The 138,066-nt window shown below is 47.0% G+C and overlaps 1 protein-coding gene across 2 annotated transcripts; it reads left to right on the top strand.

Moving 5' to 3' along the window:
* The first annotated feature begins 21,948 nt into the window (after positions 1-21,948).
* Positions 21,949-135,385, top strand: HDGFL2 (HDGF like 2). Of its 2 annotated transcripts, XM_086947064.1 has the most exons (16): positions 21,990-22,168; positions 27,699-27,775; positions 27,866-28,004; positions 41,859-42,059; positions 42,586-42,705; positions 50,958-51,035; positions 51,770-52,127; positions 92,166-92,253; positions 93,256-93,679; positions 95,130-95,203; positions 96,262-96,332; positions 107,511-107,581; positions 114,443-114,544; positions 118,011-118,233; positions 130,206-130,338; positions 134,977-135,385. In XM_086947064.1, the coding sequence occupies exons 1-16, from the start codon at positions 22,094-22,096 to the stop codon at positions 135,074-135,076; spliced, it is 2,334 nt and encodes a 777-aa protein (XP_086803190.1). In that variant the 5' UTR covers positions 21,990-22,093; the 3' UTR covers positions 135,077-135,385. The 2 variants fall into 2 exon arrangements, with proteins under 2 accessions (XP_086803191.1, XP_086803190.1); XM_086947065.1 differs by lacking the exons at positions 92,166-92,253; positions 93,256-93,679; positions 95,130-95,203; ... (4 more) ...; positions 130,206-130,338; positions 134,977-135,385 and adding an exon at positions 61,574-62,760 and having other exon boundaries at positions 21,949-22,168.
* Positions 135,386-138,066: the final 2,681 nt, after the last annotated feature.

Raw genomic sequence — 138,066 nt, 5'->3', positions numbered from 1 at the left:
TTTTAGTCACGTATGTTTTGTATATTGTACTAGTACGCCTCGAACTGAACAAGGAATGGTGCAATCCGAGATGCCCACTGAAGCAAAATACTATTTTCGTACTTTTTTTTGTTGCATTTTTATATAGCGTGAACTTCATCTCAATGGTATTGGGCTGCCTCTGCTTTACATTTTTTTAACCACCTTGATTGTTTTACCTCATAGTACATAACATCAAATGTTTCATCATGTGAGATCATGTACAGGTTCTGTAGGATATGACATAAATACCATTTTGGGAGGAGTAGGTGGTTCTGTACATAAAGAGTAGAACATTTTCAAATTTCAGATCTCAACATTGGAGTCCCCGACATAAGATATACCGTATAGCTCATCTGTTCATGCATCTTCAGTGCCTGAAAACATTCTCAAATTCACAACATGACTTTAGTCTTCACAGAACTAGAAGGATGACAGTGGTCTATACAAATGCTAGCATACATATTTTCAGGAAATTATTTGTAGCATCCAAGTAATACAGGTATGCGTAATGAAAACAGGTAACACCATGTCATCTCAATAGTGTCAATTATACAGGAGGAAACCCCCAATATATAATAAGTATCAAGCAAATGTCCAGAGCACCACCACAACATGAAGTTAAAGGTCCGTCACTCGAGCGGTTCTGTTAAAGTAGGATAAGCTTCAATACACATAAGGTAGGAGCTTGGCAGCGCGGACCCTGATAAGTCCAGGTCTCGAGACGTAGATATCACTGAACGTCCATTCAAAAACTCTGCTTCAAAGTACGTTTTTGAATGGACGTTTAGTGATTTCTAAGTATCGAGATCTGGACTTCTCAGGGTCCGTGCTACCTGTAGTTGGATACTATTGTGCTTGACTACATTTACAAATATACTTTTAAGTAAGAACTTCCTTTTTGCTGCCCCCGGGGCTCCGAGGGCCAGGATCTGGGGTCTTTGAACCTTCCATCGAACAAATCCGATATACCTTTCAGAGCCTTGAAAAAGTCATCAAGTAAGACGAAACACGTGTCGGCTGTTGTTTTGAAACCTTATATGCCCAAGAATATGGAATAAAAACAATTGGAATCATTAACTTTTTTATTCCTCCCTAATGTGTATTGAAGCTTATCCTACTTTAACGGAACCGCTAGAGTGACTGACCTTTTACTTCACGTTGTGGTGGTGCTCTGGACATTTGCTTAATGACTTTAATCTTCTTTTATTACTATTTACCAGATTGACTCAACTCGCCTCTGCCCATGCTGTAAGTGCGGCTAAAACACACAATCTAATTTTTTTTTTTATATGTATAATATTTCAACCAAGCAAAAGCTTTCTAATTTAATAAGCTGGGCTGCACACAGGTGAGCTACTTATAGGTAGCTGGAGCGCTACAGTAGCTCACAAGCTACTGGTTGGATACCTCTGATCTAACATCTCTAACTCTAATTGCACAATATCTCTACACTTGGAAACATTTAAAAAGTACTGTTTCTGGACTATACACACTTCTAATTGATTCCTCATTTTCTATAGAAAACCCCAACCAGTTAAAATCATTTTGGTCCACACATTTGAATATGTAATGTATGGACATAGAATGGGGCATTATATTAAAACATTATATTAAAGGACTTAGAGACTCCCTTCTTAAATTTAATTATTTCAAAATTTTTGCATCAATGGCACTGGTCTCTGGCTAAATAACATTCAGCCAAACATAGTCCTGGTTCTCTTTGTAGAACACCAGATTGTAACTTTGGGCCTGACTATAATGATGGTGGGATCGCCACTGACAGGCTGTCGGTGGCGGTCCCACCGCCATCGCAATATTGTTTTCTGCCCGCCACATTAGGATGGCTGGCCGTCGGAGATCCGACGGGGTCCCGTCGGACTGTCAGAGAGAACATCGATCCCTACAATGATGGCGGTGCCTGCCAGGCACCGCCAAAGGGATTATGAAGTCCCTTCCCACCGGCCGTTTCATGGCAGTTTACCTGCCATGAAAAGGCTGGCAGGAAGGGACATTGAGGGCCCGTAATTGGCCCCCCCTTCACCCCTGGCCCTATGGCGCACTCCTACATATCCCTGCACCATGTGGAAGGCACCGCATGGTGTCTGCCGTGTAGTGCAGGGATATGTGTAATGTCAATTTTTTGTACTGCGGCGTGTGCTGCAGGCCGCAGCACCAGCTGCAATAGAAAATATAGACATTGCGATCGCTGTGGTGGCGGTCGCATCCTAATTCGGCGGGCGGGACCGCCGACTTGTAGTCAGGTGGTCCAGTTTCTGAATGGATGGCGGTCGTACGTAAGTCCGACCACCATCCTAATGAGGCCCATAGTTCATATTCTGTGGGTATGTCCCAATATTCGTACATTTTGGTTTGAGATTAAAGACTGCTTAAAAGCACATTCCTGCATCAGCTTCTCTCTTTCAAAGTATTTATCACTTTTACACAATACTTCTGAAATATAGCATATCTCCACATACCTTTAAATGGCTTTTCACCTCTCTTAGTCAAGCTTCAGTTAATTTTTTACGTTACTGGAGAGCCAATGTTATACAAACTCTTCATTCCTGGCTTGCAGATATGGCTCACTTGAGGCTTATAAACTGAACAACAATTTACATCAGTTTGATAATATATGGGGCCCCTTCTTAGGTTTACAATGATTTTGATTCTTCATTGTACTTCAGTATAAATGGGTTTTAATACGCCTGTTATGTATCATTTGCTTATCCTTTTTCTGTTTTTGCAATAATACATTGAAAGTTTGATGTTTCAACTTATCTTCTTTGTCTGTTACTGTGGTACTTGTGATATTTTTACTTTTATGCTGTTTTCTTTTTATTCTTTGTATTATTTCTGCTTATGTTTCATATTGTATCGTTGACACTTTCTGTTTTTGTGCAGGTATTTGTTTACTGATCGTTTGATTATTATTGCACATTTTTTATAAAGAATTGAAATGCAAAAAGAGGAGTCACATTTTGATTGCTTATTTAGCTGAGTTGATACCCTCGCACATCTCAGTGCTCCTTCCATGCCCTTGGCTGTACTAGTCCGTAGGTCTGATCTGTGCAGCCTCTCACCTCCCAGCCCGCATTGTAATGTGTGGGACCCCTGGTAGGTGGGGGGGTGGGGGTGGGCAGGGGGCTGAGTGCATGCAAAGGGTCACCAGAATTATAGATACAGATAAAGGAGATCATTTGTGGGTCAGAGCATGATGTATTTCTTCAATGCCGCTATAGCCTCTGTCCAGTCTTGACGGCATCCTGGAAAGTTTGCATCTTACAATAGGACCTCCCATGAATCTGCTATAGGGACCCTACGAAACCCCTGGCCTTCCTTCCTCCTCAGCGCCTCTGCCTCACTTTAATGTCACTGTGCACCAATGTTGTATGCCCTGGATTATGCTCGCCTTCCAGTGCATCGCTATGGAGCGGTGAGTGATGAGCATTGCTAGGTCGATTAATTGATTAGCCACCTTTTGGGCTTTTATCTGCATCTGCAAGCCTAGCAATGCCCCTTCCATGGTGAGCAGATCTTTGCATCCCGTCTTTCTGCCAATGTTCCTGTAACCTCCGTCCATAGTATTTCAGCCGTGGGACAGCTTCAGAACATGTGCGCCATGTTGGCGTTCGGCGAGCTGCATCTGGGGCAATGGGAAGGAGAGTTAAAAATGTTATGTAAACTTGCAGGGGTAAGGTAGGTCTTGTGAAGTATGTTATGCTGGATATACTCAAATTTAGCATTACGAGATAGCTTCCGCAGATATTGTGTAGCTCTTTCCCATTCCTTTGGGGTCAAATCCCAGCCTACATCCCTTTCCCAGCATCTGCATGTTGCCAGTAGGGGGTCAAGGGTCATATATACCACCAATTCTTTGATGACCAATGCAATCAGCCGGCGGACGCTACCCATGATGTGGGGAGTATGTACTAGTGGGTGTTACTCCGGCTCAGTGTCAGTGATGTTCCACAACCATCCCAATTCAGCCACCAGCTTACAGTGGGCCAGGAAGTGTCCCACCCGCAATTCACATTCCTCTTGCAATCTGGCAAAAGGTATTAGCGCATTGTCTCTAGACAAGTTGCCTTTGGTACCCACTGCGGCCTCCATCTAAGTCGTCAGTCCGTCCCTTCCTATGAGTTCATAGAACGGCTCAATATTGCATATTCTTATTGCCAGGGAAAACTGAACAATGCGCAGCCTGAGGCGTATTCTTCTATGGTAACTTTCATATGCTACGCGCACTAAGTTGTTTGCCTCTCTGGGGAGTCTTGCATGTGGGAGCATTGCACCTCCAATCACTGTCTGTGCCCTAGCCACAGTCAGCTCACCCACCTCTTCGATCTGTCTTCCCACTAGCCATCTCGCAGGCCATAGTAAGTGTGTCACCAAATAGTGATATTTGGAATTCAGCGCCCTTAGGCCCCCCTTATCCACTGGTACCTGCATCTTACATAGCGCCACCCATCTCCTGCCCCTACTCCATATGAAACTACCCTTTGCAGTATGCAGGGCATGAAAGGTTATGCACAGGAAGTTTATGGAAAATATACACGAGACGGGGGAGCATCACCATTTTTAATTTCAAATTTGTTTTATTAATTTTAAGAGCAACAGTAGGCACTACAGTACGAAAGAAATGCATCAGGCATAGAAGGCAGTCGATACAGATAAGTATGTCTTCTCTACAGATCAGATAGCAGGCTAGGTTCAGTTGACATAACAGAGGTATAGTGCCAAAGCTGCAAATGTCAAGTGTGGTGAGGTAACAAACTTGTAGGAACAAAAACCAGAACTCCCTCCCCGTTCCCACCCCACCCAGTGTGCCGGATTCGTGAGACAATCACGGATGCATTCGCAGAGTAAGTATCGCAGTTATCCATGGTATCATGAAGGATCATGTGTAGGCTCTGTGAGTCGCAGTAAGCGAAGGTACCTGGGGCATGTGATCTTGTTAAATTCTTGGACAAGAGGGAAAGCAGCGGGAGCCAGACTTTCGGATATGCAGTTGTGGAATGTGTGAGCGTGGCATGGATACGTTCCATCCCCAAGGTGAACCAGATTTTGTGCAGCCATCCCGTGTGAGTGGGCCTGGTAGTCGAGCCCCAGAAGGACAGAACATGTTGTGTTGCAGCTTGCATGGCGATCCCCATTTGACAACCTCTGGGGGACTTTAGGGGAAAGGTGAGTGCGTTAGGTAGGCCTAAAATGGTGTAAGCTGGGAATCTAGGGATTTCAGTATCAAAGGTAGAATCAATGTCATCCAGGACCGCCTTCCAATAGTCCTGGATTTCACAGCATTCCCAGAGAAGGTGAGTCAACGTGCCCCTTTCCCCACAACCCCTCCAGCACAGCGTGCTACGTGTCGGTTTGCCCTTGTTGAGCCGGACCTAAGTGAGATGCCAGTACATGGCCAACTTCGTCGCTGCTTCCTTACCTGCGGTGTTGCGAGTGGTATGAGAGGCTCTATAATACACATATCTCCATTCCTTGGGTGATAGGGCGCTCCCCAGTTCCGCCTCCCAACAATTCTGTCCTGCTGTCTTGACCGAGATGGCGGGGGTGTGAGCATTTTGTAGAGGTCAGAATTTTGGGCAGAGCCGACATCTTCACTGCCGCAACACGTCCTAGCAGGGAAAGGGGTTGCTTGGACCAACTCGCGAGGTCGGTTCGAATTTGAGAGGTGAGGGCTGCGTAGTTGAGAGCTACCGTCGACTCTGTAGACGAGGTAAGAGTAACGCCTAAGTATGGGAGCTCTGCGGTCGACAATAAACCTCCCCCGTAAGCAGGTATATTTGCCGGTGGTTGGGCATTTTGCCCAGCGGCAGTATGAGGGATTTCCCCCTGTTGATTTTGAAGGCGGAGATAGCTCCAAAAGATTCTAACTCTGCCGGGAAGGCGGGTACGGAGCGGTCCGGACGATCCAGAGCGGCTATGATGTCATCGGCATAAAGGCTGATCTCATGAGGCTCCTGGCCAAAGGTAATGCCATGGATAGCGGAGTTATCGCGAATCTTTTGCGCAAGGGGTTCTACATACAAGGAGAACAGGAGAGGCGAGAGGGGGCACCCCTGCCTCGTGCCACACTGGATCTCAAAAGGGCCTGAACGTAGGTCGCCTAGGAGGACCCGAGCCTAAGGACGGTGGTAGCAGCTCGCGATCCAGGACTGAAAGCGGTCCCCTAACCGAAAGCGCCGTAGGACTCGTTGTAGGTAGGTCCAGTCAACCCGGTCGAACGCTTTCTCAGCGTCAACCGCCAGCAGTGCAGAATCCGAGTTTTGGAAGTGAACCTTGTCAATCAAATGGAGTATCCGCTTAGTGTTATCGCTGCATTGGCGATTCGGAACGAAGCCCGATTGGTCGGGTTCCAAAATCCCGGGCAAACATGGACCGAGACGCGCCGCTAGGACACCCGTAAAGAGTTTTAGGTCCAGATTAAGTAAAGATATAGGTCGGAACGCAGAGCAATGTGTGGGTTTCTTACCTGGCTTAAGCAGCACTACTCTCTCGGCTGCAAGCATATCTGGGGGGATGGAACTCAGGCCCTCGAAGGAATTGAAGAGCCGGGTGAGGACAGGAGCCAGAAGCTGGCTGAAGGTTTTGTAAAACCCGGCGAGAAGCCGTTGGGCCGCAGGGACTTGAGAGGGCAAAGGCGGGAGATAGCAGCGAATACCTCATCCAGGCGGATAGGGGCATCTAGGGCATCCGCGTTAACTTGAGATAGCTCTGTGATCTCCGCCGATTCCAAATAGGCGTCAACGTCCTCCGACGATACAGAGTCGGCTTTATATAAAGTGGCGTAGAAGATCTGGAACGCTTGTGCAACCTGGGTCTTCCCAGTGATATCTAGACCAGAGTCATCCGTGAGGCTAGAGATTTTGGAACGTTGGGTTTTCGCCTTCATGGCGCTAGCAAGTAAGCGGCCAGTTTTGTTCCCCCCAACGTAATAGGTATGATGGAGGCGAAGAGCGGCTCATTCCGCTCTATCTGTATCTAGGCTAGCTAACTGGGCTCTGGCGGCCTTCAGTTGTCTCCAGACCCGCGGAGCACCGGTGTGGCTGTGAACCCTCTCCAGTTCAGAGACCTGAGCAGTGAGTTCATCCCTTTTTGCTTTGCGGACCTTGGCCTCTGCCGCTGCAATTGCAATAAGTTTGCCGCGGGCCACCGCCTTCAAGGCCCCCCAGAGGGCCGACACCGATGTCTCGGGGGTGTTGTTAATAGCCAGATACTCAGTGAGGCACGCGTGAAGATGCTTGGCGATGTCCGGCCGTTGTAAGAGGGTTTCGCGCAATCGCCACGATCCAGGGGGGCGGGTGGATTTTGAGACCTGGAGTGTCAATTCAACCGCATCGTGATCAGACAGTGCCGCCGGTACAATGCTCACGTCTCTGAGGGTGGCAAGTAGTTCAGAGGACCCCAAGTAGTGATCCAACCTGGCATATGTGCGATGTACGTGGGAGTAGAACGTGAAGTGTGATGCGTTGGGATGTGTAGCCCTCCATAGATCTACCAGGTCCCTCTCATGTAGCCAGTCCTTACCGGCGGCCGTAATGGCGCCGGTGTCCCCATAGCGGTGCCCCGACCTGTCCATATTTGTGTCCTTCACTAGATTGAGGTCCCCCCCCAATGAGCAAGAGGGAAGTAGAGGATTGAAGGGATTCGGAAATGGCGCCCTTTAAAAAGGCTTCCTGTCCCGAATTTGGGGCGTAGAGGGAGACGATCGTAAAGCGCTGGCCCCCAACTAAAAAGGAGTATGCTAACAGCCTGCCCCTGATCTCCCCCATCTTATCTCCCATGCTGCCCCGGAAGTGCCCGGACACCAGAATAGCCACCCCTGCCTTTTTCGCTGGGAGAGATGAAAAAAACTGCTGGGGAAAGGCACGTGAACGCATCCTGTGCCAGTCTTTAGGCAGGAGATGGGTTTCCTGTAATAAACAAATGTCGGCCCCGGAATTCTCCAGGTACGAGATCACAGCCCGTCGCTTAACAGAGTTGTTCAAGCCCTTCACATTAAGGGTTAATATCTTCAAACTGGAGTCCATCATAGGAGGTCAGGTGATCTGTGCGCTATGTGAATGCAATCCCATTGTCGGATCCGATGAAGACGCAATGAACATCCCAGTCCCACATAACCCCCTGGCACACTGGATCCCTCCCGTAATCCCACTCCCAACCGCCGCCCCAACGTCGCCCCAACAGTCCCTCCCCTCCTCCCGCCCTCCCCCCCGGAGCCCCAACTCCCAAGCCAACTCCGTCCCAACTGGCCTTCCCCTCTTCCCGCCCCCCCTCCCGAAGCCCCAATGTCACCCCCCCTGCCCATCCCCAACTCCCCAACTGTGTGAAGACAAAGTCCCAGTCCTGTCAATCCAACACAGGGCTGTGGTGAAAAGTACCTAGTAGGGTGAAGTCCAGTAACGACCTGCATGGGACCCTGTCCCCCACCCCCCGCCCCGCTGAGAAACATGCTAAGACAGTCCCCCCCGGCATGAGGAATCAATCAGAGGGCGAAGTGTCCATGGCCACCTCCAAGATGGCAGTGGCCTTTTATTGTGAAATGATGTGGGCATCAGGTTTGAAGCGCAAGTTAGGAGAGCGTCTACGGCCCACCGTCTGCCAGCCTCCTCTGGATGGGCTCTGGGAAGGCCTCAAGGACGACGCGTCGTCCGGTAGGTCAATGTTCAGTAAGGCATAAGTGTCTTTGAGGGATCGCATCTGATGTAGGGCGCTGTTCCATCTGAATATCAGGCGGAACGGGTGACCCCAGGAGTGAGGAATTTCCTGTTTCCGCAAAAAGTCAGTGGCCACCTTGAATGCTTTCCGCTTCTGGAGAGTGATAGCCAATAGATCCTGATATAAAGCGATGGGGTGGCCGCGAAAGTGGAGGGGTTGATTCTTCCGGGCCTCTCAGAGGATCCTTTCCTTAAGCGGAAAGTCGGGAAGGAACGCCAGACTTTCCGGTAGCGGGGCAGGCGAGCATCTGGGAAGCCCTACTCTATGTGCTCTATCTATTCTGATGGCAAAATTGGAGGGTTCCCCTAGAATGTCCCGAAAGAGATCTTGCAGGTAGGCCGGGATGTCTGCCCCCTCCGATTTCTGAGGGGCCCCCCGGACCCGTTTGTTGTTGCGACGGACCGGTTTTCCAGGTCTTCAGCATGGGCTTGAAGATCTAGCTGTTGGTCTTTGAGCCTAAGGACCTCCTGTTGAAGTTGCTCGACCTCTTCACTTCTAGCGGTATCTGCGGTCTCAGCGGCGTCCACGCGCTCTCCAAGGCCCTCTACCTCCCTCCTGAGTTCTCTCACTTCCCCAGCAACGTCCTGTTTCAGGGATTTGAAGTCTTCGCTGAGAGAATTGAACAATGACTACAGGAAGGATTTAGTGATAGGTACTTGATCGTCAGAGGACATCGGCTGGGACTTGGCCGTCTCAGGGGAGGGCGACCCCTTTTCGGCCCGTGTCTGAGTCTTCGCTAGCATTTCCGGGAGCGTGCGTTCCCCTTTCTTCCTGAGACCCGCCATCCAAGCACTCACGCCCGGCCCGGGTTTGAGTGTGAAATCCGGGGGCGCTGATATTTATGGTGCGGAGGTGCAGACCCAAGCGTGGTCGTGGCGGCGGCGATGTAGGCCGCAGTGTCCCTCTATCGGGTGAGTCCGGCGTTGTTAGCCCCTGGGACAGGAGGTAGACGACCCCGGCGCGGGGCCGCCGGCCCGGGGTGCTATGGAGAGACCGCTATGAAAGTTGGGCTGCAGTCCGACAGGGAGGCAAGAGGCAGGTGGATCATGCGGATGCGGACCCTTAGGCGCCAGAGCCGGAAACGTCGTCAGGGGCCCGGCCGGCACACCGGGATTAACCCCGGCTATGGCGCAGTCAGAGGCCCGAGACGGCGCCCAGCGGCCTCCCAACGTGGCTCACTGTGCAGGAGGTCGGTGCGCACGTGCCTAGGCCCTCCACTCCGGGCCCTCCACAGCCCCTCTCAGCCGCTGTTTCTCCACTGGGATGCGACCCCAGACCGCCGCTGATAGTGCCGCACAGGGTGTGCAGGCCCGACTGGGCCAAACGCCGGGGGCTCGATTATGCCCCCCGAGACTCTCACTCCCCCTGACACCCAGGCAGGCTCCTCACCTTGCAGGGAGCCTCCGTGATCGTTGCGTAGCCGGCGCCGCCGGAAATCCGCAGCAGGCCCTCTTTAGTGACGCGCTGTGACAGGGGGTGCCTTCTGCAGCGTCCGACTAGGCCCAAGCCGGGGCCTTCAGTAGCGTGTCCCTCTTCGTGGGCCGGCACACACCCTCTGGAGCGTTGTGGTGATAAGCGCTCCCCCTCAGCAGCGCCCGCTCCCCACCTGAGCTGGAGAGCGGCGGGCTGGGGAAGCGATCGCAGGCCCGCAGCAGGCTCAGCAGGCAGGCATCCAGCGAGCAGAGCGGCGCAGTCAGAGGGCTGGTGCAGCCGCCATTACAGGCCGCCACGAGCCCGTTCGTGCTTCGCCTCCCAGAGGGATTCAGGGACGCTCCAAGCAGGTCACAGGTGAGCCGGAGCAAGGCAGGGTGCCCCCACCAGCCTCAGGGGTGCCAGGATGCCGGGGGGGTATTTAAGGGCGATGAAAAGGGGCTTTAACGGGGGTAGAGACGGGGAGCCACCAAGATCTCCATCTGTTCAGGCCGCCATCTTGGCCACGACCCCAGCATCACCATTTGTGATAGGTATACTCTCCCTTGAACTGTGAGTGGCTGGGTGCTGCAGATTGCCATTTGCAGACAGAGAGAGGATATGCCTCTGGTGAGGTTTCTGTCAATAAGGTATTGCGTATCATGGTATATTTGGATTCCTAAGTAATGGAACGTTCGGGGCTCCCAACTCAACGAGTGGGTACCCACCGACAGCAGTTGTGATGGGAAGGAAGCTCACTTGGAGTGGAAAAAACACGATTTGGTCCAATTGATCCCCAGACCTGAGGCCCTCTGGTACTCTGCAAAAATCTCTATGATCTGAGGAATCCCTTTTGGGATGTCACGTACAAATATAAAAACATCATCTGATTATAGTAAAACAACATGCGTTTCCAAGTTAACAGCATACCCCAAAACTTGCCCTGTTGCCGGAGCCGCTGAGCCAAGGGCTCCATTGCCAGAGCAAATAGGAGCGGCGATAGGGGATAACCCCTGACGAATCCCTCTGCTCACTGAGAAGAGAGGTGATATGAGATGGCATATTTTTAGCCGGACAGTGGGTGATGTGTAAAAGAGCCTGGTGAATCTTTGAAGCCTCCCGGTAATGCCCAATTTAGTCAGCGTGTAAAAAAGGTAGCCCCAATCCACCGTATCAAACAACTTTTCTAAATCCAACACGATGCAGGCTGCATAGGGCTACCGGTCCGGGGCCATTTCCATCACCCAATGCAATCGTCTGATATTTTATGTGGTGGATCTTTCAGGAATAAACCCACTCTGGTCTGAGTGTACCAGACAGGGCATGTCTATGCAAGAGCTGTTGGCTTTGCAAATATGTTTTAGCCATATTGTACACCTGCATGACTGTAATTCAGCATGGTTCAAAGTTAGTGGGGTAGAGGAGAGTGGAGTAGAGTGTTGTAGATTGGAATGACATAGAGTGTCGTGTATTGGAGTGGCATAGAGTGTGGTGTATTGGAGTGTCATAGTGTGGAACTGCGTCCGGTGGCATATATGAAGAAGAGTAGAGTGGATAGGTATAGAGTGTAGTGGCGTAGAGTGTTGCAGAGTACAGTAGAGCAGAGTGCAGTGGCATAGAATCCAGCAGTGTACAATGCAGTGTTGCACAGAAGAGTGCAGTGTGCAGTGGAGCAGAGTAGAGTGGTGTAAAGTGATGCAGAGTAGAGTATAGTGCCATAGCGTACAGTGGCACAGAGTGGACTGCTGCAGAGTGCAGTGGCATAGAGTGGAGTTGAATGCAGTGGTATAGAGTGCAGTGGCATAGAATGCAGTAGTGAAGAGTAGAGTGGCATAGATTTCAGTGGCGTATAGAGCACACTTTTGCAGAGTAAACTGTTGTAGAGTGCATTGGCGCAGAGTGGATGTCCCACAGGATAACAAACTCTCCCTGCGTTTTCATGATAGTGAACAATGTTGTGCGGCGGACTATGATAGCCGAGACATAGTTCTCATAAGGCTCATCAGTTTGATTTTGATTTGTTATCAATTTTTGCTATGATTTAGATGCCTTTCTTCTGACACATTTGGACAAAAGAGTGTTTCCATCTTTTAACCCATTTAGTTCTCATCTTAACTGGAATTCTACATTATTACATCTCACCATCTTATTTTAACAACAAAGATAAAATCATTTTTAGTGTGTGACTACAGGAGTGGTCCCCAACCGATTTGACTTGTTGACTTGGATCCTGGAGATGACAGCGGTTGCACGAGTGGTGCATGCTCATGTGTTCACGTATGACATACTTACAAATGAGGTGTTTCACTAGTGCAACATGAGCTTTGGATATGATTGTCTGTTTAACAGAAATGGAAACTTACCTCAGGATTTCCAACATCTTGCTGTGGACAACTTATCTATGTATAAGTGAGGCTTTCATTTTGCTTCTTTTTTCAGGTATTAGACGAATATCTGACGGCCAGAGGTAAAACCGATTCTTACCTCTGTGCATGATCACAGATGCTGGATGGACCATAGGGGTACGGTTTTGTGCCCTGGTGAAAGCCCTGGACCCTCCTTCTCTGTTTTAGGTCAAGCCTGGGCAGCGCACACGCTGCTCTGCGAGGCATGCTGTATTAGAGTATGGACTTGAAGCCCCGCCCATATTTGTCATTGACTTGCGTCATTGTCCCTCATAAAGACTGGCTTCTGATTCGGTAATAGGCTTGTTAGTCCCTCCTTAGTACCGCCTTGTCTTCATTGTAACCTTCCATAATGACTTGCCCTTTTACTTCGGTCGTTACACAGTATGTCTCATTTAGTCTGTAAGCACTATTTTCTTTAATGAGTTTCACCTACTGCAGGCACAACATGCTTTCCTGCAAAGCGCTTTCACTTTTCAAACAGCCCGAGACAATGGCGGCTGCTTCTTTGAAACACAATAGTTCTCGCATTTACAAGAGTTTGAGCTATTGGCATTGTAAATGACAATGCCTTTTATTTATGTGGTGATTTTCGCAACTGATAAATAAAAGGCATTGTTATTTACAATGCCAATAGCTTAAACTCTCGCAAATTAGAGACCTATTGCATTGCAAATGCTTTTTCTATGGAGGGATCCTTTCTGATGGCCGAAACATGTTACCATTGATTTCTCGTAATGAATGTTTTGAGACATTGACTCACAACAACATTCAGGACTATTGTTTGCAGCCCTAGTATCCGCTGAATAAAGGGAATCCCCTGTTGTTTATGCAGAGGTGGGTTTATCACAATATCTGGACCTCTTGATTAACCAGATACACTTTATTTTGTTCACCCTTACAGTAAGGTTGAGACCACCGTGTTGGCACTGTCCTCACACGGTGGACTGGCCGATGATGAAGCATGCCACAAAAATGTGGGTGAAGACTTTCCATACATAATCCTTGGATTCTCTTGTTATTAGCACTGGAACACCCGGTGGGCTGAGGTGAGATAGGAAACTAGCTGCCGTACCTTGTGTGGGTTGGTGGAAGTATTTTTCTGACATGCATGAGTGAATAGAGTGGTGTTCCTATGTGGTGTGAGAGATAGGCAAATATGTAGGTCTATTTCTACATGGATATTTCAGTGACTCTCCCTGAATTATTTCAAAACACAAGAATGCTGGCAGAGGAGTCATGGGCCATGCCTTGAATGGCACATTACATTTCCCTGAAGGATAACGAGCTTGGATGGGAATAAGGCCTTTCCTGGGTATATTGGAGTGATGCTGTCATTATCTGCTTATGCAGTTATCTGGTTTCCTCTTCTGTTTGATCATAGAACCTGGAAGGGTGGATAGTGGCTATGTTTCAGGCGCTTCATGCTGTTTTGCCAGGTAGCCCCAACAGCTGTGTTGCCAGTGACAACATATATTAGCAAGGAGTCAGCTGGGGGAATTAGTTACAGAGCATTCAACTGCAATAGTGCCACAAGCAAGAATCGCACCCATATTAAGTTGGACTGTATAGTATTATGTACTGCTACGTGAATAAAAAGTACTTTATTTTGCTTATAGCAGAAGCAGTTGGCTGGACGTTGACGTTTTGTGTCTGTTGATTGACTGTTGAGTGCTGAGCTCAGGCATCCCACAGTACCTCCCTGAGGCGCCTATGACTGCTTGCCATTGCTACCCTGACAGTCAAATGCAAAAGCGGTTGTAGCTGGCCCCGTTGCAAGTCCATATTAGGACATTACCCGGGACACCAATGGCAAACAACCCCAACTCCCATGTTTGTGGCCCAGTATCCCATCTTCCAGTAGCTCCCTGAAGTCAAGTATGTGTAGTGTGCAGTTATGTATACACATATTGCATTTTGGGAGATGAAAAATGTTAATAGAAAGACTCAGATGTTTTCAGTTTTTTTAACCAACATGTCTCTGAGTCTTTCTTTTAAACCTTTTTCAGCCTGTTAAATGTAACCATAGAACAAACACCAGAGGGTCTTGCACTCCAGCTGAAGAGCATAGAGCTCCAGCTTGGAGTTGTTTGAAAAACGTATGTTAAGTTTTCCCCATGTCATGTATTTAATGACCCAGTAAGACTTACTAGTTTTTGTAATGTTGCTGGGGGGAATGTTACACTCCTTGCACTCCGCCACAACATAAAAAAATGTGGGTGGTGCCTCTGCCTTGTAGGGACGAAACCCATGTAAAAAAGATGTAAACAGACTCTCAGGGTATTTGGGGGGCCCCTCACTGAAGACGTGGATAATAACTTAGCAGTTTCTGCAGCTCATTTATTATACACATTCAAACATTTTTTGAGGTGTCCTGGTACCCGCGTGCGACATCCTTTTGTTTTCTATTATTAAGGGGCTGCAGAGGATGCCCCCGGACTCCCACGGCTCCAGCCGACTCCACAGCTGGCACAGCTATTGCGTGCCAGCCAGATCCGGCATATATTTTTTATTGAGTGGGTAATCGCGAGGGCACCCACCAATCTTTTTTTATTGGGTGCCGTCAGGGAGCCCCATGACATGCGCAGCTACAGCCGGCGCCCTTGTGGGATTCGACTGTTTCTTTTCTTATAGTGGGTGCCCCGGGTCTTTTTGTTGGGGGGTGGAGGGGTGCATTCAGGAGCCTGAACCTTTCCTTTGCTCCTGTGCAGGGAATCACAGTGTACCGGGTGTAGGTTGCCCAGGACACTGTGAAAAATCACGCCCTGGTGATGGGATCCATGGGGTGGGTACCTGCACAGGGAGGAGAGAGCGCGGCCTTGAATAATTTTGGCCTCTGGAGATAGACTCCCCTGGGCCCACCAACAATTCAGGGAGGGGTCCGCAGGCTCCCTTCCATTTTGTTTTTTTACAAATAGTCCCTGGGATGGGATTCCTACGGCCCAATAGTGGCTCGGTGAAGAGATCCATGGGCCATATGTATCAACATCCTCATTTGCGATTCTCAAATAGCGATTTTTTAGAAATCGCTATTTAAGAATTGCAAAAAGGGATGTATGTAAAAAATCAAAATTTTTTTGTGATTTCCTAATATTCCTTAATTGCGATTAGCAAATTGCGAAATTGCAATTAAGGAATACTTTCCCATTCATTTCTATGGGCCAGGAGGCCCATAGGAATGAATGGGAAGTTATTCTCAATTTGCGATTCAGAATTTGAGAATCGCAAATTGAGAATAATTTCAAGGGTGACATAGGGACACTCTAATGCACCCCTGAAATTTACACGTGTGCGCATATGGGTGTGTGTGTGTGTGTGTAAAGATCAGCGATGGGTTCTGTTTATTTAAAAGGCATTTTTTGGTTTGCTTATAGCTTTGATAGCATTTGACAAATCTATATGAAATCTACCACAGGTTGGCTTAATTTCAACTAATCAAGTTTCATGCCTATAATCCAGATGCAACATTCTACAGAAAAAAATGCTGTATGTAATTACACCAAACTTGCACTGAAACTAGAACTTTACTCAGAGTAGGGTCTTTTTGTGGTTTGCTGTAAATCAGTTTGTTAGTTATGGAAATAATTGCTTCGCAAAAGTTTGTTGGGTAAACTTCAAAGGGTTAATGAGAGATTTACATCTGTATATGTTGTCTATTAATATGCGGAATCTCCTCGAATCCGGATTCATGAAGGAATTGAGGATCCAAAATGTTAAATCTCATTGATACAAAGAGACAAAGAGCATTTTTCCCTTTCGTGGATCCTCAGTGGATTTAAGTATCCGACCAATTTGATTACCTGCAGCGTCATGCCTACTACATTTAGGTCCGATTGCACAAAAGCCAGGAATAACTGAGTCGGAGACACAGTACTGCTGGAGGGCTGGCCTGTGGCAGGCTCATCAGCCACAGACCACTGAGCTCAGCCAAATGTCATACACAGCTGATTCAATGGCACAGAAAGTGTCAGGCCCTGTACCCATATATGGTTCAATGACATTGTCTCTGCACTCAGAGCAGTGCTAATACTGAAGTAACTGTTAAAAAAGTAGACAGCTAAACAGGCCCTGTGGCTGCATGGTGGCTGAGTGCAGCAACATTTGGTCACTAGATGAGTTGCCTGCATGGGAGTATAGTGCAGGGCATGGCTGCAAACCAGGCCTTTAGGTCAAACCCCACTCAGCATGGCCAAATCTTTCGGTGGGGCTGTTGGCTGCATGGATCATTGGGTACAGACCCTGCATTAAATCCCAATGCAGCATGGTTGGTAACACCAGAGAGTGAGCACTGGCTGTACAGTGGCTTTTACACAGGGTGTATGGCTGTGTGTATCAGGAGTGTCTCATGAGGGGTTGGGTGCAGGACTTGGCATAGGCCAGGCTCTGTGGGTAACTCTGATTGCTCAGCCCTATAGCCACATACCCTCTTGGCAAACACCCAAGCTCAGTGGCTGGAGGTTGTGTGCTTCAGGATTCACCACTTGCTGGGTTTGGGTGCACGGCTGCCTGGCTACAGACCTGGACCTGCGCCCAACCCCTGCTATAACCGATATAGCTCCACATCCATAGTGTTCTGATGCAAAGTGGATTAGGTTCAGTCATGAGCACATGCCTGGCTCTACAGCTAACAACTGGGCAGCCTGGTTGGCCACATACTGGGTACAGTATTGGCTTGTGGCCAAACTCCATACAACAAGGATGTGCCACATGGTGTGGTGGGCGCAGGCTTATCTGAAGGCCACATGCACAGGCAAATGTTGTGTGCAGCTTTGGTTGACCATGTAAATTGTTGGGTGTAGCATATCATGAGAAAATCCAAACAAACCTTAGTGAGGGGCAAGTGATATCTGCATTTACTCATAAGACATTAACAAATGTATAAAAGAAGTGCAGAGATGCACCGAAAATACACAGTTAAAATGAAGTTATGGTGCTGACAAAACTTGAATACTTCTTGAAAAATGGCCAACGTTACGTTTAGCTATGTAACCCATTACTCATGTCCCCACTTTGCACTACTCACGGTCTTGTACATGACGTCATAAAAAGTGGTTAAATATGTGAACATTTTTGTTTTTTATGTACAATATATTGCCTTCACGTATGAGTAGAAATAAAACTTCTTTTGATATAACATTACCTTTTAGAATGTATTACTTAATATTATTGTCTTCCTCACTTGACTGAACAGAAATTTGTGGTTTAGCGACCTGGAAACTACTTGGGTTTTGATAAATTTGATACAGATCACGGAGTGATTAATTGTGTCTGTTAAGTTTTCTGGGTCTCAGTTGGATCCGAAATGTACAATTAAAAAATAGGAGAAGGGAATCTGTTTTGTCTTGTGCCCATATACCCATCCCTTTTCCCAGTATTAGGGTACCTCCTATACATTTTAATACCATCTTCCTAGTATAACACAAATGAAGTTCAAACATATAACAATCATTTTAACCATCTCCCTGGATCTTGTACAATACATTTCTTTGTGGTGTTTATAATACAGATAATACATCCTTCAATTACTTCAAGGTCTCACCACTTAAGTAAGTTTCGTCATCTGATGAATTTGCCCTGCTCTCCATCCTTGGTACAAAGCATCCATTTTTAGGTCTCGCCTGTCGATGCGCATGCGCATCGAGCAAGCGAGACTATGGGGGCTCATCGACTCTTTATCCAACTTGCAAGGAATCGTGGCGATTCCTTGCAGTGCACGAGAAATTTAAGCTCAATGCGCATGCGCATTGAGCTTAAATGCGCGTGCACATGCCCCCAGCCGCCTGCCTTGCCTACTCTCTCTCACAGCCTCCCCCAGCTCCGCCCCCTCACTACTTGATTGCACGGCCGCTAGGCCGTGCCTCCCCTACTCTCCTCCCCCCTCCTCCTCTCCTCCCCTGCCTGCCTGCCGCTAGGCCGTGCCTCCCCTACTCTCCTCCCCCCTCCTCCTCCTACTCTCCTCCCCTGCCTGCCTGCCGTGTCGCACCTCTCCCCTCTCCGCCCCCTCCCCTGCCCGCCGTGTTACGGTGAAAGGCTTGTTTGTTTATTTTACCCGCCGTGTCGCCGTGTCTCTGCTGCTTGCCCCTGTCCTGTCTCTCCTCCTCTCCCTCTCTATACCCTCCCCCTCCCCCCCCACCACTCCCATCAAGTCCCTCTGGCCCTTCCCTCCTCCCCGGACCACACAGTCCAAGGATGCGCCAGCAGCAGCTCGGATTCCCGAAATACTTCCACTTTTTTCTCTTTAAACATAAAGCAGCTCGTGGCGTCCTTGGGGGTTTGGGGTCTTGGTGGAATTTTTCTCTTTAAACGCTGTCGTGTGAGCTTTTGTTATTCCGACCTCCCCCCGCCTGCTCCTTCCATGGCACAGGCCGAGGTCTCGAGCACAGGGAGGGGGGGCGCAGGCGGGTCCGACCAGGCCCTTACAGATGTTTAGAATGTTGTGCAAAACTAGAAATCGTGCAAAGGGGGTTATTGATTTAAACAAGTTTCAAGTCTATTTTTTTCCTCTCAAAGTTCGATACAAGATTTTATAAAAAGATAATCAAACACACCCCCTCCCCCCCACCACTCCCATCAAGTCCCTCTGGCCCTTCCCTCCTCCCCGGACCCCTCCTCCCCTGCCCCCTCCACCCTTTCTTGGTGCTCTGCAGCCCGCGGGGCCGACAGAGGTACCTCTTCTTTCGGTTTCCGCTCAACAACAAGGACCCGTTCCCTTCAGTCCCGGGCGCCGCTGCGTCTCTCCGTGTGATCTTGCTCCCGTGCCCCTTGCAGCTGGCAGTGCCAGGGTTTCTCCGTGCCTCTCTCGCGCCTGCTCTGCTCGCACCACAACAAAGGAGGCAGAGTTGTATGGATGTCTGGAGCGGCGGGCAGGGCAGGATGTGACCTCAGCTGCAGGCAGAGAGGAGACCCCCGTGCAGGGAAGCCGGAATCCTACACACGCTGGAGCCCAGCCAAGCCCCTCCCGCCTCACGCCCCCAGGCCGGGGGGCTCAATGTGCATTCCATCATAACACTCTATTTAAGAGTAACAGCATAACTCTTTGCCTGATGTCTGTTTTGCAAAGGGGCTCTACCGTCAGGTAGCACCGTTTACAGGTTTTATCTTCCTTGATGTGGGTGGGGAAGGCTCTCTCCTAAGTTGTTACAGCTAAATGTGGAACGAGCTATTTAAATAAAATCTTCCCAGACAATGAAGCAGGGTTTTCCGCCAAGGCTATTCAACTAACCCTTGTATGGTCCTGACTACACTTATAGAAACATATACATTGGTCTGGCCCAGTCCTACCAAACTGTGACTTTGGACATATATTAGGGTGTTATCAGGGTCAATAGTACTTACTATCGACAGTGGTTGTAATTTAAACAGTCTATAAGCAGTCCTCTGAAGTCATTAGATGTAGCTCACTCACCCTCACCCTCACTCACCCTCACCCACACTCACCCTCACTCACCCTCAACCCCTCACTCACCCTCACTCACCCTCAACCCCTCACTCACCCTCACCCACACTCACCCTCACCCACACTCACCCTCACCCACACTCACCCTCAACCCCTCACTCACCCTCAACCCCTCACCTACCCTCACCCTCACTCACCCTCAACCCCTCACCCTCACCCTCACTCACCCTCAACACCTCACCCTCACTCATCCTTAACACCTCACCCTCACTCACCCTCAACCCCTCACCCTCACTCACCCTCAACCCCTCACCCTCAACCCCTCACTCACCCTCACTCTCACTCATCCTCACTCACCCTCAACCCCTCACCCTCACTCACCCTCAACCCCTCACCCTCACCTTCACTCACCCTCAACCCCTCACCCTCACTCACCCTCAACGCCTCACCCTCAATCACCCTCAACCCCTCACCCTCACCCACCTTCACTCACCCTCACTCACCCTCACCCACCCTCAACCCCTCATCCTCACTCACCCTCAACCTCACTCACCCTCAACCCCTCACCCTCAACCCCTCACCCTCAACCCCTCACCCTCACTCACCCTCAACCCCTCACCCACCCTCAACCCCTCACCCTCAATCCCTCACCCTCACTCACCCACACTCACACTCACCCACCCTCACTCACCTTCACCCTCACTCACCCTCAACCCCTCACCCTCCCTCACTCACCCTCAACCCCTCACCCTCCCTCACCCCCACTCACCCTCATTCACCCTCAACCTCACTCACCCTCAACCCCTCACCCTCACCCCCTCACCCACACTCACCCCCACTCACCCTCACTCACACTCACCCACCCTCACCCTCACTCACCCTCACCCCCTCACCCACCCTCAACCCCTCACCCTCACTCACCCTCAACCACTCACCCTCAACCCCTCACTCACCCTCACCCTCAACCCCTCAGCCTCACCCTCACTCACCCTCAACCCCTCACCCTCACTCACCCTCAACCTCATGCTAAAGATTTACAAAAAAAACCATTAACAATTCTAAAAGCACTAACTCTAATGCTGCGAGACCTATTGCATTTCTAATGCTTGTTTACATAGTATATTTTATACAAGATCTATATTAGATTGTGTAAAGTGTCAATCCTTCTCTCAGGCTGTAACTGTACAAACTAGTGGATATTTAGTAATTCTAGGATGGATTAAGACTAGTCTTTAATTATTTATTGTGCTTGTCTGACGTGTACATGGTTCACATCACACATTGTGTTTCTTACACAGTGATGTCACAAGTAAATACATTAGTGATACCTTCAATGATGTAATTCGAAACGTTATCAGCGATGTCACATGAGGTGAGTAGCGCACCCAGAGACAAGTTACCATAACGAACCACACCAAGCCGATCTCGGGGGTTTAAAGGTTCTTTACCCTAGCTTTCTTTTATGTGTGTTTTAGGCAATTTTAGTTGCCTTTAAATATACATTATCCCTCCCTCAACTCTTCCACTTTTAATTGTAGTAATTCAGCATTAACTTCTACCAAATGACCAATTGTTTCCGCAACAAACCTAGCATAAAATGTATCTCCTTTTTCAGCAACACGTTTCATGGAAGGTCAAAATAGGGGCATGGCAGTTCTACCCATCAACTCTATCCCACAGTTTTGCCACAAAAAAACTACATCTTCCCTGTACAGTAAAAGCTTTTGCCCTTGAGATTTTCCTCTTGTCTCCCGAGCACCCCAATGCCCCCTCTCAGTATTATTTCCTCCTTCTAGCCTGTTTAATCCTCCGGCCCTTCCCCCTTGTTGCCCCAGGCCCCCTCCTTCTCTTTCGCACACCACCCTCAGCGCCTTCTTGTATATTTATACCACGAGCCTAGCTCAGAGGCTGTAACCAATCAGAGGGCAGCCTCGGCTCCCGCCTCGTCGCTCATTGGCTGTTCCGATGGTCGGGAACTCCAGTCGCCAGGAGTGACAGCGGGTCGGGCCAGTGTGCGCGTCGCGGTGGGGGCGGGACTTCCGGCGCGCAGAGGCCTGTCCCAGTGCTCCAGCCTGGGCTTGCCAGAGGCCTGGGCTTTTCCTTCTGCCTGTACCCCGCTTTGAGTGTCGCCATGACGGAGTACAGCTTCAAGGCCGGAGACCTGGTCTTCGCCAAGATGAAGGGCTACCCGCACTGGCCCGCCAGGGTGAGTAGATGGGGTCCGGGCGTTGAGCTGCACGGGGCACGCTGCGGTGATCCCGCTCCGGCAGGGGGCGGGGAGGTGCAGGCTTCGCCTCAACCGTCGTCTATTTGGGGCAGCTGCGTGAGTCTTTTAAGAAGGGGGTCGGGTGACGGGGGGGTAGGGGTGGAATGAGCTACCTGTGGGGCAGGTGGAGGGAGCCCGAGGATTGGCACATGGAGGAGGCGGGGCCTGAGAGAGAAGGACACTTGGGGCAGTGGAAACCTGCAGCAGGAGGGAGGGATTAGTGAGAAAGCTTACCCCCCCTGTAGTGAGTGCCCCATGGGGGCGGTGGTCACCTTTGGGGGGAGTGGTCATGTAGAGGGATTGGACCAGGGGAGGGTGGGGTTATGGAGTAGGGCATCTAGGAAAGGTGGCACGCTGATTCGGAGTGGGCTGCCTGGAGGATAGAGGAAGATGAGTTGCTGAAACTACTTGGGACTGAGTGAATGATGGGTGGGTAGGTCATCTGTGTGTGTGGATGATGGGGGACCAGGGCACATGTGGAGTGTGTGTGTGTGTGGATTATGGGGGACCAGGGCACCTGTCGAGTATGTGTGTGTGTGGATTATGGGGGACCAGGGCACCTGTGGAGTGTGTGGATGGTGGGGGACCAGGGCACCTGTGGAGTATGTGTATGTGGATGATGGGGGACCATGGCACCTGTGGAGTATATGTGTGTTTTTGTGGATGATGGGGGACCAGAGCACCTGTGGAGTATGTATGTGTGTGTGTGTGGATGGTGGGGGACCAGGGCACATGTGGAGTATGTGTGTGTGGATGATGGGGGACCAGGGCACATGTGGAGTGTGTGTGTGTGGATGATGAGGGACCAGAGCACCTGTGGAGTATGTGTGTGTTTTTGTGGATGATGGGGGACCAGGGCACCCGTGGAGTATGTGTATGTGTGTGTGTGTGGATGATGGGGGACCAGGGCACCTGTGGAGTATGTATGTGTGTGTGTGTGGATGATGGGGGACCATGGCACCTGTGGAGTATGTGTGTGTTTTTGTGGATGATGGGGGACCAGGGCACCCGTGGAGTATGTGTATGTGTGTGTGGATGATGGGGGACCAGGGCACCTGTGGAGTATGTGTGTGTTTTTATGAATCATGGGGGACCATGGAATCTGTTGAGTATGTATGTGTGTGTGGATGATGGGGGACCAGTGCACCTGTGGAGTATGTATGTGTGTGTGTAGATGACGGGGGACCAGGGCACCTGTGGTGTATGTTTCAACACAATGGTTCAGCACACCATACAGTATGTAGTAGCAATATTAATCAAATGATATCAATAAGCCGTGGAGTTTTCTTTCTTGTTTTTATTCCAAATCTTCACACACAAGTAGCCAACACGTTTCGTCCAAAGGACTTCTTCAGGGCGAATAATTATCAAAATTGCGTCATGGATTATGTGTTCCGGGGCTTTATCAATGAGGTCTTCAGGTTTTTTAACGGAAGGGATCCTTGTTTTAAAATGAAATATTCATTTCTCTGCAAATGCTGTTTTGTGTGGAAAACGTGATTCAGATGCCCAAATTCACATCCTGTTGCAGTGATATTTATTCACCTTCAACGATCTTCACATCTCGTTTCTTCCCGGTCGCAGTCTCGAATGGGTAGTTTGTATGTGTGTGGATGATGGGGGACCTGGGTAGTTTGTATGTATGTGTGTGGATGGGGGACCAGGGCACCTGTGGAGTATGTATGTATGTGTGTGGATGATGGGGGACCAGGGCACCTGTGGAGTATGTATGTATGTGTGTGGATGATGGGGGACCAGGGCACCTGTGGAGTATGTGAGTATGTATGTATGTGTGTGGATGATGGGGGACCAGGGCACCTGTGGAGTATGTATGTATGTATGTGTGTGGATGATGGGGGACCAGGGCACCTGTGGAGTATGTATGTGTGTGGATGATGGGGGACCAGGGCACCTGTGGAGGATGTATGTATGTGTGTGGATGATGGGGGACCAGGGCACCTGTGGAGTATGTATGTATGTGTGTGGATGATGGGGGACCAGGGCACCTGTGGAGTATGTATGTATGTATGTGTGTGGATGATGGGGGACCAGGGCACCTGTGGAGTATGTATGTATGTGTGTGGATGATGGGGGACCAGGGCACCTGTGGAGTATGTATGTGTGGGGATGATGGGGGACCAGGGCACCTGTGGAGTACGTATGTGTGTGGATGATGGGGGACCAGGGCACCTGTGGAGTATGTGTGTGGATGATGGGGGACCAGGGCACCTGTGGAGTATGTGTGTGTGTGTGGATGATGGGGGACCAGGGCATCTGTGGAATATGTGTGTTTTTGTGAATGATGGGGGACCAGAGCACCTGTGGAGTATATGTGTGTGGATGATGGGGAACCAGGGCACCTGTGGCTAATGTGTGTGTGGATGAGGGGGGACCAGGGCACCTGTGGAGTATGTGCGTGTGTATTGATGATGGGGACCAGGGCACATGTGGAGTATGTGTGTGTGTATTGATGATGGGGACCAGGGCACCTGTGGAGTGTGTGTATGGATGATGGGGGGGGGGACCTGTGTAGTATATGGACCAGGAAGGACCCTAGGGCTCTTGTGTAGTGTATGGACCAGGAAGGACCCCAGGGCACTTGTGTAGTACAGGGATAACCAAAGGCACCTACATTGTATGTACATGAGGGAGGTACAGGGCACCCGTTATCCTGTGAAGTATATGGATAATGGGCGACCGGGACACCTCCCCGTGGCGTATGTGGATGTATGGAATCGGGGCACCTCCCACTGGTATAAATGGATGACCGAGGACCAGAGTTCCTGTGGCGGTGTACGTTCCTGTGGCATGTGTGGCTGACAGGACCAGGTCGCCTGTGGTATACATGTATGACAGGGCATTTGTGGAGAATGTCCAAAGGGGACTCTGTGGAGGTCAATCATCTATAATGTGATTGAAATGGGCACGCCGTGACTCTAGGATCAGAAAGTAGCATATGTATATTGCAGTGAACTGCATTAGTTGCACGGGAGAAGCTGGTGGTAGAGAAATAGTTCAGTGAGATGCTGAGGCTGTAGGAGGTTAGATTCAGCACTAGAACATTGATGAGAGCATACTGACACCTTAGAACAAAAGTGAAGGTGAAATATGGTGTGGTGTGCACTTTGTGTGGAAGAGAATGCTGCAGAAACTATATACATTGAGGATAGGAACACTTGAAGCCATGCTGGTGGTAGATATAGAGCAGGGGTACCATTGTAAGGCCAGACCATGCTGTGTGTTCAGTATGTTCCTAAAACAAGTTTCAATATGGTGAATACATGACCTGTGGTTATCTTGAAAATCTGGTGTGCTCACTGTGTTACTGGAAGCAAGCGACGCACGACTGAAGAGCCCCAAGTAGCATACAACTGGTCTTGGGTTGCTTGTGTTCTGGTTTGGGTAGGACCTGACCTGGATTCTTCCTATTGCAGCAGTGTCATGACTGATGTGCCTGTGGATGGGTCCATAATTGACAGATAATGCTTACAATGCACACTTCACTGGGCTAGCTACCTCCAGCAGATAGTTTACTATAGTTGATACGAAGGGGATATAAAGAGCGAAGACGTTTTAAAAGATGCCTAAAGCTACCATTAGGGGCTTTCTGTCAATGTGATGGAGCCAAAACTCGCAAGCCTTTTGGTTATGAAGTGTAGTATAGACTGAGTTAGAAGTTATCTGGTGGTGGATTGTAGACTCCTGGTTGATTAGTCTTGAGATGGGACGTGGGCAGATGGTGTACTGGAAGCTGGCGTATTATGGAGTTAGGATATTGCTCTTGAATCAGAGGTGGAAATATGCAGTATAAGGAAATTAATCAGAAGAATCTCCGAGACCTGCCAGAGCTTGAGGATAAACTTGTATTTGAAGAAGACTATTGGCACATAACCATTTGGTTGGGCAATGTATCATTTTAAAAACATGGTTTCCAATTCCGTGGAAGCTTCATGTTTATAAACCTATGGGGCTGAAGAGGGCAGATCATTAATGAATAACTTGGAAAGTCAGGTGGTTTCATAGAACTTTGGTTTTCAGGACTCGTTGAAAACTGTTGTGTAGCAAGAGTTTGATTGATTTGGGAGAGTTGGCACCTATGCACTCAATAGTTGTGGTAAGCCAGTCATAGGAGGTGGTCTTAGTACTTTCCCACAGCCCTGCATTTGCTGCGCTTGCAGCACCACTCTCAGCATTGAAACAGTACATCCGATAGAAACTCGCAGTGCCCTATTTCTAAGGCACTGCTGGGGGATGTTAATGTGGGGATGGTTTTTCTGTTATTGGCCAATATTTTTTTAGAAGTATGTGCATGTTGAAAGAAAGGTTGCATCACTCAGTTGCAGGGGCTGTTGTGATGCAGAAATTTGAAATTCAGAATCTTTGGCTGAAGATGAGGAAAACAAACCAGCAATACTCCTGCCCTAGGCTGGCTGAGTAGCATTCCTACCCAAATCTTTTGTAACTTACGCTGGTATGTTCTGGATTCAACTTAAATGCACAACCTGATCACTGAATGAAGAAGCCAACCTCGAATCAGAAAAGCAGGGTTTGTGGCATTTACACTGTTTATGGTGTAAGTTCCACTACAGAAGTTCCATTAATATGGAAGAACCTATATATACCCAAACTTGGGTTGGGAGCTGGATTGTAGGCGCTTGTGGTTGAGCCACTCTGTTGATAGAGGTGAAAATCCACACATTTGTAATTTTCATTCCTGAAATTGCATGAGAAATGTACTCTTGATCAATGCAGGAGTATGCTTTTTCCAGGGTGGGCATGGTGAGAAACATACTTGAGTTTATTAGCAGTGTGGGAAAAAATGCTTGTGTGACAGCACACAGGGAGAGGAAGGCCGTTTTTCACCCAGTATTACGCATTGGAAATCTTTGACTGTCTAGATTTCCTGGAATACTAACTACTCCAGGGTTGCTTATGGAATTTCTGCAAGTTGCCAATTTACTGAAATGTAGAAGTAATTCTACAGGAGGAAACTTCAATTTACACAGTGAGCTTCCTCGATAGGGCCCTTTGTTTGCACCGCTCTGTTCACAATCAATGTGAAGCCGCTTTTCATGGCATGTATTGCCACTCAAAAGAAAGAACATGAAACTGGCTGGACCTGATATGCTCCTTTTGTTGGGCAAATCAGGCTTATTGTTCAAGCCAGACTTGTTCTATTCTTGCTTATTTTCATAAGCTGTTGTTTCTAAACCGTCTAGTCATCGTGATCCTATTTTTTGTTTTCCCATATTTTACCTGGGAATAGAATTGGATGTCCCTTGCATGTCAAGGACTAATTCGGAAGGTGTTGCTGAAGAGAGGCAAAATACTTTACATCCACAGCATTGCTTTAGTTTAATTTTACGTCCTTGTTTTTAAGTTGCATTATCTAAAACATTTGGAATAATTCACTTTCTGTCTTTAATTTCTTGTATCAAAATTGGCAGTTTTTTTCCTTTTCTCTTTTTAGATTGATGACGTTGCTGACGGGGCAGTGAAACCTCCTCCAAACAAGTACCCAATCTTCTTCTTTGGTACTCACGAAACGTAAGTTTTGTCCTATCAGTACCCCAGACGGAGTTGTATTCCTGCTGTTGTATTGCTTTTAATTCCTCCCCTTTGCTTCCGTTCTCGCAGAGCCTTCATACCACCCAAGGACCTCTTCCTGTATGACAAGTATAAAGACAAATATGGCAAACCCACCAAGAGGAAAGGCTTTAACGAGGGCCTTTGGGAAATTCAGAATAACCCCCATGCAAGCTACACACTTCCCCAAGTGAGTATCTCTTTAGTGTCAATGTGATGGTCCATGTGCTAATTGGAGATCTCCTCCCAACCCCCAGCTAAGCTACTTCTATTGCTGTGTTTTAGTCTTAGTATGTTCACACCATATTCAGCTACTTCTTGGGTGAGTGATCTTATTAATCTGTTCTAACTCTAAGCTTTCCGTTGTGGGAATCTTCATACATCCATTCCAAATTAGCATTTACCCAGAGGACCTTAGATGTCACTCAGGCTAGTCTAAGCCTTGTTTTCAGTAATTGGTCATTGCTAATTGTTTATTTTCCCCACATTGCTCTTGTCTTGTGTCAAGAATACTACTTTTATGCGTTAATAGTTCCCTGTGCATACACATGTGCTCCTGGTCAGATTCCACAATTGCCTCAAAGAAAGTTCCTGTATTTTGTTGATGGGTAGTCGCCATTTAAGTTCTTCACACTCCTTTTAAGCACTCTAGAACATTCGCTGGAGAACCTAGGAAGTGTCAGTCTCAAAGCTGCACCTTTGTGCTTTCCTTGTGGGTATTCCCTGCTGGCCACTGTGCAAAATCTTAAACCTGCTCAATTGTAGCTTCTTACGTACCATCCCTTGTGCTCTCGCCACTGCCCTGGGGCAGTTTTTAAGGCACACTGCTTCTAAACCACATAAGCATAACTGAGTCTTAACATGTTATTGCCTGAGCTCAAGACAACACAGTTCAGAATCGGGGAGAGGTGGTTTCTGCCCTGTTCCTGAGCTGCACTGTATGCAGCGTATGCACTAAGTTATAGACATTACAACTTGTACATAGGCCTTTAGAAGCATGGCTCCTTTTTGCTAGTTGAACTAATGTTCATGATTGTATGCTCATGTGGAATATGCTAAGCAATTTCTGGGTCAATGCATGGCACTTGATGACATAATCGGTGCAGTGCTAGCTTGTTTCATTTGCCATAATGTGTTGGGCACCATTAATATTCTGCCCATTTGAATTATGTGATTTATTGGAAAATGCATCATCAGTCTTATTTGGCAGGTTTGTGATTTGAGTACACCCTCCCCTATAATTTTTCCCCCTCAACTAGCCTTGTCATGGGTTCTGTGATTAATGTGCTCTCGCTATGAGAGGTCAGTTGCTTTTGCCTGACTACAGTTGAGAATATCTGTTTTCAGCAGTGTTAATGAAAGACCCATTACTTCGAAAATCGGCTCATGCTGTAGGTTGCGCAGTTGGTGATCCTCATACGCAGAGACCCCTGCCTCTATACCAACATCTCACCCAACCGTAGGAAATGCAGTTCGCAATGTCTTCCGGCTGCCCTCCTCAGACACTGGATCACTTGAGCCTGTGCAACTAAGGTGGACCCCAGCAAATACCTGGTCTTTGACATTTAATGTCTACTCCTATCATTTTTAAGTGGGCCTTACTGTTCTTTTTAGGTCGAGGACCTAAAGGCTGCGCTTGCGCAGTCTGGGGTCGGAGATTTAATGTTTCTTAGTAGTGCGGTTTAACCCGCCTCCCTGCCCCGTCTCTCCTCCTTTGGCTGGCTTCCTAAACGGAGGCCAGCCATTGGAGGAGAGATGCGTCACTCTAATTTCTTTTGGATTCGGGGGCGTAAGTTTTTGCTGTTCTTTAGACAGTGATGTAGTTTGTCACTCAAAACCACAAAACCACGCCCCTGATTCCGAAAAATTCGTAAGCTTGCGGCCGCCATTTTTTTGTCACCCGCAGTGAAGGTAAACCGTTCCTCGTTGTGCTTGTGTCCTTGTGTCTGTGTCCCCCCTTGCCCCCTCCTTCGTCCCCTCTCCTGTTGCTGTTTTCTGTGCATCCCGGCGACCCGCAATGTGACCCTCTGCACGAGATGCGGAGCTGGAAGACCCGTGCAGAAGGCGGAGTCAGTCCGAGCCTTGCCCCCTCCTTCTGTCCCCTCTCGTGTTGCTGTTTTCTGTGCATCCCGGCTATCCCCAATTAAGATATACATGTAAGGAATTGAGTACATTAACCAGGCATATGGTTTATGTATACATCTTCCAGACAGTAAAATGGCTCAACCATTTCTTTGCACCAACCTTTATATTAACAAGTTTGCCATATTCTGAACAGCCGGCCTGTAAATTGCATCCACGAACGGCAGGAGAAACATCCCCGTTTTTATTAAAGGTCCCTCGCGTCTTAGCTACATGACGGGTTTCTGGTCCGCTAGAGTGGCGATTAAAGTAGAGATAGGACGTGGGATCCTTTAGTTGTTGTTCTATGCCCGATTAGCAACTGCCATGATGAAATAGAAATAGGATATGGAATCCTATAATTAGCGTTCTATGCACGATTATTAGCTGTCCTATTGAAATAAAAACCGGATCCTAAAGTCTGTATTTTGTACCCGATTAGCAACCGCCATAGTGAAATATTGATGTATCTTATCCCAGCAGGCAGCAGCTGTCGGTGCAGGGCAGGGAGGCCGGAGAAACCACCACTAGGGCAAACTTAATCAAAACAACGTGAATGGGATGCGCCACATCCTCCTCTCTTCTGCCTTTCGCCCATGCCCTTACTTCCCTCATCATTTCTCTCCTTTTCTACCTCGCGTATCTCTCTCTCTCCACGTGCTCTCCTTTCTCCGTTGCATGGCCCTCCCTCCCCCTGTTTATTCTCCCTGCTCCTAGGCCCGCTCCCCCTGGTTCCACCCTGCCCGGCCGCATCTGCCTCTTCTCAGCGCCGTAGATGGTGGAGATTAAGTGATTTGTCCAGAATCACATATGTTGTGCAGACGCCAAGCTGGTTCCCCAGCTCCAAAGTCGGGAGCTCTGGCCGTTGCGCCACACCCTCCTCTCTTCTGCCTTTCGCCTCGCCCTTGCCCATACTTCCCTCATCATTTCTCTCCTCTTTCCCCCCTCGCGTATCTCTCCCTCTCCACGCACTCTCCTTTCTCCGTGCACGGCCTCCCTCCCCCTGTTTAATCTCCCTGCTCCTAGGCCCGCTCCCCCTGGTTCCACCCTGCTCGGCCGCATCTGCCTCCAGGGTTGTGAGAGGGGGTCATCAATCTTAGGGCGGACATTTGAGGGGGTGCTTTCTGGATCTTGAGCCTGAAATACTCGCTGTAAGGTACGGATCATCCAGGATGGAATAGTAATTCGAATCTTAAAATGTAACCGATATTTGATGAGCCCCACAAAGTGGAACTCTCTCCCTACCTCACTCTCTATCTCACTACCCCACAACTTCACTCTCTCTCTATGTCACTACATCACAACATCACTCTCTGTTTCTATCTCACTACCTCAGAACATCCCTCTACCTCACTACCTCATTCTCTCGGTCTCCCACTACCTCACTCTCTCGGTCTCTCACTACCTCGCTCTCTCTACCTCACTCTCTCTCTATCTCACTACCTCACTCTCTCTCTGCTAATGCAATAGGTCTCGCATATGCAAGCAATTAAGATATTGCCAATATAAATGACAATGCCATTTATTTAGGGATACAAAAAAAATGAGCAATGCCAATAGCTCTACCTATAATATTGCCAAGACCATTGCATTGTAAATGCGTGCTTTTTTTTCCCCTCCATCCCAAAAACACTTTATTCCATTTCTCTATTCCCGATTTTAAGTGCATTCAAATGGGAAATGTTTATTTTTTTGTATTGCAAAACCTTGGTAGACATGCCTTTTTAAAAGTTCACCACTGTTAAACATCAACCTATTACAGCCTCACTTATTTCACTACTTCTTATCTCGTCTCTTTATTCTTAGTGCACACAATGATCTCCCTTTTGCTTTTGGGCTTCTCTTGCTCTTCTGCAAAATTTGTATATTTTCTCTTGTATCTTTTAAGACTTGTGTTTTTTTCTGGTTGATGTTTCATTGCATGTCTAGTGCTTGATTAGTGTTGGGTGCTCTAGACCTAATCAGTACTGGAGTCTGCAGGCAACAGGGCTATTCAGAGCCTAGTAGCAAAGCTACTATACTGGACATTGTGGATGTCCGTATGCTTCCAATCTCAACAGGGACGGTGATGTGTAATCATAGCAATATTTAAACCTTCTTACTATGTTGTGCTTCTGAACATTTTCTTTCTGTGATGATCTCTGGAACAATACTGTAGTTATCTCTTTTTTTTCTACTAAAGTTATGTTTTATGAGGTTAAACATGTCTGCCTCTTTCCCTCTGATCTGGATTTCCTCAGAGTCCTAAATGCCTGCATTTCCTTGTCAGTAGACACATGCCCCAATTTTCCCTCCATGCTGCAAATTGGCTCAGTTTCCACCAAATTGACACAGTCACAACCCTAACCATTCATCAATGGTTTGTGGAGCATATCCTTTAAGGTCCATCACACCTGCTTGACCAAATGATATCCAATAGTACCCACCTGTAAAATGAACAATGTTTGCAAAATAATGCTTGAATTTTAGATGGCTCTACCAGAAAATTTACAACGATTCCTGTCATAAGTATTGTGGCAGGAGGTAATGTTGAACCAGTGTTGAAGAGCAACAGACTAGTGAGCCTTTCTGTATATAACCCTGTTGTGTATTATGTGGGTTGGGAAGACTGATTGAGTCATTCTCATGTGAGCGCCACGTCCCGGCACAGAAATGAAAATAGAACCAGCCAAGCAGTTCACAGCGTTGGGAAGAGGAAATGAGTGTCAATGAAAATTTTGTATATAGGCAGTGCAGATGCGGTCAGCTGCATTTCATCGCTTCAAAGCAATGTGTTTTTCCATATGTGTTCAGTGTGCATTTTTATAAGTTGTAATGTGTTTACCTCTGACCGAATTTTTGGTGCAGAGTTAATTATGTTTTTGAGTACATGTGTAGTTTGACGTGCTAGTGCACATAACAAACTAATGAATACTAGGAGCTCTGCTCCAAGGCAAAGCCAGCCTGCTCAACGATGTAGCTATTACTAGTGCGGCAGGTGCTGTGACATCTGGCCTTTAGGTGTCCACTGAACCCCAGTCACATTTTTCAATATGCACTGGGGCGGGGGACATTTTCTTGCTCGGTGCTACTTAGACTGGTGGCTATTGTTTTATACGCCCAAAAGTCCTAGTTCTGTGTTTGTGTTCCATTTTTTCCACCGCTTTTCTCTCAATGTACACAGTTTCTTAGTCACTTAGGGTGTAAGAAAAAAAAAAGGACCATACGAAGAGGTCCACACTTGAACAAAGGAAAGCAGATTTGGAAATCTGAGTGATGTGGATACATGCAGTTTGAATTTGCATCAGCTTAAGGTGCTATTGTAGGCACATACATGAATGTATTTATGACCACTCGTAGGACCTGATCAAGAGGATCATTAACACTGTCCGGGTACTTGGCACAATTTTGCAAGAAACCTCTTACCAACAAGTAGCCTTGTTTTGATACAGCTGATCCTTAGCGTGGGAATTGATGTCTGGTGGGATGGGATAAAAGTTTGCGTTGCAGGCTATCCTTGTGTCTGCAGTATGTGATGGTCACACACCTTTGTATTTGTGTGTTGTAAGCTATAGGAAGATTGCATCCAGTGTCCTGAGGAAAGGGACGTCTATACTTTGGGGTCCCATGATGATGACCAATGGAATAAAACTGGCAAGCAAGTTGAAGCTTGATGTCTGGGATGCATGCCATTAGCGAACAAAGTGTTCCTCCTCAACTTAGTAATATTTCAGAGCAACAGCACCATCATTATAAGATGTGCAACAGAAAAATAGACCTGCACTATGCTTATAGGTGAGTTTGCACATGGTGGAACTCAACCTACGGGTTGTCATGGAATCACAGAAATGGTAATTTGTTGAATGGAGTTGAGATTACTTCACCTACCAGATGTTTGCAGAATTCACAAAAGAAGCTGTGATTCGTGTCTTCAAACCACCTTTGCCTACTTCAAGTGGAGGAAGCCCACCTTCTGCAACGACAAATAAAGCCCAGCAGGAACAGGGAGATAATTCCAGGGTGACTTATCGGAAAGGAAGCCAAAGTCTAAGATGCAGCCAAAAAAAGAGTGAAAGAAAAATCAAGATTGGCCGTAAAAGTGCATGTTTTTTCACAGGTTATGCTGCTTTTTAGACCACGAGGAATACTTTTATCATCAGTGTCTGTGTGTTTGACATTTTGGGTGGGGGGCGGTGGGGGTGAAGTATGATCAAAGGTCTGAAATGATCTGCAAATTTTGAAATGTTCTAATTCTTTTGGTTGCCGGTGGTGATGCAGCTAGCCAGCTAGAGCACAAGCCATGAGCCTTTGTGATTAGTTAGGGGTGGAGTAGATACCCTCCTTCCCTTCACAGTTGTGTACTACTGCTCCAGGGCAGTGTATTGAGGCGGTTGATCCAAAAACACAGGATGCTATACTACCATGTTGTTAAAGATTACGAATAGTGTAAAATAATGCCTTTAATGGTACAAGACTTACTGATGTTGCTGAGCCAATCACTGGCTTACTTTACTTCTACAGCTTTTTTTTATTTTATTTTTTCACTGTAGTGTTAATCGTACCTTAAGGGGCGTCTAACGCCTTACAGTAGGTATTTACATGACAAGAGAATGCAGGCTAGCATGCTCTGAACAGTGGCCATACTTCTTCTTTGATCAGTTTGTCTTTCTATAGGAGGACCTTCCCTTTCGCCCCTCCACATATTTCCCCCCCCCCCCCCCCCCCACTGGCCAAGCAAGTGCTAGAGTTTGTTCAGTTAGGTTAAGGAAAATTATTTGTGTTCACTGTGCCACAAAATAACGTTACCTGCAGTAGACCACACAAAAAAATTATCTATTTGATGAAGCTCGTGTTTTGGACTGTTGTACAGAAAGCCTGAAAAAACAGGTGAGATAAGATCTATTACTAGTCATGTCTCTGTGTTCAACTCTGTGGTCGTATAGTAGCAAGCGGGCTGGTGATGCAAGAAACCTGACCCCTACACCCTGCAAAACCCCTGGTGAATTGGAATGAAGTATAACCATGGGTTGCGAAGGCAATTGCTACTGCACATAATTGTATAGACATCAACATTTTAAATGGTCATGGTATCCATCTGCACAGTGGAGAATGTGCTTGATGGATTGCTTCATCTTTGTGACTGTTGGCTGTTCTCACCAGGGCAGTGATCAACAAGAAGGGACAGTGGTCTAGGGGACTTTTGCTTTGCTCATTTTTTACTCTTCTAATTGCCTCCCTTGTTCCTTTTAGGTATAGGGGCTGTAATATTAACATTTTGGTAATGTGTGGAAGGAGAGCTTCTGTTCCTAGCAGGCCTCCATCCAAGGATTTTGAGGGGTTCTTCAAATAGCACCCACCTCTCATGAATTTCAATGGACCCTGTACTCTGTGAATCCTCCTGAATGTAATTTTGGTTATGTGTCTGATTAGTACATCCATCACAGCACAAAACAACATTCTTGATTTCCTCACAGATACTGTGCAAGAATTGTATCTGCGATATGACCTGAAAATGGTACGACTGGCCCTTAATTTAATAAGGAAGGATGATAACCAGAAACCTCTGCAGAATTATTGAAGATAGACCAGTGAAACAAGACTGGGGTGAGACTACTAAGGCAGATTTTTTGTGTGAAGAATTTATGATGGAGCTGAGGGGGCTCAGCGATCAGGAGCAATCTCCAGTAGTTAGTGATGCGTTTGCATGGTAGAGGTGGTTGCAGAGAGAGACAGAGGTTGCATGCTTACAGTTGAGGATTTGCTCTTAATTGGCCACTGCGACTAACAACCTGCACTCCTGGCAATTGAGGCTGCTGAGCTCTGCCCATTGCTTGCAGAAGGAGGCCTGTTTATTTAAATATTAATCCCCTTATAAATGTTGCAGGCCCCTGTCAAATGCGACCCATATTTTTTCCACCTTGCTTCAGATCAGTGGACTTCACTAGGACAATTGAGTTGTAATGAGATAATTAATTTGAGCTTCTTTTTGTCACTCTTTGTAAGGAAATGCACAGTTGGTAATACAAGTAAAATTTGGTGTTGTATACAGAGTACGTCAGACCTTCTGACTTGTCAGTTCTGTTAGAGTGCACTTTGTCTCTGTAACTTGGAGAATGTGCATTAATGCACATGGAGCTGGGGTCCCGGGAATGACCACCTGCTGATGATCTAGGGCATTCTATGCTGGGCGCTTGGACTGTACAGAAGGAGATCAGAAAGATCGCAACATTTAATTGAGGTCAGGAAAGAAGCCCTGCTAGTCTTCTGCATCAAGACAGAAAAGCAACCGGATTATGTGGCTAATGAATGACTGTGAACACAGCAACAGCCTTAAAACCACCTACTGGACACAATAGAACATGCTTTATACCTGTTGGCAATTGTTCTAACTTGAGGTATTGACAAGTAGCTAAGTCGACCATTGCTTGTGCAGATGCCATTGTATTCCTGTCATGCGCTCCTAATGTTGCAGTAAAGCCTTTTCTTGTGAAGACTTGTAGGAAACAAGGTTTTTGTTTCACTACCCCTCCAACCCCCCTTTTTTTTGCCTGGTATTATGTGTATCTTGGATTGAAATGTCCTGAGTTCCTGCTAACCAGGTCCCCGGTAAGAGTTATTTCCTTAAAAATGTACAATTGTTCCCCACAATTGGCAGAACATTTAGCACCCTCTGTAAGTCCCTAGTAAATTATGCCTGAAGTACTAAAGAGGGCCCCAAGGGCTGCAGCACGAATTGTGCCACCCTTTGGCAACCCTCCCTAAGCACATGCAGGATTGCTATTGCAGGCTGAGTCTACAAGTGACTAGGGAAGCCACTTTAAAACATGCTGGACACTGGCAAAAACGAGTTCTCCAGCTACATGATTGCTTCACTGAAATTAGGAATGTTTGGTAGCAAACATCTCATATTGGTGAAACCCCACTGATGCCAGTGTTGGATTTATCAATGCATGCACCGAGAGGGCATCTTGGAGGTTCCCCCTCAAAACCTACCAGTCTCTGGTGTGCTTGCTGACTGGATTCTGCCAGCCTGTCACATGAGACACTTCCAACTTCCTAGGGTGAGATTGTTTGCTCTCAGGAGACCCAGAATGAAAGCCTATCTGGGAAGATGGTGTAACACCCCCTCCTACAGGACAACCCGCTGATTAGCCTCTTTGGGTTGTCGTAGAAGCTGCCTCCTTTGGAATGCTAACCTGACTCCCCTCACAGGAGAGAAAGTGATGCCCCCCCTTCCAGAGCTCTCTTGGCAGCTGGACTAGCATGAATATTAGCTAGTCAGATATATGTGCCACTTCCAGGCTAGTACACCCCTAAGGTGGGCTACTGCGAGGTGGACACGATTTTTCAGAAGTAGCCATCTTTGTGATGGAATACTTAGGAATTCTGGGACTGGGTTATTCCCACTTTCCATTGCAAGTGGTTTTATAGGAGGCGTAGTGGCCCCAAGAGTTAGTATCCCATTGGCTACTACGCTACACTACACTAAGACACTTAATTTCAGTATTTAGAAGAGCCTCTGGCACCAGAGAAGCATATTGTGTTGACCTAAGAAGAGGGAGGACCCTGAAAAGTCGTAAAAGCAGATCGGAGTAGAGCAGCAGCTTATCTGGTACCAACCCTGCCAGCCTGTCTACATCCCTCGCCGAAAACTGCGGCAAAGTGGAGATGTTGCCTCCAGAAACTTGGGAGGACTGTCTGCCTTCAAAAAAGGCCCCAAACCTCCCTTTAACAGTGGACCTGTGCTGAAGAAACTCCAAAGGAGAAGAGACTGAGGACTCCGGCACAATCAAAACTGGACACCCGAAGCTACCACAGCACCGTCTCCTCCAGCCCTTGTTGATGTTGGCCACTGGTGTCAACCAGGCCCCTCAGTCCTCGAGTCCATTGTGGTTTCGCTTCTCTTGGACTCCCTCTACCACAACTGCTCCGGTAAGGAAAGCCCCGACGCATATGTGTACCTCTGCAACCGTCGTCCTTGTGTATTGGTGAAGAACTTGCTGGTTAAGCCCAACTGGCCCTTCAGCCAGCGCCTGCAGACTCTTGACAGCGACCGATCTCCAATGAAATGCATTGGGCTCACAATACATATTTGCACCGGCCGCCCTTGTGCCGCTGGGGTGTTGGTGCTGCTTTGTACCTTGACAACCACTCACCATAACTCCTGGAGATTGGCCTTCTATGGTAATGTACTGTACCTGCTTGCCAAACTTGTTCCTACTTCAATAGGCTAATATTGCAGAACTCAGAAATTGCTTTAAGTGTCCACTTTTTTAAAGAGAAAAGAATTTATATTTAAAACTTTCTTACTGAAGATTTTTCTCTGATTCACCGACTGTCGAGTGATTGAAAGGCTGAGGTGACTCATCTGAATTTTAAACCTGTGTCCCCAAGGTCAAAGCAGATGTTTCAACTTTTGAATGCTTCTTGGGTCAGTAAATTGAGCGAAGCCGTTTATAGCCCGAGCCATGACCGTCCTGCCAAGTACCATGGATCAGGTGTTAGTCGAACACATTTCAGTGTGGTGGTCCGCATCACCACACTAAAATGCAATATAGTGCCGCTCAGCTGTCAAATGTCCACGGCCGGCTGACTTGTGATGCATACCATTGAGTCCTGAGTTACTTGCACTGGCTGGTACTGTGTGTCAGTGACTTTTAAAATAATAAATCCAGCGGCCGGTTGGGATATGTGTGCGTATATGTGTGCGTGCTTCAGTCAGCCTTGCCTGACCCGACCCCATCCCTCTGGGCCGCGGCGCCTGCATCATAAGTAAGTGCCATATTGAGCTCATCTGCGGTATTTGTGGTCATAAAGAAACACTTGCCACTTGTTATGCAGCAATTTAATTTCTGAGGGAGCAGTCAACCTAGGGGTGCTGCTCCGCTATGCTCTCCCACGGGCCGAGTGTGTCCACTCACTTGCACTTCGCTCTGACACCACTGGCGGCAGAGGCTCCTTAGCACAGTGAGGTGGTCAGTTCTTGGACAGCAGGAGGCACCCAGTGTTCGGGGATATCAAATATAACACACCACCAGCTTGACAGGGAGCCTTGCTGTCCGCCTAGATTGAAAGACCGTTCCCATTTGTCACTTCGTCTGTGTTCCATTTCTGCTTCTAACAACCTGCTTTTCGGAGACCGGAGCCTGGACTTAACAGCTGATTGGCTGGCGGCAGGTTTGCCAAGGCCCAATCTGCGCGTTTCTGTTGGAGTGCCCGTACAGAGCGGCTGATGGTGTTTTCTGGCAGCACGGTGGAATAAACTTTTTAGTTAAAAACGTTGGCCCAAGCCGTTAACATTGATCTTACCCCTGTAAGCATTCAGACCCCAATAAACTATATGAACAAACCAAACATATTGCGTATTTCAGTACCATCACCACCCTTTCACAAGTACGAGGCTGCCGCCGTGAAAGTTTGCTTCAAACTGAGGGCCACAGCAATGTGAACAGGGCAACATAGAGGAACGTGCAAAAGAGAAGTGACTAAAGGCGACTGGCGTGGTGAGCATATTTTTCAAAATAAGAGTGCTACAGTGATTTAATTATACTTCTCATTAAACAACCCCTGTCGGAGAAGCGTCCCGCAGAGGCAGCAGCCCACGTTGCAGAGGTTGGAAGTAATACTTTCAGCAGATGTGGCAGAGACATTTATTTTACAGTGATCCATGTGACTTCATAATTTTGAGTGTTAAGTTGAATTTAAAAGTACAATTCTTCCATGCAACTGGTCACATCCCAGTCAGTTAAAGGCCGTTGCATATAAGGTTGAGTTCATTAAACCTGCTCGATAACTTTAAACTTAACCATAGGCTACATCTGTGTGGGTGAGAGCCACAAAGTTCTTTTTGGATTTTTTTCATGGTCAAATGGGTGTTATTTCTGATATTTGTATGTGTCCCTCCTCTTCATTTTGCTTGTGAGAAAGTATCACTAATAGTTGTTGAAATGTCACTGAAATTATCAAAATGTCACACATAACAATCTGAAACCTTGGCAGCTATACAATAGATCAAAAAATTAATTTAGAATTTCCAAGTGATGACTGCATAGTACAGAAGACTACAAAAACTTATTTATTGCAGCAGCGAAGCAGATGAACAAACGAAATCTGTGGCGGTGCAACATTGTTTGGCAACCACTGTAATCGTCTATACCTTGTCCCTTTGTGTAGAGCCTTTGCATCTCTTGTTTCAAATTGGAGCAGTTTGCTTCTTGGGCATGTTGTGTGAGGTTGTTTTCAGCCTGATAGTGTACAATGGGAAGGGCCTTTCCTTTTGTGCACACCAGCAGACCGATTCTGCCCAGTGAGTTGAAGTAGACCCTACTTCCATAGGCGAGTGCCAGACAAGTAGCGGGTTGTGTAGAAGCAGGTGCTTGCCATGTAGGGATACAGTTCGCTAGTAACCACCATGTAGACTGCAACTATTCAAGCGGCCGGACATACAATCGGACAGTGCTCTCTTCCTCTGCGCTGTCTCCATGTTCACACTCTTACTTTGATAAAAAGTAGATAATTTTTCCCAATCCTCATTTTCCATTCCTATCCTAACCTGTGCCCTGGCGATATGAAGCTATCCTGTGTTGTAAGTCTGCCCAAATGAACCAACTTTCCTCTTTGACCTGAGGGCACAGGTCTTACTCTTGATGCACCCTTGTATTGCTTTGTTGACTTTAGGGCTTCTATGAGATGGTCTTTCCTTCCTGTAATCCGAATTGCAGTTGCTTTCCTGTCCATAACTGTGATGTCTTTCGGAGGGCATCTTGGATGAGTGATTAGGGGCAAGAGAGACTAGCACTACATTTCTTTCACCAAATTGAAGCCTTATCACCGGATGAAGCTAGTTTGCCCCGTCAGCTCAGTTATACTGTTCTGACCCATGCTCATTAGATTGCGTGTGTGTGTGTGTATATATATATATATATATATATATACATATACATGTTGCACCTTTTTTGTCATTGCATTCTAAAAAGGCAAGCACAGGCATACTAGCCTTTAATTCATTCATATGAAAATGTGAAGGTGGGTGGGTGCGAGGGACCAATGGTAAAAGGTGTTACTCAAGTTTCAAAAACTTGCATATCAAGCCTGAAGTGGAGAAAAAAGCAGACAACCCATCTTTTTTTTTTTTAAACTCTCTTCGCACAGTACTGCTTTTACATGGAACTACATTTCTTGGTTTTGAAGAGGATTCTTATTCAAGATTCCTTTCTAATGCCTACATTTGTGTATGTAATGATGATGCTCTAATCTCTAGAATGACCAGCTTCTCCTGAGATTCTTTTTTGAGGTTTCCTGTTACTAGAAGCAACCTGTGACTTCATGCCGGTGTTCCTGGATGTACAGTATACGGCTCGGATTCTGTTAGGCTATCTCAGTAAATTTTAAAAGCGGTTGTCAGATCAAGTCTTCTGGAAACTCGCTGTCAAGACTATTATTTTCTTGTTTATTTCTACTTGGCCTTCATTTATGTAACCTGCTTTTTAGTTTTAGGCTGTTCATATGCTAGCTTTAGTGTCCATAGTTTTGTGATGTGTATCTTTTGCTTGTTTTTTGTTTAATTGGTTGTGCTTTGTGTGGATAAGATCTTTGCAAGCCCATATGATAAAAGCAAACATTTTTGATCCTTCATGTAGTTTGGCTTCGAAAGAATTGAGTGCCCACACCCATCCTAGTATAAGATGCTGTGAGCAGTTATAGAAGTAGATATGATGTTCATATGAAAGAGTGCTTCCATAATTTGTGCGATCTTTCCATTTATCCTCTTGGTCACCCTTGCCATCAAACAAGTTTTGCTGCAGCTTGGTATAGTCTCCTGTACATACATTAGTCACCTGGTATTGAGGGACCAATTCTTTTTGTTGATACTTTTCAGCGAGCTTCTCTGGGAAATACAGTGACTTCATATATTTATTATTCCTTTCCTCCCTCTCTGTCTTAGGCCCCAAGCTCCTCGGAAAGTGAAGTTCCAGAGAATGAAGCGGCTGCACCAAGTGACCCCGGAGAAGACGAAGATGATGACGAGGTGCCTCCATCGGCTGTACCTGAGAAAATTGCAAGTGAAGGAGAAGATGATGATGCAGACGCATCAGAAAAGCAAAATGATCACACTGGTATCAAGCGAAAAGCTCCGGCTATAAAGGTATCTAAATTCAAACCTTATTCTGGACATTCTAGGTGGTCTCTGTTCCTAGACTCCATGGCACTAGATATCACCCTTATTTAAGCACCTTGGTCTTTATTTTAATGTGACATGGATGTATTGGTTTTTGTAGCCTTCTCACCTAATATTATTCGAATATCATACCAAGCCATAAACCTCTTACTTGAGGATACTTTAGTAATGTGACGTACGATAATGTTACAATCAACATGGATTCATAGTTCTGACATTCCAAGAATATCAGCATTCTTTCCTCTAATATGCACACTAGCAACAAGATAGGCACCCCCATTCTTCCTCACCATAGTTCCAGTTAACCTATATATCCACTTTTGCGTCTCCCATACCATTTTGTATCGGGTAGTCTCCAGCAATGGGATTTTATCATTTCATAAGTTCAAATGCCTGAAAAGTCAGGTGTTCTTTTCCAGGCAATCTGGCTTCGTTCTTCATAAACATTCTACTTGAGATCTGTATATGTGCTTACTATTTTTTTCCACCTCAGGTTCCTCCGGCAAAGCGTGCAAGAAAACCTTCAAGTGATTTGGATGTGCCCAGTGATTCTGTTTCAGAGGAAGAGGAGGCTAATTCAGAGAGTTCATACCGATCAGATAACAGTGATCAGGTATGCGCTATGAGCACTCAGTTCATTTTCTTAGAAAGGGAGCTAGTTGACTCGTGCATTTAGATGAAAAGCCTTGTTGTAGGCAATGGAGGATGGATCACATAAGTTGCCCTGAACAGGACACTAGCTTATTAGGTCTCACATACCAAACAGCTCTTTGCTCTGTGTAGGCTTAAGCCTTTTGTGGACCATAGCAAAAAATGACAGTGGGCTAAGAGCCAACTCCTTTCTTACCATTGGTTGGCTTTAATGTCCCTCTCCTTTGCTTACTTCTTATTTAATGGCTTGCCTTTCTCTTCTATTTTGCCCCTCCAGCATAGCCTCTTTACCATCCCTTTGATTGGATGACTTGTACCCTTACTGTGCTCACATTTAGTGATTTTGTTTTATTCAGCAATCCTTTAGAGTGCATGTGTTTTCTTGCTCTGTCTATCTCTCTGTTTGATGCTCCCCCCTCAAATACCGACCCCACACGTTTACTTCCTACTTCCCACCCCTCCCTTCTATTCTGTAATATCACCACTGCAGGTATATTTTCCCCAGGGTGTGACCAAGAGCAGACTTTAAGGGTTGTTTTTGGTTTATCTTGTGTATGCTACATATTCCACTAAAGCTCAAGCCTTGGCAAAAAATTATTTGAGGAGCTATGGAATGGACCTGCTGCTGCACACTCAGATGGTGTTTGAGACAGAATGTGTAATTAGCATAACAGAAAATGAGATGTCTTTTCTCCTGTAGGCCTATAAATTTGCTCCCTGTGCTACTGTAGTGGACTAAATTACTGTAGTATGTTTCAGTTCAGAGTCTTCTGGAAGTAAATTAGGCCTTGGCAAGCGTTTTACTTTAAGCTTCCGTATTATTTTTAAATTTAGTTTGAGTTTAATTAGTGACAAATATTTGAAAAATACATCTTGCAGCTATAAAGATGGAAAACATTGAATTGCATGAAGATTTGAGCTACCTTAAGATTTTTTTAATTCAACAGCTTTTTTGTAAGCTATAGAGTTGCCAAAGCTTGTGGGTTTTTGTTGTTGTTTTTCTTTGTACATATTCTTTTCTACTTGCCTGCATGCAGTTAATGTTTGTGTCTGAAGAATTGAAATTGAGTTGTACTAGGTTTTTATCAGTCAGCAGACTTTTCTGGTAGAACCGTGTTCTTATGTGTTCTGTTTCAAGTTTAAAGTTGTGTTTAAATCTGCAGTGAAGAAATGGCATTTGAATAGCCAACATTTGAACTTCCAGCTATGAAATATAATTGGGGAAACCGTGTCTGATCTTAGTTGACTATCAGGGTTTTGAAATGTTTTGTAAGTGCAGGGAATGTAAACTAGTTAACCAGTGGCAGCCTCAAATTGAGATTGACATTTCTAATTGAAAAAAAGTAGTAGGCTCTGATCAAAGATGCAGTCTATGGCATAAATGCCATGCCTCCACCAGTGATGAGGGTTGTAACATAAGATGTTGCACAACTTGTGGTTGGAGGGTTAAACGATGGGCTTGACATAATTGTGTGTTGATTGAGAAATGGTGTTTCCTTTTAAATAAGGAATATTTAGTGGGACTGAATTCTGACCAGTGATCTAAACTAGTTGAATGTGATGTATGCTTCATGTTATGAAACTTGTGATCGGCAGGAGGGGACCACCCTTGCCACGTGAACCGCAGCAAGTCGCAGACCCTGGTTGTTGATCATAATATGCTCTGAAGAAGTGAAGGTGGCACATCGCAACCTTTAGTCATCTTACAAAAGTGAAAATCAAAAGAAAGAATTGATATCTGTGTTGCTATCTTGAAATGATATACCAGTATTTGTAAAGTGCACAGCTACCTCCGAAGTGGTGTCCCGGCGCTGGGGGCCCTCTGGGAGATAAAACAAGCTATTGCCCAGAGTCACATGGTGCTGGGCTAAACTGCCGCTGTCCTCGGGGATCGAACCTTGTGCCACATCTCTTCCTCAACTTGAATAATGTGCACATTCTGTAACAGATGGGAGCAAAGGGAGAATATGTGTATCAGTGAAAAACACATGTTAATTGATGTAGGATGCCACAAAATGCAACATCTTGTATTCTGCTAAAGAAAAGTAGTGTCCAAGATCTGTCTCTTTTGAGGATCTCTGCTTCCTTAAAAGATATCCATGACTTACTTTTGTGTCTTGACTCCAGTTACTGCTCATTGTGTTCATCCAGGTTGAGGTGTACCCGAAGAGGTGATTTGAACATGTTCAGTGACTCTGGCACAGGGGAAGATAGCACTGTAATTGGAAGTTGTGGCTCACTCCTGTTCACTGTGCCATTTCAGCATACTTAAAGCAGGAATGAACACGGTGAGCTGCACATACTGTAATGGCATTTCTGGCTCACTCCTACTTATGTGTTGGTAAAAGTTAAACAGATCTAACAAAGTTTAATTTTTTTCCTGATGGAAAGTTGCTGACAGAATCCTCTGTGCAATCCAGATGATCTTTCTATCTTTGAGTTTGATGATTCTCATTTTTCATGTGGGTTACATGCAGTTTGGTGTAACTGAAGTGGAGTCAGTCTGGATTTCTCACATTTTAAATCAGAGAGGAGCTGTCTGTCTTGTGATTGACCATGTTAAGAAGCCAGGGCTACATTTTATTTATGAGAGCCACAGCAACTCATGATTGTCTTGTTGCTTATTATGGTAGCAACCTTAAGCCTGTGCATAGTGTTGTGCCCTTCGTCCAGGGATGTACCAGTCGGGCCCAGTGTTACTTATATTCTAGCTTTCCAATTGCCTGTGGGCAGAGGCACAGAACATACAGTGAGGAAGTATGTTTGGGAACATTTATAAAACGATAAGATGACCAGTATGAGTAAAATACTGCTCTGTGTCTTTCTCATGGGCATCAATCTCTGCCAAGCTTTCCTTTTAGCACATGGCAACCAGTAACTAATCTGACTTGGGTACAGCGGGTGAAGGGAGGATTTATTTTGTAAACTGTGGGAGTCTGTTTTAGGTTGCGGTGAAGAAAAATGCACATTTACTGAGGTATTCGTTATACAATGCATGACATGCAGACTTTTTAGCTCTCTCCTAGCTATTGCGTAAGCAATCGCTATGCGAAAGATATAGATGTGCTCTAGGAAATCTTACCAAGAGGGCTTTGGAATGCGGATTATGCCCAGTGCATGTGCACCGGGCGCGCGCTCGCCATTTGCTCCCCGCACCCTTCCCATCAGACTTGAAAGGAAGCCGCTCGCACACCACCATTCCACCATTTGTCTGAGACTCTGCATCAGACTTCAAAGAAATGCCTCCCGCTCCCCCCCGTGCTGTTGATCCACTGTATTCCCCTTATGTTAAACAGCGATCAGTTACTCCACAGCTAAGTTTGTGCAACTTAAACCCATTTATTTACTTGTTTAAAATGGCTTTCTGCCTGTTTCATGGCGCATACATTACATTCTTTTCACCCGTATCAGACCACAGGCCAACTGTGCTAGTCTAAATGGATCCAGTGGCCAGGAAAAGATCTAGCGACCTCTTCCAGACCCTCCCCCGTCCTGCACACGCCCCCCACGCTCTCACTATTCCATTAGAGGAACTGTCTTGCGTACCTCCTTACCTATGAGGAATTTACGGCAAGAAAATCATGCTAAAAATAATTTTTGAATGCATCCTTCAGTTTTCTCCAGCACCTCCAAAAGTTAACAGTTTTGGGATATTTTTGGCCTCCATTAGCGCAGAGGTGTCAATACTCTTCTCACGGCTCTACTTTTAGGCAAGCGTAAACATCAAAAACTCTGTTATAAAAAAAGATAGAATTTAGCAATCAGGTGCTGGGTTTCTTGAGGCACTGAGTCTGTATTAAAGGCTAGTGAGAATGCCTAGCTTTTTGTTTGCTTTGTAAAAGAGGAATTTGGTGTTTAAAAGCCTATAATCCTGAGAACTCTGAAAACAGGTTGACAAGCTGCACTTTTCGTTTAGATGATGGTCGTACACCAGCCTCTCGTGTCTTAAGGGTTCCGGATCATTTAAACTAGAAATAGAGAAGTTCTCTAGGTTTTGACCATGTGCTGAAGCATTTGGTTTAATTGTTTTAATTTTAACCTTGATGCAGTTTCTGGTGCATCTGGATCAAATTAAAAAACAAATAAAGTGTACTCTTTGGAAACCATTGTGGTTGTGTTTGAAAGCACTGGAGGAAATAACGCTCACTTACGGAGTCTAGTGACGATATGTTCGCATGCCGCAACAGAAGAAAGATACCTTGATGCCATGTTCGTCTGCTGCATTTCCTGTGTCAGAAACTACGTTTATGTGTTGCTATCACGCAAATCTTATAACATTCATGAATATTGCTTTGAGAGTGCCCGCCGCTGTGCAAATCTTTTGCATTATCCCCTTTCCCAAAACATCTCTTGCGGTAGATGTAGATTTTTTTCTTTTTTTTATTCATATCTAGAGAATGTTTCTGTCTATATCTGTGCCTCTGATTTTTTTTTATTTTTTATTTTAACCTTCTTTCTGCCTCCTGCCCTATTCTGGATTCTGCCTCTGAGCATGAGTCTGCGCTTTAACACCAAACTTTGCCCTCCGTACAATAATACAGTCCCTTCAGAGAGACTTACCTTGTAGTCACAATTACACCACCACTACATCCACCACCACCATGTCCACCACCATGTCCACCACCACGTCCACCACCAGGCCACTACCACGTCCACCACCACGTCTACCTCCACCACCACATCCACTACCTCCACCAAGTCCACCACCACATCCACCGCCACCACAACATCCACCACGTCCACCACCACCACGTCCACCCTGGTGTCCACCAACACCACCACGTCTACCTCCATCACCACTTCCACCACCAAGTCCACGTCCACCGTGTTCACCACCACCGCCGCCGCATCCACGAATCACTGACAAATTATTAACGTTGAAAATATCGACCTACAGGAATACCGATGCAGAAATATCGAAGGCAAGAATATCGACATCCTATCTACAACATAAGGACAAAAATATTGAGGAAAAAAAATATAGATGTTAAAAATATCGTTTTTTTCTCCAAAAATATGAATGTAAAGTAAATAACACTAATAAATAAAATAAACATAGTTAAAAATATGTAGTAATGTGTAAAATTAATAAATACATATATATTATTACATTAAACATATACAGAAAATGTATAATATATACGCACTTAACAATAAGTTGTATTAATTATTTTAAAAATGTATAACTTAATAAAAAATATAAATTACAAATACATTTACAAACATAAAACATAAACATAAATAAAAAGTAAAGAATTATGTTTAATACATAAAAATTAAATATACCTTTAATATTTTTAAAATTAATTATATACTAAATTATCTAAATTTATACAAAAAAAATTAAATAACTAAATACATAAAAATGCTATTCAAAATCCAAAAAATACATTAATAAAAATGTTGGATAGCATAGAACTTAAAATTACTATTCCCACTCCAGAGAGCACAATAGTAGAGAAACCGTTGTATAAGTGTAGAGGTAAAAATTACTATTCAAACTCCAGAGAGTGCAACAGTAGGGAAAACATTGGATAGCGTAGGGGTAAAAATTACTATTCCAACACCACAGAGTGCAACAGTAGGGAAAGTGTTGGATAGCGTAGGGGTAAAAATTACTATTCCAACTCCAGAGAGTGCAGCAGTAGGGAAAGCATTGGATAGCGTAGAAGTTAAATCTAACATTTATAAATAATTGTTGTAAATAAAATAATTCAAAATTAAATTTTTAAATAACTCTACGTCATTTGCAAATACCCATTAATAATTGCTAAAAACATAATTACAATTGAATAATTAATTAACAATAAATACCAAGAAATATTATTTAAGGAATATCAATTACCAAATAAATATTGAACACTAAAATATTTTTCAAAACAAAAACATATTAATTAATAATTGATTAACTATTAAAAAATGGTAAACAAATGTTGTTTTTTTCAAATAACAATATTTTTAATGGAAAATCATTTATCAATTAATACAGTGAATTTCCAAATATTAAAAAGTAATTAACAATTAAAAATATTAATTACCAATTAAAAAAATTAATTGCCAATTAAAAAATGTAATTACCAATAACAAACCTTAATTACCAATTAAAATTAATTACCGATTAATATTGAATTATAAAAAAAATAACTATATCAATTAAAAATAAATAATTAATTAAAATTAAATTACGTACCACCCAATTCCCCTATAAACCCACAACCCGCTCCAGTACTAAAACATAAAATTAAATTAAATATACATTTTTTTAATATATAAAAAATAGTACACATATAATTTAAAACAAATAAAAAACTTAACAAAAAACATATAACACATGCATATAAAATACATAAATATCGATATTAGTAACAAAGAAATTAGTAACATCGATATAATTGCTATCGATATTACTTGCATCGATATAAAAAAAATCAATATTACCTTAGGGTCGATATTCTGTCCAACGATATTCTTGACCTCGATATTCTTGACCTTCGATATTTTTAACTCGATATTAATGTTGGTCGATAATTTGGAATCGATATTTTGACTGTGCACCCCGCATCCACCACCACCACGTCCACAACCACCCCCTCCAGCACCACATCCACCACCACTACATCCACCACGTCCACCACCACTACATCCACCACGTCCACCACCACTACATCCACCACGTCCACCACCACTACATCCACCACGTCCACCACCACCATGTCCACCACTACCACATCTACCACCACGTCCACCACCACCACGTCCACCACCACCAAGTCCACCACCACCAAGTCCACCACCACGTCCACCACCTCACTGTCTATCGCCCTCACTCTGTCTATCGCCCTCACTCTGTCTATCGCCCTCACTCTGTCTATCGCCCTCACTCTGTCTATCGCCCTCACTCTGTCTATCGCCCTCACTCTGTCTATCACCCTCCCTCACTCTGTCTATCGCCCTCCCTCACTCTGTCTATCGCCCTCCCTCACTCTGTCTATCGCCCTCCCTCACTCTATCTATTGCATCACCACAGCATCACTCGGCCCCACCACAGCATCACTTAGGGGCACCACAGCATCACTATGCGCTACCACAGCATCACTCAGGGGCACCACAGCATCACTCAGGGGCACCACAGCATCACTATGCGCTATCACAGCATCACTCAGGGGCACCACAGCATCACTATGCGCTACCACAGCATCACTCAGGGGCACCACAGCATAACTATGCGCTACCACAGCATCAATCTGTGCAACCATTCAACAACAACTGGTTCAAATATGTTCTCTCAATGTTTCAAGCTTTATTACAAATGTCACAAAAAGATGTTAATATTTCACTTCTGTTCTTGGATTTTCGTCACAATAAAATATACTGAACATAATCTTCACAAAAGTTATTTTAAGCTATTGCCATTATAAATTACAATAACTTTTTTAAAAGTATTAATTATAAAAAAAGCCATTGTTATTTGTAATATCAATACATCTAAGTCACGTAAATACAACACATATTGCATTACAAATATTATAGGTGTCACATTTGCGAAAGTTATAATTATTGGCATTGTAAATGACAAAGCTATTAATTTCGCTATTTTCAAAACCAACACATAAATAAAAAATGTCATTTACAATACCAATAGCTCAAACTTTCCAATTGCGAGACCTATTGCATTGCAAATGCTTGTTGAAGTAGCATTGCGTCTATTTACGTAAAGATAGCATAGTAGCTTCCCTACTGAATTGCGAGTACTAATGCTGTGGTGTGTGCTATGCTCTTAATCTTTTCAACACTACTCTGGCCTACAATACCTTGCAACGTTTTTGGAGGGAATTAATGTAACAGATAAATGCCTGTCTGTGTTACCGTTACGCATTCCATCGAAGCACAAGGCTACGAGAACTGCTTAGATGTGTTTCTGTCCCTGTGGCCCAGGATTGAGCGGTTGTATGAAAAGAATATGGCAGAGAGGATAGGGGCACTAAATTAAAACTGTTTCACAGGGTCTTTGCAATAACTCCTAAAATCAAATCCTGCACACCTGCTTTGAATTGTTTTCACATGCATACGGTTTCTAAGTGCAGCGAAGACTTGATATAGTAGGGTGGGAATGGTGAGCGGTTACCCTTATTTAATACTTAAAATGTCTGCATGCAAAAAGCCGGATTGGTGAAATGTGTTCAATGTTTTCAATGTGTTCAATGTTTTCTATAGGATTTCGTTCCAGAGAAGAAAGTTGTACAAAGGGGTAGGCCTCCGAGAAAGGTGTCCACGGGTGGACGGAAAAAAAAGGTGGGTAGCCATTTTAAGGTGAAAAAATGCATATCTGCTTTTGAATGACCAAAGCATCTAGCGACAGTGGTTTATAATAGTGCAGTTATCCCTGGCATGATGGATACTGACAGTAGCAACTGAAGAGCTAGAAGTGCCAGGCATCCAGTCCTCACATTACTATCTGCTTTTGCTGACTGTTTCGTTAAAAGGATATGCAAACTCTGCAGTTGATTGCTTGTGAGTCTGGAATGGTCCTTGTTGTTAGACGCTCAGGCTTGTTTCTGTCCATATGCTATTGTTTGAAATTTATGGGTGTAATACTTGGCTCTGCCATAAGGGTTGCGGCAGGTTGTTTAATCGAGATTACGAGTATTCTGCTGTCTCCTTTTGCTCTCTTTGAGCTTATGTGATCTTTATCTTGTGCAGTTGGGCATTTAATGTAATGACTTAAAAAGCGATGTGTTACACTGCTGTGGAAGCTCACTTAAGTTTTAAAAGTTGATGATTGGGGGAAATATGCAGTCCTGCCTATTTGTTCAGAAGGCAAAGGTTTATCCCATATTTGTATGTGTTGTATCTGTCCTTTGCGAATTGTGTAGACCGGCTGGGAGGACACCATTGCATTATAGTATTTTTGTTTTTAGTACCAACTTTGGAGGCTTCAGTTAAAAGCATGCACCTTTGGCACCTTCATTCCTTTCTCCTTGAACAGTAGGTTTGCTTCATGTGGCTTTTATTCCTACTCTTTGCAGGTGGTAGAGTCTGCTTCAGACTCTGAGTCTAAAGCTGAATTAGAGGAGGAGAATGAGAAGGAGGAAAAGAAAGAAGAGGATGAGGAGGAGGAGGAGGAGGATAAAGAGTCCGAAGTAAAGAAATCTGACTCTAGCTCTGATGTGCCTGTGAAGGAAACAGAGGTGAAGAAATCTGACTCCGGCTCTGGGTCTGACGTGCCCCCGAAGCAGCCAGAAATAAAGAAATCGGACATTAACTCAGACTCTGATGTGCCTGTAAAGAAGACTCCGCGAGGAAGGAAGCCAGCTGCCAAGAAACAAGAATCTGATTCTGAATCCGATGTTCCTGTGAAGAAAGCTCCCCGAGGCAGAAAACCAGGTGGGAAGTGGCCCGTACCTATGGAAAACTTTTTGTATGAAGTAGATTTAGTGTGCAATGCATGATCCTGATGCATCTGTTCATTATTAATGTGCTGCTTCTGATCTACGTGTTGATGTCGTCTTGGATTTTATTACTGTGCTAGTTCTACGTTTAGCTGGGAGTTGCCTGTAGAGTACAGAATAGAAGTCATAACATAATTTTACTTTACGTGTCTGTGGAGACACTTAACCCCAAAATTGAGCTCTGTTTTATGAGTGCTTCATGATTACTTCCCGGAAAAGCATTTAGGAGGAACAGTTCTATGTGAGCATAGGTATGATTGATGTGCATAGCCTTGGTAGGGCTCCTGTCAATTTAGTTGTCGTCCTCTGAAAATAAGTCTGTGCTGGACAGGACTCCTTTTTGCGGTAGATAACCTTACAACTTCACCAACGCCTTCAAGTGATGTTATGGCGAAAGTGGTTCAGCATTTAAATGTTTATATGCTTGAAATTGTCCTCCTAGGAAGTAGAAGTGGAAACATTTCAAAGAAATGAGAGATGGCCTTCTAAACAAGGAATTTCCTTGTAACGATAAAATGGGTGGTCTCGGTGTCCTTTCACCTTTTTGAAACCCACATTTTGCATATCATTAGCACAATACTTCTGTGCACGAAGCCACCAAAACATGCTAATCTGTGTAGTTGGTTCTGATGTCCATTTAAGCAAACGGGTAATTGAAAAACCCTCTGACTTTTACAAAGTACACCGCTTGTAAGGGTGGGATTTGGCCTGTCTCAATTCAATTCCTTTAGTACATCAGAGTGCATAATGAATGCGGCAGTTATTTTGCAAGAATCTAGATTTTTTGGGGGGGGGCCTCAGTGTGTGGCATAGCTGAACGGGCTTGATCTCATTCTTACAATGGAGAAGTGCTCTCTATAAAAGAAGTGCCAAACAAATCTCAAACTTCTAGAATTCTAGTTTGCTTCTTTAGACAAGAAGCGTATTTAAAACTTTAGCATCACATACCACTGCCATGGTGACTAGCTCCACATAATTAGTAGAAGCTGCTTTCTGCTTTTTAGACAATGACCCATAGTGTTGCAGCAAGAATCTGCTATAGAATGTATTAACTAGTAAAATCATGTTATTCTCTCAAATGTTCTTGCTCATGTTGCCCCCTGACTACTGAAGATGTGAACATGGTCATGCTCGTAGGCAGTCATGCTGGAAACGTTGTTAGCTTTAGTTACCAATTAGAGATTATTCTCTAGATGCCAGTAGGTGGTGTCATGGAGAAATCCTAGTTCTTTTCTCAAATATTAACTTTTCATGTGTTCCACTGCAAATATGATTTATCTGATGGTCATAGTAAATGTTCCTAGGCATTGCAGTATATTTGTCAATGAAAGCATGTGAGGTGAGCCTGTTATTTCTCTTTGCATGGTATGTGTGGAGTATGACTGTATTCGGAGATACTCCCGCAGATTCCCCAACTTCCCAGCTAACAAGACCTCATTTGTAAGAAAAGGGCTCTAAAAGAATATGGCAATGTATACAAAAGGTAATCGTTCTCTTACGTTTCCTTCTTCCTACTGGTGGATCATCCTTTTGCCGTTAAGGACCGTACCGGAGCACATAACCTCTGCACTAAAGAAGAGATGAGCACATGTTTGATTACACACGTGCACAGGATCTACTTAGAAAGGACGAATGCGCAGCTCTTTCTTCCAGAGCCACCCTTGAGCGTGTTGCTCTACTGCCTTCCCCCTAGTTTGTTTTCAGGAAGTTTTGCTGTGCGACTCCCCGCAGTTCATTGCAACTCGTAATACACTTCTGTAGTTTTACACCTATCACTCTTATTTTCATAGTCCTAGGTGAATCTTCTGCTTTTTTTTTTCTTTTTTGGATTGTACCAGAGCACGTAGGTCGGCACTAAAAAGGAGGTCTCTGCACGGGTTTATAAACAACTGATCGTTGTCCTGCAGCGCATCCTGCATTTTGCCACTTCCTTTTTTAACTCTACGCATGTTATGAGATTCTTCTAGTTGGATCTCTCTTCAGTGATTACTTTTTTGTTTTCAGTTTATTTTGCAGAGCTGTTTTTTCTTTTGTTGCTTTTTCAAAGCACTCCTTAATGTGCTCTTGATGCATGCTGCAGAAATCTGGTTAAGGGTAGGATCTTGGGGTTTGACCTGGTCACCGACCTTACTATTAAAATGGCTTGCTCCACATGGGACGTTCTTAATTGCTGCACATGTGTATCTCTTCGGTTGCACATTCGATTTTAGTTGCATGTTCTCTTCCTTGCTTATCGGTAGGGCAAAATGGTAGGCAATTCCCTTTCAGATCTGATCTTGGTAGCCCATGCTGCCAAGGTGTAAGGAAGAGTCTGTAGTGCTGCACTGTTCCATTCTAAGGTAGATGTTTCATGGCCTCTGAAGAAAGCAATCATTTTTAAAACCGTTGACATCGCTGAACATGGTATATAGGGGTTGCTGAGAAGACAGGTAAGAGTGATATCCAGGTAGGTACCTGTGAAAGAGCTTCCGCTTACACACAGCGTGTCATCCTGGGAATCGGCGCCAACTCACTTGACAGTAGACGAGGATTGAGTGCTGGACAAGGGGCACAGAAAGATAGCCCACTACTCTCATAGGCTCTCTTTGAATATTTGTACCGTATAGTTTTGAACTTCATTACGGCAACTCCAAGGATTCCTATTAGAATTGCAGGTAATGTACAAAACTGAGAGTGAGGATACTCCAGCCTAGTGCTGTGTTTATATTATTGCTTTCTAGGACTGCTGGTGCACAACATTAACAAGGACACTCCAAACCTAGAAATCAAAATCTGGTACTAGTACATTGTCTTGTAGGGTTTGCCGGGCTCTTATAGACCAGAAGCCGCAGTCCTGCTCATGGACACACTTACCTCAATCTCTTCCCCTCAGGAGATTCATGACTTTCTCTCAATAGCACTCTTGCGGTAAAAGTTAGTCAGATCACGACTTTTAAAGCCCGGTGAGCAGGTCACTATCTCTCACCAAAATTGCCACCGCTTATTCCCGTGATTAGTCGCAATTTGTACATGGAGACGCGTGGTGTGGGGAGCAGTTGCTTGTTCCTCGCTTTCCTGGATAATGCGTCCCAGAACCCGTGAAGTCACCATTGGAATTGCACAGGAACCGAATGTGACGCCATGAAGATGTAACTGCTTCCACATAAAACGTCTACTGTGGAATCTAATTTGAGTTTTCTAAAAAAAAAAAACGCACTCTTGTGTTTCTCATAAAGTAGACCTGCAAGAATCATTTGGGTATAAGAAAGTAAAAAATCCCAGTTTTGCTACTGGTATTTATAGCGTAGACCTTCGCCACTCATGTACTCAGTGTTCAAACAGCTTCACAGGGACCTATTATGCATGTTAATGTTTTTCTAAGAGAGACCCTTTAAAATGAACAGTTAAAAGAACTCTGTGCTCGGCCTCCAGACATGCTCAACTATCTGACACCTGAGTTGGTATTGGTAAGAGGTTTTCCCAACCGAAAACCGACAGTAGTTCCACCTGAGGTCACTCACGAAAAAGCACAAACCTCTTTTATGTTTTCTCTACAGCTGCTTTAGTATTAATCCTGCATGTTTTTTCGGTTGGCAGGATTCTCCTGTGTTATTTTTGCCTGTTCATGAGTGCCAGTTTTGCCTCATTTACTTTAAAGATATAAGACCTTTTTACATATTGGTTCTCAGTCATATTTTCTCCTCATATATTGGAGTTGTACTCTTTCCTTTGGACGTCTAAATTTGAGATCATTTGATTTTAGTCATGCAGTCAAATGCATTCTGTAATAAAATCGCTGCAGCATATTTTCTAATGTGGGCTTTGAATTTAGTGAGTGATCTTGCGTATTGATGACTGCTTCACTGCGTTTCATAACCAAGGCAGTTGACTCCATGACCATGCTTAATTTTTATCGCTGCTTGGCCCTGGCTCTTGTTTTTAAACGCCGACCCTTGTTTATGAGAGTACACCAAAGGGAGGAGCACTCTGCTTATTTTTATTAGCACATAGCAAGAGTAAAGCAATGCAATGTATTTAAAAAATAATACATCTTGCAGTTCCAGCTTGGAGTGATCTGCAATAGTCCAACACATCACATTTGTTTCAGTACGATGGTTAGTAGGTAATGCTTACACCACCAGTCGGCAGAAGTGGCAGGAGCACTGGCCAGTGTTTGCTCCAGTGAAATACGTTTGGCCCTGGCACATATATACATATATAATATATATATACACAACATTTGTGTAGATGTTCTTCATCCTGGCAGGGCCTATGGGCTGTTGTTTATTTTCCATCAAGTGACTCGCTGGTGAACTGGTGTGTTTATTAGCTATCATATTATTTTTAAAATAGTCATCTGCAGCCCACTATAAACATGGTTCTTAATTGATGTAGACAATAACCCTAGGCTTGTTTTTTAATTGCTGTCTTATGCTGAGGTTTTTTAAACATTTTGTTTTACTATAAATAATGCTTCGCAATATTTTATTTAATTAAAACGTCTAGTGACACTGCTAGCATTGAATTTAAGATTCACATGAGCTGGTTAGGAGCAGCAGTGCATTTAGTGTGAAGATGGAAATACGGGTCTTGATGAATCAAAATTTTAGCATGGTGTATAGTTGGCATTACGCTGTTCTAAGGGTTTTGGCTAGAGCTAGGTCCTTTTTGTTAATTTTCAGTGACTGTTCAAATGTATGCAATATTTCAGACCAAGTTCCAGTTGATGGAATTATGCAAGCTATTTGAATTGGGCATGAAGCAAATGTCCTACATTCTGCATATATTCAATTCGATAAGATGAGGTAAGGAGAGTGAACGAGGAGTAGAATGAAAGCTTGGGTATGGGTTGGAAAATCTTGAAAAAGTAGTCCTAGAAAAAAGTGTGAGTAGGTGGTGAAAACGGAGAACAAAAAATGGGAGGGGGGGGAAAGAAGAGAGCGGCTGTGAGATGAGCAGAAACAGTGGGTTTTGAGGTGTTTTATGAGAAGTGAGGTGAACAACTGAGACGACAAACTGGAAAACAGTAGAAGCACTTCTTAAGTTTTTGCAGGGCCGGCATGTGCAGAAACTGGAGTTAACTGGCCTTAAAATATATTGAGTTGGTTTGGTTGGGAAAGGCTGTAGGCAGAACAGGAACTCGATGTGGGGAGTGAGAAATGGCTTAAACTAACCAATGAAATTGTAATAAACCAGGATGAGGCTGACTTAGAGAGCCTGTACTTTAGGGACGTGGGTGGTGAGGGAACATAATGTCTGTTTGAAAACTAGATGAGATCTCTCGGTATCACTCATGGTCTGGATCTATACCAATAGAGCAATTAAAATAGCTAGTTAGCAATATTTCAGCCATGTGTGATAGAAAGATTAAAAGACCTTTTGTAACTGAAGGAGGTGAATAATTGGTCACTGGGTATGCTGGACCGCCATCACTGAAATGACCTAAGATCATGTGCATGATGGAGCTTCAGCATTGCTCAAGATTTGGCTCTGTTCACCCCAAAACGTAATTCTACTGTCTGGACTATCATCAAGTGTTTGCATTGGAAATGTACTGCCGCTTGACCACCTGCTAAAACCAAGTGCTGTGGGCAAAAAGCTGGGCTAGGTATTACATGTTGATTGTACTATCTCAAAGTTGCGTCTGCGCTAAAATTAGTTTTTGGAAAAATCTGAATCTACTGTCTTTCAACACTCCACATATGACTGCACAGAATTCGTAAAAAATGTCATCCATGACATGAACCGCCTCACAGTGCAACTCCTTCCCATTGCTTCTTTGAACTCCACACCAATAGTTCATCCCACAGCTTGCACCACCAAAATGTTACCTGATATCTAATCGTCTAACTTACAACATCTCACATATGTTGTATATATTATTCGCTGAACATCATTCAACAGGCCATTATATAATGAATGTTCTCATAGCACTCCCCACCGCAGCAATATCCTAGAATCTGCCACCCATGATGTATCTCACATGGGCTAAGGTAGAAAAGGGCAAGATCAATATCACAATATCTGTCCCACAGTGCACTGCCTTTTTGGAGCACTGATTTATCGCAAACCTTCATATTTCAAACCACATCTCCCAGTGGATAGCTGATTGTGGGTTGAAACCCTTTTAAAAAAACACACCATACTGCAGATCTTGGCCAGTACTCGTTGGTATAAAGTTCCACTCGGCCAAGTAGCTGGTGAATACTACAAAATGTAAAGGTATCATACTCAGTACATTATCTGTGTGTGTATGTGTATATGTATATATGTGTATATATATATATATACACTGCATCTGGGATCACACATTGTGCTCTTGTTTATTGAGGCATGCTTGATGGTCTAATAAATGTTGGCAAAAAGGAACTCTACTTCATTGGCTAATTAATATTTAGAAGAGGTCCCTCCTGACATTGGGCTGGGTAGCAGTTTGGTAACTTAAGGCCTCATGATGATGGCGGTCCGGCGAACATTCGACCACCATCGTTTTGCATCCAAGGAGTCGGCGGTCCCAACAGCCCAATTGTGATACAACTTGCGTGCAGGCAGTCGTAAACTTTCCTTTTTCCATTGTGACTTGTGCTGCGGCCCGGAAAAGGGCTGCAACACCAGCCACAATGGAAAAGCAATGCTGTTGAACATTCATGCACCAGGCACCATGTGGTGCTTGGCTGTGTGGAGGGGCACCACATGCCCTTCCCCCCTGGGCCCCATAGCGGAGGCCCACAGTGTACAGGGCCCTGCTAGGGGCCACCAAAGTCCCTTTGTCTGCCATTACATGGTGGTTGGTCCACCATGTAAATGCATAGGGACATGGATATCGTAATTCCTACTGCGGTGCCTCCGCAGGCACGGCCCCCATTGCAGGGATCACGGTCGGACCGCTACCCAACTGGCTCCTTGAACCTGTCGGAGGCAGCAATCTTTTCTCCCCTGCCCAAATCACTCCGACCACCAGCATTGTAATCTGGCGGTTGGACCGGTACTCTGGATGTCGGACCTTTTAATGTGGTACTGACTGAGCTGAAAGAACCAACCTTTTGGGGCAATGTGAATGTATCTGAAATCACCTCCTGAGAAATGTGTTTATCTGCTTAACACAATCCAGGTTCACTCGTTAAACTAAATGCCATTCTCTTCTTCGTTCATATCAGAATTTCGACTTCAGAAGAATTATTTTGATTTCTTATGTCAACCCACAAATACCAGCTAAACTACGAACAACAATTCTGAGTGCATGAAAAGTAGAACTCTAAATACAATGCGCTAGCCTGATCTCCTGTTTCCTTAAGTTTGCCTCTTACACACCAGCAACCCTGTGATTTGTTGTGGTACTCTGCTGTGGGTTGCCAGTGGTGCCTAAGATATCACCAGTAAATAAATAAGTAAATGACTGAGAAAGGCTAGCATCCTTGTTTTATTTGCTTTCAATATTCTCAATCAATGTTGCGGGGAAGACAGATTTGTTGTTCTGCATTTATTTTGAATTGCAGAACACCCATCGCTTTCATTTGACTAAGAAATTGGGACACCTCTTTGAGTAGGAATCTTTTTAACTTCTTCAGTAATCCAAAGTTGAGCTGCATACGTTCACATGGAGAGCTGCTCATGAAGCCAGGAAATTGAATGGGCACAACATAGTTACCAGTTACCCAGGGTTCTCCTTGATAGCGAATGCAAAAATGTAAATTTCCCATCACTAACCCAACAGTTCTTTCCCTCAACATAAGGGAATAGCTACACATTCTAGAGTATAAGACCATGTTTCATTCTTTAGTTACTATAAAACTTGTCCATTTCTCAAAGATGCAGTTTTTACTCTAAATTTCTTTTAGATACCGTCTATCTCAACCTCTATAGTCTTCATACTGTTGTGACAGGAGTGCAGTGCAAAATTAAAGGTGGCTGCGCTGTGACTTAGCTTGCATGACTGCAGAAGAGCGACTGCCTCTGTGCCATCAACACACCATCTATAAAGTACCATTTATCAATTATGCATTACAAAAATGGCTGATCTGTGTAGTGGAGGTCTTACTGTTAAATTCACACTGGAAGATGCACAGATTTCCCTGTGAAAACTGCAGCCTGATCTGGTCAACCTTTAGGTGAAGTCTATGCATTACCTGAAACTTGTATGTGAACTCACTGATTGGACCTGGGCTTTCGGTATGCCAGGTCATGGTAGCCCTGCCAAAGATTGAGGCGTTTCCCACCCTTTATCTGTTTTTGACAAAACCGCTCTGCCTCATGGTTCCAAAGTGCTCCAGCCCTTAATGTTGGGGCATACGCGCAATGCCCTTCACCAGGTTTCTCGTTCTTTCCATGGCCGTTCCACATGCGCATAGTAACCCTCCTGGATATAGCCGGAGGTGTTTTGTAGGCACCCTTCTTTAGAGTTGCTACTCCTGACAGCCCTTTCTAGATCAAATTGTTCTGTTTTTAAAGATACACTTTTAATTGGATATGGTGATGGTAGCCCAGAAAATATGCTTCTAAGTACTCCCTGGTTTGGTGGATTGTCTCTTACCCCCTCAATGCCAACTTTGTTTTAGACATTCCTGCCATCTCTGGAAATTTCTTCTGCTTGGTTAGGACAAAGGAAACGACTATTTCAAGTACCCAAACGTGACCGGGTCAGGACCACAATAATGAAGCTTATGAAATGTTGAGAGAGGACCCTTCAACTCTGTCCCTCTTGAGTCAGCCAACCAACTCCAATAGAAACCCATCTTCCAAGTGTCCGCCAGAAACCGTTGTGCCATGATGTTTCGAAAAGCTTTTTTTAAGCTCCAGAGTTGATACCCAGTTTCCTCCAAGCAGGCCCAGGAAAACACTTGGCCAGGCCTTTGATGGATGTTTCAGCTGTATCACCAAAGAACAGATGTGCTTGGATATCATAACAGCAGAATAAATGAAAAGGGCTAGAATGCCATTTGGAGTACACCACTTACCATAGTAATCCATGTACTCTTTGTCATTCAGCCCCTTCAATATTGAGGCTTGTCCATTTTCTCTTTGTTGTGTTAACTTGCATTCATTATTCATGAAAACGAACAGAGGTGTAGTAAAGGCAGAGGGGGTGTGAGTGTTTAAGGGGGCTAGAAACTCTGCATCCATGTAGCCACACTTGTGCTTGGACCTCCTTTTTTAGTGTTGTTAACGTGCTCTGGTACTGTCTTTAAAGTGGCAAGGACGCTCCACAAGTATGGTGCAAGGACTTGGGAATACAGGAGATACTAGGGTGAGTAACTTGTACTGCATATGCTGCAGAAGTCCGGGTTAAAAGACAGTCGGTCCTGTGGGGTTCAGATCCTAGCATCTGACCCCTCAGGCACTGCTTGCTGTGCCTGGGCCGCAGTCACCTGATACATACTTGTAATGTTTATGCTTCTTTTTTAGGTCGGCCCCTACAGTCAAACCCATATCGTTTGAAGACTCTCTTTGAATCAAGAGTTCACAGAAACCGTGGCAGCTCTACAGCTCCAATTATCGAATCATACAAGCCCCAGAGTCACATGTCCGCATTTGCCTTCTTCGTACAGGCCTGCCAGGTGGAGATTCGGCGCCGGCATCCAGGAGCCTCTGTAAATGTGGAGGCGCTGTCAAAGGCCTGCACGGTGCGCTGGCGAAGCACCTCACCCCGTGAGAGAGCCCTTTTCGAACACTTGTCGCATGGAGCCAAGCGGCGTTGTGGGATTGGGAAGAATGCTGAGCAGCCCTTAGTGCGCCGGGGCAGACGTCGCCGCAGGGACCCATATGCACCCAAAAAGCCACCGACTGCATTCTTTCTGTTTGCCTCTAAGCACAGACCCCAGATACGTGCAGAAAGCCCTGGCCTGACCTTCTCCCAGATCTCCAAGATGCTGGGCCAGCAGTGGTGGGAGCAGACCCCTGAGCAGCAAATGCCCTTCATTATTAAGGCAGCTGCACTTAAGAAAAAGTATGATGCTGCGCTGGCAGCCTACCGGGGTGGACGCTTACCTGCCAGGCAACCCACCAAGAAAGAGAGGGTACAGGAAAAGAAAAGGGAAGAGACTAAAGAGCTGGAGGCCCACCACAACAGGGGGCCTGAGGATGAAGGGGAGGAAAAAGTAAAGTCAGAAATGGAGATGCTGGTAGATCACAGTGGGGCTCTAGCACTAGGGGAGCAAGAGGAAGAGGAGGATGGTGAGGAAGAGAGCGATGAGGGGTATGAAGATGGAGGTGGCTGTCTGCCATGGGAAGAGCTGGAAGGAGGTCGTGGGAGCACAGAGGAAGGAAGAGTGTGAGGAAATGAGGAAGAAGAGCCTTTGGAGGTTGAAGATTGGCCTGTCATGACACACCTCGAATAGCTCACAGGACCCGAAAGGACACTTTTCCTTTTACTGATTTCTTATGTTGTGGGTCCTGGTGCTTACGCTGCACCCTCTTTAAAAAGTATGATCCTGGAAACCGAAAGAGACATTTACTTTATCTCAGAAATAGCCCGGGCTCAGTGTGAGATCGGTACTATCTGCATTTTTAAAGACTGTAATGTGAAGCTGAAACTTTAAGTCTTGTTTACCGCTGACTTTTCACTTTTTTAAAAATAAATATTGTTAAAATTCGTAGATTTTGCAGTGTCCTCTCTGCAGTGATGCACCTGTTACGTTTACTACTTTAGTTATTTTGAGTATTACAGATACTACTTGATTATTTGTAGACTGGTCTTTTTTATTGTTTTTTTGTCTAGAGCGTATTTGTGTTTTGTGTGTGATTTTTGTTGGTGTTTCTGCAAGTGATTTAACATTAATAAGAATACCCAGAACATTGCATTCAAGCCTAAAAGTATAAACATACGTTTTTTCCCCCCATAAGGGGCCAGGTCACAGTATGTGGAGTTTTATGCTCGACACTATAATGAGCAAACGCTTCTCTTAAGTTTACTGTTAAAGTTTTCTGACAAGTTGTTCTGACCTGGCATTGATAATAGCTCTAAAATGCTGAGCCGTCCCAACACTGTAAGCAATCAACAGGTTTGGTCTTCGTAAAGCACCAATGTGACTCCAAGGTGCTTGATCCCACTGCTTCCTGCTTCGAGGAGTTAGTCATCCTGCTGTTAATGAGCCTATGGTATTACACCTATTGAGCTCTGCGTGAAGGACTATATTCCGCTGGTGCTGCCACCAAACGAGTTGGCTGATAACCAGCCTTACCTTCACCAATACAAATCCCAGATACTCGTGTGTGCCTTCACGAAGTTTATAAGCCAGTGAAGGAATGTATATCCTTTCTTCCTCCTATAGTGACGCTTTCTCAGCTTCTGCGCAAAACTGTACCTTTCCCGCAGATTTGGGGACTTGTGTCCTCTGAGGGACTAGATTAAAATAGAAAAAAGGAAACCATTTGTCTCCTGCAACCAAATGATGTATCTGCTGTGAGTAAAAATTTCTATCCGCCTGGTTTCAGAGTCGAGAGCTGGCCAAATGTGTATCGTGTTTGCACTTGATGCACAGCACAGAGATGTTAAGTAGCCTACCAGGTCCTCATTAGCTACCAATATTCTTTATCGGCTTGTTGAAATGCTGTTCTGTGCTCTGGAAGCCTATTCAGCCATGGAGTTCATAATCGGAGCCCAGATTGTAATCTCTTTCCTGAATCTTGATGTATCCTATTTCTCATGAACTCTCTTTGAATCTGAACATGGCCTTAAATCTGTGCCTCTTTAAAGTATTTACCACTGTTGGATTCATGAATGACGCATGTGTAGATGCTATCATCACTGATTGTGGCGTCTTCTCCAGCACACCAGCTTACACTCCTGTCCTCTAATCTAGGGTGATTCAAGAGGACCCAGTCCCTTGTTCCTTATGGGGTGGAGGAGGATTTTCACCTCAGTCAGATTTCCAAGCAGTCCTAGGCAAGACCTTGTTTTGCCTAGGTCGGCCGCTCTCAATCTTTTAAATTACATAAACTAATTTTTTATAACTCAGGTTTTTGTCCTTCAACTACTTTCAGAGTTATGCCATCTGTGAACCCCACTATGCTTGGCCCAGAGGTTACATAAACATGGATTTGAAAATACTAAACGCTGAACTTTGTGTCCTCGCACTTAAAGACCAGTGGTGAGTCTGTCATTCATTCCTGAAGGACTAGAAGACATCCATTATTTATAAGCACATCTCTTCTGTTAGCTGCAAAGTCTATTGAGAATAAATTCAGGGTAGTAGCAAATGGAAACCCTGTATGTAGCCCCTAGTCTTGCTTAGGCCTTCATATTTCTGGTGATCTTTGGAAGAAGTAAAGGCCCTGGTGAGTCCTTCAGATTCACGTCCACGGAGGTGACTGCCTGTTCCATGCTGACTTTTGATGTGAACTGCTATAAATTTCTTTAGACCTTTCACTGCCCGTTATACCAATTAATATGTTTCCAAATACACAGGAATACATATAAAACCTGGTAGGGGTAAGAACTGGCTTTCGATGTGTGATGAAAAAGATTTTTCTCTTCCATCTCTGGCATATAAGTTGTTAGCGCTACATGGAGCCAGGCCAGGACTGCTGCTCACTCAGTCCGAGCTATACCTTTTTACGTCTCGCCTATGCAGCGTGCATGTGCTGCGTAGGAGGAGACCTTTAGGAATCGATTAGCTTTTTCTGCCGAAAACGTGCACGCTTTGCATTGCTTTCAATCGCAGCGTGTGCACGTTTGGCGATTCCCTTGAGCTTTGGCGACATCTGCTTGTAATTAACTTTCAAACAGATGGTGCCCCTGCTCGCTCCCGCAAGGGAAACGCTGTGTGTGCTCTCGGCTGCACTCCCCCCACCCCTCCTACTTGTTAACTCGCGGGTTACAGTGTGTGCAAGTTTGTACTTGTTGTTTCCTGAGGGCGGCTGCAGAGTGAGTCACTGACCGTGCTTGCAAGTGTGCATCGGGCTCCCTCGCAGACAGAAGCCTCCTCCCCCTCCTGCAGCCTGTGCTCCGAGACTTGCATTTCTAATTTACCCCAGGGGTGAGCAAATGGAGCGGGCTTGCGTTAATTACGGGATTTTCTAGCCAGTCCCGGTCTCTCTGGCCACTTGGAAACACCCTCTCCTCTGGATGTATGACGTTAAAACGCAAACTTTTACATCGCATACCATTACAACGCAGGATCCTTTACAACGAATGCCTTTACAACGCATGTCATTACATAGCAGATGCTATTACACCGCATGCCATTACAACGTAAGTATAGGTAAGTATATCATTTTTTAAAAAATTGTAAGTAATATATATTTAATTAAACTCCCTCAACTTTACATCCCATGTTCAGTCCCCCACTCACACTAAAGGTCATCGGCTTGACCAGATCTGGTCCCTGAACTGCCCTGTGGAATCACTTTCTATTTCCCCTTGCCCCTGGTCTGACCATCACTTGATTTCCTTTCTCCTTCCCATTCTCCCCCCAGCTAAGCCCCTTCGACCCAAAAACACCTGGGTCCGATCATGGAGCCGTGTCAATCTTGAAAATCTTTCCTCCCTCCTGACTAACTCTCTTCCCTCTCTTCAGGGCCTTACCACCGCTTCCCAGGTTGAAGCCATAAATCAATGGCTCTCTCACAGCTGCGACTCCGTTGCCCCGCTCAAACGCATTACCTCCAAACGCGACAAAGACGCCAATCGGTGGTTTAATAATGAACTTAAAACCACCAAACTAACAGTCCGTCGCGCGGAGCGGGCTTGGAGGAGAAACTATTGCCCCATTTTGAAACTGGAATATACTAACATCCTGAGCCAGTACAAAAAAGCCATCTTGGAGGCCAAAACATCTTATTTCTCCTCCAAAATCTTAGCAGCAGAAAACCAGTCCAAAGAGATATTTACCATCGTCCACAACCTGGCGTTCTCGGACAGAACTACTCTTAAACCAGCTCCATCCGAAGCTCTTTGTCTCTCTCTTAATAATTATTTTAGCCACAAAATTACCACCATTAAGGCCAACATCCCCCCTCCTTCCCCATCTTTTGTTGATCCTCAATGTCCTTCCCCCAAAGGCGCACTGACCTCCTTTCCCCCTATCACTCGGGAAAGTCTGACCTCTGTGGTGCCGTTGATCAAATCTGGCTCTCCGCTCGATCCCTGTCCTGCCCACGTCCTCCGTCACGTCTTTGTCTCTTGCCCAGACCCTCCCCTTCACCTTTTCAACAGTTCCCTCTCTCAAGGCATAGTCCCCAACTCCATGAAATCCGCGGTCATTGTGCCCATTCTGAAGAAACCGGGGGCAGATCCTTCTGTCCCGGCCAATTTCCGCCCCATTTCCCTTCTGCCATTTCTGGCTAAGGTGCTCGAGCGCCATGTCACCTGCGCTCTGAGCTCCTTTGTGGAGAAGCACGGAGCCCTTGCCCCCCGTCAAGCCGGTTTCCGCCCCGCACACTCTACGGAGTCCGTTGTTATGTCGGTCCTTGACACCCTCAGGGAGGGTATGGACACCAATCAGTACCAGGCTCTTGTGCTCCTAGATCTCTCAGCCGCCTTCGATACGGTGGATCATAACATCTTACTTTCCCGTATCGCGGCGGCGGGGATCGGGGGGAGTGCCCTGGTCTGGTTGTCCTCCTTCCTGAGCGACCGCACCCAGGCTGTCCGCCTGGGTGACTACACAGCGGACATCCGAAAAGTTCAGTGCGGGGTCCCCCAAGGTTCCTCTCTCTCTCCCCTCTTGTTTAATCTGTATATTGCCCCTCTGATTTTCTCTCTTCAACAGATGGAGGTCACCGTATTTAATTATGCGGATGACCTCCAGCTGGTCTTTAATCTCTCCTCTCCTTCTGCTGTACTTAACTTCCAAACTGTCATGCTTCATATCGGGGACTGGATGAACCACAACCACCTTAAACTCAGCCCTGATAAAACCAAACTGGTATTGACGGTGGTTCATCCAGCCCCTGGTCCCCTCTTTTTTGGCCCCCCTCTCTTGGTCCTTCTCCTGTTCCCTCTTCCTCAGTTAAAACTTTAGGCATAAAACTTAACTCTCAACTCACCCTTCACTCCCAGGTTAGCTCTGTGGTATCTTCTTCCTTTCTTTCACTGCGTACTATACGCAGGGTGTCCCGCTTCTTCACTTTCTCTGCCCTCAAACTCATCATCCTGGCCATGGTGGTGTCCCGCCTGGACTACGGGAACGCCCTGTATGCCGGTATTCCTGCATACAGCCTGCGTCGCCTTCAACAAATACAGAACCAGGCGGCCCGCCTGGCCTTCAATCTCCCTAAATTCCACCACTCTACCCCTCTCCTGAAATCACTTCACTGGCTCCCCGTGCGAGATAGAATTCAATTCAAGCTCGCATCCATTACCTTCCTGGCCCGAACGAGTTCGGCACCAGCCTTCATCTCTTCTGAGATTGTCTCTTATGTCCCTACTAGGGCTCTACGTTCCTCCTCTCAGTCCCTTCTTACCATCCCACGCTTCCGGAGAAAGAAATGGGGTGTTTCTAAATTTGCTTTCCTTGCCCCTACCCTCTGGAATTCCCTTCCCCTTGAACTCCGCTCCATCCCCCTCTACTCACAATTCCGCAAATGCCTTAAAACCCATCTATTTACAAAATCCTTTGATTAAATGTTCTTTCTGACCTCCCTACCTCTAACCTCAGTCCCCGTTAGCTATAGCGCCAAGAAGCCGCTGGTAAACGTGCGCTCTACAAGAACTTTCAAACTCAAACTCAATTTAATTTATTTAAAGTAATTTTTTAAAAAACTGAACCCTTAAAATACCCCTGTACCCCAAACCTATCCCTAATCACTAAAGCTACCCCTGTACCCCAAAACCCAAACCAAGCCCTGAACCCTAAAAATACCCCTGTACCCCAAAACCCAAACCTAGCCCTGAACCCTAAAAATACCCCTGTACCCCAAAACCCAAACCTAGCCCTGAAACCTAATAATACCCCAAAACCCAAACCTAGTCCTGAAACCTAAAAATTCCCCTGTACCCCAAAACCCAAAACTAGCCCTGAAACCTAAAAATACCCCTGTACCCCAAAACCCAAAACTAGCCCTGAAACCTAAAAATACCCCTGTACCCCATAACCCAAACCTAGCCCTGAACCATTAAAATACTCCTGTACCCCAAACCCCAAATTAAATAAATGTTTTAAAAAAGATAAACTTACCTATACTTACGTTGTAATGGCATGCATTGTAATAGCATCTGCTATGTAATGTCATGCGTTGTAAAGGCATTCGTTGTAAAGGATCCTGCGTTGTAGTAGTTGCGTTGTAAAAGTAGTCCGTTGTAACAGTTGCGTTGTAACTGTTGTTTCCCTCTCCTCTTTGAGCATAGAGGCATGTACTTTGCCATGTTCTCATTGCACTCTCTGCTCAGCACATCTAACCCTCCACTTCGTCCACAGCACAGAGCAGAAGGTTTAAAGGGGGCGCCACTTTTTCACAGAAAATGCACGCACTTTATCATGGCCCCGGAATGCGGATTGACCGGAAGAGTGTGTAAAAAAAAAACAAACAAACAAAAAAAACACTTCATAGGCAGTAGGAACGCAAAATAAAACAAGCCAGTAAATCTTGTCTTTACTTTCCAGCGCTTGTTCATTGGTCTGCACAGTAAATGCCCTCAAAGCGACCACCATTGCCTCTGGGGCCTGGAATTTGCTTTTTGGAGTATGTATGCCACACAGGTTCTCAACAACATGTTCGGCATGTAAACGTGTTTGGCTTTTTAGATTCACAATAAAATAAATGCAAGTCCAGTCTGGTCACTAGATAAAGCTCTCTAACAGGCTTTATTGATGTATCCCTTTCCTTGGATGTTTCACAAGAGTCATTTCCATTAAATGTTAGATTTTTTTTCCCTATTTTCAGCTGCAAGAACTTCCCTGAAACATGAGCCTAAACGTCTGGCTGTTGCATGTGGGCACTGACCAGGCTGATAAGAGTGATGGCGGCAATAAAGTAGGCATGTGTGAATTCCTCAGGCTTCACTGCTTGCAAAAGGATAAGCACATTATATGCCTGCTGTCCCCATTACTTTTGAAAATGTATCCATGTGTTAGATGTCTGTAATGATCGCAAAGGAGCTCTACAAATTAGTTTTCCGGAGTAGCACTAATATGTTATTTGTCAACAAAATAAATACAAACACATTTGTGTAACACCCAAATCCGATATCTAAGAAAGTAGCTTCTGAAATCAAGACAAGAGCCCCATTGTTCTCTTGAACCCTCTTACTGACACATCTGAAACACCTTCCATAGCACACTGGGACACACACTCCCTGCACCTCTTACTGAATCCTACACCTACATACGTAATATGCATCTGCAAGTCATTCATACACTAGCACACGTGAAATCTGTATAGAAAGCAATGCATAACATATTGTAGCACATAGATCATACACACATCCACTTAGCTTGCAGACACTATACCTCAACACCTTACTCCAACAGACGTCACAAGCATGTTCAGGAATGTTCAGGGGATAATGTGCTTCATGGCTAAATAATTATAAGGTCACAAAGGCGTGACCTGTTGGCTTTGCCAATGCTTCTTTCTCCTACCAGAGGTGTTGGCGGTATGTGGGTCCACCCTATTAATTCATTTAATTTAATTCCAGAATTTATATTGCGCATGGCTGCCCCAGCAACGGGGCGTCCCAGCGCATACAAGTACTGATTACTCGATGCTGTAAATAAAGGAAGGCATTATGCCGGGAAAAGCCACGTCTTATCGCTTTACGAAACATTCGATGATTCTGAATTCCTCTGATGGAAACTGGGAGCGAATTCCATAATCTAGCTGGCAGGACTTCGAGCGCCCACCCGCTCTAGATCTTAAAAAGCGGGGAGTACAAACAAGCTTTTGATCCATTGAGCGCAGAACGCGCCTTGGTGTATACGCCGTTAGCAGGCCAACCAGAGGTGCTTGTTGGTTAATTATTTTATGGGCCACACACAACGTTTTGAACTGAATTCTTTCCTCTACTGGCAACCAATGTAGCTTAGGTAAAAACTTAGACACTGGACAGAATTTTGGCAATGCCAGCAGAGTGCGGGCAGCTGCATTTTGAACTGTTTGCAGCCGTTGAGCACTGGATTTGTTGGCTCCCAGGAATAGACTCTTTCCATAATCCATCAAAGAAGCCCAGTAGAGGTTTTAATCCTCGCAGTAGTCCAAAGCACGTCCCTGCGACTGATTTAGATTGTGTGTCAAATGATAATCGACTATCAATCCTCACTCCCAGGTTCTTTCCTGCCTCCTTGGGTACCAGGGCTAGTTTGAGCTCATCTGGCCACCACTGCTCCGCCCACAGATCACTGTTCTTTCCTAACACTAGAGTCTCTGACTTACTAGCGTTAAGCTGTAAGCAGTTCCGGGCCATCCAATCCGCAATCGCCACTAAATCCTCTTTGAATGAATTAATTAACGGTGAAAAATAGTTATGTGCTAATAAGGGCAAGGATTGTAACGGCAAAACCATTTGGAAACATCAACCAATTCTGTTTCTCAAGCAGTCTATCCGTTTGGACAGTGGCCTATGAGCAAATTTCTAAAGGTTCAGGGGCACAATCGCGATTTAAGATGTAATCTTTCTCTGATGGTATCGGATGACTCCCACAATCTTGGCTGCATCTTCGCTCTTAAAGCTAATAAAAAGCTAATTTAAATCTTGTGGAAGGTCAATTCTGGAATGTTTTAATGGCGCCCGTCATCCTTTGTGTCCGCAGTACTTGCCAAAGTGTTTCTGGCTAGCGGTGCTCCAAGGTTTCCGGGCTAACCTCTCTCCATGTGGTGTTCAGCCTTAAAGCAGCTGTGTCTTGCTTTTTGGCCTATTGGTCAGTTATGAATTAATGTGGATTTTTATATATGGATTACAGCTAGGTTGCCTTCCCATCAAGATTGCAGGTTAAAGACTCCTGTACCTTGAATTTCCTTCAGTTGCTATACATTGGCAGCTCCTTATCGTAGTGTGAAGATGCATATTAGACTGTGGGGTGGGTGCCCATTTAGGGGCGTGTTTTAGGCATGCCTCCTGCAATTAGAGCCCAGGCTGTGCTGTGGACTATTGTCTGATTCATACAATGAATCCAGTGAGTTTACAGGTTGTTCGGCGGGGAACCGCTTAAGGAACTCCAGAAACATCAAACCATTGTGATACTTTAGTTTGTTCAAGTGATGTGATTATTCGTGGTGGTGTGTTACGGTCTAGACTGTACATTTTTCTGTGTGAACCTTAGCTAATCTGAAATATTTGTAGAAAAATGGGACCATGTAGCGTTTCCTATTGGATTGATCTCATTGAGACCCAAGAGGCTGGTATTCTATTGTCCTACCTGTGGCAGGATAAAAGTACACTTTCGTGGGGTACTTTCTATGGAGACTAGTCAACAAATTTCAACTGGTTATCCAGCTAATTTATGGAGTGGAATACAGTTTACTATAATCTGATTGCAGAATCAACAAAAAGTTGTTCCCTTTTCACCCAAGCCTCTTCATTTTGTAATATTATACACTCCACTTTACAGATATTCCTTGGGCAGTATGTGTTCTCAATCGCCTGAAGTTGCTTTGATGAATTGGCTCCAAAAACGTATTGTTAGTTTCATATACTGGATTTATTGTAGCAAAAACAATGATGAGAAAAATGTTTTCTCTTAATACCTGCATCTTGCGTGAATCTATTTTTATTTATATAGTTCACATAGTGCAGCTCTTGTTAACTTGGGCTACAGGGTACAGAATAGAAAACACTAAGATAAGGAGACTCTTAAAGAGTGGTTACATAGAACAGAGATAAAAAAGATAAAGTATACAGTTACTTCCAAAAACAGTCTTTACAGTCAAAATAAAAGTGGACAAAGGTAAGTGACACACACATTTAATTGATTACTGTGATTTGAGTTAGTCAAGAAGATCATTGACCTGAAGAAAGAGGAGAAAGTGAGGGCTTTTTTAGCTTTTTACACACTTTTGGAGAGTTTAACGTTTTAGCTTTCAGGAAAATTGTTTCATTTCTAAGAGTCTTCGCTGTGCCAGATAACTTTAGGAAACACAGATGTATTTTGTGGAAGTTAAAGTTCTTTAAGGATTAGATTAGCAAGTTTGAAATTGGTTCTTGTTGCTTAAGAGTTTAGGAAGTCTGGTCATATTTCTTGGAGTCTGAAACCAGTCGAGTTGAAGAAGAGTACACTTTTAGAGGTGGCTGAAGTGATCAATAAGGCATTTCCACAGTCATGTCTGAGTATGGTAATATCTTGGACCAATGAAATGGAATATGCCGTAAGGCTTGCCCTAAGGATTTGAAAGGAGAGTGGAGCACCTCAGGCAGAGTTTATGGTGTCATTAATGTGAGTGTTCATGAATAGGAGATTAGTGTAGAAGCCAAAGGGATTAGATCCATTGACCAACTGAGAGAGAGGGCTTGTCTGTTGCGATACTGCTCCTCACATTCAGTTGGGGTAGCATTTAGTTTGATATTGTTGACTGCCATCCACTTGTTAGACCTCACATGAAATGTGGGTTACACTTGTAGTGTTTCACACTAAATATGTGTATTATAATAGAATGAAAAGCGCAATATATCGTGTTTTTTTTTTACCATTATTTAACTTTTACAAAATTAGGAGAAAATATTATGCCACTGTGATAAAGTGAGTTTCTGTTGCAGTACCCCCCCACTTTTTGCCTGATACCGGATGCACCTTTCTTAGGTGTGCCCTGGGTCCCTGACAGGTACCCAGGGCCTGTGTTCCTTCCCTAAAAACTATACTAAAGCCTAAACCCAATTGGCATCTCTGGCCACATATCAGCCCCTAGTAAATGGTACCCTAGGTACCCAGGGCATTGTGACCAGAGAAGACCCCTAAGGGCTGCAGGACTTAATGTGCCACCCTTAGGGGCCCCGTACCTTGACACCCACACACTGCCTTTGCAGGATGATTGTCTAGGTGCAGAACTAAACAAAGAGTCGACATGGTACACATCCCTGTGTGCCATGCCCACAACCCCACTGCCCTGGCATACGTCAGCTACCCCTCTAGCTGGGTGCCCTATGCCAGTGGTGTGGGCACAGGTGCATGATCTCTGTGCCCCTACAGTACCCAGGGCCATTCCTGGGCACTGTAAGTACAGAGATGCCATGAAGAGTATATGGTGCTGGGAGGTTGTCATTACGAACTCCACAGCACCATAATGGCTACACTGAACACTGACAAGTTTGATATCAAACTCCTCAGCACATTAAACCCACACTGATGCCAGTGTGGAATTTAATGTAAAATGCACTACAGAGGGCACCTTAGAGATGCCCCCTGAAACCTAACCTACAGTCCACGTCTGGGCTGAGTGGCTGCAGAGTCTGCCACACAGCAGACATGTTGCTAGACCCCTGGGTGTAGAGCCCCCGCTCTCCTGGGCCTGCAACAAGGCACATCCTGGGCGAGGTGCTAGGTCTCCTCCCCCAGGATGGGCAGGGGGAAGCTTCAAAGGAATGCCGCTTCTGTGAGCTTCTCCAGACCATTTGCTGTACCCAGCAACTGGCCCCCACCAGTCCTGACCCCCACTCTGGCGGGAAGACTGGCGGGAAAAACTACGTCAGGAAGGGGGTGTGCCAGCCTGTGTCAACCCCACCCCTCAGGTGGGGGAGACGAGGTGAAGCACTACCCCGGGCTCCGGCCATCTTAAAGATGGGGAGCCCTGCCCATTCACAGCTAGGCTCTTGCCCCCCTCCCACAGGAGAGGAGCAGTCTAGGGGGTGTACCCACCCCAGGACAGGGACCTATTGGTCCCTGTCCTTGCCCTACCTGTAACGCCCCTAAATTCAGTATCTGAAAGAGACACGTTGGTGATAGATTCCTTACCTTAGAATATCCCCAGGCTTCAGACTGGATCCGGAAACTTTTGCGTAGCAATACCCCTGCGCGTCGGTAGGCGTCATCCGCGGCTCTGCGTCCGGCGTCTGCGTCGTTAGCGCCGGAATGACGTCGCTGGAGTACTTGGACGCCGCCCTCTTGCGCTGACATCAGTTCTTCTTTTTTCCGCGTCAGCTAGCGCAGATCCGGAGAAGCTCTACCCCTTAGTCACTTTTTGACTAAACTTTTTTGATCTTTTGATTTGTTTTTTCTCGAGTCGTTCGACTCCTACGGTGCCGGTAGGGATGCCCGGGTTCAAACCCTGCTTCAAGTGTAACCAAATGATGTCAGTTACCGACCCCCTCCGCTGGTGTCTTCATTGTTTAGGCCTCGACCACGACGACCGTACCTGCTCCGACTGCCGGGCCCTGACGTCTAAGGCTAGGTGGGAGCGGTCCCGCAAGCAACTCGAGATCCGACAGTCGGCCCGCGCTGTTAAAGTTCCCGGTCCCACAGGAGGTCGAGGGACCGGTCGCAGGGTCGGAGCCCTCATAGCTCAGAGAGTCGGCATTGGTCTTCAGGATCAAAATCCTCAGGTAAAAGGCATGAGAGGTCAGAGGCGTCATCACTTTTCCGACCCACCCCTCTAGCGACGCGGCCGGGGCTTTGGGTGACACCACCCACGCGGCTCCGACTGAGTCGCGGGCGCCGCATCCTGCCCCACACCTTCCGGTCCCTGGGCACGATGCAACGCCTGAGGAGGTAGAGCGGTACCTCATGGCCATGAGGTCCTTCCCTCCCCCGCCGGGCTCCGTGGCGCCTTCGGGCCCAGCGGTCCAGTCTGGGGGGCTTAGCGGGTCGGGTGCTTCGGCTCCAACGCCGCCGGGTGCTTCGGCCGTGACGCTGCCGGCGACTTCGGTCCCGGCGCCGCAGGCCCCCACTGGATCCGGATCCGGGTCGTCTCCGGTCGACCTCACGACCTCACCGACGCCGGCCCCTAGAGTGTCACCCCCAGCGCCACCTACGGGCGACGCCGTCCCCAAGCCTGCTCTCGATTCGGTTCCGGCGCTGACGTCGTTTGGAGATTATTTCCACGAACGGGCCCCATCCTTTGACCCTGAATTTCAGGTGATGGGTAACGAGGGGGATTGGGAGGGGTCTGTGGACCCTCTGGCACAGGAGTGGACATGTGAGCTTGGGGATGCCAGTGGACTGGACACTTAGCCAGACACTAGTTTTGTCTCCACTCCAACCGTGGCTACGGAGGAGGGGGCTGCCTACAGTGTAGTGTTGACGCGGGCGGCCAAGGCCTTGAGCCTGGAGCTCCCAGTCGCGGTCGTGAGGACTAACCTCAGAGGTCCTTAAACCGCAGGCATGCTCGGCTGAGCCTCTGCTGCCGTTTAATGAGGCCTTGTGTGACGTTCTTTTGGGCACTTGGTCCAGGCCCACTACAGGTCAGCCTGTGGACAGGAACCTGGCCATACGCTACCGCCCGGCTCCGGGCGGCCCTTGCTTCTTGTCCACCCACCCCACCCCCGAGAGCCTGGTTATCCAGGCCTCTACTTCCCAGACCGCATTCACGACAGCTCCCCCCGATCGGGAATCCAAGAGGTACAAACAATTCGGTAAGAAGGTGTTCTTGTCCCTGAGTTTGGGACTGCGGTCAGTCAATACCGCATGCCTCTTGGGCCGCTACACCCACACTCTGGGGGACACGGTCGCGGACGTGCTGCCACCATGTCCGGAGGAGGCCCGGGCTAAACTCGCCCAAGCCCTTGCGGAGGGTCGAGATGCAGCACGTTATTCCATCCGGTGTGGGCTGGATACCACGGACTCACTGGGCAGAGCGATGGCAACGACGGTGGCAGTTCTACGCCACGCCTGGTTGAGGACCGCCAACTTATGGCTGATGTCCAGGCTACCCTTCTGGACATGTACTTTGATGGCCGTCGCCTCTTTGACGACAAGGCAGACCATGCGCTTGAGCGTTTTAAGGACTCCAGGGCTACGGCCAAGTCCTTAGGCCTCTCGGCCCCACGCCAGCAAACGGGTGCCTTACACTCCTTTCGTGGCCAAGGAAGGGGCGTTCCCACACATGCTGCCAGCCACGCGCCGCAGACTAATACACAGCGCGGTGGCGGCCATGGACAACGGCGAGGCCAGTCCACACCTTCCCCTGCAGCATCCGCCTCAAAACCCTCCTAGTCTGTGCTTTCAGGCCCATGTGACGCCAGTGGGGGGCAGGGTTCGCCATCACCACTTACACTGGCGCACTGTCACGTCGGACATGTGGGTGCTGCAAATCGTCCGAAGGGGCTACTCTCTCCCCTTCGAGATGACCCTCCAGCCATGCCACCGCAGTACCACCGCATGTCGGGGGATCATTTGCAACTTCTGCAAGAGGAAGTTACGGCCCTATTGGCCAAGGGGGCCATCGAGCGCGTTCCTGGGCCAGAAGTAGTGTGTGGTTGTTACTCTCATTACTTTCTGGTACCCAAGAAGGGCAAAGGGGGCCTGTGCCCTATCTTGGACCTACGGAACGTCAACGGCTTCCTCCGGAAGGAGAAGTTCAAAATGCTGACATTGACTCAGGTCTTAGCTGCCCTGGACCCAGGAGACTGGATGGTAGCGTTGGACAGACCCTCCAGGATATCGCAATTTGCAAAAAAATCGCGAAATTGGCCAAACGCCGCAAATCCCGCGATATTTGCCCAAACGTCCGCGAAATCCGCCGTTTTGCCGCTTTAGTGCCCATTCACGGTCAGCCATTCCAGGATTTCGCGGGAAGAGAACAGCAGCAGGAGAACAGGATAAGAGAAGCGGCAGCGGACACCCAGCAAGAAGACCAAGGGGACCAGCCAGGGGGAGAGAGAAGCCAGCGGACACGACTAACACCTCTTCTCCAGCCCTCAGCCCAGCCCGGGAAGGAACACGGAAGCTCGACGACTCGGAGACCAGGGGAGGGAGCGGCACCGGCAAGCAGGAGACAGCCGGCAACAGGTCCTTCCTTCACGCTGTTGGGGCCCGCAAATCTTTTTTTTCTATATTCCTGTGGGGGCCCGCCGCACACTGGGCACGCTTCGGGGCCCCGGGGGCCGTAAATCTTTTTTTGTAATGTTTTGCTGTGGGGGCCCGCCGCACATGGGGCACGCGGCGGGCCCCGGGGCCCTAATTATTATTTTTAATGTTTTGCTGTGGGTGCCCGCCACACATGGGGCACGCGGCGGGCCCCGGGGCCCTAATTATTATTTTTAATGTTTTGCTGTGGGTGCCCGCCACACATGGGGCACGCGGCGGGCCCCGGGGCCTCAATTATTATTTTAACCCCTTCCGTGCGGCCGCGATTTTCCCCGTGTGCGGCCGCCGGACGAACACGGGCGGGCCATGACGAACCCCAGCCGTCATCAGCACACGAGCATCGTAGTGCATGACGGCTGGGGTTCGTCACCAGCATGGAAGGGGTTAAGTGTTTTTCTGTGGGGGCCCGCCGCACACTGGGCACGCGGCGGGCCCCGGGGCCGTAAATCTTTTTTCGTGTATTCCAGTGGGGGCCCCCCACAAACTGGGCACGCGGTGGGCCCCGGGGGCCATAAATCTTTTTGTTTTTTTTAATGTTTTGCTGTGGGAGCCCGCCGCACATGGAGCACGCGGCGGGCCCCGGGCCCTAATTATTTGAGTGTGCATGTAGTGTGGGGGCCTGCTGCACACAGGGGCACGCTGCGGGCCTGGTGGCCTAATTTATTGTGTGCATGTACTGTGGGGGCCATTAACTGCACTTTTGTCGCACTATTTATTTCATCACTGGGTGATTTGCACAGGCTTCATCACATAATATATTATTCTCTCATCCAGATGACGGTCCTTTTCAGAGCAATCGATCCGGGCATTATTGTTTTTACATTATAACCAGCAGCACAATACTGGTCTAGATTTGGAGTGCTCAGAAGAACTGAACGTACATGCCCAAGATTAACATGCCTTTTAACCAAAACAAATGGGCTGAATTGTAAATAAACAAAATGTACATAGCTCCATGTTGTAAAATAACTCAAACAGTAAGATATCTGTGTTTGTTGTCAAAAAAACCCAAAATAAAATGCCGCTAAATTCCCAGATTTGTGCCGCTAAATTTCCTGATTTGTGCCGCTATGTCCTGGGGGGTCTGGTTGGACTTGCAGGACGCTAATTTCCACATCCCCGTCCTGCCGGCGCTACCTGCGGTTCACGGTAGGCCACGAGCACTTTCAGTTTACGGTGCTCCCCTTCGGCCTTACCAGCGCCACATGGGTGTTCACGAAAGTGATGGCCGTGGTCGCAGCTCATCTGCGCAGGTCAGGGGTTTCAGTCTTCCCCCTACCTCGACGACTGGTTGTTGAAGGTGGGCTCGCCCCAGATAGTCGTCTCCCACCTCCAGACTACAGCAGACCCCCTGCACCAGCTGGGGTTTTCCATCAATGTGCAGAAGTAACACCTGTGCCCCTCTCAGAAGCTCCTCTTCATCGGAGCGGTTCTCGACTCGGCGCAGTTTCGGGTTTATCCTCCCGAACAGCGGGTCCAGGATATTCAGGCTCGGATTCCACTCTTTCAGCCTTTATCGCGGGTCTCGGTCAGGTTGACGCTGCGGCTTCTGGGGCTTATGGGCTCCTTCATCCTTCTGGTGCATCACGCCAGGTGGCGGATGCGGGCTCTGCAGTGGGACCTGAAGTTTCAGTGGGCCCAGCATCGGGGCAACCTGTCCGACCATGTCATAATCTCGGAGGGCACTGCGAGACAACTGCAGTGGTGGTTGACAGACCGCGATTGGGTCAGCAGCAGATCCCTCTCCCTTCCCAAGCCGGAGCACGTAGTTGTGACGGACGCGTCCCTCCAGGGCTGGGGAGGCCACATGGGAGAGGCGGAGATTAGAGGCCTCTGGTCTCCGGCGGAGTCCCAGCTCCATATCAACCTTCTGGAGCTGCGGGCGATTAGTCTAGCACTGAAGGCATTCCTCCCCTCTGTCCGGTGAGTGTAGTGCAGGTGTTCACGGACAACACCACCGCCATGTGGTACTGCAACAAACAGGGCGGGGTGGGGTCATGGACCCTCTGCCAGGAGGCTCCGTGCCTCTGGCAGTGGCTGGTACATCAGGGCGTGACCCTGGTGGTTCAACACCTGGCAGGTTCTCAGAACGCCAGGGCAGACGAGCTCAGCCGAACGGTGCATGATGGATCACGAATGGCGTCTGAACTCTGACGTGGCGCAAGGCCTCTTTCTGCAGTGGGGAGAGCCTTGGGTATATCTATTCACCACCAAAGAGAATGCGCATTGTCATCAGTCCTGCGCGTTGGAATTTCCAAGACGGCACTCACTCGGGGACGCTTTTCGTCGCGAGTGGAGTTGCGATCTGTTGTACGCCTTTCCGCCTACACCACTTCTGCCCAGAGTGCTGAAGAAAATCAAGCGCGACCGGGCCCAAGTCATCCTTGTGGCTCCGGACTGGGCGCGAAGGTACTGGTATCCCGAGCTACTCAGTATGTCAGTCGATCCCCCCCGATTCGTCTGCTTCTTCAGTAGGACCTTCTGTCGCAGCAGCAGGGGACGGTCCTCCACCCGAACCTGTCCAGTCTCCACCTCCATGCTTGGAGATGGAGTGGCGACAGTTGAGGCCATTTGACTTGCCTCCTGAAGTCTGTAATGTCATTCTGGCAGACAGGCGTCCCTCCACAAAGTCGGTATACGCCTGCAGGTGGAACAGATTTGTGGCATGGTGCACCGCAAAGGCTGTGGCTCCTCTCAATGCCCCTCTTTCTGAGGTTCTCCTCTTCCTTATTTCTCTTGCCCAGCATGGCTCTGCTCTGGGCACTATCAAGGGCTACCTTTCAGCCTTCTTAAGGCTACCTGATCAGCCTTCTATTCTCAAGTCCCCTATTGTAAACAGATTCTTAAAGGTCATCACTCATATGTTCCCTCCTGTTCCTTTCGTGATGCCCCAGTGGGACTTGAACCTGGTTCTAACTTACTTGATGTGCGCTCCCTTTGAGCCGCGTCATAATTGTCCTCTACGTCTTCTTACCTTTAAGACTGCTTTCCTGGTTGCCATCACCTCTGCCAGGAGACTGAGTGAGCTCCAGTCTCTTTCCTCTAAACCTCCTTTCTGTCCATCCGGACAAGGTTGTGTTGCGGACAAAACCCTCTTTCCTGCCCAAGGTTGTCACATCCTTCCACATCGGTCAGTCCATCACCTTGCCCACCTTCTTTACGCCTCCGCATCCCTCGAAAGAGGAAGAGAGGCTCCACCGCCTGGACCCAAAACGTGCGCTCTCTTATTATCTGAATTGCACACGCTAGTTCCGGATGGATGACCAACTCTTTGTTGGTTATGTGGGCTCTAAGAAAGGAAGGGCGGTGTACAAGCGGACCATCTCTCGGTGGATCGTGTTGTGCATTCAAGCGTGTTACTCTTTGGCTAAGAAGGAACCTCCTGTTGGGCTGAGGGCCCACTCCACTCGGGCCATGGCGACTACTACTGCCCTGGGCCGAGGATTCCCCTTGCAGGACATTTGTCAGGCAGCTACGTGGGCCTCGCTGCACACGTTCGCAAGACACTACTGCCTGGACAGCCAAGTTCGGAGGGGTGGCTTCTTTGGCCGTTCCGTCCTCCAGGACTTTCTGGTGTGATTATTGGTTCGCAGACCCACCACCGGGGTTGGTATTGCTGGGGTATCTATTCTAAGGTAAGGAATCTATCACTAACGTGTCTCTTTCAGATGCACAAGTTACTGCTTGTGTAACGATATATCTGTAAGAGACATTAGTTAGTGATAGATTCCTTACCGACCCACCCATCCTCCCCGTTCTGCAAACCGATATCTAGGGTTAAGGTCATCCCCTTTCAGGGCCCTAGTTTCATGGCACTAGTGTTGGTTCTATCATGGCTCTGCGTATCTGGCACGCAAAAGCTGTGTATAAGAACTGACGTCAGCGTGCGAGGGCGGCGTCTAAGTACTCCAGCGACGTCATTCCGGCGCTAACGACGCGGACGACGCCTACCGACGCGCAGGGGTATTGCTACGCAAAAGTTTCCGGATCCAGTCTGACGCCTGGGGATATTCTAAGGTAAGGAATCTATCACTAACTAATGTCTCTTACAGATATATCGTTACACAAGTAGCAACTTGTGCATTTAGGGGCTCCCTGAACCTTCATTCCTTTGATCCAGATACCAAAATAAGAAAGAAGAACAAGAAACAAGAAGACCTGCCGTGCTGCTGCTAAGAAGAGGAAGACACCAACTGATTGGGCCCCAGCCCTACCGGCCTGTCGACCCTCGAACCTGCTCCTGCTAAACCCCGGCGTCTCCAGTGGTCAGCAACCTCAAAAACCCTGGAGTACCTGACTGCCTTGTGACTCTGACTACCTGGGTCTCTCACGAGCAGTGGTACTTCTCAAAGCAAGTAACAAGCCCTGGCATCAGGCCGGAACCGCAAACTCTGCACACACTGCACCCGCCAAGCCTGGCCTATGCTGGAGTGAACCAAGACCCTGAGGACATCCCCCCGGCGATTCTGACTCGGAATCCAGTGTCCAAGGACCCTCCTCGACGACCCAGACGACGCCTGCAGCCTCAGGACAAAGGACCCCTCCGACTGCGACTAGCAGGGGGTAAGATTTCCCGACCTCAAAAGACACCCCGGCACTCCACGGCCCCCTGTGCTCAACTCCTGGGTGCCTACCGATCCTCCAAGATCCCAACTTACCCCTCGAAGTGTTGGTCGCTCCTGAAGATCCACACGTCCCCGAGCCTGCAGCCTTTGCTCCCTTTTCAAGATCCTCATTGGGTAACATTGAGCGCCTGACGGCTCAAAAGCACCCTGCACCCAGCCGCTCGAGTGCCCCTGGCAGTGCAACCTGTACCCTATTCTACTTCCCCCATTTACCCTAAGCAAGTGACCAGGAGCCCAGCTCCCACAGCCGCGTGGCCTGCTAGCCAGCAGCCACCAACCGAATGCCCCCTGCTTCTCTTTGGATAACATTGGGCCTAACTACCTCTGCACCCGGCCGCCCCTGTGCTGCTGTGGGTGTACTAACTGTACCTACCTGACCCTGGGGGACCCCTGAGTCTATGCCCAGAACCTTAACTTCACCAGTCGAGTACTCGCTTGAAAACCGATGACTCCTTTTCCTACCATAGGATAACATTGACTGGTTTGACCCGAAAAATCTTCCAACTGTGAAGTTTTGAAACGTTCAAATATTCATCTAAAATCAGCCGAATAACGAATTTCGAATTACTCACCTATGATCAGGAGAGAAGCCAGTACTGTACCTTGTAGCCCAGTACTGAACCGCAAAAGTAATCGCAACGTTTTTGCTAGTAATGTAAATTTCTGCCATAGGAAACCATTGACTGCTTTTCTGCGAAATTTCTTCTAAGTGTGAAGTTTTGAAATGTTAAAATATTCACCTAAAATCAGCCGAATAACGAAATCCGAAGTACTCGCCTGTAATCAGGAGAGAAGCCAGTATTGTACCTTGTACCTTGTAGCCCAGTACTGAACCACAAAAGTAATCACAACCGTGTTTGCTAGTAATCTAAATTTCTGCCATAGGAAACCATTGACTGTTTTTCTGTGAAATTTCTTCGAAGTGTCTACAAATATTCCTTAAAAATCGTAACTACTACTGAAACGTAATTGCTTGCCTGTTTTAAGTAGATACCCCAGTGCTGGACTTAGGAGCACAGTCCTGGATTACAAAAGTAACGAGAACGTACTTTGAACGTACTTTAACTGCAACTTGATTTTCCTCCCATTGGATAACATTGCCAGATTTTCATTGAAAAGTTTTCTAAATATGAACTTTTGAAATAGCTTTATTTTTCTTAAAAATCATAGCAATAGTCAAATCGTTTTTGCTAAACTGTTTCCAGCTTAGACCCCAAGACTGAATGTATGATCCAGTCCTGGGACTACAAAAGTAATCGATAAAGTAACTAGCTGCATGTATGTAGAAAACCTATTGAGCTCAATGTTAAACTGTCTTTAGAATTGTGTTACCTACTGCAACCATTGTACCTATTGTGTTTACAAGGTTTATTGATTCTTTGCAAAGTAATTATATGAGATTACTCTTATCGAGAAAAGTACATTTTTATACCTGTTGGTTCTAAAAATAAAACAACTATATCTTTTGATGTAAAAACAATTGGCCCAGAGTTCAGTCCTTGAGTGTGTGAAATCTTTTGCTGACTGAGTGTGTACAACAAATGCTTTACACTGTCCTCTGGTACTGCCTTACTGCTCGACCAAGCTACCACTTTAGAGAGGAAGGTCACACCTGGCTTTAACCTCTGTTATACCTCTGGGGTTTGTGGACTCTATACACACTATCTTATTCTGGTCCAGTATATATAGAGCCACTTTCTCACAGCCACTTTAAGGTGCCTGACTACATTTTTCTATGAGAGATGGGTTAGCATGAGAAAGTCTGAAGACCGCTTTCCCTAAAGAGCATACATGTGTAAAGCTGGCAGATTTGGGGATTTAGGAGCATGCTATCCTCACTGCAGTGTTTCCCTCTAAAGTTTCTAACAAGATCAATTAATAAAGGTATCTTTTGATGTCAGAAAACAAAGGCCATTTTATGTGTTTGCTTTTAGTCTAATATGCAAAAGTACTGTATCTGTAATGTTTTGTGAAGGTTCTTTGAGAGTGTGGCGGTGGTTTATTGATGGTGAAATGTGTCTCCCAAAAACTTAGTTTGTTTGCAAACTGATGCCAGAGGTTTGTACAAAATGGATTAGTTGTAAAAAATCAAACTTTGTCACTATGGTCTATCAGGGTCTGTTTGTTGGAACATGGTCTTGGTGTTAGTGAAGTTCAGCCAGTTGGTAGGTAATTATTGGGTAGTTGGTAGGTAATTATTGGGTGGTAGTGAGTCAGGTGGCTCGCATTGCTACATCTTGCGTGTCTTTAATTGGATGGTGGAAGTGTGTTCTGTCCATATAATGTGATATCTTGGTTGCTGATGGACCTCTGGTTCTGACTGGTGAGCCAGTACTGGTGCACGGAAAGCATGATTGGGCAAGAGGTGGTGGTGGAGTTTAAGATCTAGATTCTTCTTAATATTTGTATGTAAAAGAATGTCTGAACCGGGTTGGTATAGCGTAAGTGTGACCTATTTTCTTGGAAGGATACAATCCATTTAAGACTGATGTAGGTTATCAGAATTCGAAGCAGATGGTATTCTCTGTATATGTAGGTTTTGGTTGAAGGTGGGTTGTTGACTGACTTGTGACACATTGCCATGCTGTGCTGGCAAGTTCTCTGCATAAGCCTCCAAGATGGGTATGCCTCATTTTTGTGCCATTAGAGTCTCTGATCAAAACATTTACTGTATGAATTTTGTGGTATTGCTTTGTCTTTTAGTAATCAGTTATTTGGTAAAATTTCTCCTTGCAGCTTTAAACTTGTGCAATAGCTGTACATGGTTCTGTGACGATTTGTCTTCTATGTTCTCACATTTCTTGACTGCGGCTGTCTCTAGTGGGATCTGTTTCTCCTTTCTGCCCAGTGATCAGACTCTCCTGAGCACTCAGCCATAAAACAAGCCTGCCAGAAGCTGCTTAGTTTCTCAATTTGCTGTGTTTTGTCATTTTTCTTCTTGGATCATTTGTGTGTCCAAGGAGAGTGTTGTACAGGTTTGTTAATTTGGAAAATTGAAAAACTCCAACATAGACTGGTCTCTCCAAGAACAAAAACTTGGCAAGAAAGTGTGATGAGTTCAAGAAAGCTCATTCTTTCTGAAACTAAGATATTGTGTTCAAACAAATTGGCACATGAATGTATTAAAAGTGGCGCCTGAAATTGATTGAAAGTATCACCTAGGGTAAATTGAGCATGGTGTCTCGGAAAGTTGTGTCTTGAGCTATTTGTCTGCTCGCGTGGAAATGCACTACTCGTGTTATTATGTAAAAGAGTATGCCCTGCCTTTCTTAGGGGTTACATTTCTGAGAATGCCACCTCCTTTAAAGAAAAGATTGTTGATTTTTTCCTTCGAATGTGGATGTTTGCCTTCAGGTTTACTTGGTAATACATCATTAGAGCTGTAGTGGGAGAGTTTGCTCTCTTCGATTTGAAAGAGACCCAAGGTGTTATTTATATTGTACTGTGTTCTTGCGTTGTTCATACAGATTCAGACATAGATCTGCCATATTGCATCAAACAAGTTGCCTCTAATGTAATAGTGTTGTGCTACATGGGCCCTTTAAAGTCCATTTATCGCTCTGGGTTCCTTGATCATACTACCTTGGTTAAGACGGCACTCAAGAGGTATGTATTACAGGGACTTTAGTGAGAAGTGATCTGGGTCCATGCCCTATGCTTTCTGTAAGCATTATTCTTTGGATGGTGTACCGCAAGTCGATGCCAAGTTTAGTTGGACATTATTGAAGACCTGTTTTAGGCAACCGAGTAGCTTCAAACACACAATTACAAATAACAGTAGATCTACGATGTTTTATGCCAATGTTTTGTTCATATTGGTTTTCTTGTGACTTTTGGCATAAAAGTGAATGGTCTGCGTTTTATTGCAGCTGTGAAAGTAGTTAACCAAAGCTTGCCATCTGGAGGGTGGTGACGCGAAGTCAGTGTTTCCTGTATCTTTGCCACCATTTTTCTTTTTCGTTACATTCTCTTGTGGTTAATTGTTATTTGGAGTAAACAAATTTCTTTCCATTCATGCAAAAATAAAAAACTGTCATTTGCCACAAAGGGTCTCCTTTCCCAAGGGCGACATTTCTCCAGAAGTTCAATGATGTGTCAAGGTATAGATGTGCTTTAATAAGACAAGCCAGATTGGATGCAAAATAGCCAGTAGGCTCTAATAAAGGTGCTCGTAGGTTCTGATTTTTTTGGCCATCCAAATACCCTGAATGTTTCTTAATGTGTTTCTTAATAAAGTACGGTTGAAGTGATTTATTTCTTTTATAATTGCTTTGCCTGTAGATAATCAAGTATTTTTAATACATTCCACTGTTTAATTTTTTTAAGGGTGAGGACTTGTAGCTTGCACAGTATCCCAGATGAGGGTCTAACTTTACTCTAACTGTGTACAGAGTAATTTTGCGTTAATTTTCTCTCTTAGACATGTGCAGTGTTTTATTTAATGGCTGTTCAGGGTTGGTTAAACTGCTCATAAAGAGGACAGACTGATTTTTTTTTCCTTTGGCACCAACAGTTGGAAATCAGCAGCTTCTAATGTTTTCATTATATGAAGTGTGACTTTGTGCTTGCAGTAAGTATTGGGGACGATTGTTTGGAAATATAAACTTCTGGAACCCTTGGATAACATTTAATATGTTTTGTAAATGGCAAAGGAGCTTACTCTTTCATGTGAATAAGTGCAAAGCCTGTATCCCCATTCTGATAAATGTGTAATTCTCTGCTCTGACCTGACTCTCCCTAGATTTAAACTCCATAACACCTCTCCCGCTATATGGTTACTTTTTTGGTTACATGAGTGTATCTCACTGTGTCCTGGTTGGCTTCCTTTTTAGTATCATTTTTTTGTCTGGTCACCTGTAATTCTCTTTTTATGTTCAGTTTAAATTCAACAAAAAGGTATGTGGACAACCAATTGGAATGCAAAGCAACACCCGATTCTATTGGAAATTTGAGTGTGGTAAACTTTCCCACGAAGAGGAGGAAAGAAAGAAAAAGGTATCAATGAGTACAGGGACTCTTTCAGACACTTTTGGCTCGTCTGTCAGCCCTTCATTTAGCTGTAGACGCACAGATCTTTCCCTGAGCCAACTTCCCTGTGTACAAGCTTTCATCCCCCATGCAGTCAGCAAAAGAGTACTGTGGCATTAAATAGTCCTGTGTGTGTGGAAATCAGGACTAGTATGTCGGTGGCTACACATACCCTGTGTCCTTGTTTTAGTGCGGAGGGATGTGCTCTGGTACGGTTAATAAAGCATACATTCACCCGAGGATCCATCTGTAAACTACTGTGGTAAGTAACATGCACTGATGATCTCATATACGGGGCATAATCCACCCTTGTCAACAAATTCTGAAAAAAAGATACTTTAACTCACTCCCATGAATTTACAAAAAATGAAACATTTCAGGAAGTGGATTTTGTGTATTGTTGTGCAGACAAAACCTGCTCTTTAGGAAAATTAGAAATGTGAGTAGTTTTGTCTTGGGAGACGCTGCACATTATTTGTTATAGGTCTTAAGCCCCCTGTAGTTTCTTAGTGGCCAAAAGCTGTACACATTCTGAGTCCGCAATAAATCAAACCATGCCAATATGTTTGTTTTCATCTCCCAAATTCTGATCTGCATGATTTTTGGTTCCCCATGTGGTTCACTAGCTTGGATTTTTGTCTCTTTGAACCTCCTGACCATTCTCCTGGAAAAGTATGCCCGAGTCTTGTAATGTTTGTATTGTCTTTCCCTGATTTGAGCGCTTGTACCATTTTTATGTTGTCTTGTATACCATAAACAGTCCAGTTAAGCTACAGAACCAATCAATTACTTTTAGCATACATCATGGGACAGTGGTAATTGGCCTTTGCCACTTTCCTTGTTCTCCATGGAATCCTTTGCTGAAGTGTAATGCCCTTTCATTGAAGTTTGTCAATTTCTTACTCTTCTGGTGTCTATTACTAGGTATATATCCCATCACATAGACCACTGACAACAAATAAGTCAAGGGTTTCACATCTACGGCTATTTGGTTTTTATTCTTTTTATATATGCCTAGAAGTTATAAGGCACATATGTCAAATGTGGCATCTCAAGGGTCAGAACCATGACAGAGGTTTGGGATAGTCACACGAGAAATTAATGGTGAGTAGGGAAGCCAGGTAATCGCTATCCTTACAGCCTTTTGTGAAGTGTCACCATGGCAGTGTGAGCAGATGTTTTACTTATTGAAATGTTTATGGCACTGAGACTGGTACAGAATACCACTGTGACATGGAAATGTTCACTTTAATTAATGCATTGTTTTTAAGGTGCTGCATGCATGCTTGTTGTAGTCACAGTTCAATATATTTGAATAGTTTCACTTGATTCCATTAACGGGCACCTTTCTAATTTCTGGATTATGTTTTATGTTCATATTGTGCATGAATACAACCCCCTTCTGCTTGCTACCTGCCCTGCATCCTCTGGGTGCTGAGCCCTTATTTCAGCTTCCCACTGCTGGCAGTCACTGTGTGCTCCGCCGTCCCCCCACACTCCCTCACTCTTCAAATTCTTTGTGTGATCAAACCTTACATGGATTGATTTCATACACTGCTGTATACCTGCTAGATTAATGCAGTCATCCAGGACCTTAAGCCAGACTGTGCTGCTGCCTCGATGAAGCCTACCCGCTGTAGTCCATCTATAACGGCCAGTGGTTTTATTCCTTTGGATCTTATAGCCTTCTCAGCGACTACTGTCCCCTTATTGAAGAATTAAATCTTGCTTCTCTACTTCACTGGGCTTGACCTGGCCTTGAAATCTGGTTGCTCATGCTAGTGGTGCTGCTGTTGGATTTGATGCCACAACAAATTGAAACCCTGATAGTAGTTCATGTAGCACATTTGGGCGTAGGGTAGTCCGCTATGACCCATGATGGCGGAAACCATTCAAGATGGCCAGCATAATCAAATTGGCCCCAATTTAAATGCTTCATTGTGTACAGGTGTCTTGTGAATATGTTCTGAATAGTTTATTCATCTTGCTCTTGTATATGGAAGTTGAACAGCCCTTTTAACAAATTGCACTCTGGACAGTAAGTACTTGACTGCTCCGTCCAAACTAGCGGACTTCTGCTTCTTACAATGGAAGGGTAATGCCTTCTTTTTTTCTGCGGGAAAAAGGTTTTCTTTCTGCTTTTAAAAAACTACATTTCCCCCAGCTTCATGCAAGATTTTGTCCTTGGTCTTTAGCCTCTACTTTGACTAGACCACAGCTCCCCTCCTCAGAAGCAAAGTGCAGCTGTACAATATCCATGGTGTACTAGCAAAAAATACACTGTCTGCATTCCAGACTTCCTGATCATTCCACCCACAAACTTTGTCCTCCCTCACCTCCTTTTCAGCAGCCTCCTATCCAGGCAAACTAATAATTGCAAGCAAGTCAACTCCTTCACCTAGGCCACATCCGGCAGGCTAAAGCTGTACATACAAATTTAGCCAGGTTTTGTGACACGCTTGAATCTTATACCTCAGGCATTCTTCCTGCAGTGGTTAAAAACAGTATATCATAAACTCTAGTCTTGGATCTAAATCCCTTATTCATTGCACAACAGAAAGATCCATCCAGTATCTAATAGTCTATTCAGAGTTTTCAGAATCCTAGCGAAGCTCTGTCTCCTCGACCTCCAAAAACATTCGCCCAAATCTAACTTGCCTTCTTAGTCCGTGTTCTCTGGCTTGGGTTGGGTGGGGTGGGGGGTGGAGGGGGGGGGGGGCGGTGGGGGCGACAGTCACCGATTGTAGCACTGCTTCCACAGTGACCTTTTTACATTTGCTAGTTAGGCAGTAGTCTTTTACGGGACCCACTTTATCAATCTCTCTGTTATAAGCTACTCACCATTCACATCTTTGGCAGTGCTGTATGACATAAACCGACAGCAATCACAGAGCCACCCAATAATCCCCTGGGGACTGGGTATATTCAATAACAGAAACACAATGTCCCTAGAGGAAACATTTATAGAGTATTGCTAATTTGTAATAATGTCACGAACATTTAATCAAGAGTCACAGGGAATCTATGCACATATACCTTGATGTATCAAAAATGGTATATATTTATTCCACTTGGAATTTCATAAATTAGTATCTGGCAACATACATACTACTACTTAAAGTCATACATCATTTAACAGTAGTATTCATAGCACCTTTCGCATAAATTATGGGTAATCAAAAACACCATATACATGGAGTTTTAAACCCAGCATGTAAACATGTTTGAAATCTGAATAATCAACAGATATGCGAAACGGTGCTGGGCGTCGACGTTTCGGTCCCCCGTTGGTCTAATAGATCCATGGGACCATCTTCAGGACGAAACAGTTGCACATACACATTTAGTATAGTAAAACAGTAACAATGCATGTCAACCCAGTGACTAAAAAGGCATAAAGTCTGTTCAACACAAAAGGAAAACAAAAGTGAGGAACACCAATGGTGTTAACCCAACAACCACAATATCATGTTATCCAAAAGATATCACCACGTTTGCAATAATCCGGGTGCCACCAAAGGGGAGCTTGACATAACAACTATACTAAAAAATACACAAAAAAACTCAGAAAACTCACTCATTGAGCGCTTTGGAAGAAACCAATCTTAATGTCAATGTTCGAGCAGCAAGTCTAAATGCAAGAACAAATACAAAGTATATTTGAGTCTATTAAAGTACTGGATCTTTCATAAATGACCACTCAAAAAGCCACTAAAATACCAACAGTACTCCAGTATCTTATGAGTAAGACCTCGCAGGATCTGTGAAAATAGCCAACCAAACACAAACAAATTAACTACATGGTCTATCCTAAGATAGAGCCCATATCCAATGAATGCACCCAATTGTATTACAAAGTGCAATCATACTTGCGTCAAAAAAGCCAACAAATCGCCTGTAAAGTAACAAGTACCAGAATGTTAATATTACGGTACTGAGTGGCGAACCAAATCAAGAACCTACTCGTGAATTACAAAAACACCTAAAGTGCTAAGCGCACACACTTGTACGAGAAACCAGTCACGCTTGGTCCAAAGACGCCCGACTAATCAGTCTGAGAGCAGCGTCCGACCAGCAATGTTCCAGTAAAAAAAGACACGCTGTATGCGCAATGACGTACTCGCGCTAAGGAAAAAGTGGCGGCCATCTTAGAATGGAGTGTGTTCCCAACTCACAATGTGGATCTGAAAACATGAGTCTAATCTAAACAATATCTAACAATAATATGGTGGATGGGATTTCCCACAAATCAATTAAATAAACAAATGAATGCCCAACAACTATTTGCGCGCTGACGGAATCGCGCTAACGAAAAAGTAGTGGCCATCTCTTATTTGTATGGGTGTTCACTGAAGACCTTTTTGAGGTTTCATGTCAGGTTGGACTGATTGTTGTTTAGCATCTGTAGAATTTAGCATTTTGAATTTTTTATTTGTTTATTATTTATTTTTCTGTTTAATTTATTTGTGGCAATTCCCTTCTACTCTAATGTTATACATTCTTGAGATTAGACTTGTGTTTTCAGATCCACACTGTGAGTTTCGGAACACACTCCATTCCAACATGGCCGCAACTTTTTCGTTAGCGCGATTCCGTCAGTGCTGTATTTTGTCTTTACATTTTCAGTGTCTGTGTATTTGATGTTTTTGTTATATTAATGGGGGCTCCATAGTGTTTCCATACTTTACGGTTGATGGTCAAGCTATCACCCCTCTTCCTCCTGAGACCATTTGTGAATAGTTGAGATAGGCCTTTGTAGTTCCCGAACTGGATTATCTCTATTCCATCTTCCCAGGTCTCAAACACGGACCTGCTAGCTGTGCAGCGGACCCAAATAGTTGACCTCCCGCTCTGAGATCACCCCATATAGTCTACTGTTCTTTAGAAATACTGACTCCCTATTGCATTTCCAAAACTCCTTTGTCACTAGCAAAGATGTAGACCCGTGAAGAGCAACATCTCTCGCACATAGGTTTATTTTTAGTCTGTTGTAAACCACTCCTTATCTTGTAATGACTTCAAGATTTTCTGCCATAATAGCCTGCACGATTATTCACAGCAGCAACCTTGTCTGAGCATAAAAGGAGTATATAAGATCATCTTCCCATATAATATTTTGCAGTTAACTTATGGTGAAACTTTCACTGTTCACCTCCCCACCCCCCAAAAGAACAACAGGAACAGTACAATAGCTCCAAATTTCCAACCAGCCTTCAAAGCTTCAGTTGGTCCATTGGATCCTACTCTGTGGGAGCATGCTACAGGTTACAAAGGTAATATAAAGAATTTGTTCCTCAAACAAATTGGTGAGTAACTGTTTTCTCTCATGATCTTCTTTTACGCACACCACCCACCTGCGTTCTTTCTCCGTTGCTCATGGGGGGAAGGTTTGCAATGGTGAAGAACAAGAACTAAAGACTGTGTATTTAATCTCAACCTGAACTTATTTTGTAGCTGCAAAGGCACAACCAAAGATACCTCCAAAACCTCGCAACCGAAAACCGCCACCTCCGAGGGCATCTTCCAGCTCCACCAGCGACAGGTGAGAGTAGGAGCATTGTTCTTTAAAAGTCTAGTAGGGGCATGTAAGTTGGACCTTTCGTGTCTCAGTGCCAGAGGACTGCTGTTGTTGTCAGCAGGGAAAGGTAAGAGTCAGACCTCTAGCCTCGTAGCTGGTAAGTATATCCCTTCACTCAAAGGGCTTGGTTAGACTCGATGGCCACTTGTCTCAGGCACAGCCTTTTACTTACATTTTCAGAAGTGACAGATGTAGATCTGAGACCTTTAACAACACATCCTCAGCGGGCAGCCACCAATCTATGCAGGAACTATAAATAAGAGACTTCTTATCTCTGAGCTTGAAAGCACCCTCCATTACTAGTATGTCGAGATACATTCATAAGACCTTCTCTCTCACTCCTTAGATCTCTTTCGATTATTAGCAGGGAGAGGTTGCAGACCTCTTGCCTCAAAGATTAAGGTACTTCTTTTAGTGAAGCCATTGTCTGGTTTGACACCCATATGTACAACCAAAAGGTTTTCTTGTTTGCTATGGTTTATAATGTGTGACTGACTATAAAATGAACCTTTGTCCTGTCACTTGTGTCTTAACAAATATGGTAGATGGTTTTTGAAACTGAGTAGACGATACATCTCATGCAATCAGTTACTCAACGCATTGTTTTGAGAACCATCTTGAGATTGAATACTATACAGATGAACACAGGATTCATGTAGTGTGTATGCTGTTTGCTAGAGGAGGCAAAGGCTGAGAGACGCATGGGCAGGCACTCCTTGGTATTGAAGAATGGTGTAGTGTGGGGACCTGCGAGGGCAGTGTGGCTGCTGGTCTGGGTAATACTTATAATTGTGTACTTGGGGTTCGGGAGGGTAATCTTGGTGATGGTTGCCTGTATGTTTTGTGTGCAACATTTCTCCTCTGGAGCCTGGGCCGTCCTGTACAGTCTCCGGTAAGTAACCTTGCTCTTTAGTACACAATAACTTTGCCCTGTATGGAAGTTATTTTGTGTCTCTCTGTCTGTAGCAGCGACAGTGACGTGGACCGCATTAGCGACTGGAAGAAGCGTGACGAGGAACGGCGGAAAGAACTGGAGGAGCGCAGACGGAAGGAGCAGGAGGAGGAACTGCGAAGGTTGCGAGAACAAGAAAAAGAAGAGGAAGAAGCCAAGAAGCGGGAAAAGGCAGAGAAAGGAGGTGACAGTGACAGCAGCCAGAGTGGCAGTGTAAAGGAAGAGGGCTCTCCCAAGAAGGCCAAAAAACCCAAAGCCCGGCCAGCGTTATCCTCCGATTCTGAATTGGAGAAAGAGGCAAAACCAGAAAAGGTCAAGAAAAACCGACCTTCAGCAACAGATGGACATGTACGGAAGACGACTGATGGGTCATCCAAAAGGGGGAAAAAGGCACAAATCCGGCGGTCGTCCTCCTCTGGATCAGACTCTGAACGAGAGGTGAGAGCAGACAATTACTCATTAGCTGCAGTGTAGGACAGTGATTAGCAGAGAAAGTTAGTAAAATGTGTCCTTCTTAATGTAATCCGAATCGTCTGTCAAAGTTTCAGAGACATACTGGTCCCATTTTGAGTTTTAGTTTCCACTTACTCTCCTCTTTTAGAACAAAACAAATAGTACTTTCTGAAAACAATGCATCTATAAGGTGAAGAATTTAAGGACTGATGAGTCGGTGTTCTACTGAGACATAACGCTGGTGCGTCATAGGTGGAATCTTACTGTGTGTGTAATAATAGGTGTTGTAGACCTAAAATTGACATCATAGCACACAAACCCTCTGTAATAGCGTATTGTGACATTTTGTCCTCTGTAGTGTTCGGTCTTAATGAATTCCAGTTTGAAATTGTGTGCGTTGTACTTACATACTCAGTGCTTTACCTATTAAAGTCCTATCAGTTGGCGCTGTAGTGACTCCATGTCCTAGGTCAGATTTACTTTGATCTCTTTGGGCTTCTGTCTTCGCAGTCCCTTTTGGAGATTGACGTGCTTGACACTCCTTTGTTATTTGATACCAAATAAGTTATAGTCCCAAACATGTTAGCCGTAACATCAAACCATAATGCTAAATTTTAAAACAATATTTTTTTAAAGGCAAGTAGATATTTTGCCATTCCCTGAGCTGCTGCTCCTCAACCACCCATACTGTCGTCCTCCTTTCCTTAATGTATATAGTGCTTGTACTGCTGTTGTCCAGTCCTTTAAAATTCGAAAACGTGTTAACCTTTTGACTTGTGTGAATACAAAAAAAAATGAGGTCATGGTTTTCTTTCCTGTGGTTAACATACACAGGATTATATTGCTCCAAAAGTGGTGAGTTTTCCCAGAATGACTGGCTCACCAAACCTATCTGGGGTCCCCTGGGAGAGAATTTCAGTTACTTTTAATTCTGTCATTGGTAACATACATAGATGTGGATGCTAAAAGACTTGTTTGATTTGTATATGTTCACGTTTTTTTGGAAGATGCTACTATAAGAAGGGTGTGGAGTATTGAACACAGTTACAAGATAGTGCCCAGGGTAGGGAAGGTAGCCTGCTTTTTATGGAACCTAAGCTCTGAAATAAGGAATAACCTCCTAGGTTTCCGCTAAACTTTTAAACTAGATTGTTTCTAACTACCTTCTCCATTTTCAGCTTGTTTGCTATCCCACCCCACTTTGGTCCTGGATCCTCCTTATACCTCACTCTTAATCTGTGGGGGATGGGCGGTGGAGGGGGGATGGGCGTAGGGGTGGAGGGATGGGCATTGACTGCCTTTTTAATTCTTTTTTTTTTTTTCCTGGTTTGGGTTCCCTAAGTTATAGGAACACTACTTAGTTTTGGCAGAACAATGCTGTGCATGTTCTGCTCCTCTCTGTTTACTTTTTTTTGTGTTTTAATTTATGTTTAAGGTACGGAAACCAGTAAAAAAACGTCCGCCTGAGTCTCCAAGAAAACCTGCTCAGAAAGAAAAGCCCAGAGGCAGGTACGTCTTGTTCATTCAGTTAAAAGCTGTTTGCACTTTCCCTCTTTGCATCTTGGTGAGCAGAGAAGAAGCAGAAATTTGGGGCAATTCCTCTCCATCCCTTTATGTCATTGTCTGTGTTTTTTGTCTGCCACCTGGGCAGCACAGAATTCTGAGATCTAATTTTGCTTTGTGTTGAGTGGATTGACTTTGGCAAGCTCTCCAGAAGGTAATCTGATTCTCAGCCAGGTGCTCATGGGTAACAATATACCTGAAAAACGGCCAGTGATAATCTGAAGATTACATTCTTGGCTGAGCATGTGTTCTCTCATACCAACGAAACAAGTAATGTTAATTCCAAAGGGCTTTAATATGTCCATCATGTGAAAGCCCCTCCCACAGATAAATGTTAAAGTCCCTCCTACTTTCCTGTTTAAGTATTCCTGTGCTTTGGTGCATTGACTGTGCTTTGGTGCCCTTGGCGGGGGTCTTTGCTGCACAAATATATAAAAAGAAACTACATTTTTAATGTTGGTTCTTGTACTGTTCAAATCTGCTGCATCTTCACTACTCTTTGCTGGACCTATTTTCACTCAACCTGCATGATTGTCTATTGCATAGAATACTGCATGTGGTTCAGTCCTTTCATCCACTGTCCATCCGTCTAGTTTCAGTAATAACCTTTCAGCGTTCCTTGCCTCACTATCATCCGCCATATTTGGTGTGTACATCTGCTGCCGCCAAATTGCTGATCTTTCATTATATTATTATGTATATCATTCTAATGCCTCATTATTACCCCTTCGTTCCTGTAAGTGGACTGGTTCCTGAATGTGTCACTTAAACCTGCGTGAATAGTACTGCACAATTTTACAATGCTATATAAATGGTGCATTTATCAGAATCACGTCACTCCATAATATTCTGGGAGTTTTTATTTTGCAGCTTACGGTCATAGGCATGTCCAATCACTACTATTTCCTTCAGAACCTCTCAATAGTTCACTGGACATACTACTGACAAGAATTCTCTAAAGCTCACTTCAGTGTTCTTTTCTTTTTCATCCATCTTGGTTTCAGATCTTCCAAAGTGGATAAACCCAAGAAAAAGCCTGAACCCATTTCAGAGAGGAGAGTGGAAAAGAAAAAAGGTAAGGGAAGATGTAATCTCTTTCTAAGCGGAGTGAGCATATAAAAGTAAGAATGAAATTGTTAACCTGGCTGTTCTAGAAAAGTGAAAGTGTTAACCTGTAGGAGAGGGGCTGTTATATTTTGAAAGGTGTCTACTGATGCCCTGTTGCCCACTCCATATACTGCAGCTCTTAATAGTAGCATGGCATCTGTTGTCGGAGGTGTCACAGGATGAATTAACGTCCTCAGCGGAAAATTAAAACCTGGGACTCAGAATACTGGATTCTGGAAGAGAGCATCTGAACTGCTCTATAGAGAAGCCTTTATAGGTATAACAGAGAGATACTCTGTACCCAAAGCTTAAAGATCAATAATGCAGTGTGCCAACCTTTTTACAGGACATATTATGTCCTTTCAGAAGACCCCTCACTCACCAACCTAGTTGGTGACATGCTTCATCATCGGGGTCTCACCCCGCAGGCCGAGTGCCAGCAGGGTGTGCTTTGACACCTGACTACAGTGGAGCGGGTATTTTTCTTTTTTTTTTTATGTGCAGTGATACTAAAAGGTGAGAAGTGATTTAAAAAGGGGCCAATACTACTCACTCCAAGACTTTATTCCTGAGTGATTGGACACCCTAAAGATAGAACTGTGACACCCATGTCTAATTAGGTAGAATCCGGTGTTCAAGACGTGTGGTGTTTTAAAATAGCGACGTGTGCTATGTGATTAAAATACAGGTCTACATGTTTCAACCATCTTGCAATTGTGGGTTTTCGTCAGGACCAGTGTAGATGACCTGGGTGGTGCGCAAACGCTAAGGTGCGCCCTGCCCTCGATCATAAAAAACGGAACCACAAACTTGTGGCCCTTTGCAAAATCGTGTCGTCTTCTCCCCGTTCTGGAAGAAAAACCTGTGGACAAAAAATTCAGGGAAATGGGGTTGGGATCACAAAGACAATAGACAAATATTTTTGTACATAGAACTTATAAAGTGTGCTCCTAATGGCAGCTACCAGGAAACTGTGTCTCTATCACGAGTGCCGACTGCCAATCTGGGAGTGCAAACAAAACATGGTGGCTTATAGTGGGAGCCATGCCAGTACTGCTCTGATTCAACTGTACGTCCGTAGTTAGCCCCCAAGGGTCTGTTATCCCGTAGCCTGGCGTTAAAACAGAGCAGTTTTTTTGTGCGGGCGGGAGATCTCCTCAGTAGGTATTCACAAGTGTAAAGAAAGGCCGTGATGACATTAACGTTAAGAGAAGCACACGTGTCTCACAAACACCCAGGATTCGCCACATCTTGCAATCCTAAAGGTCGGATTTCTCATTAATACTGGTAATGTAGCAGTAAGGGACCTAGGTAAATGTAAAACTGTCAGCTTACTCAGAAAGCGGTAAGTGGCCGCTTCATGGGCGTCCGGGCGCACGCAACCAACCACGGGAGGCACTCCTGGAGAACATGGAGAGAACTACTGAAGACACTCCCCTTACCTGTGTCACGACACAATACGGTGTCGAACGAAGTGACCAAGGTGATAAATAAACATTGGTTAATTTTGAACTCAGGTAAAATGCAATGGGGGAAACCCCTTTTCTCCTTTCTGAAAGAGAGAAGCATCAAGGACTGTGTGGTCAATACAAGACCAGTCAGAAGAACCGTGGAAAGCGAAACTGTGCTGAACGCATGGGGACTACCTAGGATTACTGGCCATTACAAACGTGGCAACTGCAGTGTTTGCCCACTAACGACTAATACCAAAACACTCCAGCTCGAACCAGTGAAGACCTGGACCATCCGAGGACACACGAACTGCAATAGCGAGAATGTGGTATACACGATAACATGCCCCTGTAACTACCACTACATAGGTATGACCAGTAGAAAAATTTAACAACGCATCGGAGAGCACAGGAGCACCATCTGGTGCAAAAAGTCCATGACAAAACTGACGGAACACTATCTAGCTGCCGGGCATACCCCAGACGACTTAGAATGGACCATCATTGAACAGGTCAGCCCTGGGAACAACCTGAACCACTGCTTGTTCGAGAAAGAACAAAAATGGGTGTAGAGGCTGTCCACCCACAAGACTGGTCTAAATGTTAACATCCCCTGGAATTCGGTCATGGAGTAGAGGATACAATAATCCCTGACCTTGACCACCACTCTGCTTACTGAGGTGACGTTTCAGTAAGAAGCCACAAGTAAGTCCCATGCTACTTGATCCTATCGCTGTGGCATTCGCTTTAACGCTCCGGCACTCATCCCGTGCTCGCAATTTTTTTGCCAACCAGGTTACGTGAGCATACGGCTCTTGGAACCCGGACGCCCATGAAGCGGCCAATTACCGCTTTCTGAGTAAGCTGACAGTTTTACATTTACCTAGGTCCCTTACTGCTACATTACCAGTATTAACCCCTTCGATGCTCATGACGAGCTCAGCTCGTCATGAGGCACAGTGGAGCTGTGCTTATGACGAGCTGAGCTCGTCATGAACTCAGGCATTTTCCAATTTTTCAGCATACAGTGGGAAAATGCATAGCAGCGATGTGGTTAATGAGAAATCCAACCTTTAGGATTGCAAGATGTGGCAAATCCTGGGTGTTTGTGAGACACCTGTGCTTCTCTTAACGTTAATGTCATCACGGCCTTTCTTTGCACTTGCGAATACCTACTGAGGCGATCGCCCGCCCGCACAAAAAAAACGCTCTGTTTTAACGCCAGACTACGGGATAACAGACCCTTGGTGGCTAACTACTGACATACAGTTGAATCAGAGCAGTACTGGCATGGCTCCCACTATAAGCTACCATGTTTTGTTTGCACTCCCAGATTGGCAGTCGGCACTCATGATAGAGACACAGTTTCCTGGTAGCTGCCATTAGGAGCACACTTTATATGTTCTATGTACAAAAATATTTGTCTATTGTCTTTGTGATCCCAACCCATTTCCCTGAATTTTTGTTCACAGGTTTTTCTTCCAGAACGGGGAGAAGACGACACGATTTTGCAAAGGGCCACAAGTTTGTGGTTCCGTTTTTTATGATCGAGGGCAGGGCGCACCTTAGCGTTTGCGCACCACCCAGGTCATCTACACTGGTCCTGACGAAAACCCACAATTGCAAGATGGTTGAAACATGTAGACCTGTATTTTAATCACGTAGCACACGTCGCTATTTTAAAACACCACACGTCTTGAACGCCGGAGTCTACCTAATTAGACATAGGTGTCACAGTTCTATCTCTAGGGTGTTCAATCACTCAGGAATAAAGTCTTGGAGTGAGTAGTATTGGCCCCTTTTTAGGTTTAAAGTATTTTATTGAAGCAGGGTGGGGTAGGACACAAAGGGGCAAAAACAAGTGACCCACAGGATCCGCTCAGCAGTGCGCATCATCCGGCCAATACAACAATACAATTGCAAATCAGTAAGAGGCTCTGTCTGACTCTTGAGCCTAGCTTCAGCCCCTGTGGGCACTGACAAACCACGGAGGGGAGGGGAGGGGGGGGGGACGGAGGAGGGGAGGGGGAGGACGGGGAAAGGAAAAAAAAAAAGGGGGAGGGGGGGGGGGGTGAAGGGAGGAGAAACAACCCCGCTCCAAAAACCTACTTAACCAAACGTAAACCCCCAACTACCATACCCCGACCCACCCCCTGTACTGTGCCAGCATCTACAGTCTCCGCCTCAGCGAACTCTACAGGAACCTCCACTATGCAACACCAACCCCACCCACTCAGGCAGGCGGGTCCGGCGGCGGTGTCAGCCTCAACAATCGAAGATATCTAGGGCAGGTAATCTCACGGAACTCAGAACACAATAGGCTGTGAAAGGGCTCCCACAACTCCTCAAAGGTATCCGTATCCCCCAGGGCTACCAGTGACATTTTTTCCATTCCAAGAACATGCCATAATCTGTGCAACCAACCAACTACAGATGGAAGTGTTGTAGTGCGCCAGTGTATGAGAATATTCTGCACCGCTGATCCCAGTGCAATTGCGATCTGCCTACCCCTTTTGGACCTAAGGGGATACATCAACCCATTCGGGAACCCCAACAGGACATAGGCCGGGAACCTAGGCAGTTCTATCCCAAAGCATTTGTCCACCTCGCTCAGGACCTCTTCCCAGTACGGAGCCAACAGGGGGCAATCCCACAATATGTGCGTTAGTGTACCAGTGTGGCCACAGTCGCGCCAGCACGTCCCTGGTATCGCCCTGTCCATCTCGTGCAGTTTCTCCGGAGTGCGGTACCAGTAGGTCGAGATTTTGGTGAAGGTCTCCGTGAGAACTGTGTGGTAGGCCGAGTGGCGCGCTCGGTAGGAGATGTTGTCCCATTCTTTATGACTCAGCTCGCGCCCAAGCTCCCGCTCCCATCTTCCCCGACCAGGGTTGTGAATGTGAAATGAGGGGGGCTGCAACATTCTATACAGGTCCGAGATCAGTTTGGCATCCGACGTGCGAGTAATTAACCAACGCTCATACTCCGTGATTTCTCTGTGTGCCGCGTCGCGCACTTGCGGTTGTAACGCCCAGTGGCGCGCCTGCAGGTATCTCATGCGTTCCGTCTCGGGGAGGCCATATTCCCGCTGCAGGTCCTGGAAGGAGGCAACTCCCTCAGGGGAGTACAAGTGGTACAGAGTGCAGCAGCGGGCCGCCCGCCAGCGCTCATAGGCTCCCTGTTCCAGCCCCGGGCCGAAGTCCGGGTTGCCAATGAGCGGCGTGAAGGGAGAGGGGAAAGTAGTTAACTCACATCTGGCAGCTACCGAGTCCCACGTCTGAAGCGGGGCCCGCGTCACCAAAGACGCATAAAGATTGGGGGGCCGATGGGCTCGCCGCAAGAACGGTACCTCCTGCAGCGTCCTACCCGCCACCGCTTGATCTTGGAACAACCAGTGTTTATCAGATTCCCACCGGCTCCATTCCACGAGGTATCGGAGCTGAGCGGCCTGAAAATATTTCCGTAAATCCGGTATCCCCAATCCTCCGGATTCCGGTGAGAGCATAGCGATGCTTCTCTTGATCCTCGGCCTGCGGCCCTGCCACACGAAGCGTGCAATGGCAGTCTGAGTCTCTGCGAGCCACCCCGCAGGAGGGTGGAGCGGCAGTGCTCTGAAGAGGTAGAGCACCTGAGGAAGAAGGGTCATCTTCACTGCGGCCACCCTACCCAGTAGTGACAGCGTGCCCCTATCCCACCGGCCCAGTTCCTCCTTGATTTTCGTGCCCAGAGCTGCGTAATTGGCCTTAACCATCTCCGGGAGGGTGGGCGCCAGCAGGATCCCCAAATAAGGGATCCGGTCCTTGGACCAGCTCAGAGGATAAAGCCTCTGCAGTTCCACTCTAGTGGCCACGGATAGCGAGATGGCCAGGGCGGCTGATTTACCCAGGTTCACCCTGAAGCCCGCAACGTCAGCGAATAAATTCAGTTCCTCCACACAAGCCGGCAGTGATCTCCGCGGGTCATCCAGCGTCAGAATGACATCGTCCGCGTACAAACTTATCGCGTGGCGAAACCCGCCCATCTGGACACCGATAATATCAGGGTTCTGCCTAACCCTCTGGGCAAATGGCTCCATGTACAAAGCAAAGAGCAGGGGGGAGAGTGGGCATCCCTGTCTCGTGCCCCGTTCAATTGGGAAGGGCCGAGAGCTGCCGCCGTTCACCCGGACCACCGCAGACGGGAACCTGTAGCAGTTAAAGATCAGGTGTCGAAACTTCTCCCCTATCCCAAATTTGCTCAGGACCCTCTCAAGGTAGGGCCAGTGCACCCTGTCAAAAGCCTTCTCCGCGTCTATGGACAGGAGCATCCTCTCTCCAGGGATCCTAGAAGCCTTCTCGAGAATGTGCGTCACCCTCTTCGTGTTATCTGTCGTTTGCCTACCGGGCACGAATCCCGCTTGGTCCGGGGCAACCAAGCCGGGGAGGTGCAACGCCAGGCGTGACGCTAAGATACTGGTGAACACCTTCAAATCGGTATTCAACAGCGAAATAGGGCGATAGGACCCACAGGCGGTCTTGTCCTTGCCCGGTTTAGGGATCACGGAGACCGTGGCCTGGAGAAATTCGGAGGGGATGGCTCCGGGGTCTGCGAAAGAGTTGAAGAGGCGAGTCAGCAGAGGTGCCAGTTCCTGACAGAAGGTCTTGTAAAACAGCGGGATGAAGCCGTCCGGACCCGGGGCCTTGCCCAGTTTGAGTCGGGATATCGCCGTGACCACCTCCTCAATACGGAAGTCACGTTCCAAATACTGGGCCTGGTCCTGTGTCAGCGACGGGAGCGGAACCGAGTCCAGGTAGTCCCCCTCAGCCTGGGCCGAAGGGGGTTCCCCGGAGTAAAGGTCCGCATAGAAGCCGCGGAAGACATCCGCTATGTGTTCGTCGGTCGTTACCCGGCCTCCGGCCGGGTCTAGAAGCTCCTTCACTCGGTGCTGCTCGTGCTGCACCCTTAGTTTGTTAGCCAGGAGCCGCCCACACCGATCGCCTCCCGTGTAATATTTGTGCTTCAGGCGGAGCACCGCGTACTCCGCCCGATCCGTGTCCAGGGCCGCCAGGAGCTTCCGCACCGCCTTCAGCTGCCGCCACACCCTGGGGGCACCCGTCCTATGATGAACCTGCTCCAGCTCCCTCACCTGCTGGGTGAGCTCCTCTCTCTTAATTTGCCGGTCCCTATTCTCAGCGGCGGAGATCGCGATAAACTCGCCTCGGAGCACGGCCTTAAGGGCCGCCCACTGTGTCGCGCGGGAGGTATCCCCATTATCGTTCACGGTCTGAAAAGCCAAAATGGCCGCCCTGATCTGATCCACTACCGATCGCCTGTGCAAAAGCGTATCTCGAAGCCGCCAAACCCCCCTCGACCGAGCCACCGGCGGTAGAGCGAAAGCGCCTTCAACTGGGGCGTGGTCAGAGAGAGAGAGGACTCCCATGTCCGCACTCGGGGACAAAAGGAGCATCGGGCCTGACACTAGGAGGTGGTCTAAGCGCGCGTAAGACCTATGGGCATGGGAGAAATAAGAGTATGCGCGAGTGGTAGGGTGGAGGCAGCGCCACATGTCATGCAGGTCTAGCTCCGCAAGTCGAGTTCGAATCGAGCCCGAAAGCTCGCCCAACTGCTGGCGCCGCTGCACAGACCTATCCAGCGCCGCGTCAAAAACCAGATTCAAGTCACCCCCCAACACTATGTGCCTATCAGAGGTGAACGCAACGTCGTCCAGGGCCCTGTGTAAAAATTGGTCCTGATGATCATTAGGGCAGTAAACGGAGCCTACAGTCAGTGCTAAGCCCCCCACCTTGATTCTATACACCAGGAGTCTTCCTTTCTGCTCCGCCACCTTGCTCACCACCTCTCCCCTGAACCTTCTAGAAAACAAAATGGCCACCCCTGCCGTCTTGGAAGTGCTAGAGGAGAATAGCTGTGTGGGGAACTTGGGGGTTCGCATCCGCGGGCAGTCCTTAGCCAGCAAGTGGGTCTCCTGCAACAGGCAGATATCCGCTTGTGAGTTTTCCAGCAGGGATAACACTGCCCGCCGCTTAACCGGGTTATTCAGCCCTTTCACATTGAGTGTAAGCACCTTAAGAGCCATCAAAGAGAGAGTTCAAGGAGCACATATCACAAGGCAAAACCCCATCAGCAAACACAAAGGGCACCCTTCGAGACCTCAAAACATAGCAACGTTGAAGCAACCAGTGGCACAGTACAGTCCCCGAACCCCAACACCCCACAACCAAAGAAACCCCCCCCCCGCCTCTACCCCAACAAATCCACACCACCCCCCTCTACCAATCCCCCCTCTAGGACCCAAGATCAAGACAGCTGCCCGTCCACCCCGACCCCTTCCCCCGCTTCCAAAACCGTTCAAAAAAGACATTGTCCCAGTCCGGCCCAAAACGGGCAAGGCCGTGGAAAGTCAACCTAGTGGACGTCCAGCCACCACCTCCTGCACTCGCCCTTCCTCCCATGCCACCCCCCGAAACCCCGCACCTGCAATGAGAATGAGCTAAAATAGACTCCCCCCGGAGTGAGTTCAGGCCGTCAAGGCCACTTCGCCGATCGCCGTCACTCTGGAGGCCTCCTGGATGGCAGCCGCCATTTCAGCCCGAATTGCAGGCGAGCCCGGGCGCTCCGCCGGGGGAGAGGCCCCCCCCTCGGCTCGTTGCCAACCGTCGCGGGTGCTGCGCCTCCGTCGCGGGGCCGGGGTGTCCGTGTCCGTTGCAGTGAGGCCCAGTACCGCGCAGACATCCTGAAGAGACCGAAGCTGATGTAGCACACCGTTCCACCTGAAAATCAGGCGGAAGGGGTGCCCCCAGGAGTACTGTGTTTCGTGTTCGCGAAGGAAGTCCGTAGCGATCTTGAAGGATTTCCTCTTCTGCAACGTGACTGTAGATAAGTCCTGAAACAGTGCCACAGGATGGTCCCGGAATCGATAAGGCTGCTGTCTTCGCGCCTCGCGGAGAATCCGCTCCTTCAGAGGAAAGTCCGGGAGAAAGGCCAGAATGTCCGGCGCGGGCGCCGTGGCTCTGCGGGGGCGACCCACCCGGTGCGCCCGGTCGATGCGAATCCGAAAGTCCTCCGGCTCACCCAGGATCGCTCGGAAGAGGGCCACCAGATATGCCGTCACATCTTCACCCTCCTCACCGGACGGCACTCCGCGGACCCGTATGTTGTTCCGCCTGGACCGATTTTCAAGGTCCTCGGCGTGGGCCTGTAGTTCAATCTGTTGCTCCCGGAGCCGTAGGACCTCCTGCTGCAGATGGGTGATCTCCTCATCCCTGGAGTGGCCCGCTTCCTCTACTGTGTTCACCCGGTCCCCCAGGGAGTCCATCTCTCTCCTCACTTCGGGGACCTCCCCGGCCACCTCATTCTTGAGTGCATGGAAGTCTTCCCGCAGGGTGCTGAACAGGGACTCGAGAAAGGACCGCGTCACCGGGGGTTCGCCACCTTCTGCCCCCCTAGTCGGTGCCGGGGAAGTCGCGGCCGGTTGAGCGCCTCCGCTGCGCAGGGCGCCCCTTCCCAGCATTTCCGGCAAGGTCCGGTCACCTCTCCGCTGTCCCCTTGCATTCGACATTGCAGCACAATAATGGACCCTGAGGCTCGCTGAACAGCAGAGAAAGCAGCTATATACAAGCCGGGGCGATCCACACAAAGAGCACCAGGAGGGACGGGCTGCCCGGCCGCGCTCCACAAAATGGCCGCTCAGTAGTGTCGCAGGGACAGCGCCCAAAATGGAGACCCTCTCCTTCCTCGATCCGAGAGCCAGATACCCGGCTCGGGGGCTAAGTCACAAGGCGACAGTCACCAGTGGCCGCCACTCCAGGGCGAGATCAGCTTCGGGGGACTCGGTCTCCAATTCCGCACAGTTAACCAGCCTAGGCGACCTCCTCCAGCAGGCCACTTCAAGCCACGGGCTGGCGTAGCGAGGTGGCGCCGACTCCGCCACCGTTCTGCACCTCCGCTCCGCTCCGCACTACCGCTGCTGGACAGCTCCCAGCCTCACGCGAAGCCGTCTCCGAAACCCACACCAACAGCTCATGCACCACAGCGGGCTTCACACCTCCGAGGCCGGTCACCTCGTCGCGCTCCGAGGGTCGGGGGACTCGCGGCTGCCAGCTCTCACTCGGGTCGTACACGGGGTCCGACCTGGGCTATATCGGCCAAAATCTCGTCCCCGACGGCGCAAACCAGGCTCAGCAGGCTCTCCACACCTCCGCCGCAAGCACCAGGCTCAGTGGCCGCGTGATCCGGGGGGGAATCAGCGGTTCCGAGCGATGCAGGAGTTCAGGGGTCCGGGAGCCCTCGGCAAGTGCGACCGCTCAGCCCGCCATCTTGGCCACGCCCCTTGGCCCCTTTTTAAATCACTTATCACCTTTTTAGTATCACTGCACAAAGAAAAATACCCGCTCCACTGTAGTCAGGTGTCCAAGCACACCCTGCTGGCACTCGGCCTGCGGGGTGGGACCCCGATGATGAAGCATGTCACCAACTAGGTTGGTGAGTGAGGGGTCTTCTGAAAGGACATGTGTCCTGTAAAAAGGTTGGGCACATTGTGCATTATTGATCTTTAAGCTTTGGGTACAGAGTATCTCTCTGTTATACCTATAGGGGTCACTCTTCCTTTTGTTGTTTAAATATTCAGAAGGGGCCCAGGAGTTCCCGCCCTACACACATGTAGAACACCCTTTCTCTCTCCTTTGTTTTGAATAATGCTATAGAGAAGCCTGCCACATAACCTGTGAGTTTCAAATGGCATGACTCTTGTCCCATCTCCAGTTAATTAAGTGTGTAACCTGGTGTTGTGGTACTTTGTTGCCTCCACTTGCAAACATGGGTTGGAGGTGCAGTCTGAAGTAGGTTCAATTCCTATTTGGTGTTCCAAGGTGTTGGCCTGGATTGGTAATGTTGTTGTTTTACAGCTTTACGAGACTTGATTAGGTTACAACATTTCCCTTTTTGCAGAATTCCTCTTTTTTTAGATTCCACCAATTGCAGAACATGGTTGCTGAAAAGTAACACTCTGTTGGCATCTTCAGCTTTAGAATCTTGTTACCCTCTCTGGGTAGAGGTAACCATTAATATTTCTCTTCCACGTTTTACACAGTGCAGAGTTTGGAAGTCTCGTTCGCAGACACCCCTATCCTGTTCAAGAATTCCAAAAAGTAGTCTTTATGGTAATCTTGGTTACTAAGATTAACAGCTGAAGGTCTATGTCCATCATCTTGTGTGTTTTTTTGGTCTATTTCTCCTATCATGGGAGGGCCCATCTTCAAGTGCATTTCTGAAAAGACCTTTCGTCCAGTACATCCTGATCCTTGTGTTTTTTTTCCTTGTCTCTTTAGTGTGATATCCCGTTTGTTATTTTCCATGTCTTTTTTGTATTGATTTAAAGTTGCTCTGCAAAAGGGAATACAACAAAACATTCATTTAAAGATTATGTTGGATGTATGCCATCCTTCCTTCTGGTGCATGAGAATACCCAATGATTTCCAAACTGTCTGTATTGCATCTGTAGGAACCAGGTTGAACACCTATTAATGGTTGACCCCTGATTTGTGGTGAGTTGTAACTGTTTCCTTCACCCAGGATAATTTTTTATGTAAGGGTAACTTTGTAGGTATTTCTCTTTCTGCGAAACTCTGCATACGCGGTAGCACCAGCCCCTTCATTGGCTGTAGCTGGAGATGTGATCATCCTCACCTCTTTCATTTCAGAGCCCTCGGTGGAAGAGAAACTACAGAAGCTCCATAGTGATATCAAGTTTGCATTAAAAGTGGACAATCCAGTAAGTAGAAAGGTTTGGGAGTTCTGTGGGTGCAGTGGATCTTGGGTTACAGGTGCTACGGGTGCAGTGGGTCTTGGATTGCAGGGATCGCGCAGGTGATTGTGGGTTACAGGGATAGTTCAGTTGGGATTTGTGGAATCGGACACTGCAGTGGTATGGGTTACAGTAGCCTATTGGTTACCCTAAATAATAGTCAAAGTCCGAGGCAAGAGGTTTACAGAAAGTAATGCAATGGGTACTGTATCTGAAAGAGACACGTTAGTGATAGATTCCTTACCTTAGAATATCCCCAGGCGTCAGACTGGATCCGGAAAATTTTGCGTAGCAGTACCCTTGCGCGTCGGTAGGCGTCGTCTGCGGCTCCGCGTCCGTCGTCGGCGTCGTGGGCGCCGTGATGACGTCGTCGGAGTATATAGACGCCGCCTCCGCGTGCTGACGTCAGTTCTTCTTTTTTCCGCGCCAGCCAGCGCAGATCTGGAAAAAGCAGTTCCCTGGTCATTTTTTGACTAACTTTTTGGATCTTTTGATCTCTTTCGAAGTCTTCACGACTCCGACGGTGCCGTTAGGGATGCCCGGCTTCAAGCACTGCGGCGGTTGCGAGCGACTCATGTCGGTTACGGACCCGCACCGACTGTGCCTGACGTGTTTGGGCGTCGACCATGACGACGAGGCCTGCTCCGACTGTCGGGCCCTCTCGAGGAAGGCCAGGCGGGAGCGGTCCCGCAGGCGACTCGAGATCCGCCAGTCGGCCCCGCGCCGAGTGAGGTCCCGGTCCCGGTCCCACGGGAGGTCGAGGGACAGGTCGCGGGGGCGGAGCCGTCACAGCTCCGGGAGTCGGCGCCACTCCTCCGGGTCCAAGTCGTCAGGTAAGAAGCATAAGAAGTCGAAGAGACGTCATCGCTCTTCCGACTCCCCCCGACGCTCGCGCGATGCGGCCGGGGGTTCGGGTGACACCGCCCACGCGGCTCCTCAGGAGTCGCGGGCGCCGCGTTCGGCTCCATACCCCCCGGTCCCTGGGCTGAACGCGACGCCGGGGGAGATAGAGCGCTTCCTCATGGCCATGAGGTCCCTTTCTTCCCCGACGGGTTCCGCGGCGCCTTCGGGCCCAGTGAACCCGTCTGGGGGCCCTAGTGGGTCGGGTTCCACCCCGACGCCGTCGGGTGCTTCGGCCTCGACGCCGCCGACGTCTCCGACGCCGGCGCCACAGGGCTCTGCGATCCCGACGCCGCCGCTGCCCTCGGGCTCGGCGCCGCAGGGTTCGGCGGTCCCGGCGTCGTCGGTGCCTTCGGGTCCGATGCCGCAGGGCGCCGTTCGGCCCTCGTCGGGCGATGGAGCGTCCCCGGTGGACCTTACGACCCCCCCGGGGTCGGTCCGTGTGGTGTCCCCGCCGGCGTCGGTCCCGGCCGACGCCGTCCCCAATTCCTCCTCTGTATGGGTTCTGGCGTCGGGACGGGGCCTGTCGGCGCCGATCTCGACGCCGGTCGGGGATTTCCATCCCTGTGACCCATCCTCATTCACTTACGACCCTGAGTCTCAGGAGATGGGGGAAGTGGAGGATTGGGAGGGGTCTGAGGACCCTCTGACAAGGGAATGTCAGTCTAACATGGACTGGACAGGAGACCTTGGGGAGGCCAGTGGCCTGGACACCTCTCCAGACACTGGATTCGTCTCTCCTCCTTCCGTGGCTTCGGAGGAGGGCGCTACATATAGTGTGGTGTTGATGAGGGCTGCTCAGGCCTTGGGCCTCGAGCTCCCCGTCGCGGCCGTGAGGACTAATCTCCTCACTGAGGTCCTTAAGCCGCAGTCATGCTCCATGGAGCCAATGCTGCCGTTTAATGAGGCCTTGTCGGACGTTCTGTTGGGCACTTGGTCCAGGCCCGCTACAGGTTCGCCTGTAGATAGGAACGTGGCCAGACGCCACCGCCCGGCTCCGGGCGACCCATGTTTCCTGTCCACCCACCCCACCCCCGAGAGTCTGGTCATCCAGGCCTCTAACTCCCAGACCGCCTTCCCGTCAGCACCCCCTGATCGGGAATCCAAGAGGTACGAGGCCTTTGGCAAAAAAGTCTTCTCGTCCCTTAGTTGTGGACTGCGGTCTTCCAACACCGCATGCCTCTTGGGCCGTTACACCCATTCTATATGGGACACGGTGGCGGAAGTGCTGCCAGAGTGCCCGTTGGAGGTACGGGCCAAACTCGGCCGAGCCCTTGTGGAGGGTCGGGACGCAGCGAAGTATTCGATCAGGTGCGGACTGGACACCACTGACTCGCTGGGCAGAGCGATGGCTACGACGGTGGCGATTCGACGCCACGCCTGGCTTAGGTCCGCCAACTTCTCGGCTGATGTCCAGAATACTCTCATGGACATGCCGTTCGATGGCCGTCGCCTCTTTGGCGACAAGGCAGACCACGCGCTCGAGCGCTTTAAGGACTCCAGGGCTACGGCCAAGTCCTTGGGCCTCTCGGCCCCGCGCCAGCAAGTGGCTGCTTTTCGCTCCTTTCGTGGCCACGGAAGGGGCGTCCCCACACGTGCCGCCAGCCACTCGCCGCAAACTGTCGTCCAGCGCGGCGGCGGCCGTGGAAACCGCCGTGGAGGCGGTAGGGGAGGCAAGCGGAGCCAGTCCACACCTGCCCCCGCGGCATCCGCCTCTAAACCCTCCTAGTCCGTGCTTTCCGGCCCAGGTGACGCCAGTGGGAGGCAGGGTTCGCCATCACCACTCTCATTGGCGCACAGTCACTTCGGACAGGTGGGTGCTGCAGATCGTCCGAAGGGGCTACTCCCTCCCCTTCGAGACGACCCCTCCAGCCATGCCACCGCAACACCACCGCGTGTCGGGGGATCACTTGCGGCTCCTGCGGGAGGAAGTTTCGGCCCTCTTGGCCAAGGGGGCCATCGAGCGCGTTCCTGGGCCAGAAGTAGGACGTGGTTGCTACTCCCACTACTTTCTGGTACCCAAGAAGGGCAAAGGGGGCCTACGCCCTATCTTGGACCTGAGGAACGTCAACGGCTTCCTCCGGAAGGAGCGGTTCAAAATGCTGACACTGGCTCAGGTCTTGGCTGCCCTAGACCCAGGAGACTGGATGGTAGCGTTGGACTTGCAGGATGCGTATTTCCACATCCCCGTCCTGCCGGCCCACCGGCGTTACCTGCGGTTCACGGTAGGCCTCGAGCACTTTCAGTTTACCGTGCTCCCCTTCGGCCTTACCAGCGCCCCACGGGTGTTCACGAAGGTGATGGCGGTGGTCGCAGCTCACCTGCGCAGGTTAGGGGTTTCAGTCTTCCCCTACCTAGACGACTGGTTGTTGAAGGCGGGCTCGCCCCAGGCAGTCGTCCACCACCTCCAGACTACGGCGGATATCCTGCACAGGCTGGGATTTTCCATCAATGTGCCGTAGTCGCACCTGTGCCCCTCTCAGAAGCTCCTTTTCATCGGAGCGGTTCTCGACTCGGCGCAGTTTCGGGTTTACCCGCCCGAACAGCGAGTCCGGGATATACAGGCCCTGATCCCGGTCTTCGGGCCGTTATCCCGGGTTTCGGTCAGGTTGACGCTGAGGCTGCTGGGACTGATGGCCTCCTGCATCCTTCTGGTGCATCACGCACGGTGGCGGATGCGGGCTCTGCAGTGGGACCTGAAGTTTCAGTGGGCCCAGCACCGGGGCAACCTTTCCGACCACGTCCTGATCTCGGAGGGCACTGCGAGACAGCTGCAGTGGTGGCTCACGGACCGCGATTGGGTCAACGGCAGGTCCCTCTCCCTTCCCCAACCGGAGCACGTAGTTGTGACGGACGCGTCCCTCCAGGGCTGGGGTGGCCACTTGGGAGAGGCGGAGATCAGAGGACTCTGGTCTCCGGCGGAGTCCCGGCTCCATATCAATCTGTTGGAGCTGCGGGCGATTCGTCTGGCACTGAAAGCATTCCTCCCGTCTGTCCGAGGGAGTGCAGTGCAGGTGTTCACGGACAACACCACTGCCATGTGGTACTGCAACAAACAGGGCGGTGTGGGGTCGTGGACCCTCTGCCAGGAGGCTCTGCGCCTCTGGCAATGGCTGGAACATCAGGGCGTGACTCTGGTGGTTCAACACCTGGCAGGTTCTCTGAACGCCAGGGCGGACGAACTCAGCCGTCGGTGCTCGATGGATCACGAATGGCGTCTGCACTCGGACGTGGCGCAAGGCCTCTTTCTGCGTTGGGGAGAGCCTTGGTTAGATCTATTCGCCACCGAAGAGAACGCGCAATGTCATCAGTTCTGCGCGTTGGAATTTCCAAGGCGGCACTCGCTCGGAGACGCTTTTCGTCGCGAGTGGAGCTGCGGTCTGTTGTACGCCTTTCCGCCTATACCTCTTCTGCCCAGAGTGCTGAAGAAGATCAAGCGCGACCGGGCACAAGTCATCCTTGTGGCTCCGGACTGGGCACGAAGGTACTGGTATCCCGAGCTACTCAGTATGTCAGTCGATCCCCCGGTTCGTCTGCCTCTTCGGGAGGACCTTCTGTCGCAGCAGCAGGGGACGGTCCTCCACCCGAACCTGTCCAGTCTCCACCTCCATGCATGGAGATTGAGCGGCGGCAGTTGAGGCCATTTGACTTGCCTCCTGAAGTTTGCAACATCATTCTGGCAGCCAGGCGTCCCTCCACAAAAACGGTATACGCCTGCAGGTGGAACAGATTTGTGGCATGGTGCACAGCAAAGGCTGTGGATCCTCTCAATGCCCCTCTCTCTGAGATTCTTCTCTTCCTTCTTTCTCTCGCCCAGCAGGGCTCTGCTCTGGGCACTGTCAAGGGCTATCTTTCGGCTCTTTCAGCCTTTCTGAGGCTGCCTGACCAACCCTCTTTGTTCAAGTCCCCTATCGTAAATCGATTCCTGAAGGGCATCACTCATACTTTTCCTCCTGTTCCCTTCGTGATGCCTCAGTGGGACTTGAACCTGGTTCTGACATTTCTGATGTGCGCTCCCTTTGAGCCTCTTCACAACTGTCCACTTCGCCTTCTTTCTTTAAAGACTGCCTTCCTGGTAGCTATCACCTCTGCCAGGAGAGTGAGTGAGCTCCAGGCTCTCTCTTGTAAGCCTCCTTTCCTTTCAGTCCATCCGGACAAGGTTGTTTTGAGGACTAGGCCCTCCTTCTTGCCTAAGGTGGTCACGGCCTTCCACATGGGGCAGTCCATCACATTGCCCACCTTCTTTCCGCCTCCGCACCCCTCGAGAGAGGAGGAGAGGCTCCACCGTCTGGACCCAAAACGTGCGCTCTCATTCTATCTGGATCGCACACGCCAGTTCCGGGTGGATGATCAACTCTTTGTTGGGTACGCGGGCGCTAAGAAAGGGAAAGCGGTGCACAAGAGAACCATTTCTAGATGGATTATCATGTGCATCCAGGCGTGTTACTCCTTGGCAAAGAAGGAACCACCTGTTGGGCTGCGGGCTCATTCCACTCGAGCCACGGCCACTACAACTGCCTTGGGCCGAGGTGTGCCCCTGCAGGACATTTGCCAGGCTGCTACGTGGGCTTCGTTGCACACGTTTGCGAGGCACTACTGCCTGGACAGTCAAGTCCGGAGAGATGGCTACTTCGGCCGTTCCGTTCTCCAGGACTTTCTGGTGTGAATATTGGTTCGCAGACCCACCACCACGGGGATGGTATTGCTGGGGTATCTATTCTAAGGTAAGGAATCTATCACTAACGTGTCTCTTTCAGATGCACAAGTTACTACTTGTGTAACGATATATCTGTAAGAGACATTAGTTAGTGATAGATTCCTTACCGACCCACCCATCCTCCCCGTTCTGCGAACCGATATCTAGGGTTAAGGTCATCCCCTTTCAGGGCCCTAGTTTCTTGGCACCAGTGTCGGTTTTTGTCATGGCTCTGCGCTTCTGGCGCGGAAAAGCTGTGGCTAAGAACTGACGTCAGCACGCGGAGGCGGCGTCTATATACTCCGACGACGTCATCACGGCGCCCACGACGCCGACGACGGACGCGGAGCCGCAGACGACGCCTACCGACGCGCAAGGGTACTGCTACGCAAAATTTTCCGGATCCAGTCTGACGCCTGGGGATATTCTAAGGTAAGGAATCTATCACTAACTAATGTCTCTTACAGATATATCGTTACACAAGTAGTAACTTGTGCGACAAGGTCACTATAAAAAGATTAGCCCAAGAGTATCTGAAGCAGAGGATTAGAAGAAATAACCCGTTGAGGATAGGAATACACCTAGTGGAGTGACAACAGGAAATGTTTCAATGAAAACTGGTAGCAATGGTGATGTAGCGATTGTTGTTGTGTTAAGTACTGGCAGGCTTGCAGACTCATAAACATATACAATAGCCACCTGGTACAAGGTCTTTACATGAAATCTGTTGTAGGGTTGTAGTGGCTAGACGATACAGGTGATAGTTACATTTAGGCCAAGAATTGGTCATAAATTGAGAACTCCATTTTTAAATCGATGTAAACAAATTAACTATTAATACTATCCCCATCTCTGCAAGGACTTCATGCACGTGGCTATCCTGTGAGATCCACATAGTAACCTCATTAAAGAAGTCTTGAGAAAAAAATATGGTACAAATCCTATTTCATTGTCTGGTTCTTCCCCTTCCCTCTCCATTTGATAAATGGCAAGGCTCATATTGTGTGAGCAGATGAACTGACTGCGTGTTAGCCACACACACAGCAGCTGGGGAAGCACTAGCTGTACATGCTTTCCACTGTTTTTTTAAACTGATGTTCTCTGTACAAAGTTGGTTACCCCACCGTCTGCACAAGGTGTCTCCATGGTAGGAATGATCACTTTCGTCACTTTGATGTGGAGGCCCGCACAACACTCAATCAATGCTATGAGTTTCTTTTTTCTTCTGGCAGGACATCAAGAAGTGCCTAGATGCATTGGAAGAACTGGGGTCCCTACAAGTCACTTCCCACATTCTCCAGAAGAACACAGATTTGGTGGCCACACTAAAAAAGGTAGGTTTGTTTTGATGTTGTTGCCCTTTTTTCTCCTTTAGAGGTGTGGAGGGAGGGAGCAGTTGCTAGAATAAACATTGCCCTCAACTGGTGGTGTGAAACAAATGTATGCAGTAGGGGATTAGCCTATCAAACTTGTAATGAGGCACATGAAATGGCAGAATGGAAGTAACTTGGATTGTTTTGAAATTTCCACATGAATGGATTTTCACTCGCGCTTTTAGCCATTTAATTTTGTCAGTCAGTTGTGTAAATTAATGTTAATTGTTAGCTTGAGTAAGGTGTTTCTGACCCCTTGCGTGTTAAGAACAAGATGGTCTCGTCCTCTGCACCATTGGGGCTGGCTGAGCTGGTGACAAGACAATCTTGTCCATTGCTTTTAAGTAGTTAAACCGATGCCCACATTAAGCTAACCCCAGACAGCCTCCGTTTATATTTAAAATATACTTGATCTTTGAGAGGACTCTGATGCCGGTATTATACGTAAGGCCCCGGAAGGCAAATTGATTCAAGCTGTGCAGTGATTGATTCCCTGGAGCCACTCTTGCATTATATTATATGCTTAATATATCTATACTGATCAGGAGGTGTGCAAGCTGAACTCTTGATGGCAGAACTGCAGCAGTAGATGCTGACTTCAAGCTTTCCTGACTCAGGACATTATGTGCTGAGCCGTGGCTAATTAAGGGCATAGAAGAGTTTTTGAGCTGATGGGGCAACACAAGTAATGTTCACTTATGACTATTAATAAGGTTTTTGTAAATCATTGTTCTTCTGTTCTCCAGCTGGAGGGCTGTTCTAGTCATAAATTATAGTTTGGAGGCCTTGTGGATGCCATCCTGTCTGCCTGAGTGATAAGGGGTGGAACTACCCATTCTCAGGTCTGCTTCGCTCTTACTGCTACGCCACTTGTCCTGTAGGAGAACTTCATGTTGGTCAGATAGACTCTACTTAGACATAAGAATGATATGTTTCGATTTTTTTTGGCATCTAATTTTCTTTACACAGAAGTACCCACATTCTGGCCATTAACTTGTCTTGGGTACCTCCAGTACAGGACCTGCCTGTAAGTGTTTGAGTGGAGAGGTTTACCAATGCCACCAGTCAAAGGGAAAACGTTATTAAAGCTTTTAGGAGCTGCTGTCTCCCTCATCTGATGCTTTTCTAATAGTTGCTTTTGAGTCAGCTGGGTACAAAGGAGATTGTGAGGATGGAGAGCTCAAGCTAGTCCGCGTTGTAGGAATGGTACAGACAACGGTTGATCCAAGACTGTACTTGTCTAGAATCAAACTAATATTATCTTCTTGCAGGACTTCATAGAATTCCACATTCTAAATAAACAAATAGGTAGATAACTTATATTTGGGTGCAGTCGACTTGACCTTTGTATTCATAATACAGCCACTCTTATGTGATGTTAAATGGGGTTATGTTCATATGGACACCATATATATCCGCTCATACCCCAGGCCTTTGAATCACTTCAGCTTGTGAGGCCAGATCTTGACTCAGAACTTTACAGTCTCCATTTCCCAATGCCTGCTTCTTTATCAGTCTCCACTTCTTGGGACATGGAAAGCACTCTGGATTCCAAAGATAGTTTTCTTTGAATTGAGGAAAGATTAATCAACGGGAGAGCCTGACCTGGCAGAAGTCAAGTCAAGTCAAGTCATGGAATTTGTATAGCGCACTACATACCCAGAGGGTTTCAAGGCGCTTAGGAAGGAGAGGAGGGTTACTTGTCAAATATCCATGTTTTAAGTTGCTTTCTGAATGCTAGGTGGTTCTGGGTAAGGCGAAGGTACGCGGGGAGTGAGTTCCATGTTTTGGCAGCCAGGTAGGAAAAGGATCTGCCTCCCATGGTGGTCTTGTTGATGCGAGGTACAGTGGCGAGGGCTTGGCTCGAAGAACGTAGTTGGCGGGAGGGGGTGTAGAAGGACAGTCGTGAGTTGAGGCAATCTGGTCCGATGTCGTAGAGTGATTTGTGTGCGTGGGTAAGCAGGCGGAAAGTGATCCTCTTATTGACGGGTAGCCAGTGGAGGTTTTTAAGGTGATCGGAGATGTGTTCGTTGCGTGGGATGTCTAATATGAGCCTGGCTGAGGCGTTTTGGATTCGTTGGAGCTTCTTCTGGAGTTTTGCGGTAGTACCTGCGTAGAGGGTGTTTCCGTAGTCCAGTCTGCTCGTGACCAGAGCGTGGGTGACTGTTTTCCTCGTTTCGGAGGGGACGAGGCGAAATGTTTTCCTGAGCATGCGAAGAATGTTGAAGCAAGAAGAGGAAACGGCGCTGACTTGTCTGTTCATTGAGAGTGAAGAATCCAGGATGACGCCTAGGTTTCGTGCGTGGTCTGTCGGAATGGGTGCTTTTCCGAGGGCTTCTGGCCACCAGGAGTCGTCCCAAGCAGAGGGGGATGTACCTAAGATGAGGACTTCTGTTTTGTCCGAGTTCAGTTTCAGACGGCTTTGTTTCATCCATTCGGCAACTTCTTTCATTCCTTCATGTAGGTTAGTTTTGGCGGTGCTGGGGTCATTGGTGAGGGAGAGGATCAGTTGAGTGTCGTCTGCGTAAGAGATGATGTTGAGGTTGTGTTGGCGTGCGATGGCCGCGAGGGGGCTCATGTATACGTTGAAGAGGGTGGGACTGAGTGAGGATCCTTGAGGTACGCCGCAGATGACTTCAGAGGCCTCGGATTTGAATGGAGGAAGGCGGACTCTCTGGGTTCTTCCGGTGAGGAACGAGGTGATCCATTCAAGTGCTTTTCCTTGGATTCCGATGTTATTGAGGCGTTGTAAAAGGGTGCTGTGGCAGACTGTGTCGAATGCTGCAGAGAGGTCGAGGAGGATGAGGGCGACTGTGTCTCCGGCACATCTCTTTCACTTCCACTTCTCTGGGTTGATGGAGACAGAAGCTGTAGCATTTGTATAGATTCATGTTGTCTGTCCTTCATTTTCCATGGCTCTCCCACATGTATTATGCATGTCTCCCGTTGTCTGGGAGGCATATTGTGTATGCCAGGATTTAAAAAAACTTTGTCATATGCACTTTTGGAAAGGTTCTTTTGCTTCATGGAGAACATGTAAACAGCTAACCTAATATGAAAGGATACAATGGTTTGCACCAAGTTACTTGTACAATGCTTTCATCTGTCAGTTCACATTTGAGATTGCAGTTGAAGCAGCAAAATGAAAAGAATATCAACCATGGCTTATCGGGTTGCTCCATGTTTGTACTGTGGAACCATCTGGATCTAATATTGTGAAAATTATTAATTGAAAGTTTGCTTTTTGTTAGCCATATTTCCTTATGATCCTTTCATAAGATTTCCATTTGTTGTCCTGATTGGTCTGAATTACTGCTTTAAGAGTATGTGCAACAAATGGGAAGCAGACAGCTGATTTAGAATGGCGAATAGAAATACGAAATCTAATTTGTAACCTGTCTCTGTTAATGTGTGTGTTCTGTGACAGATTCGCCGTTATAAAGCCAACAAAGATGTGATGGAGAAAGCAGCAGAGGTATATACGCGGATGAAATCTCGTGTCTTAGGACCAAAGCTGGAAGCAATACAGAAGAGCGGCAAAGCAGAATCGGATGAAGGCAGTAAAGAAGAAACGCAGAACAACTTCAAGACAACCGAAGATGGGGAGAAGGAGACTGGGGAGAAGGAGACTGAGAAACGTCTGGATACAGGTAATTTGAATCATGGCTTTGGGAATAGTGTGCAGATATTCAGTGGACAATGTATGAGAAACCCCTGCTCAAATAGTAGAGATGCAGGCCACAGAAACATATGTTTCTGGATAGTTTGGTGTCCATTTGGAAGAAGAATCTTCTAACACCCTGGTGAAAAGTGTCTCATGCAAAAACAACAGTTGATGGACAGAATGCAGAACAATGTCATACATTCACCCCAGTACAGAGATGCTTCATTCCGGTCCAGGGAAGACATGGCTTGGCAGTTCGGGCTGGACTGTTTCCATGAGGCACAGGGTCAAGGCTGATTTGCATATGGCCATGTCTGAACTGGGGTGGGGTGGTGAGCAAAAAAACGATTGATTTAGGCCTAGATCTCTGTACTGGGGTGAATGTATGACATTGTTCTGCATTCTATCCATCAACTGTTGGTTTTTTGAAAAGTGTCTCAACCCACAGTGGAAGGAACCCTACCCTGAGCACTAGTTTGCAGTGAACACAGAGGAGGGGACTGCTCATTATCCTGCCCCACCTCTGAGTGGGCACAAAGGCTCTGCAGAAAGGCAAACCGGCACGACTGAAAAAGTGGGTAGGGTTGCTCCTGGGAACATTTACCCCATTGGTTTAGCAATTGTCGGAGTAAGCCACACCTACTAGTTGGTGTTTGGTATACATGGGGCATCCCCAGGAACCCTTCTCAGGACCTCTTTCTAGACTTGTGAAAGATCAGAAGAGGACTAGACCCCCTGTTTGTGAGTTTAAAAAAGCACTGAAGCACTGGACCTGCTCCATCTTGGACCTGGGACAAAGCAATGGACTCCCAAGGGTCAGTTGGCTGGCCGCCTGTGTGCCTACAGGGACACATAATCCTGAAGGAGACCTTTTTCCTAGAAGTACCCAGCAGACCAATAACGACTGAACCTGGACTGGACTTTGCTGTTGGCCTCTGCCTGATTCCCTGAGTCCCGAAGTGCCCTACCTTGAGGTCCTGGGGGCCATAGATATTTTTACGGCTCAAAGTTACCAGCACCTCTGGAAAAAATGAGTAAGTCTCATTCTTTGTTTGGGCTTGTAACATTTTCAGTGAGAAATTTCAAAAGCTTAAAAGCTGCAGCGGGACCAACCTGCTTCAAGTATTCTACCTTCAGCTCCTCGGCCAGGGCTACAATTTCGGCGGTGGCCCGCTCAAAGGATTTTGCTTCCCAAAAAGTGACTAAGTCCCTTTCTGCGTTAGGCCTTAAAAAATGTCAATGCCTTTCTTAAACAAGCATGTTCGAGGCATATGGGCTGCAGATGGTACATTATGAATAGATCGCCATCTGGTGTTGGGCTTGGATGATTGCACTTGTTTTTCTCTTGGAGAGTCTTTTGTAGCTTGGTGACTCCTCCTTTGGTTGCTAGTGCGCATGGGCATCGGCTCCATCCTTAGATTGTTTTTTTTCCGCCATCGGGTTCGGATGAGGATTAAAGCGCTCCAGATCGACTTCGGAAAGAAGTGACTTTTCGGCGCGTATTCCCTTTCCAATTCGACGGTATTGTTATCGAACGCGATTTCATTTCCATTCCGACGCGTTTCGATTCCAACATCAAAGAAAAACTTTGATCTACGTCGACGAACAGGAGGCCTTTCTCGACGTGGTCAAGTCCGGAGTCCATGGAAAGGACTCCATTTAAGAAATGTCCAACGTGTGGTGCTAAGTTCCCACACAAGGACCTACACGAGGTGTGCAACCTCTGCCTGTCGCCTGAACACGAATCCCGGGACTGCGAAGCCTGCGCAGCATTTTCTTCCAAGTCGACGATTAGAAACCGTCGAGCTTGAAGACACGAGGTTTCCAGAATGCAGTCGGAGGTGATCCCGGAGCTGTTCGAAGACCAAAACCTCGAAGAAGAAGAGGATCATGAAGAACAGTCGGGGTCGGAAGGGGACGAGTCTGAGGTCGAAGAATTCGACGTTCAACAAACCGTGAGTGACGACGTCCCCTTACCAAAAAACCGACCCCGTGCGGTAACGACCCTGCCTTCGAGCCCGGTCAAACCGCAGAAAAAAGTTTCCGACGCCCCGCCTTCGGGCCCGGCAACGAAACTGAAACCGAAACTCTCGGTCTCCCACCATGTCGGATCCGAGAAATGGTCGACATCGACTTCGACACCGAAGCTTCATGCAAAGGAAAGCTCGGACTCGAAACATTCCATGTCGAAACCGAAACATGCTTTGACGTCGTAGACTCACTCGGCACCGAAAAAATCGGACTCTAGCAAATCCTCGGTGCCGAAGACACCGAACATTGACGATCGGAAGCAAAGGCACCTTTCGGAACCAAAAGCTTCGGTACCGACACAGGAGCAACAAACAGATCCGAAACAAAAGATTTTGTTTATCGATCCACAAACTGGCAAAGTGGCGACGAAGAAGAGGAAGAATGAACAGCTAGAGGACAAAGCTCTTCCTTCTAAGAAGAGAACAATGGGGACAAATACAACTCCTCCTACTTCTCTTCGACCTAGAGTCACACCCTCTTCTCCTATTCCTCACACTATGCCAACTATTCCTCTACCTTCTACACCAAGACCATCTACACCTCACACAGATGTAGACAGTGACACAGAGGAGGGGGAACCTCATGGGGACGATGAATCTATCCCAGATGAGGAAGACCCATGGGAGCATTATGACGCAGGGTCAGATGAGGACAACGACCCACAGTTATATCCCTCAAAACCTTCACCACCTGATGATAACACAGGTTTTGTACAGCTCATTAATAGGGCAGCAAAATATCATAAGGTAGACCTACATACAAAACCTCAAGTAGAGGATTTCCTATTAGAGAGACTACCTACTGCACAAAGAACATCAGGTACTCTACCTATGCTGAAGGGTCTTCTCAGTCACACAGCAGACCTATTTAAAGACCCAGTGAGGGCTAGGGTGTTAAACCCAAGAATTGATAAAAAATATAAGCCAGCTCCAAAGGACCCAATATTTATCAAGGGGCAGGTACCTCTGGACTCGCTTGTGGTTTCCAACGCTCGCAAAAGAGCAAACTCATTATCTACGGGAGAAGCCCCTCCACCTGATAGAGTCAAAATTAATAGATGCATCAGGAAAAAGAGTAGCATCACAAGCGGCAAACAGCTGGCGCATAGCCAATACACAAGCGCTACTTGCACGCTATGATAGGGCGCATTATGATGAGTTAGAAAAGCTCATCACACATCTCCCTAAAGAACATCAGAAAAGGGCAGATCAGCTTATACAGGAAGGAAAGATAATAACTAACACTTCCATTAAATGCGCCCTGGACGCAGCAGACACTGCAGGAAGATCCATCAACACCAGTGTCATGATAAGAAGACATGCATGGCTTAGAGTCTCAGGGTTCAAACAAGAAGTACAAACATCTTTATTGAACCAACCTTTTGATCAGAAGACACTTTTCGGCTCAGGCACAGATGAGACTTTAGAAAAGATGATAAAGGACACAGAAACGGCTAAGTCAATGGGAGCATTACAACAGCCAACACAAAGGGGTTCCTTTCGTAGATCCACCTATAGAGGGGGCTCAAAAAGTACAGGAACAAGTCAGCAATCTACCTCTTTTACACCAACATCACCCAGAGGTAATTCAAGAGGCAGTTACAGAGGTAACAACAACAAGGGTAGAGGTTGCGGAAATAATAACAACCGCAACTCCCCAACCCCAAAACAGTGACTTAATACAACTCCCCCCAGACCACATAACACCGGTCGGGGACGTCTATCACAGTTCCTACCTGTCTGGGAAAACATCACATCAGACAAGTGGGTGAGACAAATTATCCAACATGGTTATTGCCTAGAACTCACAGCTACCCCACCAAACATCCCCCCCAAACAGCGTCCAATGAGTCAAGACCATCTGACATTGTTAAAAGAAGAAGTACTATCACTGCTACAAAAGCATGCCATAGAGAAGGTTCCAAAACATCAACAAGGGACAGGAGTATACTCTCTATACTTCCTAATCCCCAAAAAAGACGGGTCTCTAAGACCAATCTTAGACCTCAGACCTCTCAATGCATACATAAATTCGGAACATTTCCACATGGTCACGCTCCAACAAGTACTTCCTTTACTGAAGAAAGGGGACTTTCTTTCTACACTGGATCTAAAAGACGCTTACTTTCACATCCCAATTTACAAAGCCCACAGGAAATACCTAAGGTTTGTAGTGGAAGGACAACATTATCAGTTCAAGGTCCTTCCGTTTGGGGTCACAACGGCACCAAGAGTGTTCACAAAATGCCCAGCAGTGGTTGCAGCACATCTAAGAAGACGACAAATACATGTCTTCTCTTACTTGGGCGATTGGTTAATAAAGGCCAAGTCACAAGAAGAATGCCTTCACAACACACAGAAGACCATTCAAATACTGCACCACCTAGGGTTTACAGTGAACTACAAAAAATCCCACCTACAACCAAACAAGATTCAACAATACCTGGGGGCTACTATAGACACAGAAAGAGCCAAAGCATACCCCAATCCAATCCGTATACAAACAATGGTCACGTTGATACAAAGATTTCAACCACAACACTCACTACCAGCACGAGTGTTTATGCAGCTGTTAGGCATGATGTCCTCCTGCATACTACTAATACCTCATGCCAGACTACAGATGCGTCCACTACAGGTGTCTAGCGACACAGTGGAATCGGGCTCAAGGTCAGATTACAGATCTGGTGTTGGTAGACGACCGTACGCATCGCTCTCTGAAGTGGTGGAACACAACAAACATTTCCAAGGGACGGTCGTTCCTAGAACCGATTCCACAACTGATACTGACAGCAGACGCATCGCTCTCCGGATGGGGAGCGCATATGGACAAATACACAGTGCAGGGGAAATGGATTGTGCAGCAAAAGAAACTGCACATCAACTACTTGGAACTACTAGCAGTATTTCTAGCATTAAAAGCTTTCCAAATGCAGATAACCAACAAGGCTGATCAGAACAGACAACATGACTGCAATGTATTATATTCAAAAACAGGTTGGGACACACTCTCTCCAACTTTCCAAACTAGCACAGGACATTTGGAGATGGGCCATTCCTCAAAAGATCTATCTGTTAGCAGAACACCTACCAGGAGTTCAAAATCAGATAGCAGACATCCTAAGCAGAGAGCCAGAACAAGTACACGAATGGGAGCTGCACGACCAGATACTGCAGCCATTCTTCCAAAGATGGGGACAACCAGAGATAGATCTGTTTGCCAATCATCAGAACGCAAAATGCCAAAACTTCGCATCCAGGTACCCACACCACCGGTCCCAGGGCAATGCACTATGAATAAATTGGTCCAACAAATTTGCTTACGCTTTTCCCCCTCTCCCACTAATTCCATTAGTGATTCGGAGACTGCAACAGCACTCAATGACAATGATACTAGTAGCACCCACGTGGGCAAGACAGCCGTGGTTCACCACTCTACTGCAACTATCACAGGTGCCACATCAAAAGCTAAGATTATTACCCATGCACCTTACACAGAACCATGGAGAAATAATGCACCCAGATCCCAAACAATTGAACCTAGCGATCTGGCTCCTGAGATCCTAGAGTTTGGAGATTTAGATTTACCTCCAGAATGTATGGAAATCATTAAACAAGCAAGACGTCCTACCACCAGAGCATGCTATGCAGCAAAATGGAAAAGGTTTGCTGTACACTGTAACAGTAATCACATCAACCCTCTGGACGCATCCACTAAACAGATTATTTGCTATTTACTACACTTGCAGCAATGTAACTTAGCATATACCTCTATCAGAGTTCATCTCGCAGCTATAGCGGCGTACCTACAGAACAGACAACAACTTTCCCTGTTTAAAGTACCAGCAATTCAAGCCTTCATGGAAGGACTCCAGAATCATTCCACCAAGACTACCACCTTCCTCAGTCTGGAATCTCAACATAGTACTTACCAGACTAATGGGACCACCCTTTGAACCTATGCATATGTGTGAAATACAATTCCTCACAAGGAAGGTGGCCTTCCTCATAGCTATCACTTCACTCAGAAGAGTAAGTGAGCTGCAAGCGTTTACAATTCAAGAACCATTCATGCAGTTACACCAAAACAAAGTGGTTCTTAGAACAAACCCAAAATTCTTGCCTAAAGTAATTTCAGCATTCCACATCAATCAGTCCGTGGAACTACCGGTCTTCTTTCCAAAACCACAAACAGTAGCGGAAAGGGCCCTACATACATTGGATGTCAGAAGGGCAATATTGTATTATATAGAAAGAACACAAACTTTCAGAAAGACAAAACCGCTATTTGTAGCGTTTTCTCCTACACATAAGGGCAATCCCATCTCTAAAGCAGGCATTGCCAGATGGATTGTAAAATGTATACAAATATGCTACTTAAAAGCAAAGAGGACATTAACTGTTCCTCCTAGAGCTCACTCTACACGTAAACTAGGAGCATCTATGGCATTCTTGGGAAACATTCCACTAGATGACATATGCAAATCGGCTACCTGGGTTACACCGCATACCTTCACAAAGCACTATTGTGTAGATGTGCACACCACACAACAAGCTAGAGTGGGGCAACCTGTATTAAAGACTTTATTTCAGACTGTTGCAACAGACACGGGCAACCACCGCTAGGGAGAGAACTGCTGTATAGTCTATTCATAATGTACCATATGCAGCCCATATGCCTCGAACGGAATATGCTACTTACCAGTATGCATCTGTTCTTGGCATAGAGGGCTGCAGAGTGGTACATGCCCTCCCAGCCTCCCCTGAAACCTGTGTCTGTTCCAACAATATCCTATTTAGATACACTTACATGGGCATTTCTATCTGTATTCTATCATACTACTCCATCTAACCCTACTATGGCAAAACAATCTAAGGATGGAGCCGATGCCCATGCGCACTAGCAACCAAAGGAGGAGTCACCAAGCTACAAAAGACTCTCCAAGAGAAAAACGAGTGCAATTATCCGAGCCCAACACCAGATGGCGATCTATTCATAATGTACCACGTTGCAGCCCTCTATGCCAAGAACAGATGCATACTGGTAAGTAGCATATTCCTTACAATGCAACGGTCTCGCCTTTGAAAAAGTTAGAGCTATTGGCATTGTAAATGACAACATTTTTATGTATGTTTTGGTTTTGAAAACGGATAAATAAATGGCACTGTAATTTACAATGCCAATAGCTTAATCTCTCGCAAATGCCACACACAAACACACAGCCACACACACACATACACAGAGCCATATACACAGACACACACACTGCCCCACCCCCTCCCCCGTCAGGACGCACCCTTCAGGGCCAGCATGAATGGGAAGTCCTTGCAGTTGGAGATGCCGGTGGAGTCGGTGATGCAGGTCTTCCACAAGTTGGACCAGAAGGTGGCCGTGGTGATGACCGTGCCGTCGATGCTCGACACCTTCTAGTAGCCGGTGGGCAGCGTGGAGCAGACCAGCACCCAGCCCGACAGGGCCAGCAGGAAGGCCACGATCTTCCCCCGCCATGCTGGCCATGGTCACCGGCGAGGGTCACAGGGCACAGGTGTCAGAGCTGAGGGCAGAGGGGTGAGTGCTGAGGGCAGAGGGGTGAGTGCTGAGGGCAGAGGGGTGAGTGCTGAGGGCAGAGGGGTGAGAGCTGAGGGCAGAGGGGTGAGAGCTGAGGGCAGAGGGGTGAGAGCTGAGGGCAGAGGGGTGAGAGCTGAGGGCAGAGGGGTGAGAGCTGAGGGCAGAGGGGTGAGAGCTGAGGGCAGAGGGGTGAGAGCTGAGGGCAGAGGGGTGAGAGCTGAGGGCAGAGGGGTGAGAGCTGAGGGCAGAGGGGTGAGAGCTGTGGGCAGAGGGGTGAGAGCTGTGGGCAGAGGGGTGAGAGCTGAGGGCACAGGGGTAAGAGCTGAGGGCACAGGAGTCAGAAGCGAGGGCCTAGGAAGAGCTGAGGGCACAGGGTAGATGGGTAAGAGCTGAGGGCAGAGGGGTAAGAGCAGAGGGCAGAGGGGTAAGAGCAGAGGGCAGAGGGGTAAGAGCAGAGGGGTAAGAGCTGAGGGCAGAGGGGTAAGAGCTGAGGGCAGAGGGGTAAGAGCTGAGGGCAGAGGGGTAAGAGCTGAGGGCAGAGGGGTAAGAGCTGAGGGCACGGGTAAGAGCTGAGGGCACGGGTAAGAGCTGAGGGCACGGGTAAGAGCTGAGAGTACAGGGGTAAGAAGTGAGTGAGGGCCCGGGGTGAGATCAGATGGCAGAGGATTCAGAGCTGAGGGCACCTGCGAGGGCAGAGAGCAACGCGGCTCGCAACTTTAAGGAATGCCTGGAACGTTGGAGTCCCGCTCGGGGGACTCTGAATCAGAAACTGCCCAAGAGCCTCTCACGGGCTTTAAAAGAATAATACCCTAGGATGCTGTGGCGGAACGATTGAGCGGCCCTCTGCCCTGGAAGTGTGAACAGAGGGTTGGAAGGGTGAAAGGAGGGATGGAAGGGTGAAAGGAGGGATGGAAGGGTGAAAGGAGGGGTCGAAGGGTGAAATGATCAATCAGTGAAAGGATGGACCGATAAAATGAATCGATTGATGGGAGGGTGAACGGACGGCTGGGTACATGGAGAGAAGGAATGATGAAAGGGTGAGGGCACTGCTTCCAGTGAGGCCTGGGCCCGCTCGGTGTCACTTCAGGAAAGGTTGAAAGGAGGGTTCTTCGTGGCTCTGCGTTCAGAACAATCGCAATCATGCTCATCAAAGGCAGGAACGACATTTAATAATGATATCGTTTAATAGATAATTGTGAGGTACACACATACATAAGAAAGAGGCTGACAAAACACACACCTCTGGCAGAAGCAGGGCCGCCGGGCGGTGCCACCCTTGAGGGGTTCATTTTAAAACGTGTCACAGCGTCACACTGTCATGCTGCGAGGCAGGTGAACACCGCACACTGCCACAACATTCCTTTGGGGATCTAGGCGGGTACCGGGGCCTCTGTGGTTAAAGGAGGCATGACTCTGAAAGTGTGCTCCTCACACCGTGGGCAGGAGGCGCTAGACTGGTGCATGAGAATCAGAGCAAACCCAAGAGCACTGGGGGCGCAAACAATGGAGGGGAGTGGTGGGGTGCCGTGGCATGCACGGACGGCCCAAGAGGCGCTTCGCTTGGATCGACTGGGTTCATTCCTTCATTCATTCACTGAATTGTCTATTCAAAGATTGATCTATTGGTCCCTCACACCCGAGGGAGGGAGGGCTGGGGCTGTGTCTGGCACACACATATGCGGTACAGTCTCCTCGCCTGCCCTCTCCCTTCCCCCACCCCACGTGGGTGCAATGCACCATCACCCCGCACCCCTGGCCCCTGCGCTGGGAGCAGCGCTGCTGGAAGTCTTCAAGGTGCGGTCGGCGACCATAACCTAAGAATTAGTTACTATTATCAGCCGCAGGCCTGGGCAAGATCTTGACCTCTGGTATGGGAGGAAACAGGGGGGCACTCTAGGGTCGGAAAGGTCAGATAAAAAAGTGTCAGAGAAATGGGGACTGGCAGGCAGTACCCCTGAGTGATGTATCCCTGGGACTGGAAGAGCAGGGGAGGGCTAGTATTGGGGTCATAGGACAGGGGCGGGGTACTCTTCTTAAGTAACGTAGGAAACAGGACTCCTGGGAAGGGTGTGGAGCGCACGATGCGGATTGTATCCTGGGAAAAGAGGTCACGTCAGAGGCGAGGTAGTCAGGACAGGGAGGGGAGGGGGAAATCGCCAGAGGACCAGGGGGTTGGGAAACGTGAGATCCCAGGACAGAAAAAACAAAAAAAAACAAAGAAGAAATAAATCCAGGCAACCAAGAACAGATCAGTTTGAGGAGATCACATCCAGAGAAGACGACTCAATCCAAACAGCGAACGCACAGCCCAGTCAATAATCCACCCGCAAAACGCAGTGAAGTCCGCGGCTCGGACAGAACTTCTCCGCGGCGCTGCCGGCTCCGGGTGTGGGATCGGAGCCGCCTCCTCCCCACGCCCCTCTGCTCCAGCCCCTCCTCAGAGCAGCGCACTGTGGGTCACAGCGCTCCTTGCCTGCGCCACGCTGATCTTAGACACTATCTGCCCCTCGCCGGCTCCCCTCCGGTTGTCACTTGCTGCCCCCTGTCCCTCCTCGGAACCTTTGCTCCTCGGCAGCCCTGCTCCTCTGTAGCCCCAGTGCACGAACGGTACAGCTCCTCGCTACCGCTCATCCGTCTCAGTAACCAGGGGCGTAGGAGACACCATGTTTCTGGGGGAGACAGGGGCAGCCTTAATTGACCCCACACAAAGTACCCGTGGTCTGAGAGCTGCAGGCTCCTATAAACCTACGCACTTACTTGCATAGTTCGGAAAGGAAAAGTGAAATAATGATAAAGGCGGACATGCGACAGGACACAGAGTAGACCTACAAAATAACAAAAACAGAAGTCGGAAAGAAGCCACAGACAACGGAACATGGAGACGACCGGAAACAAAGCGCAGCCCACTCCTGCAAAAGACACGATGGAAATAACAAAAACATGGCGTAAAAAAAAAAAAAACTACCGCCCACCGCTGCATGACGTTCAAAAAAGTGGCGGAGAGAAAAAATTACCGGAACGCCCACAAATCTGCTCTGAGAATTACTGACAGATCTCTCTTCCAATGGCTAGCCTCCATTTATGGAGCTTGCCAATGGAAGAGAGAGGCGGAATAAAACCCCGTACTGAAAAACAAAAGATTTCGCCTGCGCAACACTGCTGCGCAGTGAATGCCAGACGAAACCTAAAAATTTGACCAAACTCCTTTATGCAATGGAACTTGGAAACCTTTTTGACTTTCAGGCTTTCACCGAGACTAATCCACTTGTAGATGAGCAGGGCTCTATCACAGTCCGCCTCAAATCACACCTAGGTTCCAGTCTAGAACTGCCATAGGCAGTCATTGGCATTGTGTGCTTTTTCACTTGCATTTTTAAGAAAACATCTCTTGTTCCCCTAATTAGATTTTTGATGTTTTGTTTTAGTTTACTAATGTAAAATGTTCATTTATTTTATTTGTTCGAGTTTTAGTGTGACTTTTTCTACTGTGCATACACTGCTTAAATACTTAACCCCTCCCCTGCTGATGACGGAACCGCTCCGTCATCAGCTACAGTTGAGCTGTGCTGATGACGGAGCGGTTCCGTCATGGCCCGGCCGCCGCGCCTGCTCGGCGCTGATTTCGCGCCTGCGCGGCAGGTTTAATAAGCGGGGCGGGTCATGACGGAACCGCTCCGTCACCAGCACAGCTCAACTGTAGCTGGTGACGGAGTGGTTCTATCACCAGCATGCGGCGGCTGCGCGGCCGCCCCGCCCCTTTAGCGCTGCGGCGGAATAGCCGCCGCAGCGAAAGGGTTAAAACATTACCTTTGAGCTAAGCCGGACTGCTTTGTGTTACATTACAAGGAATTAAGCACAGGTTTATTCTATTTAATTTGTGATATATGTAACTGGTAGTGCGTTCATCCTTGTCCATCTCAAATAATAATCCACTTTTTTCTACAGCTCCTTTTTAGCTCCCCTTCCTCAGCTCCTCGTGAACGTTTTCATTAACGTGGGGGTTGCGACCTGAGAAACGTACCTTTTCATTTTAAAAACGTGATGACACCATCAATGTCCTATTCTGTGTTTGCCCTCTTTTACACATAAATGCAGACAAGAAAATAGTTTGCTTTTCTCCTGTATTTCTATGTAAACATCTGTGTAAATGTGAAACAAGGATACTTCATTTTAATGAAAGGATTTAGATTGTACTCTATTTTTAATTTTTCTTAATTCACTCCAGACCTTATTATTGGTACACCTGAACTTTACTGGAGTCATTAGTTGTGTTGGGAATCGCACCTGACGTGGAGGTATTGGCTGTGCAATCCTTCAGTTGCGCATAGATTATAATAAACTGTCACAATTCTCTTTCAGGAGATCTCTCTGCCCCAGTAAACGGGGATTCTACGTCACAAAAGGGTGAAAGCATTGACGATAAAGAGCATGAGGGTAAACAGAATGAAATCAACGAACAGAGATTGACTTCCCCTGGAGATCAACCAGCAGAGTGAGTAACCATGCAAAGGGTCCCTGGCTTGCCAGGGTACTCTTTGTTTTATACAGCTGCAGATTTGCTGTGTGTTGAGCTGTCAGAGTGGAACACTCTTGGTTTTGTTTATTTCCTTGATGGCTGTCCAACTTTGAGCTTCCCACAACCGCTCAACAGCACCTACATGAAGCAAGGCAGCCATACATTTGTAGAGACTTACTATTTTTAGGTCTCGCCTGTCAATGCGCATGCGCATTGAGCTTGCAAGACTATAGGGGCTTAAACAGACTTGAACTAGACTGGCGATTTGATGCTGTGCCCGTGCGCTTTTTAGGTCAATGCGCAAGCGCATTGAGCTAAAATGCGCGTGCACAGCATCAAATCGCCAGCCATCTGTTCTCCAGCTTGGCGCCTCCGCTCCTGCTCTCTCCTGGCTGCTCCACCCCTAATTATTCACGGCCGGCCGGCCGTACTTTCACTTTCACGGCCGGTAGGCCGTGTCTCGTTTTATTTGACGGGGGAACAGATGAAGGAATGCTTTTTCACCACTCGTAGCTGCTACGAGCCATGTACGTGTAGATAGTTCTAAAGTGCCAACCTAGCTTGTTAAGCTTTTGAGGTCTCCAGTCTTTAAAACAAATGTAGGTGTTTGTGCCACCAGAAGGAAACCTTCCTTGGTATCCAGGGTTCAAACTGATGATCACTATTGGATATTTTGACAGTGCTCCCTTTCCAGTATGATTTTTATAGAATGCTTAAAGTTATTCCATCAGTGAATAAAGGGAAGTATCAAATACTGTTATCTGCATGTTGAGACATTTTCTTATGTTTATTTTGCAAACATGGTATTGGGCAGTATCCTGTGTGGCTACACCCATTTACATTGGCTTCTGTGCTCTGCAGTACCATTGCACTCCAGTTGGATAACCAAGTTACTCAGTTTCTGCACTTTACACACTCTAGGTGCTTAAGAGATGGTAGGAATTTAAGAACGCCAATACTGCATGAGGCAGTAACTAACTCGAATACCTATGTATCCTGTTAGTGCTTCAGACTTGAAAGTTAGGACTTGCAGGTTTCTAGGTAATTAGAAGAGAAAAAACCAGAACACAAAAAAATCCAGAATGTGCTACAATCTTTGGATTAGAGACTCAACCCGTAAAGTTTCTGTAGCTCAAATCCACTAGATTTTCTACAGCATTGGACCCATCGTCCATATTATTCTGAGGCTGTACTCTGGTCTATTCTGGGAACTTTTGTACTTGGCTGGGTACTCTCATAAACTTTCTACCTCAAGTCTTCATGTTTGCGCAAGGGATATAGATGTGTTATCTCCAGAGCATGTCATTGAATTGGTCCAAACTTTGGTTACCTGACTAGACCCCATCAGTTGGCTAAAGCCTCTGCTACCAAGTCGAGAGTACCCACTTACACAGTCCCTCAAAAATTAGTAAACTTAAAAACCCACCACCCAATCAACAAAGTCTGCATCCCAATAAAGTAAATAATGTAGGTCAAACATCTGTGTTGATGGTTTTCTTACTCACCGGTGTCTGGTTAGCACACCATCCCAGTCACTGCTGTCCAATAAGCACTACATGACCCAACTGGTTTGTGTCTATTTTTTTTAGGTCAAGCCTGGGCAGCGCTTGCGCTGCTCTGTGAGGCATGCTTTATTGTAGTATGCACTTGAATCCCTGCCCACACTCCGCCCATATTTGTCATTGTCCTTGGTAAATGCTGGCTTCTAATTTGTAAATTGGCTTGTTAGTCCCTCTTTAGTACCGCCTTGTCTTCATTTGTAACCTCCTATGAGGACACTCCCTTTTACATGTTGTTGCTCAGTAGGCTTTAGCCTCCGAGCACTATTTTGTTTAATGGTTTTTGGATGCCTGCTATTGCAGGCACGACGAGTTTTATTATGTTTTTAACATAGCACGGTACACCCCGCTGATAGTGGCGGTCGTGCCTCTGTTTTACTTGCCGTGCCAAATGCGGCGCATCTTTTTAACAAACTTTTTTTTATAACATTTTTTTTTTAATTGCCCCATGCTGCACTTGCACTTTATTGTCGGCTGTGCCCCTTTCCTTAAACGAGCCGAGTCTAAGGAAAGAGAATTGGCCGCCATTAAAGTAAAATCGTGCCATAGGGTGCTCTTTGAAAAAAAATAGCATGTTTGTCAACTTGAAAAACAAATGCTTTTTTTTTAAAAGCGCCCTATGCTGCGCTTTAGCTTTAATGGCGGCCCCGCCCCTTTCTTTAGACCTTGGTCGGCTAAAAAAAAGGAGCGCAGGTGATATTAAAGTTAAAGCGCTGCAGGGGCTTTTTTACAAACTAGCATTTGTAATGCAATAGGTGTCGCATTTACAAAACTCACGTAAATGCGAGACCTATCGCATTGCAAATGCTAGGTTTAATTATATTTGTATTAAATTCTTTACAAAATTACAAATTGTATAATTGAATCACATTAATATACTAATGTATGCGTGAACAGTGTAGAATTAAGCTACACCCTCTCATTTGTTTAAAATATTTACCAATACAAATACTCAGTAAATTGCATATGTTCTGTTATCTAGAGTCAAACATGTTTAATTAGTCAGTCAAACAAGGGAACTAAGATTTGTTTTTCCCCCAGATTCCTTTCTCGCAGTGTACATTAGTCTTTTTAAAATTGCTAGTCATTAGCAGTCATGTGGCAAGGTCCTTTCTGTTGGACAAATCTGCATGTGTTTTTGAACACCTCCAACCCCCTCCCCCTTTTATTGTTTGCTTTCTCACCGATGGAAGATGTAATAGTGAGCCGGAACCCACTGTGGAGTATCTTGGGGGGTACTTGAACTTTTAATCTGCGTTTTAAAATCCACTGTTTTGCCTAGATTTTCAGGTCTGTGGAGCACCATGTGACCCGATACCAGAGTTGAGGTCCCAGGTTTTAACAGTCTCCAGTGGGTGTAGATCTTTGGGTTAAGATCTTTCTTGTGACTGGAAAATAGAATCTCTCTCAAGCTGCATTGCAAGGAAGATGGTTCACATCACATGACTCTTGGGTTAGAGCAACCGGCTCCCAACAACCGATTCAGACTATGTTTGTGAGGGCAGAGTTCTGTCTGCTTCTGGGACTTGGGTGGCGGGCGTGGGGGGGCAGTGCACAGTCTTGCAGGCAAGGGACAGCCCCCCCCCCCCCCCCATCCTATCCAAATGGTTTGTGTTCATTAATCCTAAGAAACGGCCGGTACACCCACATTTACTCAAAATACACATGGTAATGTGTTATCACATATCTTTAGATTTTCTGTGCTGGATCATTGAGTATCTTGTACTGCTCCGTGCCTTCTTGAGGCCCACAATGTTACAAATCAAGCTAAAATGGGGGTCACTTTGTGTGATATTGTGGGCTTATGATGGATTTCCTAGTGAGTCATACGGCTTCTCCCGGTTGACATTCTCACAAAAAATCTTTTACTCTTACAAACCATTCCCAACCCAACCTCTAGATCGTGAAATAATACGTAGTATGTCAATCTGGAAATTGCAAAACCCTTGTTACAGGTACGTAATTGGTTTCATTTAACCTTATTCCATGGAGTTGGTTAGAGTGCAGTAGGTGGATGAATTGTGCTCTCTCCAGACTTTGTGCTGGCAAAGGCCTTCTGTCTGTCCGAAATGAAACCTTCTATTGTGCAAGTCAGCATCTGTGTCTGGAGCATGCTGCAAGAGGTACTTCCTCTTCTAATCCAAGATTAACAGATGGCCTATAATGGGCAACCCAGAGCTCATCTGTAACTTGATATCTAACACCCATTGATACTGCATTCCAGTTGGCCTTGCTGTTGTTTGGCATACACCATTAACAATTACCCTGACCAGCGTACTGGAAAATACCTCCTCTGCCCTTGGCCAAGCTACTGGACCACAGAAACACCCCATATCCTTCCAAATGCCTAAGGCAGCCGCCCCACCCCCACTCACCTTTCGTAAAGCAAGACGCCCCTCCCACAGTTACTTGCACTCTACTCGACTATACATGATTAACTAAACCAATGGTGCAGCCAGGGTGTCCCTTAACATAAGTTAACCAGCCATAACCACTTGTTCTCACCACCGTGACTGTAGAATGGCATATCCCCCTTATTTCCATGTAACTACTGACCCGCTCTTCAAAAAATACTGGTGACTTCTATTTTCTCCCAAAATATTCTGTTCCTATTGAAGGGAGTGTCCATCTATTCCTACCTGACACACAGTGCTTTCTGGTTCATCCTGCAGTCCCAGCTGCCTCATCTCAGCGAGGTTAAATCTGCTTCCAATGACCAATCCTGGGACCCTTCCTACTAGAACAGACACTTGCTACATGCATGTACTAGCCTCATAGCTTGAAACAAATGTTTCTATGTGTACTAAACATGGCAGCAAAAATGTGAAGTACAGAGGTCCTATTTATGTTAATAAATTCTGGTTTATTGAAAGAATTGTTTGAGTTAGTTGCCAGTTTGCTTGTCTGGATTTTAGTCTGATGTAACGACAAGGTACCCCATTTATCTTAGAAGAACACAAGTGCTTGAGGAGTTACATACATTTCAAAAATCCATAAGATGTGACTGCTGTTAAAGAGTCTCACCAGTTCAAAGCAGCTTTGTTTTTCCCCACAGCACACAAGATCATCATACGGTAGAAAAGACGAATAGTGACCATCGAAGCCCAGAGGAACAGGCGGTGCACATGGAGTCAGAGGCCGTCGGCGAGAGCTGAAATGATGCTTGGAGCTCATGAAATAAAAAACTAAGGCAGAGGAAGTTTCTGAATCTCCTCTAGCTCAGACAGTTTCAGTACCATGCCGTGGCGTAGTTTCCCACTCCCCAACCCTCCTCCGCACTCCGCCTTCTGCCTTTTACAGGAAACTGAAGGTTCTTGGAGGCTTGGAGGGGTGTCCTGGAAGGTTTGGAGACAGTCCCTGAAGGCTCAGAGATGTATGTTTGTATTTGTTCCCTTGTTTTTTTCACATAATTTCTTGTGATTTAAATCTGAATGATTATAAAGAGTTTTTTAATGAAATAATAATTAATGTTCATGTCTTATTAATGAGTGTTGCAACCAGAATTGCTTTTGCCTGCAACTTTATGCAAGGACCTCAATTATTTTGTTTGCACCACAAGAATTGCATTAGCAGGCCACTTAACCTTTTGGGTTTTAGCCATTGTGTTGTGCACAGATGCCACATACCGCTAATTTTGTTTTTTGAATAACGGAAACCATTACGTTACCGCATTACATTAGTGTACTGATAAGTTTTAAAACAGTTTCTGTGCTTGGACACAGAAGTAATGGTGAGTCTGGAGGCCCTGACACTGTACTTACTTCAATCTCTGGATGCAAGCCACAATTAATAGCCTTGTATACGTTTTATTTCCCTGATACTCCGTTTTTTTTCTCATGAGGAACTCCTTGAAATACCTTTATGCAAAATTGATATACTAATCGAAAAATGCATGCTTGTGACCTACACCGCCTTGGGTCTTAATTTTCATGGTATGCCATCTTGCAATCCTGTGGTAAAAGCTCTGCTGGTATGACTTGTATATCATGCAGATCTGGTTTCCACACAGCCAAGTAGGGTAGTTAACACCCTTGCTGAGAAATTTTAGGCTGTTTCTCTGTTATTCCCAACGCCAGGTGAAGCTCACAACACACTTGCCGCACCAAGACTCCTTCCACTTTGCAAAAACATTTTCACCCACAGGAGAGCAAAGTTTTCTTTTTTTTCTTAAAAGCGAATTGTTACCATTTTATTTTGTTACTTGTTTTTATTTTTGCTGTAGGTAGCTATATTTGCATGTCAGATCCGAGGCTTGTCGCAGGGTGGACGTCTTTTGATGTGTGATTAATGTTAATCTCTATTTTCAGAGGTTTCAGAGCTGAGCAACACATTTTTTACCATCTGTTCCTTTTTTACCTATAAGACATATTGGCAACGTAGGATATCATTTTTAATATGAATGAACCAAATATGGTGATTTTATTGCTAAAAAATAAGGCTATTAAATGTTTTGTAGCATGTTTTGCTGTAGATATACATGGTGTGCATGGTCCTTGCATCTAGTTTTGGATGCAGATGTTAGCAAGTTGCATATCTTCGATGACGTTTTGAGTATGAAGATACCTCGTGGCTACTCTCTAAGCCCACAGCCAATCAGGACAAAGACTGTACCTTGAATGTTTTTTTTCTGCCATCAGGTTTGGATGTTTGAGTGCCAGGTCCGGGATCCATGACATCCTTTACGGAGCCTTTAGTGCCAGTAATTGAGGATTGGACCCCAATGACTAAATAACTATTTACCAGTTCACTGTCTGTGTAGGTCTCTACTTCGAGCGGCTTCTGCATATCTTTCTCTATTAGGTGAAATTGATAATCACTGTTGGGAAGGGTGTTACCCAAGAAGACACTCCAGTTCTGTTTTGAATTGAATTCCAAATTTCCCTGGACCACAACCTGTGGGTCTGTAACATGTGCTTGACTGTGTAGCACGAGCAAACAACCTGCTTGGTTGCAAAGCCTTGGAGAGAAAGAACAAGGCAGCGTTACTTTTACACAAACTAGATTTCACCATCCATTCCAAAAGTTGAGTCTGAGCTATAATGGATACAGCCGTATCTTATAGAGATTTCTAGCCGCAGATTCCTTCCCGTTAAATTACCCCCAGGAGTCAGACTGGATCCTGATTTTTTTTTTTTTTTTTTTTTTTGTGAGCAGTAGCCCTGAGCACCGGTAGGTGGTGGTGTTAGGCTTCGCTTGGCATCTTCAACACCCAGTAAGTAAGCAAGATTTTTAGGTCTCGCCTACGCAGCACGCATGCGCTGCATAGGAGGGCCTTTAGCTGTCTCTCTGCTCATTTCAAGCTCACACTCGTGCTTGTGGCGGCATACACCTTGCGGGAGCGAGCAGGGCGTGCCACAAGCACGAGTGCAGTGCTTGAAAATGAGCAGACTACTCTCCCAAGTGCGCATACGCACCACTCGCGGCTGCACCCATCCGCCTCTCTCTCCCTCTCTGACTTCCCTACTACTGCAGCCTGCACGTCTTTTATTTAAGCAATTGCACGCTTGTTTTCATTCCCTCCAATGCTCTCCCTCTGTCGTTCCTTTCCCTCGACCACCTCCCTTTCTTGCCCGGTCTTCCTTCAATTCAGTCTCCTACCTTGCCCCTTCCATTTTCCCGCCGTCTTCAATCTTGCCTTTATGTTCGCCTGAATGCACGATTTAAGAGTTACTTAATACGAAGCTTTGTCGTGACTTTTGACAGCCAAACTTGAAAGCATTTATTTTTCTTGAGTTGAGCTGCCTACATTGTTAAAGCTGACACCAATGAAATACATTTGAAAACCTCCGTCCCTTGGCAGTCGAGGTTTTTGCCAGTGCCCATAGAAGATAACTGTAAAGCTCGGACCGAGCTTTCCCTAAACTCGGGTTACAATATGGCGAATGTGTAAATCTGCTACTGTAAGGAACAACGTGACACCCGAGTCTCCAATAGGGCAGTGTTCTGAAAAGTTTTGCATGCAGCCCTGGCGTAGATTCATTAGATTGAAGTGGCGGGCATACATTTTACATTTTATGGAGTTTCTCCTGGTCTCATTAAATCTCCAAGTGACAGTGAATCAATCTGGGTGGGTGCCGGGTAAGGGTGGTAAATGTTTTCATTTTTGTGTAATGGCACGATTTTAGCTTTTCACGCTAATCGTGAG

Source organism: Lissotriton vulgaris, chromosome 12 (assembly GCF_964263255.1).
Source record: "Lissotriton vulgaris chromosome 12, aLisVul1.2, whole genome shotgun sequence".
Taxonomy (NCBI): Eukaryota; Metazoa; Chordata; class Amphibia; order Caudata; family Salamandridae; genus Lissotriton; species Lissotriton vulgaris.
This window is presented reverse-complemented; position numbering and strand designations above follow the sequence as displayed.

Excerpts from the sequence above, each read along its gene's own strand:
- HDGFL2 (XM_086947064.1), top strand. The coding sequence starts at position 22,094 with ATGACGGAGTACAGCTTCAAGGCCGGAGACCTGGTCTTCGCCAAGATG. Across the intron at positions 27,776-27,865 it reads TTCTTTGGTACTCACGAAAC|AGCCTTCATACCACCCAAGG; the intron begins GTAAGTTTTGTC and ends CCGTTCTCGCAG. Across the intron at positions 118,234-130,205 it reads TGAGAAACGTCTGGATACAG|GAGATCTCTCTGCCCCAGTA; the intron begins GTAATTTGAATC and ends ATTCTCTTTCAG.